The sequence below is a fragment of the Amphiura filiformis genome, chromosome 2 (assembly GCF_039555335.1).
Source record: "Amphiura filiformis chromosome 2, Afil_fr2py, whole genome shotgun sequence".
NCBI lineage: Eukaryota > Metazoa > Echinodermata > Ophiuroidea > Amphilepidida > Amphiuridae > Amphiura > Amphiura filiformis.
In genome coordinates this window covers 84,338,180-84,482,358 of record NC_092629.1, presented here as the reverse complement: position 1 = coordinate 84,482,358, position 144,179 = coordinate 84,338,180, and the positions used below count along the sequence as shown (strand labels likewise).

Sequence of the window (144,179 nt, the reverse complement as noted above, 5' to 3'; positions counted from 1 at the left end):
TGGATCTTTCTGACTATACTCATAAGTTTTTGCAGTTGCATGTTTAGACCTTGAAAAGGCATTTGACACTGTCAACATGGTCAACATTATTATGATCATCCTACATGTCCTATGTCAGCACTGGTCATGGTTTATATCATATCTCAATGGCCGAATTTTAGTTGTTAATGTCAGTTCTCTGCTTTCTCATTCAAATAATATGAATATTTGTGCCTCTCAAGGCTCAATCTTAGGCTCCCTACTGTTTATCATTAAGTAAACTTCCTTCCTGGTTGTCAAATGACATAACTATTATCCCGCGATATATTGAACACAGCACCCGATATATCAACTGATGAGAGATTAGAATAGAGTTATCAATGATCATGATCGAAGTCAAGTTGTTAATATCAATTCTAATCGTTTTGATTCAAACAATATAAATATATAAATATGGTGCCCTCAATGCTCAATCTCAGGCCCATTTACATTTCACTATATCTTGCGGTTCTATGCATCAAAACGAAAGATTTGAGCATTTTCCTCCCAAGACAAATCATGCATATAATGGCATAAATGATACCCCTTGGAGTGTCCTTCATAGAACATTTCCCATTTTTCTTGTGTGTCAGCTTTATTTATCTCAATATTTATGTTCCTATTGGTAGTTTCCTCCACACTATGCGTAACCGTTTCATCCGCAAGTCATAATATTACACATACTGACAGTCATGCTGTAACATTAACATAAAAACAGAATTGTTTTTCTTTTCTGCAAAATGTTAGTTTTCACCGTCAGATATGGGCGTCCTCCTCGGTAAATAGTTTGGCTTTAATATTATCTAAGTACACGAATACGTGGTTACAATATTGTGATTCATTCATACTGCAATACTGTTCATTTTCCTATACACAATACACAGTACTCTCACCATTGACGTGTGACCTCTACAAACAGTGTGTGTTATAGGTATAGGGCATTGCCTAGTTAACGTCACTGTGTGAAAAATAACCGGCCAATATTTAAAGTACTCTCTGAAATTCTAGAAAATATAGTTTTGTAACATGTCCTAAATTTTTAGCTAATTTAGGTGTTTGGAAATATTAGCACTTTGGTGTTTTAGGAAGGAAGGGCACGGCACGGTCTGCAAAATTTTCTGTGTAAATCGAATGCATCTTTTACTCACTTGTGTACCGCTCTCTTGCAAAGGGCATTAAAGCTAAACCACTTGACGGATATTTTTTGTACTTGATGTCAATCAAGAATAATGAATACATTACACGTAGGCTAAAAACTGAGTAGGTTGGGCATCTGCAAATGGTTGTACCTCCCTGATATGTAAATGACAGATAACACCAAAAGAAATTATTTCCAAACCGTGTTAAGTCTACAACTATTATGTTTCTCATTTTCAAGAATGCTGGTTAACAATATGCAGACTATTGTCTCATTTGGGAAACAAAGGCCCACACAGTATTGTCACCTTTGGTTTGCTTTATAATCGTTCACCTAACTGAAACTATAATACCAGCTCATTGCAATATCGCACAGGTAAAACAGAAACATGTGTAGTGTGGATTTAACCAGAGAAGATCTGATTTAACATAGTTGAGCTTTTTTCAATGAGTGTTATCTTGGTTAAGTCCTGCAAAGGTCTTGGTGAATTCTACTGTAGACATAACTGCATCATGTCGTCTATACTACATAATCACGTTTGCTCATCATGGTTTCGATATCCTGTACCTTTTCAATTTCAGAAAACGTTATGAAGTTTGTTTGGTACGTAATAGAGCACAAACGTCTGCCTAAAGTGTTGATTCATTGCCGAATATATGACAAAATTCCACCACGAATTCAGGACCGCTAAATACGCTACCACGAATGTGATTTCAGGGTTTAAATTTACCCCCGTTGCCGCGCTGTACACTTTAGTACTGACATACGGCGACCAAGATAAAACAAAAAGTCCAGTGATAACTAAGGTCATCTTCGTTGCTTTGGTGTTTATTCTGAATAGATGTTGCCGTCCACCTGGATGTTGCAGACGATTTGGATCGAACTTTGCCATTTTCCGCGCAGATTTGTGGACGATGCAAAGAATACGCAAATACACGATGGTTAGTATCAAAACGGTTGGAATAAGATTACGCTGAACACGATCACTGTTAAGCGTGCGATACACGAGTGAAGTAAATCAATCATACATGATGATAATTCTGGTAAAAATCTGACATTATCGAATGGAGTTTTGATGCTCCCGAAAATATATACACAAATTAACATGGCAATACTGGATAGCACAATACACACTAGTGCTCGTTTTCGCGTAACAAGTAAACGGTAATGAAGAGGCTTCACTATTGAGATATACCGATCAATGCAAATCAAAATTAAGAAAAGTAAGGACAAACATAATGTTATAGGGTATAGAATACCCGTGCAGATGCATAAGATGTCACCAAATACCCATTTTCCTAATATAGCGGATGGCACGGAAAATACGGACATCAGAATTCCAGTGATTAGGTCTACCACTGATAAGCTTACAAGAAGCATTTTTGTAGTTTTGCTGAGAGTTTTCATTTTATGTAATACCAATACGTTGATGATGTTGCCGGTGATGACGAGAACAGAGTTTACCACAAGAGAAACAAGATACCAGGTTGGGATAGTAAATGCTGCTGTGGATGTAATGCTCCATGGTGTATTTGGTGACAAGCATTCTGGGTGAGACATGGCTCAATAGATTATCAAAGGGACCTAAAGAAGAAAGTGTCAGACACGTTGTGCCTCTGGACATCAGAGGCAAGAGCTAGCGTCTGGATTCCGTTGTCGCAGCAAGTTTAGTTCTGGTTGTATTAAACTTTCCAGTAACATACTATGTCAGTGGAACAATCTGGAACACCATCCACATTCCACAATGACAAGCATTGATTGGAGTATCAAACACATGATGAGCCTGTAATATCTTTTATTTGTGATATTCTTCGAATCGCATTCTACTCAGATTATACAACCACCTGTATTAAGTAGTAATCATTTGCCGGTTTTCTTCCAGACGTCCCTACGAGTTAAGGTCCAATTTCCACACAGTTAAAAGATATGACGAGTGGTTGAGATTTGCCAGAATAAAGTTTGGTAGTCACTGGTAGTTCAAGAGGGGAAGATACCAATCATTTTCAGCGAAATCGGTGGAACAAAATAGAACCACAAAATGTGCCTTTTCAATGTTTTCACTCAGTTATGGATTTACACGTATTTGACTGATCAGTATTGAACGTACACTTTTTTAAGCTGTTATAAGAGACAACTAGAATATTCGGATATAACTAAACTGCGGCTACTCCATATCAGCTCGTAATCGGCGGGCGTCATCGCGGATTAATATCAATATATTGTATTTTCAGAATTGTCTTGTGACACCTCACCTGAAACATCACAAGTTATTAATGAAAGTCATATACTTTTTCCACTTTCTTTAACACGCAAAATTAAACCAGACACTTCCACTGTATCACTCTTAACGTATAGGTCTACTTTTCGGCGTAGTAGTAAAAACCTAACAACTCCCGCCGATTACGAGCTGATCAAACTATATGTACTCCATCATTTGGTAACATATAATATCAATGTATTGTATCTGTCAAGCAAATTGGAAATACACGCACTAATAAAAATTTACGGATTTTTTTTCTGCCGTGCTCTTGCACGAACCCAGCAAACACAAATTATGTTATTAAAAATTCTGCATACATTTTCTAAAACGTTTTACAGTTTTTAATAACATTAAAATGTGGGGGTATAAAAAGAGATTAGAAAAACGTTTTAATATAAAAAATACTATGACGATGTTGTCAAAATACCGTACGTTGTAAAAAATTTCAATAAACGTTTAAAAAGAATGTTAAATTGAATGTTGGGTATCAGAGCTCTGGTTGGGTATAAACCAGATTAGAAAAACGTTTTAACAAAAAACGAATGTTTTGTCAAATTTCAAATAATGCCCTTTTAAAATGTAACGAAATGTGTTGTGGCTTGCTGGCGGGGAAAGTAATTCATCAAATACACACTGGTACACTTTTCATCTTATGTTTATAGACTGAAGATCATTTTAATTAAACCGATCGAAATTAGTATTACGCCTACCTGTACACATTCCTATCTACTGTAGATAGCATATACTCGGGGAGCTAGCACCACTTTCTATGCACCCCCACAGGACCAAACCAAACCAACTTTTTTAGGTTCCTGAGATGACCCCAAAACATAATCAGGATGTTTCCAAAAATATAAACTGGCCCCAAGGGGGGTAAAAGGTCATCGAACTTTGCATAGGGTCAAAATTTGAAACTTGCTCAACTTGTGTTAAAAACCATTACAATGTATTCCCCTAGTCACAAGGATTCAGAAAATGTATAGTTTGACATATCTAGGGCGTATTGTTCTTGAGTTATAACCAAAAAGGTCAAAGGTCACGTTTTTGCCTCTATAGGGGTCGAAAACAACAAAGTGCTCCGATTTTGCCAAAAGAGGTGTCAAATTGTTCGTTTTAGTTAAACAAATCAAATAAGGATAGGATTGTAATATCTTGGATGCTTCGTTACCTAGGTAACACAGCAAAATAGGTCAAGTAGGCCCTAGCATTGAGGCCTATTATTGACCTTGACCTATTTTGCTGTGTTACCTAGGTAACGAAACATCCAAGATGGTGCAATCCTATCCTTATTTGATTTGTTTCATCAAAACGAATATTTTGACATCTCTTTTGGCAAAATCAGAGCACTTTGATGTTTTCGACCCCCATAGAGGCAAAAACGTGACCTTTGACCTTTTTGGTTATAACTCAAGAACGGTACGTCCTAGATAGGTCAAACTTTTTAAAATTTTGACCCTATGCAAAGTTCTATGACCTTTTACCCCCCTTGGGGCCAGTTTATATTTTTGGGAACATCCTGATTTGGTTTGGTCCTGTGGGGGGTGCACAGAAAGTGGTCCTAGCTCCCCGAGTATACGGTAGCCTATTATACTCGCGCCAAGTTTTGATATTTATTTGTTAGTCATCTTCTAAAAATATAGGCCTGTGATACTTCAAGTGGAACAACAAGTGGAACAACAATACTATCGGGTAGTAGGAGCATTATAATACTCAACATACTTTTCATCGCAACCATTTTCAACAATGGTAATCTCCACCAGCCAAGGAAATCTGCTAGCAAGGGAGTGGAATGTGTGTGGTAGACAGGGAAGTCATAGCCATAGATGGATTACATGTGGTGAGTGCAGCCAAGATTACCATGCCAGTTGTTGTGGCGTATCAACAGGTGATTTCAACCAAATTAGAAGTGGAAAACAGTGGTCTTGTTCAGAGTATACATCCCCCTGTACCATGTGTGTTGACAACGTAAAATTTGGCGAGGAGGGCCTGGAGTGTGATCGATACATGCAGGACACACTGTGCCTGTGCTGGAAAAATGGACAATGATACTTATGATGCCCTCACTGACAAATCTTTCAGCTGGTTGTGTCCGCACTGTGAGATAACTTGCTTCACCAACTCGTATTTTTCTTCAACTGAAGGAGAGACTACTGACAATGATGACGACACTGAATATAATGGGAATGCCCCGGTTTCATCCATGGAACGGAGACATGGCTAGATTCTTCAATAGGAAACGCCGAGTTTCTGCCAGATGGATACGCTTTGCACAGGAGAGATAGATCTAGTGGGACGGATAGACATGGTGGTGTCTTTTTTGCATACAGGAAGGACCTACCAGTCACCCGTAGGCAAGAACGGGAAACAAACAGTGAGATGCTTTGGTGTCAACTTGATATCCAGGGGAGAAGACCTAGACTGTTTGGAACATTATATAAGCCCAAGCATGATATATGGAAACGGTTGAAGATCATCAACAGCTCCATCAACAACCACTCCAAACTCAAGGACGTAGTCATCCAGGGTGACTTAAATCAACCAAACATAGACTGGGTAAACAAGAAAGTGGTAGCAAATCATCCTGCATCCAAAATAACTGCAGAGCGGCTGCTACAGACTGTGCAAGAACATGGTTTGGACCAGGTGATTGACAAACCAACCAGACTCAATTAACAGCATACTTGATTTGGTTCTCACCAACAATTCTTCCTTCATCAAGAATGTCAGAATGTGGAAGTCATACCAGGTTTAAGTGATCATGTGGCTGTGCTATCGGTGCTAAATGGATTTACTTAAGAAACCTCCTCACAAGATCTACCTGAAGCACAAGGCTGATGTGGAGAAGATAAAGCAAGACATGAAGATCTTTGGTGACTCCTTCAGAAATGACGTCAACCTCACTGTCCAAGAAAAATGGGATATGTTTGATAATAAGATCAAGCAGGTGATGGATGAGAACGAACAGAAGAAATCTTCCTTGGTTCACTAGAATACACAGAAGAATGTGCAAGAAGAGGGGTAGAATGTACAGTAAAGCCAAAAGAACTGGCGATCAGAAAGACTGGGAAGAATACAAGGAGTTCTGTAGAACTGTCAAAAGAGAGTTGAACCACGCCAAAAGAGAGTACGTGGTCATGGTGGTGGGTAAGCTATCACTCTCTATCAATGTCTATGGAGGGAAATCCAAAGGCCTTTTGGTCCTTCATAAGAAGATCCGCCAGGAAAATACAGGAGTAGCCGATCTGAAAGTTAACAATAGAGTAATCAGTGATAATCTTGGTAAGGCGGAAGCCCTTAGTAACCAGTTTGCAGGCGTATTCACCAAAGAAGACAAAAGTCGAATACCATCACTGGGAACAAGTAGTACTCCTGACATTCCAGATCTCCGGATTGGTGAAGAAGGCGTGCTGAAGCAGATTAACAACCTGAAACCAAACAAGGCCCCTGGCGTATCTCTCACAAGAGTAGTGAGTAAAATTCTGGAACACATAATCCACTCGCATGTTATGAAACACCTGAAACAAGAAATGTCTTTAAAAAAGACAATGCCTCAAGAGATTCCAGCTGGCACCATCTGTTATTTGCCATAAGAGATACTTGAAATGCTAGCTTTAAGCCTAGTACAAGGAACTTATACGATGTCCTCATTCACAAACTGATACTATCTGTCCATCGTATAAGACTATTACCGTAAGGCACATCCATCACATCGATATCGGCGATCGTTTTTTTTTTACTGAAGTTAGGCTAGGCTGGTTACCACCAGCGTCATGCACGTGATGTGACACAGCTAAAATAATCGACCGGAAATCGGGGATCATTAAAACGTCAACAATTTCAAAATACGCAATGACAGTAAACTTAATGGCGAGCGGTCCGAATTTTGAGCCATACAAGTTTACGTGGTGAACTAGCTTTATTTAAGCAATCTTTCAATGGTGATAATTCTGATATATTTAATGCAGGAATACTTGCATGCCGGGCAGTGGCGGAACTAGGGGGGGCAGGGGGCAACATGCCCCGGGCGCTACCGTTAGGGGGGCGCCAAATTGACCAATTCAGCCAGGACCAGCATCAATTCTGAGCCCCTCCAAGGGATGAAAGTCAAAATTTTCGCGCGCTTCGCGCGCATTTCAACACAAAATCAATTAAAAGAACATTTTAAGATCGATATTCAACTTCTAGTAACCAAAATTAATTAGTGCTAGGCCTTATTTGTCCAAAATTTCCCGCGCTCCACGCGCAATTCTTTCAAGTATTAAAAAATTCGCGGGGGGGGTAGGGGCGCCAATTTTGTTTCTTTCCCCGGGCGCTACCAACCCTAGTTACGCCACTGATGCCGGGTGGTAATCCGAATAATCAGTCCCAAAACAAAATATTCATTTACTGACATGATCGATGGACCCTGCATTTTTCAATACATTGATGCTGTAGCCTTCGTACAGAGTAAAGAAGGCTACACACAAGGAAGGCTATAATCACGTATCATGTGCCCCAGATGCGTATAGATAATAGATGCCCTCCTTCAACTCCCAACTTGTGACCACGGAAATAGCTTAATAACTGTGTAGGAAATTTGAAATTTGGACACCAGAAACTTCAGGTTGAAAGTCAAAATTGGTACACCTTGATACAGAAGTTATCATACAGTGATAGTAAGATTTTTTCAAATAAAATCTCTTTTCTGTAAAATTGATTGCTGTGCTGAAAAATGTTGCATATAATGGGTACTTGCTTTTTTGTACAGTAATTCATTGTAAGGTACCATCAATGATGGTCACAGAATTCGGAAAAATACATTTGTCCATAACTTTTTCCTACAGATATGGTTGATTTTTCAAGTTAAATAATCACCTTTCTAAACAAAACAATTTCAATGTGAAATATCCTACTTGCAGGGTTGTCACCAGGACCAAAAAAGTACTAAAAAGGCTACTTGGAAATTTGATGATCATACCTAGCATCAAGGGCTTAGGCAGCCAGCCGTGTAGGGAGTGTTTTACACACCCAAATTTAATACACACCCAGTTTTTGCCCACTTTGTACATAAATTTTAAATTTACACACCCAGTTTTTTAAATTTACACACCCAAACCTTCTGATCCTGCCTAAGACCCTGCCTAGCATGGAGGACAGGCCTAGGCAAAATCTTTTTTTCTAATAATTTCTCCGCAAGCGTCATTTATGTCAACAAATTGTTCGCAAATCCACAGCAGGGTTGCAAATATACCATATGTGATGTCACTCAGAGTGCGACAATTTGTACAGATAAATTTATCACAGGTATTTTTCTATTAATTTGGCCATTCGTCTGCATATTACCAAAAATAATGCATTTTGGGCGACCGTTTCTCCGCGAACGTTATTTATGTCGACAAATTGTTCGCAAATCCACCACAGGGTTGCAAATATACCATACGTCACTCGGAGTGCGACAATGTGTACAAATAAATTTATCACGGGTATTTCTTTATTAATTTGACCATTTGTCTGCATATTACCAAATATAACCCATTTTGGCCCACCGTTTCACCGCGAACGTCATTTATTGCGACAAATTGTTCACAAATCCACCGGTTAGTTTTAAGAATATAATACATGGCATAAAATGTGACAATTTATCAAAATAAATTGATAATGAACGCTTTTGTGGATATTTGCCAATACAATTATACATCTGACATGTACATGGTATATGAATTATGATTATGTCTTCAGGCTGTCTTCAGTCAGTAGGAATAATATGCAGCTGAGACTAGTCAATGCTAGTCTCAGGTTGTAGTAAGCTACAAATTTCAAATGTTGGAGGACTTGTTCTCATTGCTTACCTTGTTTCACATCATATTTTGTGGTCAAAATGATTACAAATGTGTAATTTGCAATAATTTCCGACGGCTAGTAAGGATTTGAATGCACACTAAACGGGCCGTGACACTCGTATTCAATCCCTGTATAAAAGTGAATTCACTTTTCGGCAGTTGACACATCGTAAGTTTGAGTGACAGTTGCTAGGCATTTTAAATACACATAGTAACACTTAGCCTAAAATGTACGTACGTATGTACGACGAACGTATTGTGTACTACTTCAATAGTGAAACAGACTTATCCCCGTATTTAATTGACAATTCCATATTTGATTGCCCCAAACAAAGATGGCGGATGTCGATCGAGTACGTGCTATTTTATCAGCAAAAATACAGCTGATTTAGCCAAAGTCAACATGGGGTCATCGGTTATAATATTTTCCTAGCATATTGAGCTAACACCACAGCTACTTGGTTTTTCACAATATACTAGTAATAAAATAAAGAAAATCAGTAAGCTTAAGACGAATATATCTAGGGGAGATCGGGGGAAAGTGGAACATTTTTTTTTGTCCAGCCCAAACAGGATTACGAAGCAAGCAAGGCAAAACGTAAGGTTTACAAGATACATATTTGGTGCATACGCACCAATATGAACCTCGCGCCAATCAACCAGTTTTTGTTCCTTACGACCGGAGGAAAAGTTCGACATATCGCACGACTCTGTAGGATATTTGATTAAAAAGATACAGAGTTAAGTGCACAAAGTACAATAAGCGACTATATCTCATTAACCAATGATCGTACAGATACGCGACCACTGAATTTTTTGTTCCTTATGACCAGACGAAAAGTTTGACATATCGCACGACTCTCTAGAATATTTGGTTAAAAAGATAGAGGGTTAAATGCACAAAATTGAAAAAGTAACTCTATCTCATTAACCAATGATCCTACAGATATGCCACCGCTGACTTCTTTGTTCCTTATGGCCAGAGGAAAAGTTTGACATATCGCACGACTCTGTGGGATATTTGGTTAAAAAGATAGAGGGTTTGGTGCTCAAAGTACAAAAAACTGACTATATCTCATTAACCAATGATCCTACAGAGGTGTGACCACTGACCTTTTGTTCCTTATGACCAGAGGAAAAGATTGACATATCGCACGCCTCCGTGGGATATTTGGTTAAAAAGATGGAGGGTTAAGTACATAAAGTAGAAAAAAGTGACTATATCTCATTAACCAATGATCCTACAGAGATGTGACCACTGACTTTTTTGTTCCTTATGACCAGAGGAAAAGTTTGACATATCGCACGACTCTGTGGGATATTTGGTTAAAAAGATAGAGGGTTAAGTACACAAAGTACAAAAAAGTGACTATATCTCATTAACCAATGATCCTACAGAGATGTGACCACTGACTTGTTTGTTCCTTATGACCAGAGGAAAAGTGTGACATATCGCACGACTCTGTGGGATATTTGGTTAAAAAGATAGAGGGTTAAGTACACAAAGTACAAAAAAGGATGCAGCCAAAGATAGGAGCTTGTAGTCACCTGCTCCGCAGCCGACTGATGATTCCGCTTTGCCCCGTGTTCCACTTTGCCCCGGTCTCCCCTAAATATTCGTATCAGGCTGAACTATTTAGGTGCCGTTCACAAAATAATTCGACATTTTTGTAAGACGGGGGGTGCAGGCCTCTAAATATCCGTAAAATCCTTCACAGATACCTTATTTCAGATTAACTTCTTTAAAACAATAAAAACTTCACACATTCAAAGCTTTATATTCTTTTCAAAGTCCAAAATCAAGTCAAACATTTTTATAATCACTCTTCAAGGCAAACATTTTACTACAACCCCATATGAAGAATTTATGACCGTCCCTGCCATTTTTTTTTCTAATGCATAATTCATTAGCCCGAAATGCAGACTTATTGAGCATTTTGTACCGTAAGAACTTCGTGGCAACATGGAAAACGTAGCCCAAATGTACTTGACAGAATGATTTGTCATGGCAATCCGGCTATTATTTCGCCCAATAGTCGTGTTTCATGTTCCAATTCCAATACATACTGCTTTCGGCAGAAAAACACAGTATTTTGGTGGATAACCAACATGGTTTCAGAGCCAAGCACTCCACTGTCACTCAACAAGTGTTAACCATTCATGACCTTAAACATTGAATTATTTCATTTCGGATGTAATTATATCCACTTTTTTTAAAATAAAACTTCAAAGATATTCACTTTGTGTGGCAAATATGATTTTGAATTTCCAAATCATACACATACGCACAAACATCTCCAACACATTCTACTTGTAATGTTTAAACGCCCAAAACGCATTGCGCATTATATGCATACTATTCAAAATGCGATACGTATGCGAACACAGTACGCGTATATGACAAACAAGTGTGCTTACGCACAAACATGCGTAGTACATAATTTGCCTCTCGTTATAAAAGGTCAGCAGACCTTTCTCGTCCTTCAAAATGTTTGAGGGGAGTATGCCGATTTAATTTCGTTACGTAAGGTATCCTTTCAAAGCAAACACTATGGTCCACAAGAGCCTCGTCCAATGGCACAGTCCAATAACCTCAATTACATAATCATAGTGCAAAATTTGACCTCAAGTTGCAGAGTATGAGTTTTTGTACCCACATCTTAAAAGGTCATTCAATGAATTATAAATGTATTGGGGTATACGAACTTCCCGTGATAGATGAGAATGTTGAGGATCTTAGTGAAATGAACTGGGAAATGTTTCATTGTAAAAGTTCTAATGTTTTCCTCGAGAGAGACAGTTATATGCTTCGCTATGCATCGCATCTGTGTGTTAAAACAGGCTACCATTGCAAAATATTATGAAGCGAGAAAAACGTGCGCCTGGTTGTACCCGGGGGTTGTACATAACACGCGAGCAAGACAGGCAAAACAATAATGTAACATTAATGTTTCACATTCCTTTTACCCCCCATCAATGTTTAAGCAAAACACTTGAATAAACGTCATTTAATTTGAAGGTTACTACTTGTTTTTATAGAATGCAAATGAAGTGCTCAAACCTAAACATTTTCCTAACACCCCATCCCTCCCCGTTCCCCACCAATCAATGTTGGGTTCTATTAGGCTCCCGTGACCAAAAAAATTAGGATTCAAAATTGCGGAGTCCGAACACGGAGGCTGATCATAAGATCCAGATCAACATTGTTACGGGGAGGGGGGGGGGGGTCGAATATGGTTCATGGTCCTCAAGTGTCCCAAGACTAGTTTCCGTACTTTGCGTTTTGTTTACAATTTTCATTTCCGATGGTAATGACATTAAAAAATAAATAAAACAATTGACAGTGGTTCGAACAAGGGATCTCTAGATTATTATTCCAGCGTCTTACCGACTGCGCCACCAAGAAATTCGATAAATTGCATGATGTTTAACCCTGTACGATTTACAGTCGATTTACCCTCATAGGACTGCACACATCTGTCACGGTTGACGGCTTAATAGATAAAGAAACTAATAATATATATTTATTATTGTATGGTAAACCGTCTAGCAGCATGCTTTTCAATGCTTGTAAATCGTAATGGTTCACCACCAGAGAAATTAAAAATGTTTTGAGATGCAAACATGGCACAGCGGAAAACTAAATAGGCTTGCTGGAGAATGTTCATTCTTTATTAATTTGTTTTGATTACAACCTACGTCATTATCATCATCATCATCATCATCATCATCATCATCATCATCATCATCATCATCATCGTCGTCGTCGTCGTCGTCATCATTAACAATATCACCATCATCATCATCAATATCACCACCATCATCATCATCACCATAATCATCATCACGACCATTGTCAAAGGAATACATTTCTTACATCACGTTTTTAAACTTCGAGCCTAGTTTGCCACCAAAAATATCAACTACCAGATAAGGCTCAAATGAATATAAAGTTGAATATTTACAGTCCATTAAAAAATATTGTTTTAGATAATGATTTGGAAATTCAAAATCATATTTGCCACACAAAGTGAATTTCTTTGAAGTTTAAAAAAAAGTGGATATAATTACATCCGGAATGAAAGAATTTGATGTTAAATATATGTTTCTGATTTACCTGTCCGATATCGCAATGTGCTGTGATGAAATAGGTATTATAATTTCAGTTGGATGCACCCAGTCAGAACTCCATATTTTGGAGGGCTCGACAACAATCTTCCCAAAATCGCATTTTAATCATTTTTAGATGACCATAGAGGGAAAGAATTGAAGTTTTTTTACAGCTTCTATGGCGAAAATTGATCAAACCGATCACACGATGGTGCTCGCTCGAAGTTGGAGCTATCTCGAGTCAGCTGTTGAGCACAATTTGCCATTAAAATTACACGTCCGACTGTTATGAAATTTTGGAAGACTCTCTTCGGAAAAACAGCTCGATAACAGCTTTCCCGTGACATTTTTTACTTCAAATTGTAGTATGTTAAGGATGAACATTATAATTCACATGTGAGCCTCTATGGTTATTATTGGGTGAAGGGTTTTCCCCCCAGCCCACTAACTAGTCTATTGCCTATACCTAAAGTACAGTGAGTGAGCTAAAGGTCAATCATCAATTGGAGCGCTGTGTGTGCACTGAATAGGAAAAACGGACAGTAACTGCATAATGTCAGGAGTACTGCTACATTATTTGCAGATGACTGCGTCGTATACACATCTGAGAATTCCCTTAGAGAGATGGACATGCTGCAGAAAGATTTACATCAGTTGGAAAAGTGGCAAGAAGAATGGGATATGTCATTCAACCCGGCCAAGTGTTCGGTCATGAAGTGTTCGGTCATGAACTAAGAAAGAAGCACCCGACAGAAGTTACAACTTATGTGGTCAGCCGCGGCAAGAGGTAAACTCTCATCCACACCTTTCTGTAGAAATCGATAGCAAGATGAGCTGGAAGGTTTAATACCAGAAGTTGACATCCAAGGCTAACATAACAAGGTACTAGTTTTCCTCAAGCGTAACTTGTGGTTTTGCCCGAGAGAAATGAAAGAGACAGCTTATAACGCTGGTAAGACCAAACCTGGAATACGCTGGATGCTCATGGGACCCGTACAAAAAGAAGGACATCGCAGCCATCGAGGCGGTGCAGAGAAAGGCAGCAAAATTCTGTATGAATGGCTACAAGCAACTCAGCAGTGTCACAGAAATGATCAGAGAGCCGGGATGGGAAGCGTTACAAGACAGAAGAAGGAACGCCAGACTCCAGCACATGTATAAGATCATGAATGGGGAAGTTGGAATCAGAGCAGAAGACTACGTTCATCGTGTCAGAACAGTCGGATTGAAGACAAGAGGAAATAGCAAGAAACTCAAAAGGACGACGACCGACTGGAATGACCTCGACGAGTCGACAGCGACAGCGACAGCGACCAGCAGGGAAATATTCAAGAATAATCTTCATTAGCTCTTTTCGCCTATGATTTGCGCATAGACCTTTGACCACGAAAGTTGCCCGGGGAAAGTTGGTGAGGTACAGCATGTCTGGCAATGCCGACTCAACCAGAACCAGAACCAGAATCAGAAAATAAAATGAAATAAAATGCTCGAAATCGACTAAATAATAAATATATCAATTCGTTTATAACAAATGTATTATTTATTTCGAGTGGGATGTCAGGAGTCATATTTTTCCAGTTTTAGCAGTTTAACTAAAAGTGCCCTGTACTTCTAGACCCGAATCTCTCTAATTTAAGGAAATTTCATAACCTGCTACGCGTCAAGAGCCTGTTACACTAAAAAATATGCAAAATCCGTTCCAATTGTACCGCAAAAGAGTGTAATAGGGACAAGAGGTGCATAAATAGGACCAAAGGTTTGAAAGATTTTTTTGTCAGTTTTATTAATATCTGCTGAACCATGCAACTTCCAAACACCAATTCAACTTGACCTCCACAACGCTTTAAACCTTTGTCCATATTCATTTGTCCTTGTTTTACGGTCATTGGTTTTACAATAACACGAAATCTGGACATTTAATATAATTGTCATAATATTATATCCAATGATCCATGAGATATAGATGACGTTCATTACACAATGCCTGCTGAATCATCTTCCAAATTCCGATTGTTTGCTTTTCCAACTTTCCAAGTGTTAAAAATTGACCCTATATTGTCCGTATTCATTTGTCCTTGTTTCACGGTCATTGGTTTAAACAATAACACGAAATCTGGACATTTAATATAATTGTCATAATATTAAATCCAATGATCCATACATATGACTTTAGCTTATATTCAGTTTTTTACAAATGAATACAGGGTGTCCCAGAAAAAATTACCGAGGTAATTCAATTGAACGTTAGTCGAGAAATAGACATCAAAATCAAGAAATATAAAATGTAGTGCATAGCTTAGTTTGTTGTGCATCACATACTAAAATTTTATTTGATTTGGTTGACTGGTTGCGAAGAAATTAACGATTACATAATGCATGCATCAATGCAGTTCATTCCAAGTTTGATCCGCAGGCGCTTTTTTCATACTCGCTCACCGCTTCCTAAAGTTTGCGTATCTATTTTATAATCCGACGGTGTTATGTCTTTCATGCTTTCACTGAAGATGAATAACAATTTGTCCGAGAAAGCTTTGATTTCTGCAATTGGAAGCTTTCCAACTTTAATTCATGTTGTGCAAATATGTTATATTTTAACTTTCCAAACAATATTTGAGCCAAGAATGACAATGATCAAGTGCTGCTTAACGTGCGATTTTTGATATCATGCAACATTAATGTTGAAGTTTTAAAATATTTAAACTTTGCATTACAATTTCTTGGAAATATTGAGAAATGTTTTAAGCCATCTGGAATTCTTTATGCAATAATTCTTTATGCAACATTTATATCAACATTTATAACGAAAAAATATATTTACAAATACCGAGCATCATCTTACTTGCAAGCTTTCATTTTCAATATCGTGCAGGTTTTCAAATTTGAACAAAACGTAATTAAAGAACAAAGTATGAAGACCATTGACAGTTTAAAACCACTAGTGTGCATTGTGTCGAATGATCTTTCTTTCAAACTTGGAATGAAGTGAATTGACGCGTACGTTATGTAATCGTTCATTTCATCGCGATCAGTCAACCGATTCCAGTAAAATTGGTGTATAAGATGCAGAATAAGATGGGCTATGCCCTGATTTTTGGATTCTGATGTCTATTTCTCGACTTACATCCAAATTCATTCGCCCGGTATTTTTTTTCTGGGACACCCTGTATATGCATGGAATGCTTTAGATTTGATAGGAATTTTCAACATGCTCCAATATATATAATAACACCAGAAACTAACAAAATAAGAATTTAAACTCACAGAAAAATTGCACCCTATAGAAATCATCATAATCGCATCTACATGTAGCTCTGAAATTATATAGTATCAAACTAAAAAAAACAACAACAAAAATATGCCCTAAAAAGGGTCTGATATTCCGGGCTGAAATGTTGCATTTTATTGTGGCTAAAATAGCCGTAGAGATGCTACTAAACGTCTGCTAAATATTCCCGGGCCCTTCATGAGGCACCGGCCCCACGCAGTTAAACGGTTTGAACGATTATAGCTAAACGTCTAACAAATCGTCAAATCGTGGATGCTCGCCTGTTTATAGAGATGGTTGTTTTGGGGCCCCTTTTTAAAAGTTTTTTAGGACGTCATCGATCATTTGGCTTATTCCTTACAACATTGCGGTTCATTCCTCTACACTATATAGAATCACGTTTTCTCATTATGTTTTCGATACCGTATTCAGATTTGTGCACGATGCAAAGAATACGTAAACGATGGTAAGTGTCACAAGAATAAGAATACGCTAAACAAGATCACCGTTAAGCGTGCGATACAAGGGTGAAGAAAATCAATCACATTCACACAGGATGATAATTCTGGTAAAAATCTGACATTATCGAATGGTTTTTCGATGCTCTTGCAAATATATACACAAATCTGCACGATTTCATTTTTACTATTATCTATAATATTATCGTAGGTTACATGTTTTCATGATAAACAATGCACCTGTTGTGTTGTCATATAGGCCTATATTTATGTTCACGGAGCGCCAACAATTATAATTATTAATATTATACTCTTAAAGGAGTATTTCGTGATCCTAGTAACCTCTTTTTGTGACATTTTGCAGTAGATATCCACGAAAAAAGCTTATTCCTAAAATTTCAGTTGATTCCGATTTTGCGTTTGCGAGTTATGCATGATCATGATGATTATGTGTATTAGACTGCTAAATAGACAATGCGTTGTAATTTCGTTCTGGTATACCAGAACGAAATTCAAATTTCACGATATCTTTGCTAAACGAATCAATCGGCAAGAAAGGTTTTGTACATAAACATTATGTAGCCTGAGGAATTCAGTGATATAAAAGCTCAACTTTTTTTGAGAAAAGTGGGGAGATGATGCTGTGGATCACGAAATGCCCTTTTAATATGACGCTAACGATGTAACAGTCAGGTCTCTTGTTTTGTTTAGCAGCAGTATCTTTTAAAAACACACTTGTTGATTGTCGTATTATTATAATTATAAAAAGAAATAAAAACCGACCCATTTATCGTAAATTACTGTTTCGTACGTGTTTAATAAACAGTTCTAGACCTTACTCTGGAGAATATGACGTCGACTATACAAATTAGTGTATAGGAAATGTTGAAAAACCAATTTCAAGTATCGTTTCAAATGGCACAGTTCTGTAATCGAATCCTCATTTCACAATCAGTGCTCAAAATGTGACCTCTAATTAGAACCATCTGCCGGGAAGAAATTGACCAGAATTGCCATGTGCATCTTCTTTTTGGCCCAATAAATATTTCTTGCGCCAAAATACATGTAGGGTAAGATTGCACAATTGTGCGCGCTTCGCGAGCATTAACCAGGTAATACAAATATTTCACCAATATTCCAAATTGTTGGGCGCATTTTAATACACTGAGAGAATTAATGATTACTTCGCAGATACGATCCTTACTAATTTATCGATGAACATGCTTTCCGACCATTCATTTACTGATGGACATTATCACTTTCATCAGAACGGCTCCTTAACAAATAAAACCAACTATTAATTTGCTGATGTTTATCAAGTTGCCCAAGTGGCTGGAAATCCCGGGACAAAATTTACTAAAAGTTGTAATGTTCAACTTCCATTGACCTGGTTTTTTAGGCCACAATTATTGTTCTTATTTTAGCCCATTTCAGCATTAAAATGGCAAATTTTTGAGTATGGGACTATTTGATATTTTGCATTACATTCCAAAAGTATACAAAAATGATATTTACTTCGCACTGTATAATCGTGCGGAAGATTCTTTTCATGCTCATTCAACTGTATAGAAACGGCCTTGATGCACATGATGCACGTGGAATGTGAATAGGGAAAAACAAAAAATAGCTCCGAAATCTCTGCTCATTTGCATAACAAGGAACAACGTTAGTTGAGAGCGGATTTCGGTGCGCCCCTGGGTACCTCTCACGCTAACCAGAGTTCTTCCAAATAAAATTCACTGGATATGGGGCACATAGCAGCACACTGATCTGAATTTCACACTTACTAATTATTCAAAGGAATGATTAATAAGATTTGTATACAGTAAAATATCAGTACAACAGTTGCCATGGGTACCACAAAAGTTTGAAAGATTTTTTTTATATTTAATAATAGACCTATCTGCTGAACCATGCATCTTCCAAACACCGATGGTTTGCTTTTCCAACTTGTTGTTTATTAAGTTTTAAAAATTGACCTCCACAACGCTTTTTTGTCCGTATTCATTTGTCCTTGTTTCACGGTCTTTGGTTTTAGGACCAATAACACGAAATCTGGACATTTAATATAATTGTCATAATATTAAATCCAATGCCTTATATATATAGCTGACTTAAGGTTTTACCGTCGTTACTAAACCTATCGACCAAATTTTTTTAAATTGACATATTTTGTACTTTGATATGTGTAGATAATAAATCAGGAAAAAAAACAGGGTGTGCCGGACCTCACTTTTGCGCTACAGCCGTTTTAAAGAGGTGTACATTTCCAAAAATCTCTGTACACTTTGTCAGCAATTTTCATACCACCTTTTGCGTTGTATTTTTATGAAAACAGCAAACATGGTTTTTTTATTTTTGGCCCTAGTTATCGACGGTGCGCAAAAATAGCATTGACACGCACAACACGCATCGTTCTCTGCGATGTCTGCAACGCAACGCCGAGCACGACGCAGCCTACGCACGCGTTTAAAACAGGCGCAATAGTCAAGTCGAATCGGGTGACGACGGTAAAACCTTAAGGTAAAATAAAGAAAACCATGTTTGCTGTTTTATTAAATACAATATGTACAAACCAAATCTTGCCAGCGGGCTTCCACTGATAACGAACCTGTCCTCCCCAAAGTAGGCCTACGACAGTAGGGTACAATCACAGTTATAGGCCTACCCAACAAACACAGAATCAGGTTTAAAAAAACCCCATTAAGGCCTAAACGAGTGTTGGTTAAATTGGTTAATTCGTTTTAATAATCATATTTTGGCCTAAATGTTGGCTAACCACTATGCCTATAGGCATATTAGGCCTAATGGTTATACGTTTGTAGAACGTTTCATAATGAAACGCAATACACGGCAATTTTAAAAGTTTATAATCCAACAGTTAGGCTAAATGTTTAAAGCATTTGTGTTTAATCATGGTTATTGGGTAAAGACCTAAACCTACTAAGCTACGTGCACAGAATTCAAAATGCATGCGATAGACAACACCATCAAAACTATTCAGTTTCAACATGTGTCATAGGCCTACATTTACAAAAATGATATCATAATTGGCCAAACGTTTTTCTACAGCTATAGGTAACCCAGTGTTTAACTTTGCTTTAATTGAACTGCTATTGATGACATGAATCCACCTCGAGATAATTCCGTATTAGGCCTATAGTGTTTGTGACCAAAAATTTTCCTCTCGGCAAACGGCCGCTAAGCATACTATTAGGCCTATGCCTATAATAATTGTAGGCCTATTATAGTCAAACACTTCCGCCCATTCGCTTTAACATGTTTAATAAGTCCTCTTTTTGGTCATTCGAGTCAGGTGAACATTGTGATATTATTGCACTACTTATATGCGTAGTCCTTGCACTACTTTATTGCATGGCGGTGCTACGGCACTTCCAAGCCACTTCTTACAGCTTCGGATGCTGCCTTTCCGAGTTACAAATAAATATATAAAATAGACAATAAGCCTATATGATTCTTCTGTAGCTTATTTTAAACATGGTGAAAGCTGAGAATTTCTCACTTTGTGTAACTTGATAACTCTTTGGTTAATATCTTTGCAGAATAGAGTCTTTCTTACACCTGTTTATGACCAAAATGCACCAAATTAGAATTAGGCTAAGAATTTTAAGGCTTCATTAAGTCTTTTATAGTCGATATTATTATAATTGTTCCTATTCTGGACACTTCTTAGGTAACTTTTTCTTTACAGTGAAAACTTTCCTGCGTAAACAGACAATTCCTTTTTTGTGGCCATATGCGTAAACGAACGCTGATCCGGCATCAGATCGCGCGTGTATACCAGCGCGTTGGTACGCACCAAAATATCCATGTGCGCAATTAACTACGCATGGTGTCGCAGAAAAAATGCATTTTTGACCTATTTTGGTCAATTTACGCGAAAACAAGGTCCGGTACCCCCTAATTTTTTTTGCTCGATTTTACAGAACTTTTTCGTTTTCATAACATATATAAAATTAAAAAATTTTGTCTCGACAATTTTTTATACAACGCAAAAGGTGGTATATTTTGGGCAAATTGCTGATTTTGCCATTGAAGTGTACAGAGATTTTTGGAAATGTACACCTCTTTTAAAACGGCTGTAGCTCAAAAGTGAGGTCCGGCACCCCCTGTTTTTTTTCCTGATTTATTATCTACACATATCAAAGTACAAAATATGTCAATTTAAAAAAATTTGGTCGATAGGTTTAGTAACGACGGTAAAACCTTAATAGCCTATATTCAGTTTTGTACAAATGAATATTATGCATGGAATGCTTTAGATTTGGTAAGAATTTTCAACATGCTCTGATATATATAATGACACCAGAAACTAAACTAAAAAAAAAAAAGAATTTCAAACCACAGAAAATTTGCATCCTATAGAAATCATCATAATCGCATCTACATGTAGCTCTGAAAATATGTGACCATCCTCCACAACTGAGCCCGGATGTCGCCAGTGCCACTATTGAGATATGCTCCATCGAACTTAACAATAAACAATAGGAAACAAAGGATTTATTGACTGTTTTATTGATTTTCACTACTTAAATGTCAAGTACTATAGACATGATATACATCATTTTAAAGCTAATTTCAAGCAGACTATTTTGGTTGAATATCTCAAAAATGATGATTGGCGACTTCAGAGCTCAGTTGTGCTGAGGGGTCACATATATAGTTGCAAACTAAAACAACAACAACAAAAACATGCCCTACAAGGGTCTGATATTCCTGGCTGAAATTTTGCATTTTATTGTGGCTAAAATAGCATAGAGATGCCACTAAAGAACGTCTGCTAAATATTCACGGGCCTTTCAGCAGGCACCGGCCCCACGCAGTTTACGGTTTGACCGATTATAGCTAGACGTCCAATCGTCAAATCGTGCATACCCGCCTGTTGATAGGGATGGTTGTTTTGGGCCTCCTTTTTTAGGACGTCATCGATCTTTTGGCTTATTCCTTACAACATTGCGGTTCATTCCTCTACACTATATAGAATCACGTTTGCTTATCATGTTGCGATACCTTTTTTTTTATATAATAAACGTTTCCAATTTCAGAAAACATTATGAAGTTTCTTTGGTACGTAATAGAGCACAAACGTCTGCCTAAAGCGTTGATTCATTGCAGAATATATGACGAAATTCCACCACGAATTCAGGATGGCTAAATACGCCACCACGAAATATGTGATTCCTGGGTTTAAATTTACCCCCGTTGCCGCGCTGTATACTTTAGTACTAACATACGGCGACCAAGACAAAATAAAAAGCCCAGTGATAACTAAAGTCATCTTCGTTGCTTTGCTGTTTATTCTGAATAGATGTTGCCGACCACCTGGATGTTGCAGACGATTTGGATCGAACTTTGCCATTTCCCGCGCAGATTTGTGCACGATGCAAAGAATACGCAAATACACGACGGTAAGTGTCACAAACGGTTGGAATAAGAATATGCTAAACAAGATCACCGTTAAGCGTGCGATACACGGGTGAAGAAAATCAATCACGCAGGATGATAATTCTGGTAAAAATCTGACATTATCGAATGGTTTTTCGATGCTCCCGAAAATATATACACAAATCAACACGGCAATACTGGATAGCACAATACACACTAGTGCACGTTTTCGCGTAACAAGTAAACGGTAATGAAGAGGCTTCACTATTGAGATATACCGATCAATGCATATTAAAGTTAAGAAAACCAACGACAAACATAATGTTATAGGGTATAAAACTCCCGTGCAAATGCATAAGATGTCACCAAATACCCATTTTCCTAATATAGCGGATGGCACGGAAAATACGGCCATCAGAATTCCACTGATTAGGTCTACCACTGATAAGCTTACAAGAAGCATTTTCGTAGTTTTGCTGAGAGTTTTCATTTTATGTAATACCAATACGTTGATGATGTTGCCGGTGATGACGAGAACAGAGTTTACCACAAGAGAAACAAGATACCAGGTTGGGATAGTAAATGCTGCTGTGGATGTAATGCTCCATGATGTATTTGGTGACAAGCATTCTCGGTGAGACATGACTCAGTAGACTATCAGAAGATCAATCAAAGGGACCTGAAGCAGAAAATGTCAGAAACGTTGTGCCTCTGGAAATAGCGCCTGGATTTCTTTATCGCAGCAAGTAGTATGAGTATTATGCTCTGGTTAACTTCTGGCTGTATTAAACTTTCCAAACCTACTGTGTCAGTCATGTCAGTGGAACAATCTGGAACAACATAGCCTACACAGTGACAGGACTATTAAGCCTTGATTGGAGTACGCAGGATGAGGCTGTAATATTAGCTGATATTGTGATATTCTTCTAATCGTTTTCTCAGCAGATTATAAAACAATTAAGAAGTGACTATTTGCTGGTTTTCTCTTCCCTATGAGCTAAGGTGCATTTGACACACAGTTAAAAGATATGACGAGTGGTTGAGAGTTGCCAAGGCTTGCTATAGTCACTGGTAGTTCAAGCGAGGAAGTACTTATTATTTTCAGCGAAAACTGTAGAACGCAATAAAACCACACTTTCTCAATATTTTCACTCGGTTATGGATTATCACGATTTAATGGCAGGTAATTTGACTGATCACTTGGAGTATTAATTGAACGAGAACTCTTAAGAGAGAACCGGAATCATCGGATATAACTGACTCTGGTTACTCCATGTATGTACTTCATCAATTGGTCAGCTCGATATCAGTGTCATGCATTGTGGTTGTATCGCCTTTATTTAAAATAGCATTGTTCCTGTCAAGCAAATTTTGTAAAACGATTTATCATTCTACATTATCTTAGTTGTTGCCAAGTTGCGGGAAATTACAAATTTCGCCGGTACAGAGCACAATAATAGTCCCGGTGATGTTTTTGTTTTAGCGGGTCAGCGAGCAGAAAAGACTTTATATCATGGTTCCTCTTAACATACACACATACGCCACAGAGTATATCGTACCAAACTGATGCACACCAGGATTTGGAATGTTGTCCAGGTGTATATAAAAGGTCCAGTTGTGTTACCGGTACCTACATACCGCGAAGGCCGACATATATGACATTGTGACGCCACTTTGGTAGTCGCCCAGACTGCATGTGGCGTAATCGCGAACAACAGAAAAACACAAACCGCCTGTAAGAGACTAAGAATGGGGTGTTATATCTTTGACTCTTTGACAACAGTTCATTAAATACGACAACGTAGCTTAAGTCAATTAATAATAATAATTATATAATAATGCTTGATTTGTCACGGTTAATGATCTTGCTAATCCGTGATGTGAAAAATTAAATGAAATAATGCATTACAAGCGCGTGCGATTCACTGTAATTACATTTGTAGTCGCCATTCCGCCGCTCACTCCACACAAATTAAGAGAGCGAGCGGAAACAAACAGGCATCAATACCTTTTAGGATTGGGAAATCTACAGGGTGTCCCAAAAAAAAGAGGCCCCTCATTGCGCCCTCTTTTCCTCCTATTTTCGAAAAGTTGATCAAGTATATGTTGGTATGTAAAAAGCCTTAACCCGTTAACTTTAATAAACCGAAACAATTATTTCAATCGGCTCATAACTTTTGAAGGTATGCCCTTTTAAAGAAATGTATCCGTTTTTCACTCTGTCCACGGAGGAGGTTTGGCTACTTCAAAGATTGAAAAGTGCATATACCATGCATGAATATAAAACATTCCTCGGTGATAACTTTATAAAATAACAACTTTATTTTAGGAATGGGCTTTACCGGTGGGCTTATGGGTTATGGATATTGTTAAGTGTCATTAATTTGGGCTAAGTTGATGTGGGATGGGACTTCTTTTGCTATACTTGCAATTACTTATGTTTTTCTCTGTTATTTTATGCCTTTTTGTTTTATTATGTTTCTTACTTTCTTACTTTATTGTTTCTTGCTTTCTTATCTTGACAACATAAGTCATTTCTCTTTTTGGAATAAAAGGTTGTCCTGAAAAGGGCTGTTTAGTTTGTCTTTGGTTCTTTTGAAGTGAGTTTACTGTGCTGCTTTGCCCTCTACCTGGTTGCCTCCTTGACGAATACAGGTTTCAGCCGTATTCCTCATTGCATCAATTGCGTTGCGTACCAACATGCGCCGGATACTTGCGAATATAGCAGTAATACGTTTGCAAAGATCTTAGATTTTGCCACAAATGAAGAAATCAAGTGGTGTGAGGTCTGGTGATCTCGCAGGCCAATCCACAGCATGACCCATCCCAACCACTCCGTTTGCTATCCGTGGACAGAGTGAAAAACGGGTACTTGTCTTTAAAAGAACATATCTTCAAAAGTTGTGAGCCGATTGAAATAATTGTTTTGGTTTATTAAAGCTTACAATTAAAGGTTTCTTTACATACCAAAATATATTTGATCACCTTATCAGAAATAGGCGAAAAAGAGGACACCCTGTACAAGTAAAACTTGTTGGATTGACTTTGACTATTATTTCTCTTATTCGTATTCTATACAATTACCTACAACGAAAAACGAGCATAGTGGTTTTGTTTTCTTTTATCTGGGTTGAAATGAAAACGATAAACGATAATAGCAGCTCATAGCGGGCCTTAGTCGTTTTTCTTGGTTGAAAATGAAAAACGAAAAACGATTGGCCGGTCATATACACGGACCTAATATCTTACGAGCAATCGAGATACCAAAGAGCTTTGTTTCACTGGTATTTGCAATAATTATACCGCTAAAATGATATTGTTTACTTAAAGCGCTCCGCTAATAGAATCACTTATGTGACTAAAGCAATTAGGGCTAAAATACCAACGAATTTGTGATTGTTATTCTGCACGATTTAATTTTCTCCATTATCTATAATGATTATATGTTTTCATGATAAACAATGCAGTTGTTGTGTTGTCATAGTTATGGTTTCACGTTGGCTTCAACAATTACTCTTAACAGTCAGGTCACTTATTTTGTTTAGCGGCAATACCTTTAAAAAAATACTTGTTGATTTTGTATTATTATATAAAAAGAAATACAACCCCGACACATTTTTCGTAAATTATTGCTGTTTCGTACGTGTCTAATATACAGTTCTAGACCTTATTCCGGGGAAAATGAAGTCAATTATACAAATTAGTTGAAACATGTTGAAAAATCAATTTCAAGTATCATTTCAAATGACATAGTTCAGTACCCCTATTGACAATCAGTGCGCAAAATTTGACCTTAATTGTGCAGTATGAATTTTTATTCGAAGGTCATCATTAAGAGTGTATAAAGACATTGAGGTTTAAGAACAGTGCCCTGGCATTGAGCATAATTAAGATACTATAGTTCATTAAGGTTATAATAGAAGTCCCTTACCATTGACATTTTAATATAAAAACGTGCTTCACCATTATTTTGTATAAATTCTGAGCTTGGAATGGTTACTTTTTTTTCAATTATAGACCAAGTTTTGAAGTGGTCAAAACCCAGACGGCACAGTCTCCTTTTCATATCTCACTGTTTGCGTAAAGTTCACGTGTAAACGTCTCTTCAAGAACGAACTGACTTCATATGTGCGGGCATGCTATGAAGAAGGTGATCCCGGGAAGGAGATATACTACGAAAACAGCTTTATCCTTGTCTCAGAGAATATAGCTTGTAATTCTGCAGATTGATGGTTTCGACGAGCATGGATACCCATGGATACCCATTGCCTACCCAAGCAATCTGTCTCCAAATGATAACTTATCATTAGCATCATGTAAGATCGTGTAAGGCAGTCTCCTGCTTCGGACATTGTCAATATATTTTTAAGCTACAGATAAGAGCAAAATACATCACGATGTACGAGGACCAAAAATGCTGGACGAATAGACACAACTTGTCAGAAATAGCGGGAGTTACCATAACGCAAGTGCTATCCATAGCGCAAGTAACTTCTTTGATGCTCAATTCTATTCTCATCATACCAGGAAACATAATCAACATCTTGGTTCTTAATAAACTACAAAATATCAACTCTACCACCAGATTCCTTTTAATATGCTTAGCCGTAGTAGATCTTTCAACCGGCATTGTTAACGCGGTATTCTCACTACCATCTGCAGTAACAAAACGATGGTTATTCGGTGATGTTTTATGCAAATTAATCGGTCTGGCTTATCCAATCACGTGCGATTCTTCGCTGGTTTTCATCACGTTAATTAGCATAGACCGTTTCGTCGCGATAACGAAACCTCTTCATTACGATAGAATTATAACAATGAGGAGAATCTATTGTTTTATTGGTTTCTTCGCGATTGCCATTTTATCTTGTTTGTACGTAATCAGTACTGTGAATACTCCTTTCGATAATGTACATTTCCGATCTGATAGCGCTGCTTGCATGATATATTTCGCTCATCCATGCATTACTACAAAAACAATACTCGTCTTTTGCATGTTTGTACTTCTACCATTCACCGTTATCTTTATTCTCTATGTACATATAATACGCATTGCATATCGCGTTGCTAGAGAGGTTGAACACTTAGATCCAACACGTGGAATTCAGAAAAGGCGCGAAAGGTCATTTTCCCGCCAAGAGTTGAAGGCAACAAAGACGACTTTTGTTGTAACTAGTGGATTTTCCATAGCGTGGCTTCCACTGCTTATAACAACTATACACAACGCCGCCACGGAAAGACAACCGAAACCAGGATTGGCATTTTTGGTTATTATTTTACCAACGATGAATTCTTGGTGGAATTTCTTGATTTATTCTGTGATGAATCGACAGTTCAGAGAGGCATTGTGGAATAATTATATCAAAAAGATGACCAATAGATTTAATTAAAAACAAACGGAAGAACGTGGCACAGTGGTAAGGGTGCTCGCCTCAGTGTATATGTTCCGGGTTCAATTATCGGTATTGGCTTATGGTCGGGGGAGGGGGGGGGGTCTAGATTTATTTCGTAGTATCTAGACCTTACACACTTAAAACTACGGGGTCAAAATTCGACCTCAAAAGGGTAATTTTTCACCCCGTTACCTGAGTCAATTATGGGTCGAAGGGTCGAATTTAACACTATTTTTAAATAACACTTTTGTGGTTAAAAATAACTATGTTTAATGTTTAAGGGTCATTTGATGCTAAAATGAGGACGATAAAGAAAATGACTCTATTTGGGTCAAAAATTGCTACCCATTTTAGGGGGTCATTTTAATATCCAAGAAATGGCCCTCAACCCCGGCCCTCAACGTAGTTGGTTTCAACAACGAATAGCGTCAAATAAAAGTGACCCCGTAAAGGGGTTAACATTTTGACCATGTTAACCAGTTGTTTTATTCATGAGTGTATATTAATTATATTAAATTCAGACTTCTTTTCTTTTTATTATTCGCAGTTTATTTTCGATCGACGGCACACAATTTTTCTTACTTTTGAAGAAATTTATTCGGGATTATTATAGAACTCGATAATGAAACACTGTCACAATGACATAAAATGTGTGTCCAAATAAACTCAACAACACACATCGTGTAAAATTTACACAAATCATCTGTAAAATTTTCACATAAAGATTATGGCGTTGTCTGTGGTTCCATGCATGCTTACGTAAAGTACGCCAAAAAAGCGTTAGACTTATATATCCTATGTGCCTTCCGGTAGCGCGCGATGTTAGTCTTGCTAGCAGTCGAAACATGACTTAGACTAGCAGTCTCCAACAGTGTTTCATAAACATGACTTAGATTGTAGATTCCCTCGTCTCTGTTCAGCAAGAAAATAATATGCTTCTTCAATTGCTTTTGACAAATCAAAAACTCTTGAATTCTTTTATTACCAAACCTGATGAACCTGTGTAAACATGATAGGCCTATTATTATGCGACATAAGGAACGTTTTAACTCGCTTAAGGGGGTACTACACCCCTGCCCAATTTTGTGCCTAGTTTTGCATTTTTCTCAAATATTACAGCGCATTGGTGACAAGTAAGAACTTATTTCAGCACAGACTGCAGTTATGGAGTTACAGGGAAAACCAATATTTGATCAATAAATCAATAACTATTTCCCTTGAGGTGCTGAATTTCCAGTACAGTAGTTGTAGTCCTTGCCCCTATAATATTCATAACTTACTTGTCACCAATGCGCTATAAGTTTTGAGAAAAATGCAAAAATAGGCACAAAAGTGACCAGGGGTGTAGTACCCCCTTAAAAGTCGCATTGTGACCAGTAAGGTAATAAAATGCGGAAAATATGTATCTATATAATATAGAGAACCATTTAAGAGTGTTTAAATTTTTTTTATTAATTGTAAATTTGTTATTGTAACACTACTTTATCAGTTTTAATAACATAATTATTGTTTTCAATCTGTGTATAGTGGCCATTTTCATATGTCTTTAATGGGAAATCCCGTCGCTCATGAAATCATTGCACCGGAAATGAACTTAGGGTAATTTTAATGCCCGGAGTTTAAAGGATTTGTATAGTCATGATAGTTGCTTGTTTTCCAATAACATGAATATGCATACTTGTATTATAAAATTTGTTTCAGTTTCAGTTTTACACAATACATGCACCTGTCTTAGAGATAACAAGTAGGCCTATAGTGATAATTACTAGTTAATAATTATTTGTACGGTGATTCGGCCTACTAAATATATTATTACAGTATTTTTATCAAATTTAGTTTCAGTCTTTCACTATTCCTTCGTTCTCTCCGATTCATATAATACCATTTGCGTCATTTGTTTGTATTTGGTGATTGCTTAAGGGTACTACACCCCTGCCCAATTTTGTGCCTATTTTTGCATTTTTCTCAAAAATTATAGCGCATTGATGACAAGTAAGATATGTATATTATAGGGGCAAGGACTACAATTACTGTACTGAATATTTTATTTCAGTACAGACAACAATTGTGGAGTTACAGTCGAAAATGAGGGGAAACCACTATTTGATCAATAAATCAATAACTACTTGCCTTGAGTTGCTGAATTTTCAGTGCAGTAGTTGTAGTCCTTGCCCCTATGATATACATATTTTACTTGTCATCATTGCGCTATAAATTTTGAGAAAAATGCAAAAATAGGCACAAAATTGGCCAGGGGTGTAGTACCCCCTTAAATTACATAATCAATAAATTGTTGTCAATTCACCTTTGCTAATTATTTTGTTAGTCGATCGAATTGATTGATTAATTGTTTGATCGATCGATCGATCGATCGATTAATTTATTGATTGCATTTATCATTCGTTTACTATTGAATCATCCATATGTTAGGCGCTGTGCAATAATTATGTGTTTGTGTGTGTGTGTGTGGGGGGGGGGGGCGGGGTACGGGGAGGTTATCAAAATAATTGTGTACACCTGACACCCTTGACAAAATATCTTTTGCCCCTTGAACTTGCCAAAATTTCTTTGGCCCCTTACAACATGCCGGATTTAATTTTGGCAAATAGGCCTAATTTCCAGTGGCGTATAGCTGGGTTAGGGCGGCAAAATGGCCCACACGGAATTTTTTCCACCATGGTGGGATATTTCTGAATTGACACTTAATTTGGGTGCACTTTGTCTTAGGTCCAATCTCTTTCATGGAAAGTTTGCTATATCTTTCTAAATATATGATTGTTTGTTCTAGATTTGGGTTTTAGCGTTTCATATTTGAAAGAACTAATGTTTAATTGCAACATTTCGAAACCACAAACCAAAACTGGGTGCTATGATGTACAAGATTGGGCTACGAGTATGCATTTTATCAAGTTAGCAATAGGTAATTGCTTCATTTTGCATATGCATGACTTTCTTTATTATACTCAAAATCGGATTTTATTATACATGTTATAAGGAAGTTGTTTACGTGCATTAGGCTCCTTCACAGCCGGTTTCTGTCGTGTATATGTTTGTGAGTGAACCACAAGCAGACTGGGTTGCCAGGGACTACAGGACAAAATACCTGTTTCTGACTATAACTATTAGCAAGGTCTTGATTTGGCACCCTACCAGATAATACTGATAATGGTTAATTGGAAATCTGAAAATAAACACTTATTTTGTAAATAGATGATACTCTGTGATTATTTATGGATGGAAACTTAGGAAATTGCTGTTAATGGAATAATTGGTATATTAAACATACATTTGGTTCGTCAACGGTAAAAATCCATTCACAAATAAGGTTTTTAGGAACCATTTGACATTAAATATTTTGAACAATTGCTCTATGAAAAATTATATAAATGCACCCCTGTTGATCCAGGCCTACTGATAATTCAACAATTATAATGAGCAATTATCTGACCAGACAGGAACCAAGCTGGGTATAAGGTGCCCAGGCACCTGCACTGTTAACTAGGGTTAGTTTATACCATCACTAATAAATGGATGTTGGGAGGGAAACTAGTGGGGGGGGGGGGTAAATACCAGTAATTGGGGTAGATAGTTGCTTTGGTTTTATACATTTTGGTAGAGCAACTGGGCAGTTAGTAGTAACAATTATAATCAACACATTCAGAAAATAAAGATTGAATTGAGCCAGGGAACCCCTGGGATTGAGTAATCAGTCTTTTTGATTATAATTGTTAAAGGTCATCTGAGCCTGAGGTGGAATAAGTATATATTGTTGTATTGTCAGAATGCTCAAAGTCATGTCATAAAACGTAATCACAAAGTCGTCTGAATATAGATTGTTGGATTGATGCGAAACTCGGTGGATGTGATTTCCAGTGATCCCTTTGTTTGTACAAGTATAAATTAAGTATAAATTAAATCTAGACCTATTTAACACACATTTTCCAATTTAGCTTATAGTATGTCATTGGTGGTATTCGTGGTAACAACATTTCCAACCCGGTTAGTTGTGCATATGCTACACACAAAAAATGACTAGCATTCCAAGTACTTGTCAATGTAAAATTATGAAACATGAATTTCATCCATGGTGTTGTCTTTTTAAAGACATTTCTTGTTCAGGGATAAAATGGGGATTTATTTATTTATTTATTTATTTAATTATTTATTTATTTATTTATTTATTTATTTATTTTCAGTAGGCTATTTCATTAATGAATGAATGAATGAATGAATGAATGAATGAATGAATGAATGAATTCATTCTTTCATATACAAATGTAGGCCCTACATATATCGGATCATTCGGTCAATCATCCAGATATGGATTTATGCGTCCGTTTGTTTATTTTTTTTTCTTGCTTGCTTCGTCATTCATTCATTCTTCAACAATTCATTCATTCATTCATTCATTCATTCATTCACTGACTTTAATATTTAATTGCGTAAACTGATTTACTGGCTCATCTTATAGATCATTTATTGCGCAACACTCCCAATTTAAAACGGAATATACCCTTCCACTTACGTAAAAGTCAAGTTCAAGCATAGACCCTATTAATGAAGTATAGGGTTTTTTCTAGCCTCTTTCATGTTCGGTTTGGTCAAAATAATAACACAATATACATACAATGCACTAAATAATGTCCCTGGCCAATACTATCAATCCCCTATCAATGTACACGTGTACGAGCATGGTGTTGAGACTAAAACAGTGAGAGGGGATTTCCCCATGTTAAGCTATTTATAGTGTAGCTGCTGTGCAGACGTTATACCGTGTGAGTCATAAAATTAAATTCAGCGGCAAATAATTGTTTTTGGAGGAATAAAAAACAACATTAACGAAGTATAAAAGAAGAAACATTCATGAGATGGTAACATTTTGATGAAGATCGGATTTAATAATCGTCTTGTATTATATTTCGTGATCCAAGTGTGTGATGTTTTATTGCGAGTATTGAAGAAAATTCAAAGCAAAAGTTCACGGACGTTCGATTTCCATCAGCAGTGCACAGTACATGCAATTTCTCTCACTGGTGAGGTGGTTATAAGCCTATATTTTCAACGTTTTGATAAATGCGGTAAGTGTACTTCACATAAAATAATAATTATTTGAGACAGTGTTCTGTCACGGACCGTATTCTATTATACTGGTGCTTGGTTCTGTATACGTTCTCTCTCACAGTCTCATCTCTTCCGTTCCCCTCTCTACCTTCTCTTTTCCCTATATACTTGCTTTTTCTAATCTATCCCGCATAATTAAAATAATCCCGCATAATAAAATAACTTTTCTATCCCGCATAGTAAAATAATTTAGTTTATAAATTCCGTATAAATAATGTTTACAAAATGCATTACTTATGTACATAGCAGTAAATTACTTTTTCTTTATTTATTGGTTGATTTATTGTTTCTTCGGAGCTTGTAGTTCATAAGTTTCTTTCTTTCTTTCTTTCTTTCTTTCTTTCTTTCTTTCTTTCTTTCTTTCTTTCTTTCTTTCTTTCTTTCTTTCTTTCTTTCTTTCTTTCTTTCTTTCTTTCTTTCTTTCTTTCTTTCTTTCTTTCTTTCTTTCTTTCTTTCTTTCTTTCTTTCTTTCTTTCTTTCTTTCTTTCTTTCTTTCTTTCTTTCTTTCTTTCTTTCTTTCTTTCTCCTTTCTGCCTAATTCTTCCTGCCTTTTTTCTTTTAATTATTCCTTCCTCTTAATCCCACCCACCCACCCTTCCTTCCTTTATTTTTTCATACTATCATTATTTTAAAACCCTACAACACGGAGCTAATAAACCACGATATGACTATTATTATTATGAATTAGGCCTACTAATACTACTGTTTGCATACTTATTATTTTTGTACCTTTCCGTTGATATTGAAAGCATTGACAGCAAAGTGTTGTCTTATCAATCAACTGTCCAACGATCATATCAAAGGTACCTCACATAACTTGTCTGTCGGTATTTTTGTTTACACATTGTTTAGTGCAAAGATAAACAATAAATACTAAATGGAAAGATAATGTGGCTGAACTTCCGAACTTACATCACGTAATAGCGCGTAAAATTCGTCTAAGGTATAGGCCTACATCATCATCATCATCAGTCGGCTGCGGAGCAAGCGACTACAAGCTTTCTCCAACTATTGCGATCTTGGGCAAGTGAAACAATTTTGCAATATAAGTGCATATTTTGACTGTGTCAAAATCATGATAAATAAAAAACAACAACAAACGTAATTCTATGATCAAAATAAACGAGTCTTCAGCATAGTCTTAAATCTGGAAACAGATGTTGCAGATCTCAGTAGGAAATGTGTTCCAGGGGTGCTAATGTACTTTAGCTTGTGTCTTCACCAAAGATGTTTTTATTTGTTTAAGTTGTCTATTGTTGAAGACACAGTGTCATCGCCCCGATATCTTCATAGCAGAAATCGCCATGATGGTAGATCGGATCCACTTGTTCTTCAATAGCTACACATTTTGTTCCGACCTGTTTAATAGTTTTGAGACGCATAATGGGCCGAGGGACATCCAACTAAGGCTATTGACAATAGTCCGGTGACTGACCCCTGCAGATCTCAGTGAGCCTGGTACGTCATCTGCATTAGACTGCCTCCACCAGTGGTCCACATTGCGCTTGTAACGTGATTATGTTTCGTTACTCCGATTGTTTACGAATGAGGGCAGCTGTCATTTTTGTCTGTTATGCACATATAAAATCTAAATTGTTGCCATTTTTTGATTTCAAAACGCACGGTTGTTTGTTAATACGCTAGCTAACGACTACCATGTTCTTTCAACACATATTCAAGTGCAAGCCTTAAAATCGGCTTCTTTAGAAAGCAAAAATTACGGGAGATATTCATCATTTTCTACCCCGGTATCCAAAGATTTATCGTCTGAATATCAAATCGTGCATAGCACATACACGTGTATCGATCCGGGTATTGATTTAGTTTCCTGCTGTATAATGTAATTATTTACCAGGCGATGTCGATGTGAGACATGTCTATTTGTAAGACAGTGATATCAAAAGCTTGCCAATGCACATAGTGTTAGTAAGCGAAAAGAATGGTAAATCGATGGTCATTTCTGCACCACTATACTTGTATCGTAACAATTACTTTGGTCGTATCATTATACTTTCAAGCTTTGCAGTGGTGGCACCAGATTCTTTACAGGGGGAAGGCAAAGGGGGAAAAGGGGGAGGTTAAAATCTGAACATTTGGCATCCACAAGGGCCCCAATCGATGTTTGGTTTCATTGGTGCATGGAAACGGATGGGGTGCTCTTCATCTCATACCCCCCCCCCTTTGGCGCCACCACGCTATGTTGTAAACAGTTGAATTCTTGATTCTTGTCACTAAAAATCACACATTTTTCACTGATTACTTATTTTACAGGGAAAACAATCGGTAAAGTTTTGTGCGTAATTTTGTTACAACAAAATGGATCCCAGCAATAACCAGCAAGAACAGGACTATCAATTGTCCGATGAAACACTTAACACGCTGAACCAGCTCTTTCAAAAGCAACAGCAGCAAGAAATGCAGCAACAGCTACAGCAAAGGCAAGAAATGCAGCAGCTATTTCAACATCAACAGCACGAGCAACAACAGCAACAGCAAGAGATACCGCAACAGATAGAGGACCGGATGCGTGGAAACAATCCTGATAGTTGGTTGTTTCCCGAGAATGTATCCGAATCCAACACATTGAGTACGTTAAAATAGTTTCAATAATCTTATACAACAAAGTATTCATTAAATTTGATTTCTGGTCATCATGTATAATATAGGATTTGGGGAACTTCCATTATTATCAGAGGCTAATCATTCAGATGCGCTTTCCAAAAGAATATATTCCTCATTCATTGTAACTGCTTCACCGAATGCCCCTTAACATTACCGTATACCATGATTACTTTCAAAGTCGAGGACTTCACAGCTAAGTACCTGCAGTCCCGGAATTGTAAAAGGTATAAACATCAGCAGGGTCGGAGTTACCTTTCTTGGGGCCTTGTGGTTTTGCCCATCCAAAAATTTGGAGGCCCCCAAATTTACTGTGAGAAAGGCATGTGCACTATAAAGTGACCAAGTTTTGGTTTACGTATAAGTGGCGGTAGAAGCATTAAAATTTAGAGTGATCCGAACATTATTTTGTTTCGATTTCACTATGACATTTGTGCGCGAAGCGCGTGAAAAAATTCAATTCCAGTATGGCTAAGCCAAAAATGAAGTTAATTTTGCTATGGTTATGAAGGCCAGTACATACACGCGGAGCATGCAACAATATCTTATAATTTATCAAACAGGAGTCAGGAAACAATATAGGTCAGAAGTTTTGCAAAATTACATCTGACTTCAATTGCCGATTTGATGTGCTCAACACTTTTACAATTTAGTAAGATAATATACTTAACTTAGATTTATACCCCCGTGTAAGACCCGGGTTTGATCCATTTTTAGCCATTAATATGCTATTATTTTCTAACGTATACATTATTATAATACAGCACCACAAAACACCACACCTGTCAAAAATGCCTGTCTACCAAAGAACATCCCTCTGGAGGAGTTGCAAGAGTACTTTCCCAGTGGACCGGAGGTAAAATATTATCTTATAACTCTTCCCTTTTGTCCATAAATTAATTACAAATATTGTCGGGGGGGGGGGGGTGAAAACCAAATCAAGCAACCATCAAACAAAACATACAGAAAAAATGCCGGATTTCAAGCTGGCCCTGTTTGCATCTATATACATCTACTTTTGCTTTAACCGGGCTATTATCTCGTCAATAAATTCATAATAACAAAATGCTTACATCAACCCCGTTTTTTGTCGAGATTTAAATATATTTTTATGTGTTATTTTAGGATCCCGAAGAAATCTCTATGGATATCACATCCCCAAATACAGGCCCTGGTAAGTATTGCTATGCTATAGATTTGGCAATTCAACTATTTGGTCTGCTACACTGCTTAATGTGATTTGTGAATATAATGTGCAATTAAAAGGGTATATCGTCATGAGAGCAAGAAAATTCGCACATGCTATGGCTGCCTTGTGTTCGATTTTCAAATTGTATTTTGCATTGGCATTGGGTCCCACTACTCTTGGATTTGATGCCTTAACAGTGCTACAAATAATTTGATAATGACAAAGGGAAGCTACTATTGCATGACGAATTATGTAAGTCTAATATTGTCTTACCTTATTCTTTCTTCATCTTCCATTATTCATCTTGTCAATATTGCTTCATTCATTTCATTCCTCCAACATCCTTAAAACAACTGCCCGTAATACCACGGAAACCTCTTCAACAGTTCACCTACATCACTAGATTAATATATTTTCGCCATATCATGATGATGCAGAGGGTAGATGTCCAAGTCCAACTGATAATCAGCAAAATGACGTAGATAAATTCACATATCTTTAGCCCATTTTTCCCTCTCTTATACATCAGGCTTACACACATGATGTCGTATCCCATTAATTGTGTTTCCAATTTTCCAGCTACTGAAATAGCTTACACATATGTTTACTTCTTTATGCAGGTACTGATGATGATGAAGTGATGATTATCTTAGAAGGAGAAGAGAGAAACTCCTTCAAAGCAGCTGAAGATGTTTTCAATGAAATTGGCGATACCATGCAAGCGACCCCTCAGGTGCTTAGATTGCCAGAGGTACAGAGTCCTGATTCTACTGTAGCTACAACTGCTTCGAGCAGCATAAATGTTACGCCACAACAAGTTCTTCAATTACACCAACAGCAGTATCTTCAGGAACAGCAGCAGCAAGGATTCGTCATGCCAGGTGTTCCACACCTGCCTGTTTATCAACCTGCTCCATTCCAAGCAATCCCTGTAGCCATGGTAGCCAATAGTGCACCAGAGACAGTTGCTTCTAGCGTTCCATTACAGCAGATGGTCCAACAAGGTATAGTACGATTAGTACATATAACAAAATACTTCCAAAGTCTGAAGACTGCAGTCTCATCTGATCATATCCATTTTAGGTATCATAAAATTCACGTCGAATCAAAGTTATTGATAAAGTAAACATCTGCAGAACGACTCCATCCGAAATATGTTAATGTCAAATTTTCATATATCATATCCACCAATACTGAAACTCTGGCAATAATGAAGCTGCTTAGTCTCCCATATTTCGGCACTGTCTATCCAAATCAATAACCGAAATTTATTATTTCCAACGACGCAGTCTTTTTATTGTTGTACACATTGTCAATAAACTATTTCAGAAAACAATAGACGCTGACCAGTCTCTTGAAAACAAACCCAAATCCAACCTTTGCCACTCGTTTTATAGATATTTATGTTGATATTGCATTAAGTAAGTCGTCCTAGACACGTTGCGTGATCGCGAAATGCCATGCCATTGCGCAATAATTCCGAGTATATCCCTGGTATAATCATTGTCATATCCTAAATCGTTTTCAGGCCTGTATCTGTTTGTTTACGGTCAATCCGTCCTTGAGTGTCTAATAACGCGTCGTCACGCAGTGGTCAGAGTCATTGCGTGAGCATGCCTTTTTTTTATGACAATGCACTCTGACCTGCGCAATAATGACTGGACAAAGTGGACCATTCCTAGAGTTTGAACCGCGGTGTTAAGCGACTCTTGTTGCCATGTGATAATCATTTTCAGACAAATTATCAAACAAAATAATTTGAATTTACGGAGTCACTTTATAATTGCAGTAGCTGTACCAAAGCGTATGCGAGTTACTGCTAGCGAAACTGCTTGTCGACCTGCCACAACAACAACACCATCAAAGCGCCAATCGAAGTCTCAACCAAGGAGCAGACGTACAGCAAAGAAATCTGCCACCATGACCAATCCTAATCCGCATACAAGTGCGCCTGCCCAGCAATCTTTGAACAGTTCGGAAACAAAATGTGACTCCCTTCCTGAACGTGAGTTTATTTGCTTGGTCTGTTTTGTGATTTTATTTGTTTGTTTGTCTTCTTACTTTCGATGGGGTTTATTTTTCAGATGAATGAACAATTTGACATCCCCACGACACCAATCGGTATCAGAACCTGGGGGTCCTTTGGCTTGGGTGTGGATGTGCGACTGGACTCCGAAACACCCAACTTTTAAAAAGAAATTCTAAAAAACACGACAAATTGGCACTTATTCGAGAACATTTCATCCTTTCTTAAGACAATTGTCATGAAATTGATGACCATCAATAAACAAATATGGCTAAAATGCACCATCAGTCTAAATCTGCTTGAAAAAGAAGACAAGAAATTTCGACGACCTATGTTATTGCAGATAATACTATAGTCTTTAATAATTGGTTAAACTAGGCGTTATGTGTACACCAGTCATCATCAGTCGGCTGCGGAGCAGGCGACTACAAGGTTTCTGCAACTGGTACGATCTAAATTGGGCTAGCGAAACCATTTTGTTTAGCTGTAGCATGCATAATAGGAGGTGCTGGATACCAGTACAAAATTTATAACATTAACATAGTCTTAACGAAATAATTTTCGGCTTTAATTTCAGATCATGAACTTCAAATTGACGTGCAATACTGTACAACAGTGAAGATTGACAAGAGAATAATACGGAGCCCTAAAGGATGCATCATATACCACAATTACTGCAAGGAGGGGGAAGATATGGATGGTGTTGAGGGGGTTACCCTTCCTCTACTTGATACACGCGTTGTACCAGGGATTACCACACACGAACAGATCAAGTACACCAACCGCATCGTCAACTACACAGAAAAAGGGTTCGTACATGCTTTATTATTACATTCATTTCATTTTGTTAAGGATATATTCACTGTAACACGGCAATAGTAAAGTGTCTTGGAATTTGACATGTCTTCAGTAATTAGACATGTCTTCAAAAGGGAGAGCGCAGCTCAGTGGTTAGAATTCTCACTTCTGTTGCAAGTAGGTCCTGGGTTCGATTCCCGGTCCCCGGTGATAAACTTACCAATGGTAATGATTTGTAAAATATCTCAATTTAATTGGCAACATTATATATAACTAAGTATTTTAATACTATACCAGGGATTACCACACACGAACAGATCAAGTACACCAACCGTATCGTCAACTACACAGAAAAAGGGTTCGTACATGTCAATTTACAGAAGAATGAATTTAAAAATTCATTCTTCTGCTTTCCCTAATGGTGCATTAAGAATTGGGTATGAACCACCGGTCCCGTGTTCAGAAGAGCCATTAGCCCTTTCAAAGTATGGCGTACACAAAAGGAGGGCAGTCTTCAATCTGGGGTAAAACCCGGTAAATTCAAAAGACTTTACCCACTTCGTGCAGCGCCATCCTATCGTGTCCGCGGTGTCTCGAAAAGGTTAATACTGCCATACATGTTTCAAAAAGAGTGTTATATCCCTGACTGTCCCGACCCGTTCCGGTGTTCTAATGGACCAATGGAAATAAGATATTAAGATTCACACAAGAGGCTCGTTATCTAGGGTTGTCAAATCAGACAAATCGTATGAAACAGATACAAACACAATGTCTTGGCAGAAGACGCAAGCTAAGACATAGTGCAAGTTCGTGCCCTGTGAACATTCGACAATTTTCGACATCTACACATGGCAACTACACATGGCAGCTATTGCACTTCTGGCTCTGAACAGTCGATATCGGTATTATACTGAATAATGAGACATATCTTCCTTATCCTTGCAGTCACGTCGATCACGACGTGTCGTGTCTCCTATAATCTGCTTCAACAGGGGCATGGCCTTGGTGGCCTCCTTGAATTTCGAGGCCTGAATTCTGTTCACTGTATCATGATGCAGTCATGTCTACAGTAGAATTCACCACGACCTTTGCAGGACCCCGGGGGGGCCTCTTGGAAAATATTTGTACGGGGGTGCTAAAAGTAGACTTCAGAATGTTGACCATCTCTATACCTGCATAGTGCAAAAAAACACCCGATCACTATACCTCGCTTGAGTCGCTTCTATCAGTTAACCAACCCATCTCTATACCATTTTTACTGTAATGGTGACCCATCATTAGGGGCCTATATCGTCAATATAACTAAAAACTTACAACAGCCCATCTCAATACCATCACAGAAATAAGGGGTCATTAATATACCCGAAACAACTTCAAAACCACCCCATTGGTATACCAAAATCCATGAAAATGCACCTCAAAACCTTTGAGCATCCCCGTATACCATTTCTTAGGGAGAGGCCCCCCCCGGGTGCAGGACTTAAACCCCATTAAAAGCTATTAAACCAAGATAACACTCATTGAAAACAGCTCAACTGATTAAATCAATCTTCTCTGGTTGTACACATGTTTCTGTTTTATCTGTGCGGTATCGCAATGAGCTGGTATTATAGTTTCAGTTGGGTAACCGATTATAAAGGAAACGCAGGGTAACAATGGGCCTTTGTTCACGAAATGAGACAATACTCTGCTTATTGTTAACCAGCATTCTTGAAAATGAGCAACATAATGATTGTTGACTTAACACGGTTTGGAAATAATTTCTTCATATTTGTTAGTGTTATCTGTCGTTTACATATCCTTCATAAAACACAAAAGTGCGAATACTTCCAAGCACCTAAATTAGCTGAAAATTTAGGACATTTCTAGAATTTCAGATTTCATAGAATACTTTAAATGTAGCTTGTACCGTTTTTTTGTGGCATCCTTCAGAAATGAGCGGTCCGTTACCAATATTTTCGGTCAAATCTCCATTCAATTAACACGGGGAATTGGCTAGCTATGCCTTGCCCTCACTCATATTTTACCAAAGTGCGCCTATTTCTGAACATCTAACCTAGCTGTAATTTTAGGTCATGTTAGAGAAATATATTTGCTAGAAGTTTGGAGAATACTTTAAATATTGGCAGGTTATTTTTCACACAGTGATGTTAACTAGGCAAATGCCTATACTTCTAACATTAACATACACTATTTGTAAAGGTCGCGCGTCAATGGTGAGAGCACTGTGTATTGTGTATAGGAAAACGGACAGTAACTGCAGTATGTCTTACCCTTTTTCGTATTTCCTTTTCCATGTATGCAGCGTTCGCATATTCAGTGATGAGACCGGCATCTACGCTGTGCGACATTGTCGTAGCAAGGTGTTCTACTGGAGTCCACAACGAGGCGACAGTGAGGCGATGGTGACTACCGAAGAGCTACCAAGAGATCAGAAAGTTCTGATCTTCGATTACAAGATGTTCAAGAAGAGTCTTATTAATTATCTCCAGGCAGGCAAAGATAGTAAAATCGAAATTCCGTGGTATCCAACTGTTGTGATGACCTTCGCCCAGCAATGGAACACGCGTTGTGCTCTGAACACCAACCTTGTGTTCGCCATCGTGGAGCCCTTGAGACCAACGGCAATGCTGGAAGGGTTATTTGCTAGATACGATGTGAAACCGACCATCAAGCGTCTCAATACAGGACTTCATAGCATGATGTGTCAATTTTCAATGCTGTAACACTTGTCAGTCCTCCTAAATATCCACAAAAGAGAGGCATGTCATGAAAGTAGGAAACACTATAGGCCTACTTGTCGACTGAATTGATACTATAAAATATTACATAGGACTCTATGATGTTTATAAATCACTTTTATCGTTAAGGTATATAGCATTTTGTGAAAGGTTTTGGATTGTACCAAAAATACTATATTCGGTACTATATACAAACATGTTGGATCACTAAAGCATAATTCGTGTAGACGTGTACACGATTGAAATTGTGACATTGTGCACGTATATTCGTATATCGTGCATGACTATAATAAATACAACTTTTTTTTCAAGACAATACGGTATATGCAAATAACAACTAGAAGAAATACTGTACATAAAGACAAACTGGAAACTGATGGAAGTACATATGAGTTTTAATGAGCAGTCAGTCATGGATTGAATTTGGAGATGGGCGGGGAGATGGGTGAACCTGGGACTTGTGAACATGGTGAGGTTTGATGTGTCATGGTCAAGCAGGACCAATGGCGGTGGATCCACAATTGGGGTGGGAGGGGGCATATTTTGTGCCGACCCCGGGTGCCGACTGGGGCATTCACGACAAATTTGCAATTTCAGACTATTTTTTCCCAAAATGAAGGTCATACTGCAGTTACTGTCCGTTTTCCTATACACAATACACAGTGCTCTTACCATTGACGTGTGACCTCTACAAATAGCCTACGTTAAAAGAATGGGGATTTGCCTAGTTAACGTCGCTGTGTGAAAAATAGCCGGCCAATATTAAAAGTACTCTTCTAAAATTCTAGAAAATATAGTTTTGTAACATGTCCTAAATTTTTAGCTAATTTAGATGTTTGGAAATATGCGTACTTTGGTGTTTTAGTGTATGTTATAGGTAATAGTACATTGCCTAGTTAACGTCGCTGTGTGAAAAATAACCGGCCAATATTAAAAGCACTCTTCTAAAATTCTAGAAAATATAGTTTTGTAACATGTCCTAAATTTTTAGCTAATTTAGATGTTTGGAAATATGCGTACTTTGGTGTTTTAAGAAGGATATGTAAACGACAGATAACACCGAAAATATGAAGAAATTATTTCCAAACAAAGTCTGCAAACCACCATGCTTCTCATTTTCAAGAACGCTGGTTAACAATAAGCACGTATTGTCTCATTTCGTATACAAAGACCACACAGAATTGTTCTCTAGCGCTCGCTTTATAATCGTTCACCCAACTGAAACTATAATCCCAGCGCATTGCTCCATTGTACGTGTAAAGCAGAAACATATGTTGTGTGTATTTAACCAGAGAAGATATGATTTAATCAGTTGAGCTGTTTTTTAATGAGTGTTATCTTGGTTTAATAGCTTTTAATGGGGTTTAAGTCCTGCAAAGGTCGAGGTGAATTCTACTGTAGACATGACTGCATCATGTAAATTCCGGTATTTAATGAGCCATGCAGTGAGCCGTAAAATTGTGCAATGAATTTTTTGCCCAAAACACTGTCGCGAAACACTTTGCAATTAGGATTTTTAAGGGGACACCAAATTTAGCGGGGAACGTGTCCCCTCCGTCCGCCCCGCCTATATGCAGGACTGTATACAAAGCCAGGACCTTGTGAGGAATTTCCAAAATGTGGTCCCTTTTCCCAAAATAAATTCGCTCATTCAACAAGTGGACTTAAGGCTGAGTAAAAAAAATACATGTTTCTCGTCCGCGCCCTCCTCATTTTTTGAAGATTTTTCAAATTTCTTTTTATTTTGTAAACTTTCAGTTATAACTTGTTGAAAAAGATGTTTCAGAAGTTGAACCTTTTTTTACGGCTTTGTAAATGCATAATACATCATTTAAGAAGAGTTTTGTGATCACTAGAGGGTCTACCTCTCAAAACAATAAAATAAAAGGGCCCCTCCTTTTCTCAGATATCAATCTGTATGTCGAATACCCGAAATATGGTGCCAAATACAGGTATTTAGCGTCGTTTTCCAATAAAAAATAGAAAATAAAAAGCCCCTCATTCTCCTAATTTTTAAAAACCCGGACGGGAAACATGTTTTTACTTTTACTTGGCCTAACCCACGGTGGTGGTGGTGGTGGGGGGGTATACGGGGTTATGCCCCAGTTTTGAGGTACCTTTTCAGCAATATTGGCATATCGATGGGCGTATTTGGGCAAATTAGGGGAAATGTGCATGGGTGCTTTTTGTGAACAATTGATAAAAAAAATGGATTGCAAAACCAGCAAAATGTAGGTTCTCTGAAAATCCCCTCCCCCGGACTTAAACGTGGGTAACCTGATGCTCATATTTTTCTCATTAACATATTGAAATTATAGGGGTTCCAAATCGGTATATTTCCGGAGAAATCATCAAAGAAGTGTTGACTGTGGTATACCACAGAAATACACCAATTGAAATTCCTAATTTCAATATGTTAATGAGAAAAATAGGATCTCTTATTTGATATCAATTTATTACATGATCATCATTAATAAAAACACTGTAGATTACCAGTATCACGCTGTATATAATGAATGGTCAGTAATTCCATAAGGAATATGTCTCATTTACAAGGAACATTTACATGTTCTTTTTGTATGAATGTTTGAAAGGGACAACATTTTATGTTACTTGTAAGTTTTAAAGAATTCGATTTTCACTTAATATCAGGTCACCTTCCTTTAACCCAGGCTAATATGAATGGTGTAACATGAAAAAAAGGACCCTTTGATGATACTTTCCTTGTAATTGCATGGGACCTATATAATTCGGTACATGTGGATGCAAACCAAGCCAATAAAAATTTACTATTGGGGCTATTTCGAGCAGTTTAAGGGGTGCTACACCCCTGACCAATTTTGTGCCTATTTTTGCATTTTTCTCAAAAATTATAGCACATTGGTGACAAGTAAGATACGTTTATATTATAGGGGGAAGGACTACAACTACTGTACTGAAAATTCAGCAACTCAAGGCAACTAGTTATTGATTTATTGATCAAATATTGGTTTTCCCTCATTTTTGTCTGTAACTCCACAACTGTTGTCTGTGCTAAAATAAAATTTCCAGTGCAATAGTTGTAGTCCTTGCCCCTATAGGCCTAATATACATATCTTACTTGTCACCAATGCGCTATAATTTTTGAGAACAATGCAAAAATAGGCATAAAATTGGGCAGGGGTGTAGTACCCCCTTAATTAACATAGGCTAATATGAATGGTTTAACATGAAAAAAGGACCCTTTGATGATACTTTCCTTGTAATTGGGAACTATCACCTATATATAATTCGGTACATGTGGATGCAAATCAATCCCCTAAAAATGTACTATTGGGGACATTTCGAGCAGTTTAACATAAAAAAGTGGTAGTCCCTTGCATTTCTAATTTGGACCCGAAAAGCTCCAGAAAAATTTATTTTTTAGGCGGGTAAATCCACTTGTTTAATTTTGATTTTAGCAAAATTTATTTTGTAAAAAGGCCCACATTTTGGAAATTACACACAACAGCAAATAAACTCCTGGCTACGGGCCTAGTTAGATCTTTTTTATACTTTCCTATAATACGAGATATAGCCATGTTCTTGCACTACTTGCTTTTCCCAGTGGGCACAGGTTAGGATTTCGACGTTGTATCAACGTTGATACAACGTCGAAATCTAACCTAACCTGATTTCAACCCGATTTCAACCTAGAGATTGGTTGAAATCAGGTTGAAATTTCAACGTCGATACAACGTTGAAATTTCAACCTGATTTCAACCATGTTTCAACCAACTTTCAATGCAAAAATTAGGAGGTTGAAATCAGGTTGAAACTTCAACGTTGATACAACGTTGAAATTGCAACCTGATTTCAACCAATGTTTCAATGCACAACTTAATGACCTTACATAAAATATTATTAGGACGAAATATGCATATGCCTAGTATAATACATGTTTAAAGGTCGATAGCATTGAAATTTTACCCAAGTTTTTCTATATATCCGGGCCTCATGATCTAACGATTTAACCCGAACTTCCGTTCCCTTCTTCAAGTGGCGCGCGCAGCGTGCACTATACCTCAAATACTTACGCGAAAACACCGGGTGGTACGGGGTATGATATACGGCCCAGTCGCCGCTCAATTGGCGGGCTGATGTTGATATGGGAATTCCTACAACATGGTGAAGTTGGTGCAAGAGACGTTCACAAACACTTGTTAGGGGTGGGCTGATGCAAAAGGGTGGGGAGGGGCTTTAGTTTTGACCCTCCTAGGGGTAGAGGAGGGCCTTGAAAAAATGACCAAACATTTTCCCAGGAAAATTGAGTTCATATGATATTCTATGGGATTGACCCATAATTTTCATGTCAAAGGGGGGAGGCTGAATTTTTAGAGATCTGAAAGGGGGCGAAAAACTTTCGCGATGATTTTTTTTTTGCATCAGCCCCCCTAACAAGTGTTTGTGATCGTATAATATGCCTATTCGCATATCTTCTAACTATTTTACTAACCCGATCATATCGCCCCGGGTATTGCCGGGTATCGCCGCGGCGGCATAGCCGGCGTCAGTAGCTACGAGGTCGGCAGATCGAGGTCGGCACCCATACGCGGGAGGCAACCGGGTGCGGGAGTGGGTGGGCCGGCCGCATCATAGGCCTATGTTGTCGATCATAGTCGGAGAAAGCAGGGGAGAGTTGGGGGGGCATGCCCTCTCTAATTTTTTTCATGGGGGACGGCAAGTGTTTATAGGTAGGCCGATACCGCACGTTTGCAAGATATTGTGGGTGGGTACGTACACGCGTGCACAATTGTGTTAACAAGCGTTCGCAAATGTTTGCGAGTACGCACTCATGTTTACAAGTGTTCATGGGTACGCTTGCGTACATTGCCGGTACGCACACACGTTCGCAAGTGTTTGCAAATACGCATGCGCGTGCGCAATTGTTTATGGGTACGCATGCACATGTTCAAGTCTTTATAGGTACGCACATGCGTTTGCAAGTTATTGCGGGTACGCACGCGCGTTCGCAAGTGTTTGCAAGTATACACATAATGCATACACAAGTGTTTGCAAGTACAAACGCACGTTCCCAAGTGTTTTGGAGTATACGCACGCACGTTCGCAAGTGTTTGCGTGAATACACTCGTTCTCAAGTGTCTATGCGTACGCATGCACGTTCGCAAGTGTTTGCAAGTACGCAAGCGTATGCGCAAGTGTTTATGGGTACGCACACGCATGCGCAAGTGTTTATGGGTACGCACTTGTGTTCGAAAGTTATTGCGGGTACGCACGCGCGTACGTTACGCAATCGAGTTTGCAAGTATTTTCGAGTACGCATGCCCGTTCGCAAGTGTTTATGGGTACGCGAAAGTTATTACGGGTACGCATGCGAGTTCGCAAGTGTTTGCAAGTGCACACTCGCGTTCACAAGTGTTTATAGGTACGCACGCACATTTGCAAATTATTGAAGGTATACGTACGCGCGTGCACAAGTCTGGTCGCATTTTTACCTATAAACATGTTTCTAATCCTAGATCACCATGTTTGGACATTCAAAAGTTTAAAAAATTTTGGATTAAAATTGTAGTAGGCCTAGTATCGCTTTCGCCCAACACTTTTCCAGAACGGATATTGCCCAATGTACATCAGTAAGCAAAAGGAGTTGTACGCGTACGTGTGACGAACATGAACTTGAGGCCTAAATTTGCAAATAAAACAGGTTAGTAAACATTTTAATTTTCTTTAAAGGTCTACTTGACTTTTGGACACATTGCTGGATGTATATTTCAACTTGGTTTTCCATTTTGTATCATCAGGATATGTTAAAATAGTTAAGCTTACTGAGCAGTTAAATTACATGCCTGCTGCACATGACATGCATGCTGTACAATCATGAATGCACCATTCGACAGACACGAAACAGTGCCTTGAAGTTGACATACTTAATGACTTGTATTTGTACAAGACCCAGTCATGCCAGTTTGGAATATTTGCTGGGGGCAATCAGGCCCGTAGTCTGGACTGATTGGGGGGGGGGGGGGGTATTGATTTTGAAAAAGTGGACTTTTTTCAAAATTTGGATCTTTTTGGACTGGGTGGATTTGGACATTTTTCGACGGCCCAAGATTACAGAAGGCATAAAAACCTCTATTTTTCGCTCGCTGCGCTCGCAAATGGGACTTTTTGGGTTTAAAAAAAGGGGAACTTTTCGGGCCTTTGCTTTGGCAGGGGGGGGGGGGGGTGCTGGCTACGGGCCTGGGGGAAATGCAAATGTTTATTGTATAATTAAGAAACTAGGCCCCTAGGCCTAGCCCTAGTCATATCGTGCAGCAATGGTCATGTGCTAGGTCATTACAATCGCAAATTTTCAATTTGCGATTGTACTGTTTTTGGTCAGTTCTTCTTCTTTCTTTCTTTCTTTCTTTCTTCTGTCAAACCTAGAACGGGCCATCGTAGTCATATGCTCTAGGCCAGTGTCCAACTCGGGGGGTCAAATGTCATCATTTATGGCCAAAATGTGATTTTCACTAAAAATGTTTCATCTTCCACAAATTACATAATACAATGACGTCACTTGCATACCTGCATCGCCTTAGCCAGTGTCTAAAAGTTGTACAAAGAATTGGGGTCAAAGGTCATTAAGGGGGTACTACACCCATTGATTTTTTTTTTCTTTTTTTTGCATTTTGTGAAGAAATTACAAAACAAAATTGGACAAAGTGGTATGCAAAATGAAGGGGCAAATCTTCTCGTTTTATTGGTGGTATCAGTATCAATGTAGCTTACATGCTTTTACAGATAGAAGCCAAAAGGAGGTACACCACTGATGATTTAAATTCACTTCATTTTGGAAAGCTTACTATCAACGGATTTCGTTAAAATTTTGGATATGTGTTGCTAACACATTAGGGAAATAAAGTTGATATGTAAAATGGGAATAAGTGGTTCCTGATTTCTTTTATGACTTCATGAACTTGGTGCTCCACAACTATCAAAAAAGGAACTGGTTAAAATGCTTCTATTTTCAATGTTGAGCTATATTTTGTATTTTTAACTTGCGACATTATTGCACTGAAACTTAATTAAGCCATAGGTAACAGGTTACAACAACCATACTACAGCAATGATGAAAAAAATTGTATTTCTTGTCGCCTATACAACCATATTGGGTAGTTTTCCGTAAGCTTATCTTTTGTGATTTTGGTAACTATTTTATATTTATTTGTGAAATCCGTCTCAACTAGGCATTCTAAATTGTACTCACCATTTACATCCCAAGGTATATTAGTATATCCACCATGCACTTCTCGATATATATCCAGTTAAAGACAGAATATCAAAATTATGCCTCATATGATATCACAGACTCTCACATGTGTATTCAAAATTGATGCTTAAATTTGACCTGAACCAATTGACCTATAACCTGACATACGGTGACCTAATAGCCTTTTCTTCTCCTAACAACTAATGCATCCATTGTATAAGTGTTTATTTAATTTATTCAGTGTTATATCATGGTAGGTATTTTGCATGCACCACTATAGATTTTCTATAGAGAGTATAACAAAGGATTTAATGTATTCTATTCATGTACCCTACTTGAACATTTTGTAAAGAATAAATTATGGTTTGTTATGAAACACAGATCTGAGTTACTAGGTTACAGTAAACAAAAAATATATAGGGCTAAAAATGACTTACTAAAATGGTTGAAAGTCACTTTATATGTAGATATATTTTATAAGTTCAGGACATGAGGTGATAAACATATATATGTACTTAATAAATTTGCAAGAAAAAAAAGAAGAGGGGTACTGATGAAAATCGGGGTATTATATCGCCTTAAGGGGGTAAAATCTCACAATTGCATTATCTCGACATCCGTAATGGGTATGGGGCTCAAACTCGGTGACAACAAATCTCATGAGTCATGACCAGGGGAACATTTTACAGGGGTCAGGTCAAAGGTCAAATTTTAGAAATGCATTTTCTGTACATCTGTAAGGGGTACGGGACTCAAACTCTGTGATCAACTTAATGACCAGGGGAATATATTGAACACTTTGCAGGTGTCAGGTTATCTTGGGTCAAATCTTATAATTTCTCCTTCTGGACTCAAACTCAGTGACAGCAAATCTCATGACCAGGGGAACATTTTGCAGGGTCAGTGAGTTCAAAGGTCATGCAGAGGTCAAATTTTAGAAATGCATTTTTTGGACATCTGTAAGGGGTACGAGGCTCAAACTCGGTGACAACAAAATTAATGACCAGGGGGGATATGTTGGAACACTTTGCAGGGGTCAGGTCAAAAGTTAACTGGGGTCAAATCTTATATACCGTAATTTCTGTAATGGATATGGGGGCTCAATTTCGGTGACAACAAACCTCGTGACCCGGGAAACATTAAGGTCAAAGGTCAGGTCAAATGGTCATTAAAGAGTTACATGCCTTTGCGATTGTCTGCGCTCTGTGAGCGCAAATCATTATCTCTAGTGTATTTAATCTGTCAACAATTTCCAGTTTAGTTATACGTGTAAAAGTCAGGACTTAGAAACCATAATTATGTTAAAGATATCTTACATGGTATCAGAAGTTTTAAGTAAGTTGTAACGTGAAAAGAAGACAAACTTGAGATTTTTACTCAAGATTTTTACGGAAGCCAGGGGAAACCCTATATTAACATTAATTATAATGGGCACATTGCATCCAATACATTCTTAAAAGGTTCCAAAAAAGGGTCAAGTTCTAAAGTGTCCTCCTAGTACATATCTAGGCCTATGGATAACCATCGCACTTTAACACAAACAGCTTTCTGAAAATCACGAGTTCTTTTGAGAACCATCACAAATCTAATGTATTTAGGCTCTAAATGTCCAGCTCTAACACTTTTAAACAAATACACACGTTTTAAACGAAGGCTCCGCCTATCACAACATTATGCCCTATTATATGTAAGAAAAGTAATTATCAAGCACGAATCACGTGGTTTTATCTAAAACAAACTCATGGCGACCATGTGATTCGTGCTTGATTATTATTTTTCTAACATAAATTTATAAGGCATGATGTTATGATTGCCGGAGACTCCTTAAAGTGCTTAGGAATAAAAGAAAATATTGTTTTCCACATTTTCACGAAACGATAGGTATTTGTGGCAACTCGAACTCCTAAACATCACATATCCCAAATCAAAAGCTTACATATCTAATGACTTTCAGCACAAAATTCCAAACAACCTTGAATTTTCGATGTGTGACACACATCTTCATGGTAGGAAGTCCTATGATGTAGTTACTTGTTACACATCTAAACATGTCACTTAGCTAAACGTTAGCAGTGTTGAAGACGGGATCTAAGTGTTCAGGATGCGTTTAGATACAAATTGTATCAAAGTATGATACATGTAACCATGGTAACGTAACTTGAAAATCAAAAGGACGGAGCTGATTTTATTTTGGATTTGCGATGTGTAGGAGAATATGTTTCAAAATATGAAACCATAACTTATCCTGAATTCAAACTCTATTAAGGGATGGAGTATGAACGTTTGGACAGTATTTATTGTGGGACATTAGAGCACATCAGACATATCGAATTGCATTCTGAATACGAAGAATGTCCTTCTGATATTAAAAATTTTGATTTTTTGAAATTCGCAATGTAATACACATTTTATAGCAAATCATTAAAAATTGATATTTTTGATATTTAACAGTAGGGGAGACCGGGGCGTGTCCGCCCTATTTTCTTCAAACTCGCCTAGAGAGGGCAATTCTCATGATAGAAGGCTATAGATTTTACATTTTTAAGCTGTATACTATAGCTAAATACTACCACATTTGTAAGGACATTGAGCTTTCAGTAACGGCAGGAGAAGGAAAAATAAAAATCACGATGACAGGGCGGACTTGCCCGTGCTGGGGCAAGTCCGCCCTACGGTGGGGTAAGTTCGCCCTGATAAAAAGAAAAGGTTATAATATTGCAAAACAATTATAAATTTCATGCAAACGTTTAGTAAAGGGTATATTAGGCACTCACTCTCCTCCAAAGAGTCTACTAAATTTAATGGAGGAGTATAATGTAATCTAATAAATGTAAGGGTCCAAAATGAGCAAAACCTTTATTAACAACTTCTGCATTTATGGTTTTAGGGCATAAACGGTGATATGAGTAATACTGATACCACTTAACTTTAAAAATATGCTTGCATGTAGTTTTTCCCTTCTTAAAGGCATTATTATCAGTATTTTGCATAATACGCCGATGGTGCGAATCCGCCACGGGAATCCTCCTGGGGAAAACACAGGGCGGACTTGCCCCTTCACATACCGGGCGGACTTGCCCCAACGGTACTTTTTTGCTTTACCTCGTGTTGTGCCTACTAAACACAATATGTCGATCTTTTAATTGCATAATATGTTGGGCAAAACGTTCATCTTCCAAATAAATATAAGAACGAGAACCGACTCCGCAAGGTCTTGAGATTATTACAATATTACTAATTTCAAAAATGTATACTTCCTTGACTCAAAAACGTTTTTTGACGATAATTTCTGTGGCGAGATACGTCGGACTGTCTTGTTTTCTTGGGTACTTAGCTATGACGTGCGGCAGCTAATTACATCATCATTGTACTTTTCCAGCAGTCACGAGATCAGAAACATGGGGTGGGCGGACTTGCCCCGAGGGCGGACTTGCCCCGGTCTCCCCTACTCGAAGTAAACTTCATAAATCTGATGATTTATACTTGAAGTGTATGTAGGTGGGATGAAAAACCGACGATCAATTGGAAATTGTGACCTTTCGTATTGAAGATATAGATTTTTTCCCCAAAACACCAACAAAAATTAGGTCTTTTTGGGAAAAAATCTATATCTTCAATATGAAAGGTCAAAATTTTCAATTGATCGTCGGCTTTTCCTCCCAGCTACATACACTTTAAGAATACATCATTAGATTTATAAAATTTACTTCGAGGACTGTTATGTATCAAAAATGTGAAAAATATCAAATTTTAATAATTTGTCATAAAATTTGTATTATATCGTGAATTTAAAAGAATTAAAATTATTTGATATCAGAAAGACATTCTGCGTATTCAGAATGAAATTCGATATATGTCTGATGTGCTCTCATGTCCCACAAAATATATTCATTCCAGATCCCTTAAAATTGCATGTTTATGTTCTAAGACACAAAATAAAATTAGAAACAATTTTCTCAATTTCTTGAATAAGGACCTTAAAATATCCCCAATTTTGGTCAACATTTTGGAAAAAGTCAAATTTTGATCCTTTTTTACCCATATCTTTGATTATTCCAAAATTATTGAGAGAACTGTTTCTAGTTTTGTGTCTTTAGAACATAAATATGCAGTTTTTTAGGACACACAAAACTATTTAAGTGTTTTGGTGTTTTCTAGTTAAGGCGGCAGCCACTATGAAAGTGGCTATACCATCTTGAAAAAATAATGGATTACCTCATATCCAAAATTGTTCTGCAGCTAGAGCACTATATTATTCCTGGTTGATTTTATACCAATAATAGGTGAAAGAAGTGTCCTGTATGTACATGTGTTTGTTGTTGTTGTTTTCAGCTAAGGCAGCGGCCATTTGAATATGGCGACCCATCTTGAAAAAAATAAACCAGAATTGTTTAGTATTGCTCTATTACTATTACTTGCATTATAAAGGTACACAAAATCCTTTGTCAACTCTACAATAACATGTTAAAATATCGTGCATCTATTTTTCAAAAGTGTTTTTAGAACGTTATTAAAACGTTTTTATACCCTTTATATAAACCAACAATAAAACGTTATCTGTAAAATGTTTTGTGTTTGCTGGGCAACTCAACTTGCAGGTTCTACGACGACGTTGAAAAATTGATATGACTAGCGGGACACCCGCGCTACGCGCGGGTCCCCGCTAGATGAGTAAATGGGAGCGTTCACTAAAACAGGAGGAATTACTGAACAGGTAGAATCATTGAAATGGTAAATTTTATTTATCTGAACCTGACCATCTTTAAGCCTACGTTTCCATTTTAACTTCTTTCTTTCTTTTTAGTTTTTTCTACATGGGCCAATTTTGTTCCATTTAAAAAACAATTCTGCTGCTAAGCTTCCGATTTTCCGTTACCATGTTTTTTATTTATTCAACCCCGTTCCCGTTATTTTCTAAATCTGTCCTTTCTTACATTTCCATTTTAGCTTCTATTTTATTTGCTGCATAGCTTGTGATTTCCCGTTTTCATGTTATTTATTTAATTCTGTCTTCAGTTTAATAGCTTTTTTATTTAAACTTCCTGATTTTATTATAGCTTTTTTTCCCCTTACATTTCCTGAAGAGTTTCTTTCTTTCCTTCTTTAGCCTATTTTATTCCCAGTTTCATTTTGTGACTTAGTATAACCCACATACTCGTACAGCCTGTTTGTCCTCATTTTGTTTTCTTTTTTATTTATAGTAGGCCTACCTCTTCATGTTGTTTGTACTTTTTAACACACATCTGTTTCCCGTATTTATTACGCTACGTTCGTTCACCCGTAATATCATTCATTACGTGACTCTGCGTCGTTTACGCGTACCATGGCGTAGTGCTGCGTTACCCGCGCGGTATCGCTGCGCTACGCGAGCGGCTTGGCATTAGATACGCCCGTGCGACGCGCAGGCCTAGCTTAGTAACTGACTCCTCTTTTTGTTTACCTTGGATAGCAACGGACCCCATTTTCACTGATTTTGAGGCCAATTCTTGACCGTTTTCAACCAAATAAAGTTTAAACACGTTCCCGTATATTCATCGATCTCCCGTATGAATTTGGCGACATTTGGATCGAAACTGACGGAGCCTTTATAGCATACATAGATAGATACATAGATACATAGATACATACAACATTTCCCTATTTATAGTAAGACTAGCGGGACACCAGCGCTACGCGCGGGTCCCCGCTAGGTGAGTAAATGGGAGCGTTCACTAAAACGGGAGGAATTACTGAACAGGTAGAATCATTGAAAAGGTAAATTTCATTTATCTGAATCTGACCCTCGGTAAATTTCATTTATCTGAATCTGACCCTCGTTAAGCCTAAGTTTCCATTTTAGCTTCTTTCTTTCTTTTTAGTTTCTTCTACATGGGCCAATTTTGTTCCATTTTTTAAAAACATTTTGCTGCTAAGCTTGCAAATTTCCGTTACCATGTTTTTTATTTACTCAATCCCGTTCCCATTATTTTCTAAATCTGTCCTTTCTTACATTTCCCTGTTGACTTCATTTTTTATTTGCTGCTTAGCTTGTGATTTCCCGTTTTCATGTTATTTATTTAGTTCTGTCCTCAGTTTAATAGCTTTTTTATTTAAATCATCTAATTTTATTAGATTTTATTATTCTTTCCTTCTTTAGCCTATTTTATTCCCGTTTTCATTTTCTTACTGTGACTAACTATAGGATAACCCACATACTCGTAGGCCTACCTGTTTATCCTCATTTTGTTTTCTTTTTTAATTACAGTAGGCCTACCTCTTCATGTTGTTTGTACTTTTTTAACACACATCTTTTCCCCGTATTTATTACGCCTACGGTCGGTCGTTCACCCGTATTATCATTCATTGCGCGACTCTGCGTCGTTTACGCGCGACATGGCGTAGTGCTGCGTTACCCGCGCGCTATCGCTGCGCTACGCGAGCGGCTTGGCATTAGATACGCCCGTACGACGCGCACGGGCTAGCTTGACAACTGACTCCCTTTTTTGTTTACCCAGCATAGCAACGGATCACATTTTCACTGATTTTGAGGCCAATTCTTGACTGTTTTCAACCAAATAAAGTTTAAACACGTTCCCGTATATTCATCGATCTCCCGTATGAATTTGGCGACATTTGGATCGAAACTGACGGAGCCTTTATAGCATACATAGATAGATACATACATAGATAGATAGATACATACAACATTTCCCTATTTATAGTAAGATGATGATATCAAAAATAAATTTTTATTGTTGGTTTGTTCAAAAATGTGATATTTGTTCAAAAATGTGATTTTTGGTCAAAAATGTGATATTTGGTCAAAAATGTGAAAAATAGGATTTTCGGTCAAAAATGTGATATTTGTTCAAAAATGTGATTTTTGGTCAAAAATGTGATTTTGGTCAAAAATGTGATATTTGTTCAAAAATGTGATATTTGTTCAAAAATGTGATTTTTGGTCAAAATTCTGATGGTCAAAAATGTGATTTTTGGTCAAAAATGTGATTTTCGGTCAAAAATGTGATTTTTGGATTTTTGGTCAAAAATGTGATTTTTGGTCAAATGTGATTTTTGGTAAAATTGTGATTTTTGGTCAAAATATGATTTTTGGTCAAAATGTGATTTTTGGTCAAAATGTGATTTTTGGTCAAAATGTGATTTTTGGTCAAAAATGTGTTTTTTGGTCAAAAATGTGTTTTTTGGTCAAAATGTGATTTTTGGTCAAAAATGTGATTTTTGGTTAAAAACATGACCGCCGCGCACGGGCCCACCAACTCCACACCCATTTGCCTACCGCGTTGCGGTGCCGACTGCACCGGCCCTCCGACTCCGACGCATGCTCCACTGCACGCGGCCAACCGACACCGCACCCGGTAGACTCCCGCGTATGGATGCCGACTGCGCCGTCCCTCTACACCGACCACTGCGCGCGGCTCACCACGACTCCACACCCGGTTGCATCCCGCGTATGGGTGCCGACTGCACCGACAACGACGGCGATACCAGTTACCCAGGGGCGATACCAAGCCTAGCCTATAATCATGAATTCATGATAATATTCTCCCAGACGGACCACAGCGGTGAGGTTCTACACGTAGGTACGTATAAATTTATTACTATATAATAATTATATTTAAATAAATATCGGGTTAAAATCGGATTGAATTCAGGTTGAAATTAGGTTGAAATTTCGACGTTAATACAACGTGAAATTCAGGTTGAAATTAGGTTGAAATTTCGACGTTGAATCAACGTTGAAATCGGGTTGAAATCAGGTTAGAGTCGATTTGCAAATACAACGTGATTTCAACGTCGAAACTTCAACCTGATTTCAACGTGATTTCAACGTCGGGTGTGCCCACTGGGTTTACCATGATGAGGTTGCATGAAAGAATGATCACGCAACACTTAATGTTGACACCAAAAAGCAATGCACCTGATGACGTTGGGCTTGCATTTTTCAAATATACATTTGCTCAATAGTAAGCATCCGGCTTTTGTCTAACACACGCGTCACGTCACGTCACGTCACGTCACGTCACGTCACGTCACGTCACGTCACGTCACGTCACGTTGAAATGTTATCAAAAGTTCATAATAAATTATTAACTCCACAATTACCCTTATCTCCCTACGTGATAAATAGTCCGTGAAATAGTCCATGGAATTCCAGCTTTTCATCAATGCCGCAAAGCACAGCAAAGCTTCAATGAATAAAATAATCGGGAAATGTTTCATGTATGGAAAGAGGAAAATGATTTTGAAACTAACAAATGTTTTGGTAAAAGTAACAGACATTTTGGAAGTTCACATTTACTTCGTTCTCCATGTTTTATGTGTAAACCGATTTTCATTGTGAAGATCGTCATCGTGACACCTGCGCTGGCTGCCAAATAAGAGTAAATCAGGATGTGGTTGTGATTGTGTTTCAAAGTTTTGATATATTTTTTTTCCATTTCAAATTATGAGTACAAGATGCGATTTTGTGCTAAACTCTCGCAAAAAGTTCGGGTGTTTTCATGTCATAAATTTTGTACAAGTTTTCTTTTTAAAAATGCATTCAAAAATAGCGGGTGCTCTGTATTTTTGCATGGACCATAAAATGGCATTTTTCAAAACATTTGCTCCAGACATGTTGACTGCATGTACATGTTTGAACATGTTTGCTCAATGCTCACCCTCGGTACATGTACGCCTTTTATCTTGTGCCGCTTCCGCAGTACCTGCGTGTCGTCGCGTTACACAAAGACTTTTGATACATGCATGTTTACAGTCAGCGCGTCTCAAGTATGGTACAGCCACCACTTCAGCGTACACATCAGCTTGTTTATAAATTTCTGATTGGACGAAACAAATCCCTCGTGTTGTCGTGGCAAAGTAATTGTTTTTATTATAGCGAACATTTGCAGTAAAGCTAGCTTTGAGATGGTGTATTTTATCATGATCGCCGATTTATTTAACCATGCGACACATGTGCATAATACAAGCGTGGCGCACGCGAGTGTTTGTTTAGAAAGCAAAGTACATGTTGATTTTTGTGATGAATATTTTTTTGTGTATTTCAAAAATTTTCAAAGTTGACATTACATGCTTTAGAAAATGTTCCATTTCACAACTGGGTATCTTGCTTGCCTTCACTGGTTGACAAGAATCCCTTTTGCTCATTCATTGTTGCTAGTGTAGACTGTGTAGTAGATTTAATGACCTAAATTCAAAAATATTGTTTCCCCTTTCAAAACCAAACCATTTTTGGGGTGGCGCATGCATGTTTAGGCATTCTTCTGGTAAATTTTTTTCCATGCATGGCTCTCATGTTTAAGCAGATTATGTTTGAGTACTTCATGTTTTCCTCGGACTGATCACCCAAGGAACACGTGTTCACCCTCTCAGGTTCCATGGACTATTTCACGGACTATTTATTGCTTACAATATGAGTTTGGTTATTTTTTTTCAAACCTGTTTTTTTTTGACATATTCAATGATATCCCTGTGATATTTGTAATGTTTACACATGTCCCAACTTACACCTAACATGCCTACCTGGATTCTTGCTCTGTTGTATTTTTAGGACAACAGAGCAAGTTTTAATTTAAGTCATAATTATGAATTTAAAGTAAGTTTTCATTTATTTTGCCTCAACAATTTGGCTAATATTTCCAGAAAACATTCCTGACAGTTGTTAATAATATTTGGCAAAGAATAATCAAATTAAAATTTGAATAACCAAATAAAAATAAAAATAATGAAATCAACCAAATTATAATTAGAATAACCAAATTAAAATTTGACCGAAATCGTATATTGTAATAATATATTTTAATATTATACGAAATCGTATATTTTATTTTAATATTAATCGTAGGGCCTATATATTATATTTTTAAGCCTTCTTAAAAAAGTGTAAAATTTAACATTAACTGCTTGTCTGAAGTTATATAGCAATTATCAATCACGTTTGTCACTACCAGTGGCGGCGCTAGGAATTGTTTTCGGGGGAGGGAGGGCAAAGTGAATGGGGGGTGCAAAATCAACCATTTAAATTGCGCAAAATTGCATCTAAAAGTGGACATTTGCGTAATTTTGGGGTTTTAAGGGGGGACTGGATGAGGAGGCAAGAAATGGACGGTTGCAAATGCCCCCTTGCCCCACCCAGGCCCGTAACAAACCGGGATTTATTATTTGGAGGGGGGACTGATTTTGAAAAAGTAGACTTTTTTCCCAAAAATTTGGACCTTTTTTAACCACAAAGGCGTAAAAACCCATATTTTTTGCTCGTTACGCTCGCAAATGTGACTTTTTGGGCATTTGGGGACTTTTTTTTGGGGGGGGGGCGGCGCCCAACCCAATTATTTGATATCAGAAGGACATTCTTCATATTCAAACGTTGCTACCAGAGCCCTTAATCCATTCAAATAATAATAATAGGCCTATATATTGAGTTTTGGAATTAAATCTAAATAATATATATTCATATGATGTATCATGTAGCCTACTGATGCTTAAATAGCATGCTTTAAATGTCATCCCGATGTCATTATCACAGATTCCCGGGCAAAGGCCATTAATTTGTTTTGCAGTGAACGGGCAGTGACCATTATTTTTGTTTTATTATTTTATGTTTTGAAATGGGGTAAATCTTTTGTTACATGAATTGTTTATTTTGCTTGAGGAAAAAATTATTAATAAAATAAAGTGCTACTAAAAACTACCTGGTGTCATTGGGTGAATAATTTTAATCATATTTTCATATAAATGAAACCATTGACGTGAAATCGTTAATTTCAACTATGCAGTGGCCTGTCAGCGGTATGATGATGCTATTTTGGGCAACACGTCAGACTGAGCCTCGTGAGGTCACGCAAACAGTTATTGTACATGCACTTGTTGTTTACACGACATCACCGTGTATCCTATACACAACCGTACTGCATTGGGAAATCCCGTGCTAAAAATAACCACAAACCATGACGTCAGTGTGCTATTTCCCAAACAAACGTTCGTGTTCAGAAAGCTGCATGTACATGTACCTTGATCATCAAGATGAATGTGTCCACTGCGGTAGTGAATGTAACATCGCCATATTAAATATTTCATCGATTTAAAATGGTTCTTGAAATTTGACTGAATATTATTCAGTTTTGGTCGGGGTGACTATATATGTATATTCCGCGACACGTAGTAGAGTGTTTTAGAAAGCTCAACTTGCCGGGCGGGCAGAATTTTCCAGAAGGAATTGAGTAGGTAAGTCCACTATGCTCATGCTATGCATGATTAGTACCGTTATTGTAGACATGGGGAATTCCACATTAATATTAAAGTAAATACGCCATTATATTTAATTTGTAGACAAAATGGCAAACAATGTTAAAATCTTTAAATATTTTACTTCCTGTTTTGATCCCGGGGTTTTGATCATTCTATAAATTAAACGGGAGCATATACTACGCTGTCACTGTTTTGAAGAGCCATCGTCAGTGATTGTCGAGGCCCGAGGGTCAGGTAGGTTTTTATCACTTGAGTGTTTTTATTTGTAGGCCTACGCGTAGCACAGTAGAACAATTAAAATGGTTAAATTAGGATCAATATTTTAAAACTTGTAAAATGTGCGTCGAAAGTACAACTTGATTTTCCAAAATTTGTGTTAATGTAGGCGTGGGTGTACGTAGGCTAATGTGTAGGCCCCATACCTAAGGCTAGGCCTATTTTAGTGAAATGATCAGTGATCTGGTGAATTGCGCAAAATAGTGGAAAATAGTAGCTCTGCGAAAAGAAGTATTATTTTGTGTGTTCATTTTTAGGGGTCCCAATGGAGCTGGGAGGGCGGGGTGGGGGGTGTTGCGCATTTTTTTGCATTCTTTTCTTGACAAAGGGGCTCATAAAATTTATTTTAGATGTGGCGGGGGGGGGGTACCAATATAATGGACTCGGGTGAGTCTGGACTCATATTATTTACTGCATGTGCTTTAAAATAAAATAAGCTATAATATTAATAACACAATAACAGCCCCATCCTCACTTCCTCATCGATTGACCTCAGATGACCCTAAATCATCCACCGAGCTAAAGGCCAAAGGTTTTAGCCGCAACTTCGGTGATAACATCTAACAACAGTTTTTCTGGTTGACATCACAATTTAAACTTTTCCCATGCCCAGATGACTGAGAGAATACACAGTGTTAGCCCCTAGTAAAATTACACTTTTGCGAGAAATTAAAAAATAAGTACAATTTTTAATTTCATTAAACCCAAAGATTTGACATGGGAAGCTACATTTCGCTTTATCCAGAAAATCAGACCCTAAAAATCTGCAGACCCTGGCAATGGACACGGCTGACTGGGTTATGAGTCAGACCCTTGATCATTATGCTACATTTTATTTCATTGTTTGGTTTTATTTTTGGATTCTTGTATTTTTCCAGGTTCCAAAATTATAGTATACAATGGGTAGAGTCCATTATATATTGGTTTTGGCCGATTTTTTTAAATGTTTTGGTTCTTCCCCCTCCCCCTCCTCAATTCCTGGGACTTGTCAGATTTTTTGATTAAAAAAAAAAAGATTTTCAATTTTTAGTTTTTTAAGACTTTGGAATGCTTTAGGAAAACTTCGTCCATAAATAAGTTAATTAGAGAACAAGGATCACTTACAAGCCTTTTTGTGGTACTCTAAGGGTGTTTACCCCTCAGAATCTCGCATTTGATCTCACAAAAGAACAAGGCCCTCCTCCTTTCCTCGAGCACTGTTGGAAAGACCAAAAACAACTAACAATGCTAATTTTACAAAAGATGGAGTGTCATTTTGACAATATTATGAAAACAAACATTTTTTCTCATAACAGGAAAGACAACATATCCGATCGAAAAAGTCAGACATCATACTTCCTGACAGTCTCTTCTTCACCAACTTAACTTCGCTATCATAGAAAGTACAATTGCAACTATACGTCCAAGTGAATATTGAAAGTGTGCATCAGATATGGAAATCGATCTTAATGATCGGATGTGTGGGATTCACCCAGAGAATTGGCTGCAGGATTTTGGCCAGTATAATGGACATGAATCAACCTCAGCTGCAGGTAATCATTTAATCGATCAATCAATCAATCAATCACTCAATCAAACAGGCGATCAATCAAGGTAATCATTTAATCGATCGATCGATCAATCAATCAATCAATGTAATCATTTAATCGATCAATCAATCAATCAATCAAACAGGCAATCAATCAATCAAGGTAATCATTTAATCGATCAATCGATCGATCGATCAATCAATCAAGGTAATCATTTAATCGATCGATCGATCGATCAATCAATCAATCAAACAGGCAATCAATCAATCAGTCAATTAATCAACCAATCAATCAATATATCAATCAAACAACACAGTAATGAATAAATAAATAAATGAATCAATCAACCATTCAACCAACTACCCAATTATCACTAATGTGAATCAATCAAACTTTATCGATCAAGTTTTTCAGTCAATCAATCAATACATTTCGAGAACACATCAATAACATGATTTGTATCAAATTCATTTGTTTCGGAATGATCAATCAATAAATAATCAGTTAAATCAAATAATCAATTGTTCAATCAAACATCGATCAGCTAATCAATCAATTAGTAAACCAATCAATAAACAAATCCAATTAAACCAAATCCATCAGCCAATCATCCTATAATCTGAATCAAAAATTGAAATATTCTTAGGCCTAAATCCTCCTATCTAAAATATTTATGGCCTACTGTATCTTTACACTCTAATCAATGAATGATGAATATAAATTATTTTCTCTTGCAGGTGGTGTTACTGTCGAAGATGATTTCATAAATCTTCAAAGCCCACTTTTGCCGAAGCATTTTGATTTCAACCCTGATGTAAGTACACTACGTGGCCTACATGGCTTTCCATCTTTTTTTTTATCTTTGCCTCCATTTGCTCTAAGACTAAGAATGACAAACTCGCACTCCACTCCAAATGAGTGAGAAAAATGTAAATCACCCCTAAAAGTGTAAAAACCATAAAAAAGAGTGGAAACCACTTGTTCAATGTATACTCGTTCACTCGTTTTAAGGGACATTACTCTATTTCGAGTAGCATTACTCTATTTCGAGTAGCATTACTCTATTTCGAGTAGCATTACTCTATTTCGAGTATAACATTAGTCTATTTCGAGTAATGTCCCTTATAAAATTATATTACCCAAATGATTTACCCATAAGTTTTTTACCCTAATTCTCATAACCTTTACCCAACATGCCCAAACGATGCGAAGTTAGGTAACACGTTTACCCATGGTTGTTCATATCCCAGCAAACACAAAACGTTTTTGGCATCATTTGCAAATGGTTATAAAAAGTTGTCAGAAAACGTTTAAATGTCGGGTTATTTAAAGGGTATATAAAGGGTATAAAACGTTTTCATAATATTAAAAAACATTTTTTGATAACACACTGCAAATATTTTAACATAATGTTATTTAAGTGTTGACAAAATATGGCAAAAATTATTTGCAAAAAATAGTTTACAATAACATTTTGAAAACATTTTAAAAATGTTGTGGTAGTGTGTTTTCATACAAAACGTTTTAAAACGTTTCCATGACCTTTATATAACCCGACAATTTAATGTTATTAAAACGTTTTGACCTAAACCAAAACCCAAAATATAACTTGTTTTAAAATGTTTTTAAAACGTTTTTGTGTTAGCTGGGATAGCATAGCACCCATCAGCGGTTGGGTAAAACTTAAACCCAAGCTGGGTAAAAATTTCCAAACTGTTCTAACAGTGTAGGCCTACGGGATATGGCACCACCGGGGCTCGACAGTGGCGTGAGTCATCCTATTCGGGGGGGGGCATGATGGGGGGCACAAGCCGTTTTTCGGCAATTTTCCTGTGGGAATTTTCTAAAATTTTGATTGGATTGGGCTGGAACACACGTGTGTCCTGCTCGAACCTCCTCCAATATCATGAGTCCGCAGAGCCCGTACCAATGCACCACCGTGCCCCCCCCCCATACTGCCATTTAATTATTTATTGTATTATTTCATTTATTTCAATTCACAGGATGGGTTTGCTGATGATAACGGCATAGACATGGAATGCTCAGGACTGGGAAGGGGTAAGTTACTTCATAAATTGAGGGGGAAAAGGCCTTCATGATGTGTTTTAAAGCTTATGACAAATATGACAAGTTTCATTGATCGCTAATTGTTTTTAAGTTACCTCAGAATTTCCATAGGTATATTATACCGGTCCATGACCTCTTAATTTTTGGGGAAAAAACTTATTACTGCGTAAGATATGAATTTCAGAAAGACGTCTCGTAATTTAAGTCAATAAGATTTGTTTTTCTTTGAACTTTAAAGCCCCTGACAGCACAGACATGGAAACCCAATATATCGATCAGGAGCGAACTGTTCCGGAGCGTCAGTCCCTTCAAATGGTCACATCAGAGTTGCAACAAATGGCAGAGGAGCCGAACACACCGCAGCTAGCCATGCAGCAACAGCATCTACAGCAGATTTTACAGCTGCGTCAACAACTTGAAACTCAACAGCTTCTTCAGCAACATAAACAACAGCAGAAACAGCAACAGCAGCAGCAGCAGCAACAACAACAGAAGCATCAACAGCATATGCAGCAAGACAAGTTGCAGCAAATAGTACACATGCTGGAACAACCGCTTCATCAACAGCAACTACATCAAGAGAAGATACTACAAATGATTTACCCAAATCACCATCATCAGCAGCAGCAACAGCTTCATCAGCAACAGCTACAGCAGCAACAGCAAAGACATCAAGTGGTGCCCATTGTTCAAAATCCCCCTGTGTCATCTGCTGGTGGTGTACAAAATGGAGTAGTAATCCACAATGGCTTTCCAGGTACGCTAGATAATGGTTGCATCCCAATTCTAAACAAAATCAAATTTCAGGGAAAAATTATTGTTTATATAAATCTATTTGTTTAACAACTCTGAAATATTTATAGACATATTTTTGTCATTTTTGTCATTTTCTTCATAGAAATGGCAATTAGCCCAAACCCCAGGAGACAAGCGTTTGGAAAAAGAATGGAATTCTGAACAAAGCTATATGCTTTGCATAGTCTTTCCAGTCAAATGTAAAAGAACCCCCCCCCCCAAAAAAAAACCCAGAAAATTATACATAAGATGAATTGTAAATTGTATAAAGTGCAATTAAATTCAGATCACGGTGCTGATAGCAAGAATAACAACATAATGTTAAAATAACATGTATTAACAACAAATAGGCTAAACGGAGGTTTTTAATTTTATAAGTATAAAAATGCTCTACAGTGCAATTTGTCATTTATTATCAATACTTGTCTTGATTTCCCGCACACAGGTGCAGCAATGGCTACAAACTCTGTGCATGCGCAGGCACCTTCCCCTGACTCAACTACACAGCAACCTTCCTCCAAGAAGCATACAGTGAGACGAAGCAAGAGAAAGAAGGAGCAAGAGGTACCTGTAGCTTCGGCACCAAGTTGTAGCGTATCTCCGACACAAGACATGGCATATGTACCTCAAAGTAAGATTTTTTTCTCAAAATATTGGACCGTTCTTTTTTCTCTCTGTCTCTCTCTCAGGAAAGAAGGGGTCTTTGAATAGTTAAAGTTTCTCTAGATAAGCTATTATATAGAGGCCTATAAATTACGCATTAAACTGGTCTAATACCCCGGGGGGGGGGGGCACTTCAATTTGAAATGGATATAGGTGTAGGGCTGGCACTTTCGCACTAAGGGGCATTCGGTGAGAGTAAAATGTAAAAAATATGGGGTCATTGGGTGAGAGCATGATTTTTGGCATTCGGTGAGAGCAAAATGTAAAAAATATGGGGTCATTGGGTGAGAACATGACCTTTTTTTTTAAATGGAATCTTTGGGTGAGAGCCGAAACAGCGCAACAGAAACCTCGAAAATCGAATTTCTAGTTCTAAATGGCTTCAAATTTCTTTGTTTTATCAAAATAAGTGACAAAATCAGTGATAAATGAAAGTTGCTGTTAAAATTGAACAAGTAAGGGTCTTTGGGTGACAGATCAAATGAAAAAAATAAGGGGTCTTCGGGTGACAGAACGGTGTTCGTAAAAAAATATGGGGTCTTTGGGCGACAGCGATGCTGAAAAAGGGGGTCTTAACAGCCCTACATATGCGTCACCTCCAAAGTTGGAGTGCCCCCCCCGGGCTAATACTGATTCGCAAACCCTAAATGATAAAATGTTATGTTTGTTTTTTAAAACAAAGGACTAATTTGATAGCTAGTGACATTATATGGAGAATATTTGCACTTATTTGGTATCACCGGATAGAGGAGACTCGTAGCTATACATTAGTACCAAATAAAATGGTACTCGACGTTTATAATCCCGTATTCCCGTGGTTATGTTTTGAGATAATTTACAAAACTGTGCTATGCTTCTAAATAATGCGCATAAAAATGATTTGTGAGCTCTCATTTTGAGGATTTGTGGATCTGATAATAATGGGTTTAATCTCCATAGACCTACACAAGGTAAAATTTCAATTTTCACCAAGCTGTCCACGTCTTGCAGCTGGAGACTTGTAAAGAGTCGAACCCATCACCTGGGAAACTGTATACTTTTCTAATTTATTTTCCTTCCTTCTTTTAAACCACAGATTATGAAATGCGAGTCCGAGTAAACTACCGCACCATATCAGCGATAGATCAGCATATCTCCAATGCCAAGGGGTGCTTGATATTTTACAATCGTCCTGTACTGGGTGACTTAACGGGAGTCGAAGCAGTCGTCTTACCACCTCTTTCTCAGACATATGATGGGACTGTGACGGAGAAACAATTCAAGTTTACTAACCAAATATTGAGTGTCATAGAGAAGGGGTAAGCATGATTATAAATTATACCGTAATTTGTCGAATATAAGCCACTTCATTTTAGCAATCAAATATTGAATATCAAGGAGAAGAGGAAAGCATTATTATACCGTCATTTGTCGAATATAAGCCACTGCTGGGGAAAGAGATGAGGAAAGCATGATTATACCGTAATCTGTCGAATATAAGCCACTGCATTTTACTAATCACATATTGAGTGTCATAGAGAAGGGGTACATAAAGCATGGGTGATTATTCCTCAATTTGTCGAATATAAGCTACTGCCTTTTTGGGTGGGTGCGGCGTGCCGCACCCACCCTGTATTCTCTGACTATTGACCTACTTTTTCACATGCCGCAGTGTTGAGAAAATATTCGTGCCGGTTATATCCCAAACACCCACAGAGGTGATAGTTTACGGCGAGTTTTGTCATTATTACTTGATTTTGATATGTAAGTAATACGATAAAGTCGTCATAGGTAGTAATGTGCTTGTATTAAAAGAAATAACAAAAATAATTATTTAAGTAATAGAAATACTATTTGGAAATTGCAGCAAGATTTGCAGATGTTTTATTTGAACAGTACCAGTTCACCAGTTTTGCTACTTTTTCCTAATCTTTGGGCTAAATTAATAGCATCGTGAAAACCAAACAGTCAATTAATTTATGTCAACATTTCCTTGTTTGACATCGCATGCAAACATTATCTTATTTACATAATGGTTTTGACCTCGAGTCATGAGTGGTGATTCATTGTTTAGGCCAAGTAAAATAAATAACGTGTATATCGTCCCCGTCCTCTCCGATTTTTGATGATTTTCAAATATTTTAGTTATTTTTCCTATTTGCTTCCTTACTTTGTTTATAAAATTGTTGTGATGAAATGACATGTTTAGAAGTTCTTGGTTATCATTTATAAACACATTGCAAACACTTTCTTCAAGCTAGGGGTAGGGCTTTGGGGAAATAACAACAATATTAGGGGCCTCCCCGATTTTATGATGTGTTGACAAACATTTGCCATTGCAATTTTACACAGAAATGAATGGTAAAACAATAACACGATAACAAATAATAAGGACCTCCCTCACCAATTTTTGAAAAAGTCCGGACATATACATTTTTTTTCTTGGCCTTAATTGGCATACTCCTCTAAATATTTTACCGCAAAGTCCTATGGTGGAGGGCTATTTTGTTGTGTAGTCCTACAAAGGTGGGTGACTAAAAAGTAGCCTGCAGTCCTATGGTGTGGGTTTTTATTTTTTTTATTTTGTTGTCCTAATTCGATTGCTCTTAGTTCGTTATTTATATAACTTCAAACACAAACCTTCTTAGGGATGCACCATTAGATTCTCAGGGTGGGGTAGGAAGTTTAAAAAAAAAAAAAAAAACTTCACCCACTTCATGAGCAAAAAAAAAACTTTCCCCACCAACTATAAAAAATAAAAAACTTTCCCCGACCCCAACTTCCTACCCCCTCTCAGTATCAAATGGTGCGTCCCTTAGTTTAATTCTTTCAATCAAAATTTCACTCCTCTGCTAATGATGACAAGTGATAATCGAAGTAATACTGCATTAGGCCAAATACAAAAATAAACATGTTTCACGTCCCCTCCCTCCTTTTTGGAGGTTTCTTCAATTATATTTTTATATTTTGCAATTCAGTTATAACTTTTTTAAAATTATGTCTTGGGAGTTGAGATGCTTTCTATAGCCTTCTCAATATACAAGAAACAATTTGGAAGGTTTCGAGATCATTAGAGGGGGCCTACCCCTCAGAACAACAAATAAAAAGAGGCCTCCTCGTTTTTGCAGGCATTATTGTGCACGCTAAAATAGCTCTAAATATGGGTATTTACATCGATTCTGCGATACAAAATAAAAAGGCCCTCCTACTCCTTTTTTTCAAAAACCTGGACGTGAAACATGTTTTTTATTTTACTTGGACTTATCAATATGGAACTACACCTTTATCTTGACAATTCATTTGCTCGCCCTATTCCTTTTAAAGGAATTTTTATTTATTGTGAACTTGACTTACTCATACTTTCATTTCTCTTGACAATTTTTCATTTGCCCACCCTATTCCTTTTAAAGGAATTTTTATTACTACAATGTATCAAATTAAATATTGAGTGACAGAGTAATGGGGAATGCTTGATTATACCGTAATCTGTCGAATATAAGCCACTGCATTTTACTAATCACACATTGAGTGTCATAGAGAAGGGGTACATAAAGCATGGGTGATTATTCCTCAATTTGTCGAATATAAGCTACTGCCTTTTTACTACAATGTATCAAATTAAATATTGAGTGACAGAGTAATGGGGAATGCTTGATTATACCGTAATTTGTCGAATATAAGCCACTGCATTTTACTAATCAAATTTTGAGTGTTGTAAAGAATTGGTAAGGATGATCATAAATAGAGCACTGTGATTACATTTGAAGAAAGAAAACTGAGTAACAACAACAACAATGTATTGCCCTGCTGTTCTAGTTCACTCTCATTAATGTTTTCGTGATTTGTATTTCTTTTAAAATTAAGCATCTTGAAATACTTTGTCAAATCTTTCAGAGTTCGTTTGCAAGTGGACGAAAAAGGCAACATCTACGCCACACGACACTGCCGTAGCAAAGTATTCTGGTGGAATACCATGAACCAGACTGGCATATCAGAGGAAATGGCACGAGATGCAACGGTCAAAGTATTCAACAACGAACAGTTCGAAGAGAAATTGCGTCAGTTCACTGGTCAAGCATCCATCAAATGCCTCAAGCCCGGCGTGGTGCTCACATTCGCGCAGCGCTGGAGCAAATTTGACTCTCATTTGAACGCCCATTTGGTGTATGCTATTATAACGCCTTTAAAAGCCGTGCAATTGTTGGAGTATCTTATGGAAGCTAAAACGGGCGAGAGGTTGAAGTCGTTGGATATGAGTCTCAATACGGGACACTTACTGATGAGCGATGCGAGTATGCCAAGTAATGTGTAAAAGAGACTGCCCCAGAGCATGATGGGTAGTGCTATGGGTTGTTTTTTCAAGTGATGAACATCACCTTGTGTTTTCAATTTTTTCGCGAAAGAGCAGAAGATGTACGCATCAATATAGTAACCATGGTAACACAGTCATAATCTCTTCATTGGCTGCAATATGTTGCATGCTAGAGGCTGAACACAATTATAGTAACTGAGAAAAAAAAACAAGTTCAATTTTAATAGCTGTAAATAGACTCTGAGGTATAAAACTGGTTAACTGAACAAAAGTTCTAAATGGGCCGGGAACAGTTATTTTGCCAGACAAGAGACTCGTATATGCGAGGTCGCTTTATATAAAAAAGAGAAGGAGAGAGAGAAAAAAATACGATTTTTAGGCAATTTTGCAACAACAGCAATAAAAAAAGAATGCACAATTTTTCGACTCGGATGGGGGGGGGGGGGCGCTGAGGCCCGGTGCTGAGGCAGAATGAATAACCAATAGAGTTAACGAGTGAAGCGAGCCGGACAGTTTTTCAGGAATGGGCCCCCTTACAAGAACCTTGATCCACTCCTGACCGTATAATAATTATATAGCTTGCATTGTTTTGGTGACTGTCAGGGCAACGACCATGACGATGTATAATTTTGGTCAAATGTTATTATTTTGTTATTCTTTGCCAAAGAGCATTAGGCTACATAATATTAATAACAACTGTAATAGAGGTTTCCTGATCATTTTAAGTCGAAATAATTGAGAAAGATTAAGAAAACTACTTGGCCGCCTAACTGTGGAAAAAAAATTCATTGTAATTAAAGCACTTCACATGGTATTTTTGTACACCATTGGGCATTACACTCATACGAAAAGTGGTAAAGATTGAGGGCGTCGCTGTGAGCAAATCACACATCATGGCTTTAATGTCGTGATAACCTTATAATACTCATAAGTAATTGCTATTTAGTGTTTACAAGTTACGGGCGTGCCATTTGATTTCCTGGGAGTTGTTTGGAAAAACAAAATTCGCCCAGTAGTGAGACGATAAAAAATTGTGCACACTTTTTTTTTTAATGTAGAGCATATCTAGGCATTTTAATGATTTCAGCTGTTAAAACAGCTGAAATCTAAACGCTGACGATACTTCGGCCAGGTGAACGAAGGGGGTCGCCGTAGATAGCTGGTCGTGGCAATTTTAACAGGACAGTCAAGTGTAGCCAACAATCGGGCTTAATATTACTCTGATCGGAACCGACTGTAACGAGGTCTTTTATCATGGGTCATCTGCCCCGCCTTTACCAGATGAGCCACTGATTAATAAATAATGTTTGCTCCTTTAACTCTGTATAAAGGTATACATTAAAATGGGAAATTAAAAAAAAATTCTGCCTGACCAAAACTCCCATGCCCCCAGAATGAAATGGTGCGTCCCTTACCCAGGTATTGTTTTAAATATGTAGCTAATTAACCTATGATTAATAAGTGCTAAAAGAACATCAGATCTTATTTACACTGCTCAATTTTGCAACTGAACATCCGGGCATGCAATCTGGGGTGTAGCCAGCTTTCTTGGTCAGAGGGGGCAAAATAAAATTTCGGGGGCATGCATGTGCAACCTGAATAGAATTCCTGATTTTGGATGGATTTGATCTTATCTCTGGGGCTGTGCAATATTATCTGCCCAGGGGGAAAATTTCAAAATCTGTCAAAAATGATTTCCCCCCTCCCCACCTCATGGCATGCCAATTAAACCTTTTTAGGTTTTTTTTTAATGGTACCTCATTGTGTCCCAAAAATCTCTTCCCCACCGTTCCCGACCTGCCACAAATTGCTTGCCAATTTTGCCATGCCAAAAATTGCTTGCCTCTTAGGACAGATAATTATTGCACAGCCGGGAATATCGTTTTGATGTTTTTCTTCTTCCAGTTTCTTTTAAAAGAATGGCGTTTTCGGGGGCGTTTTACCAGAAATCATTTCAAAGTAGGGCCTACATTAGTATATTTTGGGTATATTTCGGGTTTTTTTTTTCGGGGGGGGGGGTCTTGAATGTGGATTGGTAGGGATATGATACTGCTGGGATTCCAAAAACACCTCAACATTTTATGCCAAATTTGGCCCCTCCCCCCCAAAAAATACTAATTTTCGATTATTTCTGTTCAAAATTACGCTATGTCCAAATCTGAAGAAGAGTCGCAAATTTTGCTATAAAACAATTAAAAATCTGCACTGTTCCCATTTTTCGCATTTCTGCTATAATAGCTCCCGCCTTAAAATGGACCACCAACAAAAATCCAAGACCCCCACCCGTGTAAGTGTATCATCGTGACTATTTAACATGTTGTACATTTGAGTGTTATTTTGTTTATTCTGAAAATATTATGGTGTAAATAAAAGTGACGAGTAAAATAAATTTTGTATGTCATTTTTGTGTGTAAATAAAATGCACCATGTTTCTATTTCATGCTGATCATTCTATTCACATGCAACACCGGGGCAACAACCACCCCACATATCAGAAATATATTATGCAGTGGCGTAACTAGCGGGGGCATGGGGAGCCCCTCCCCCCGATTTGAACCCTCCCCCCATGAAAAAGGTATAAAGTAGGCATACTTCTGAGAGTTATTAACCTATTTGCAGTGGCGTAGCTGGGCTTTTTTCCAGGGGGGGGGGGGCAAGCCTGTATGGGGCGGGGGCCCAAATCCACCAAACAAAAATTTTGCCGCCCCTTCCTCAAAAAGGTTGACCCAATTTTTTTTTCGGTGGTTTGAAAAAGCGAAGAGCAAAAAAAAAAAAAAACGAATATAAGGGATAGCGACTTCATTTTGATATAGGCCTAATATAGTTCCATTTTGTAACAAAAATTTTTAAATTGTTCAAATTCTATCCGCATCTTATATCGTTGGCCTATGGATTCTCTCTTTCTATTTCTTTTCCCCTTTTTTCCATCTCTCTCACTCCTTTATTATTTTGCCCTGCGCTAGGGGGGCAAAATTATTTTTTGTACAATAAACTTCAAGACAATTTTTCCAACCCCAACCCCAATGTAAAAAAGAAATCTACGCCACTGTTCCGGGGACACATCAAATCCCAAGACTGCTCATCTTGCATGTGTAAAGGGGGGGGGGCAAAGAATTTTGGCACGTCAAAAGGTGGGGGGGGCAAAGATTTTTGGCACGGCTAAAGGGGGGGCAAAGATTTTTGGCACGGCTAAAGGGGGGCAAAGATTTTTGGCACGGCCGAAGAGGGGGGCAAGCGATTTTGGCAGACCATTTTGAAAATTCACCACCACGGGGGTACACATAATTATTGCACAACCCCTAACAAAATGGTTACGGTTCGCTATCTCTTAGGTTCGCTATCTCTAAGGTTCGCTATCTCTAAGGTTCGTTATCACTAATTACGAAAAAGGTCCGCTATCTCTAAGGTTCGTTATCACTAATTTCGATTAGGGTTCGCTATACCTAAGGTTCGTTATCACTAATTTTAAATAAGGTCCGCTATCTCTAATTTAAAAAAAGGTCCGCTATCACTAATTTATTGAAGGTTCGCTATCTCTAAGGTTCGCTATCACTAATTTAAAATAAGGTCCGCTATCTCTAATTTTAACAATCCCGGTATTCCTAAGGTTCGCTATCTCTAATTTCAAATAAGGTCCGCTATCTCTAAGGTTCGCTATCTCTAAGGTTCGCTATCTCTAAGGTTCGCTATCTCTAAGGTTCGCTATCACTAATTTTAAATAAGGTTCGCTATCTCTAATTTCAAACAAGGTTCGCTATCTCTAATTTATAATAAGGTTCGCTACCTCTAATTTTAAATAAGGTTCGCTATATCTAATTTTAAATAAGGTTCGCTATCTCTAATTTTAAATAAGGTTCGCTATTTCTAAATTTAAATAAGGTTCGCTATCACTAATTTCAAATAAGGTTCGTTGTCTCTAATTCCAAATAGGGTTCGCTATCTCTAATTTTATATAAAGCCCGCTTCATATCTGTAATTGAAAATAAAATTCGCTATTTTAAAATAAAGCCCGCTATCTCTAATTAAAAATAAGGCCCGCTATAAGGCCCATCTAATTTAAAATAGGACCCGTTATTTCTAATTTACTGTAAGGTTCGCTATGATCAGTAATTTTATTTTAATAAACATGATAAAGTTTGCAAGATCGCTAGTACGTATACTGGTCCGGTTCGAACAACCCAGAAAGAGATTTGAATCAGTTCACCGTAGCGTACCAGTATAGGCCTACAATTGATAGCCGATCGCGTTGCGCTCAGGTGTTGGGGATATATGTGACGCGATCAAGCAAAATCAGTCGGAACTCGGCAATATTGATTTTGAGATACAGCCACAGAATTAGAGAAGGAGAACCGGGACTCCCTATACCGCCACGTACAATCGCACCGTCAGCTATGGGGAGAAAATTGGGGGTATTCGGGTAGCCTGAGTCCCTGGCCTCTCACTCGCAAAATGGCGGACAAACAGTGTAGCGGCCGTGCGTATATTCGAGACTGGAGGATTTAGTCTAGGTATTCGGGTCCTTGCCGACGGTGCGCGGAGACGAACGAAAACAATTCTGCGTCTCATCTGAAGCGTCTTGATACTCGCGTGTAGGTCGCATCATGTGCGTCTCTCAAATGCGCCCATCATCCATGTCGCGCTTGCATGACAACGAATGCCTCGAGCGAATTCCGAGGGAACCCGAATACCCCCAATTTTTGCTCCATGCCTGTATCAAGATGGCGGTCGAGTCCTGGTTCTCTGGTTATAATTCTGTGGATACAGCCAAACAAAGCGAATACTTCCTTTTGTTTCCTCTTGTTTTGGAAACACTTTACTTGCTAATATCTTTGGAACTGGTTGCCCAATTTCAATGGGTTTTTCTGTAAAAGCAGCTTTGTAAATGCTATTTAGTTACCTATAAGAAACTGAAAATTTAATATTTTCGAGTTCCGACTGATTTTGCTTGATCGCATCACATATGTTGTGTCCCCCTAAGAAGTGAGAAACCTTTCCAAAATGAAGACCTAATTAAAGTCATTTGGTGGACCATTAAGTTTTTTCTGTTACAATTGTAGGCCTATAAAATAATTGTGTTAAACATAAAGTACCGGTACCGGGTGACAAAAACGAAATCGGCGACTTGTTTATCCACTATTGTCTATGCAGGGGAGGTATCTGAGGAAGTTGGAAAATTTTCCAAAATTAAGGAAATTAATTCCAGTTGAAGCCATTTGATGCATCATAATTTATTCACACTATTTTACTTGATCAAACCAGAGAAGATCTTCTCTGATCCAGTGGCGTAGCTGCCGGGGGGGGGGGCGATTGCCCCTGGCAAAATTGCCTATTTGGGCCCCGCCCCTCAGACCCTGCGCCCCTAGCGCTATTTGGGCCCCGCCCTAGCGAAGGAAAAAAAGGGAAAAAAGGAGAGAGAGAGAGAGAGAAAAGAGAAGGGGAAAGAAAGGGGAGATAGGGAGAGGGGGGAAAGAGATGGGGAATCCATACGATATGCAATACCATACGATTATTGTCAATAAGCCTGGCAAAAATTGTCTATTTGGGCCCCCGCCCCCCTAGTGCGGGGAAAAAAGAGAAAGGATGGAGAGAGAGGAAAAGATGGGGAAGAGTAGGAAAGAGAAAGAGGGAATCCATAGGCCTACGATATGTAGGGCCATACGATTATTATCAATATACTCGACAATATACTTGTAATGACTTCTTGAAGACAAAGAAATATAAATCTTTTGAAATGCTAATTGCACAAAAGCACCTGTAGGAACAGTATATTGACTAAAACAATAAAATGGTCAACCAAAAAGAAAAGTCGAAAAAGGTGGTCAAGAAGGCTGTGTCCGACATGTTTCTTGTAGCATGCCCCAACCGAAAATTTTCAGTATCGACACAAAATTGGCCGATTAAGTCATTTACCATTGAGCTATTTCAAACTTGGGGCCGGATTTACGATTAGACCAGATGGGTACCGGATCCAGGCCCTAAAATAGCCTAAGGTATGTTCCCAAAACACCATGTTTTGGACCGAAATATGGTAATATTGCTAAATTTTGCGCGCTTTGCGCGCACTGGCCTTACGTAAAATTTACCTTCATTTTGGGTTAAAATTGTCTGAAATTGGAAATTTTTAGCGCGCTTCGCGCGCACTTTAACCAGGAAATTAGGAAGAATTATGGCCAAAATTCATTTCTATTAAGACAAAATTAGTAATAAACAAGCAAATTTTTCTCAGTAATAACCCGGTTTACCATTTTCTCTCTTGGGCCACTGTATTGCCAAATTTAAACGTATTTACCTTTGTTTTTTATTTTTCTCTGATATATTTGAAAGTGTACTTTTCTTTGAAAGTACACTTTCTTTTCGATGGGGTGCGTCGCACCACTCGCACCTACCCCCATTTTCGTTTGTTGGATTTGGGCCCACGCTCCATACAGGCTGGCCCCCCCCCCCTGGAAAAAATCCCAGCTACGCCACTGCTCTGATCACACGCATACATGTAGAACCACGAATATTAGTAAGTGACTTCTGACATCATTTAACCTTTACGTCATGTTGACTTTTTCATGTTCCTTCACATTTGACCTCATATGACCTTTGACATTGTGAAACCACAGGTTGACCTTTTCATGCTCCCCTCATATGATTTGCACAAAGTTAAAGCCCATTAAGGGCCCATTTTTACATTTGAACTCGTTTGACCTTTGACCTCGGATAAACTCAGCTTTACTTTTCATGTTCACCTCATATCAAGGATTATTTGCACCAATTTTAGGCCCATTTTAGCATTTGACTTTTGACCTTGTCATGTTCTTCTCATATCAAGGATGCTTTGCACTAAGATGTCCATTCAGGCAAATTTTAGCATGTATCCCCATTTGACCGTTGACCTCAAGTAACCTCAGAACTTTTTCATGCTCCCCTCATATCAAGGATGATTTGCACCAAGTTTAACACAATCGGGCCCATATTAACATATGACCTTATTTGACTTTTGACCACATGTGACCTAAAGTTGACTTGTTCATGTTCACATCATATCAAAGATTCTTTGAACCAAGTTTATGCCCAATGGGGTAACTTTTAACATTTGACGTCATTTGACCTTTGATCGCGACTGACCTCAGATTGATTTCTTAACCATTCCAAACTCCGGTTTTTTTTTTTTTGATATTGGCCTTATTTTTTGAGATATTTACCATGTAAGGCATCAAAATGAACTTTTTAAGATTCACACACGCCTATTTGCACACATTGTTGCCTAAAATCGGAACTTACCAAAATATAAAAATGAGAAAACAGTTTCTTAATAATAAGCATAATTGCTTACCTATTAGATGCTGTATTTATTGAGTTATCGTATACCTAAATCGTCATTTTACCGAGAAAATGAACATTGAAGGATGAGTAGCGTTTTTAAGATTTTCACAAAATTTTTTGCTCCACATAATCTACCATTTCCTAACAATAGTAACCGAAATGGTAACCTGAGCTTTATTCCTTTTTACTTTAAACCTATCCTCTTACATCCCATGCAAACGATTTTACACCTTTCTTTGTTATCTATGCTAATATTACATTATTGTTTTAAAGAAAAAAAGTATCCAAACGGTTGCATTGCAGCACATTACATGAAAGCTCCATTGGGCGCCCATTCCTTTTTTAAAGGAATTATTATTAAGATTTTCACAAAATTACCCATAATAACCTTTTGACCTAATAACCTTTGACCCTATCTGTGTATAACCTATATAGGCTATTAAACTTGGGTCAGCATGGCCACGTTTGAGTTTGAGTTTAAAAATATTTTAAAACTCATAGCTAGACCAATAAATATTGGGCATAAAGTAGGCCTTTCCAGTTTTATCATTATTATGTTTTGGATCCAATATTTTCACACACTTGGATTCATCAAAACATAATAATGGTCGAAATTGGGTCAAGCGCCTGGCACTAGAAGCATTTTAAAAATTTCCACATAATGACCTTTAATAACTGACACATTACCTTTCATCCATAACTCTGTAGGCCTACAATTTAGAAGGAACTTGGGTCAGTGCTTCTTGTGGTCGAGTTTGGTCGCACACTTTCGTTAAACACCTTGATTTGGGTATAAAATAGTGTAAAATTGGTAATTTTTGCACGCTTCACGGGAAATGAACCCAATGTGTATCAACATTCACTTCCACATGTATAAAGCTGAAAATTTTCGCCGGAATAAAGCTCACTGACCAATTGTTATTCTTTTCCTTGCACCCCCCCCCCCTGCGAAAAAAAGGTATTGACACGTCACTGGAAATGAACTGCAAACTGCTTCAATTTAGACTTTATATGGAGACTTTTTACACTCTAAATTACAAGGATTTAAAAATAAATCCTTAAGACTGTAGTTAGGGACCAATCAATTTTAGATTTAAAATTAATCTTATAGATTTGAATTTTAAATCTTAAAGATTTAATTTTAAATTATAAAGATTTAATTTTAAATCTAACACTTGATTGGTCCCTAATCACAGTCCCTTGGGATTTATTTTAAATCCTTGAAATTTAGAGTGTATAGTAAAAAGATTTTACACAATAATAGTGTAGGCCTACTTGTCCACCAAGTTTGTCGGCTCATTTTGTGAAGTTATGGGGGCCACATCCCGCCTCAGACTCTCCCTGCGTTGCGCAAGCGCGACGAGATGCCCACTTCCTGGTATCATAAAGTTTCCCAAATATTGTGTCCCGCCCCCCCAACCCCCACGATCAACTCGATGCTCTTGGAACTTTAAGAGTTCGTGTTTAGTTTATGTGTATATTTTCACCCGTATAAACTATATTCAACTCGAGGGCGCATACTGCAGTTACTGTCCGTTTTCCTATACACAATACACAGTGCTCTCACCATTGACGCGTGACCCCTACAAATGATCTACGTTGGAAGAATGGGCACTTGGCTAGTTAACATCACTGTGTGAAAAATAACCAGTCAATATGTTAGGTATTCTCCAAACTTCTAGCAAATATATTTCTCTAACATGACCTAAAATTACAGCTAGGTTAGATGTTCAGAAATAGTCGCACTTTTGTAAAATATGAGTGAGGGCAAGGCATAGCTAGCCAACTCCCCGTGTTAATTGAATGGAGATTTGACCGAAAATATTGGTATCGGACCGCTCACTTCTGAAGGATGCCACAAAAAAACGGTACAAGCTACATTTTAACTATTCTCTGGCAATCATCATGATGAGTTTCTGATATAGTATGCCGAAATTGGGTACTGTAGGTGATTGACAAATGGTCGCACTTTTCTGATAAATAAGTGACAGTGAACATGAAATATCAGCGCCCATAAACCCAAGTTAGTAGCTAGTTAGTGGAGGCCGTCACGTGACTGATTATTGATTATTGAAGTGCCTTATTAATAGATACGCACGATTTAGGGCAAGAAAAACAAACCGGGATACTTTTGGAGACATCATCATCATCATCATCATCATCATCATCATCATCATCGACATCATCATCATCATCACTTTCTACATTTTTTCTAAACAACATAGGGCCTACCGTTTTAATAAGATTTTTTTCTTGAAATGCATGTAACTATAATTATTGTTTAGAGCGTGATGAAATAAAACATCACGATTTTCATCACAAAACAAAGTAATAGGCCTACAAAGGAAATACATTTTTCAAGAGTGATTGAATAAAACATCACGATTTTCATCACGGAACAAAGTAATACATAAGACATTCCCTCATTTCAAATATATAGTTTTGGTTTCTCTTTTGTTCAGAAACCAAAAATCAAGGGATTAAAAAGTAGAGCTGATCTGGTCTGTAATCATAACACTATTATGCTGGGAGGACACAGTATAGGGTATATAACCAGAAGTATACAATAGCCTATTGTGCTAACATAATTATTATCATGATTGATATCGGAAATCTATCCCGCGGACGACAGTTGATGCTCTCTGTCGACGGTAGGTGGCATATTACACTCACGAGTTCTACATGTAGGCCTAGAAATCATATACATGCGCGTATATTGAAGGATGGGGTGGGGTGGGGGATTTGTTTGTTTGTATGAAACATAAACGATGCATGGAGATGATTTGATTATGAATTAGTTTATTATCCCAGGAAGCACAACCCATACCTCTTTAAGAGGGGCTCCCTCCCTATATAACCACATCTTCCCTAAATTACCCCTTTCCCCTCCTCCTCCCCTACATTCGATATCTTCATCTCGAGCTCTCCTCCCCTTCTCTTTCACTTCCAATGCTCTCTCTCATATGTTTCTCTCTCTCCCGGCCCATATCCCCTTGCCCTCCACCCCCCCCCACACACACACACACACACACACACATCACACATCTCTTCTCCCCTCTATCTTCTACTTTTTGCAGTAAAAATTGCTTCAGTAAAAGTCATTAGGTTATTAGGTTATTAGAGGTCATATAATGGCCTTCCATCGATTCTGGTACATGGGATTAAGGACATGAATCGATTTTGTTTATAGCACCTATACAATTACAATAGTTGCCCTTTTGTAATGTCGAATGCAAATATTTCGATGGTCTATATATTTTCACAGTGAAATCAGCTTAGGCTGATTTCGTAGTCTCTTGTCAATGCTTTCAAACTAAATCAATGCTTTCAAATGTAGACTGCTTTGTTCGACTTCTCTGCTCGTGAATATTGCACTGCGAAATTTAAACATTTCTTTTGTATACTTAGATCACGTAACTCGAAAATCCTGTAATTTTATTTGTCACACCACTTATAAGAAACTGAAACCAAAACCGAAACTACCTGCCACAAATGTTTAGTTTTAAACAAAAGGTAGAAACAATGAGTTCGATATCTTGTGATTCAAGTGGTTAGGCAGGACAATAGGAAACCACGTGACCAAAACCAAAACCAAAACTAAAACTATATATTTGAAATGAGGCACTGTTTGTTTGATTGCAATCCACCGCGACAGTTCGTCTCACACACATAACAATGCACTGCGATCAAATAGGTTGATGACAACATTTGATTGAATGGACTGCACTGCGCCATGATTACGTGCACCGGTTCAAATCCTTTGTTTGGAGCCAATCAATAATTTCACGTACAGCCTCTATGCAAATTAGAGTTTACACACGCTGCAGCTGGGGTAATCGACCGAAGCTTGTTGCCGTTAGTGATCGAATGCATGAGCTTATTTGCTTTACTGAATCGATTTACTGGATTAATTTCCTGTTAACTGGGTTTAATGCCACAAAGGTCGAATCGCCTTTGCCATGGACCATGACTGCATCATGGCCTTCCCCGCTTTATTTAAAATAATTTTTAAGTCAGAGATAGTGGGCTAATTTAAATTAGAAAGAGCGAACTTTATTGAAAATTAGAGATGTATAGTGGGCTTTATTTAAAATTAGGAATAGCGGGCGCTATTTAAAATTAGAGATAGCGGACCTTATTTGAAATTAGAGATAGCGGACCTTATTTGAAATTAGAGATAGCGGACCTTATTTAAAATTAGAGATAGCGGACCTTATTTGAAATTAGAGATAGCGGACCTTTTTTAAAATTAGAGATTGCGGACCTAGCGGACCTTTTTAAAATTAGAGATAGCGGACCTTATTTAAAATTAGTGATAACGAACCTTAGGTATAGCGAACCCTAATCAAAATTAGTGATAACGAACCTTAGAGATATAGCGAACCTTAATTAATTAGGGATAGCGAACCTTAAACAAAATTAGTGATAGCGAACCTTAGGTATAGCGGACCTTTATTGGAATTAGTGATAACGAACCTTAGAGATAGCGAACCTTCAATAAATTAGTGATAGCGGACCTTATTCAAAATTAGTGATAGCGAACCTTATTTTAAATTAGTGATAGCGAACCTTATTTAAAATTAGTGATATCGAACCTTAGAACTAGCGAACCTTATTTTAAATTAGTGATATCGAACCTTAGAAGTAGCGGACCTTTTTTTAGGTATAGCGAACCTTTTTCTCTATTAGAGATAGCGGGATTCTGTCTCCATAGACTTTACACGTTAGTGATAGCGAACCTTAGAGATAGCGAACCTTAGAGATAGCGGACCTTAGAGATAGCGGGATGTCAACAAAATCATGAAGTTTATAAGGGTCAATGACCAAATGGAACTATCCTGGCGCGTCGAAATGGCTCATGTCAAAGCGAAATTAGCAAGTGATTTTTTCTTGGAAACCAGTATGAGGTATATTGCAGCACTTCGGGGATTTACCTATTGCAGAACTTTGCATGCATGCCATTGCCCATGATAGTTAAGACTGGTATAATAATCTAAATAATAATAAATAAATAAATAAATAATACTCATTTTGTATTTATCTATTTTGTATTTATTTATTTTTATTTATTTATTTATTTATTTATTTATTTATTTATTTATTTATTTATTTATTTATTTATTTATTTATTTATTTATTTATTTATTTATTTATTTATTTATTTATTTATTTATTTATTTACTTACTTACTTACTTACTTACTTACTTACTTACTTACTTACTTACTTGTTTATTTATTTATTTATTTATTTATTTATTTATTTATTTATTTATTTATTTATTTATTTATTCATTTGTTTATTCATTTAGGCCTATTTATTTTTAATGTTTTCAGCCTTTTTTTTGTTTCAGATATGTCATTTTTTTTATGAACCACAGCATTAAAATTTCGTTACTTCTTTACCTCCTTTTAAGCATTTTACGGTTGTTAAATTTTGATATTTCTAAAGAATGAAATTGAAATGTTTCCGTTTTTATTTACGGCGGACTGGAAATACCCAGACATTGCGCGTGTTAGGGGAATCCCGCATCAATCTAAAAATAGCACACCGAGTATTCCTATTAGTCTCGTATATAACGTACACGCAAAGCTAGCCCGCAAACAGTCAAACAATACGTACGTACGTGTTACAAAACGCAAGCTGCTGTACTGTGTCTTTGTGAATGATATTTATTGTTGATTTCGCTACCGCCATAGAAAGGTCGCATACACACCACCTCAATGCCTTCGGCAAAATATTTCCCCAAGTTCAGGTGTGCCATTTGCGCATGCGCGAAAGTAGTTTGATTGACAGATTTCACCTCTGACCTCGATCAGCTGTTTTTGCGACAGTCATAACACTGACAGAAGTATCCAGTTGCGAAAATCGAATTATTTGCCTCATTTTAGCGACGTGCTTGGACTAGTTTGCAATAGTAATATTAGTATTCAATTCACTGAATATTTAGAGAAGCAAATGACATGATGGATAAGGACAGTTTAAGGCCACGGACATCGAATATACCACGAAAACTAGCTCGTTCACGTAGCGTTTTCGTTGTCCCACTGGCCTACTACACGTAGATTGCCTGGCGATCGGAGTGTTATCGTCAGAGCACCTCGGACTACACGAAAACATGACGAGATTTGTCCCATTCACCACTGCATCACACAGATCTGTTGTTCATGCACTGTCATGACTGTACATTCATGATCATTGCAATACAGTGTATGTCGTGTATGTGTATACCGTTCTCCTGATGTTGGGTGTGTTGTTTGTACCTCGACTCTGCAAGGTGAGTTTCTTTTTATAACTCATTAATTTTTTTAATGCACAAGTAAAACTAAACGACACAACATTAATTTTAACTGGCAGTGAGGATTCGCTATAGTATAGACGAATCCAACGAGCCAAGTCATGGTCAGGATTTGGTCGGCCATTAGGCCAAGTAAAATAAAAACATGTTTCACGTCCGGGTTTTCGAAAAAAAGGAGGAAGAGGGGTCTTTTTATTTTCTATTTTTATCACAAAATTGGTGTAAATAGCCATACTTAGAGCTCAGTGTTTTAGCGTATACAATAATGCCTGGAAAAAGGAGGAGAGTTACACCCCCTCAAATGATCACAATACCTTCCTAACGTGTTTCTTGTACATGTATCTTAACAAGGCTATAGAAAGCATCCTAACTTCCTAGACATATATTTTGAAAAGTTATAACCGAATTTCAAAAAATAAAAATATATTTGAAGAAACCTCAAAAAAGGAAGCGTGAGGGGACGTGAAACATGTTTATTTTTTATTTGGCCTTATTAGGGTCCCTGCATGCACCAAACAGGTGTTGTGAGTGCCCAATTTGGTGGATTAAAACCGCTTAAAATTTGATGTGAGATTCTTTTGTGTTGTAAACTGTCATCATTCTTTTGTCTGCGTGTAACACGGGTGGTAGAATGCAGTTTAAAATATCCTTCAAGGGCGCATCATTTCACATTTTAGGTGAGATAGTTTGGTCCCCGTCACGGCTATGGCCGCCATTGAGGTTGGGGAATGCGTGAAATTTGATTCGTCTATAGGAAAATATGATTTTGACTTCATCTTAAGTCTCAATCCCAACCCACAGCAAGTGAGCAAACATAAAGTCTTGATTTTTGCAGAGTATGTAGGCCTACTATATGTTTACAAAGCAATCGTGTAAAAACAGAATTTTGAAAAATATTCAGGGCTTTCCCTTAGCAAATGTTACAATGGCTTTAATTACAATGTCATACTGTATTGTCTTTCCAGAAACTGGCACACGAAAGGTCCATTCAGCAAGGCATATCTTCCAAAAATCTGAACTATAAACACACGCTGAAGCAAAGCACCTGCAACCGAACAGCACAGCTTTCCTTATTGAGGAGGATGTAAGTAATTTTACTTGGAGGGCACGGTGGCTCAGTGGTTACGGCCTTGGACTCATAATCTGGGAGCTTGCTCGGCGTGCGTGGGTTCGATTCCCGTCCCACCACCGTGTTGCGCCCTTGGGCAAGGCGCTTTGCCTCGCTTGCCTCACCCCACCCAGGTGCAATGGGAAGCTGTTAGGGGTAGTCACAGTCGTTGTACTGATGGACCCTGCGCCACTTGTAGGCTGCAAACGTGGTTCCGACATATTCTAATGACGGCGGAATAAATGTAAAGCGCTTAGAGGCTGTTTACGGCATAAAGCGCTATATAAATGTCTACATTTTATTTATTTTTTTTAAATTTCATTTACAAAGTTGTAGCCAAGGGGGTGCAGCACACCACACAAAATGCCAATACCTTATTCCTATGTGTTCCTATATTTAATTCTCAGGCACGACAGGTATATATGAAATGAAAGTGCCCCTCTGACAAAAAATAAAAGAGAAAATCAGAAGGGCAAAAGAAAAGAAAAGGGACAAGGAACCCTTTTCTGCGAAATTAACCTGATCATGACCGAAAATAGTGTAAAATACGAAATTTTTGCGTACTACGTCCCAATAAAGCCTTTTTAGAAGCTCAAAGACATACAACCTCTCTATGTATAATTGTATGATGCAACTTTTTTTGCAATGCAGAGTTTTTTGTGTACCACCTAAGTTTTATTTTGCCCTCCTTACTAAAAAAGATGGCTATGCCCATGAAACTATGCACGACTAGTAGACTTAGTAAATTACAGATTAGTGCTTTAAATCTGTCTCCGCTCTCACAGTTCATAAAAAAAAATTAAAATTGCAAAATGATTGCAAGTGACTACTTTTGACTTTATGACCTTTGACCTCACACCTATTGAAATAGCATATCATGACTCTGCTACAATAATTTATCATTTTGGAAGGAAAATCTAAAAATTTAAAAGATAGTACATTAAGGCTTTAAGGGAGTACTACACCCCTGGCCAATTTTGTGCTTATTTTTTGCATTTTTTGCAAAAATTATAGCACATTAGTGACAAGTAAGATATGTATAGGGGCAAGGACTCCCAACTACTGTACTGAAAATTCAGCAACTCAAAGCAAGTAGTTATTGATTTTTTGATCAAATATTGGTTTTCCCTCATTTTTGACTGTAACTCCACAACTGTTGTCTGTGCTGATATAAAATTTCCAGTGCAGTAGTTGTAGTCCTTGCCCCTATAATATACATATCTTACTTGTCCCCAATGCCCTATAATTTTGAGAAAAATGCAAAAATAGGCACAAAATTGGGCAGGGGTGTAATACCCCTTAAGGCACACAAACAACCTAGATACCATAATCCTGATAATAATGTGTAATAATTAATCATTGGCTATTATTTTATTTTATTCCAATTTCCAGGTGCAGCAGTACTACTGAGGATACTGGTTTCGTGAAAGACAAAGAGGATGATGGTTTGGAAGTCAACAGCTGGCATCTGTTATCTGTCGCATCACTCGCTAGCCGTACTATAGGGCTTTTTAAACACACTATATCCGAGAACTGCTAAAACCCACTAACCGCTCCACCCAAAAGGGGAATTAGCAGTCTGGGTTTAGCAGTTCTCTGGATATAGCTGATATAGCATGGTTTTGGACCACCACAGTCAAAAGGCCGTAGTAGGGCTATCACTCGCATGCATTGAAAACTTTCCCAACATTATGTCAACAATTAAATTTTTTGAAGAAAATCTTTTCTGGAGGGTGAACATTTGATGAGAACTTAAATACTTGCATAGTAATTTATGTGGTGCATAAACTAACTAGTAAATGTTTGCTCAATTATTAAAATAATAAGGACCTCAACAAATGACTCTGACATCATGTGATGTAATCGTAATGCATAGTTCCTTACAGGCTGTAAAAGTTGCATGGAATTATTGGAAATGTTCTAGGCACTTTTCTTTGGTTTGCCTCAAATTCAGCAGTGACGTCAATGTCTGTTCATGGCTGCGCCACACGAACCACCATTTTTGCTACACAATTAACTATCGCACTACGATTCAATACGGCGCCCACAAAAATATGCACCTACGTCACTACTGAACTTGAGGGGAACCAATGTATAGCCAAGGTTCCCTAGTCCAAAAATACGGATCGCTAGTCCGAAAAAATAGGAAATGGTTCACAAGTCCAAAAATAAATAAGGTTTACAAGACCTTAGCAATGGAAAATCTGCAGCCATTAGGACTAGCGACCATTTTTTTTTTTTTTTTGTGACAAATATGACCAGCGCACCTTAGGATTAGCGGATGCAGGATAGAGTAATTGTAGACCAAATTGTTTAGTAGCTGCTACTGGTTTACCTTCATCCCCGTAAATATGATGAGTATCCAGTCCACTAATCAAGGGTTTAGGACCAGAAGGCCTAACTGCAATAGCTGCCCATAGACATTTTGATAATTTATCTAAAATATGACACTTGGCAGCTATTGCAGATAAGGCCTCGTTAATGTCTGTTATTTATTAAATAAATAAAAGAAGACCCTACATGTAAACCCTTAACATAAAACTAAAATAAAAGAAGGTCCTACATGTAAAGCTATGTAAACCCTTGACTTATAAATGCTTTTAAAGGAGTGTAAGTGTTCATAGTTTATTATTGGCAGACACTGTTTCTTTCATGAAAGCTGTGACTGTGCATCAATGCATTCACACCCAAAGCCTTCAGGAAAGACTAGCCGATGTCAGTCAATGCTACAATGTAGTCTTTTGTGAAGGCACCATATTAACACACAAGCTGGACTCGAATTTCAGTCAGGGCCACTGCCTGCAGTTTTTCAGTTTTGGCCTTTGTGCCCCTGATCTTTGTTAACTTCAAGGTGTTCTTCATTCCTCTTGACAAGTGGTGCCAAATGGCCTTGACAAAGGGTCCCCCAAATGAAGGTCTGAACAAAAGCCTTCTCAAAAGACTAGTGGCTGCCAATAGACTGTAAATAAATGGTCTTTTGCACTCATTATCTCATACTTCATTACTAAATGTATTTTTACACCTATTTCTCTGGTACATAATTATTAGAAAGACAAGAGTTCATGAAATAAACAAAAATGCATGGTGAATATGTAGCTTTGATCATTGTTTTAATTTATTTTGAGATCTGTAAGGAAGTGAAAAAATAAAAGCACTATTTTTTTCATTAAAAAAGTATGAAGAAGGAAGTCAAACAAACCAAAACAGTTGAACACACCTACTTAATAGATAATAAATGATGGGGATTTTTTTACTACATGTATCCTCTATTGTGTGATGGAAGATATCCAATAAAAAGTCTGCACAAAAAGTAACACAGCTGAAATATGCCTATAAGTTCAGAACTAGTAATCGTTTCCACAATATTTCTACATAGAAAGAAGGATGATTTATTTACGCTCATTTTGATACCCCATTTGTGAAATGTCGTTCAATACTGATAACACAGTACATAGTGCTTTTAAAGAAAAACCACAAATTTAAAAGTTGCCATTTACAGCAATCAATGGTTTCAATCAATGACTTCATATCAATACAAATAACCGCAACTTTCAATTCGGGTATTTTTCTTTAAAAACACTGCTGTGTTGTTATTATTGAGCGAGATTGGACTAATGGGGTATCAAAATGCTGGCGTAAATAAATCATCCTTCTTTCTATGTTGAAATATTGTGAACACAATTATTAGTTCAAACGCTACAGGCATGTTTATAACAGCTGCGTTACTTTTTGTGCAGTCTTTATTTTTATAATACAATTCAGCATATTCCCTCTAAGTGATTGTGATCTGGGACAAATCCAAAATTGGATCTAATCTATTAGAAATATTCAATCTAGAATTCAATCTTATTTGATTTTTAATCTAAAAAACATTTGGATGGATTTTTAAAAATCTAATATGAATACATCTAATTTGATTTTAATCTAAGGGGTTAAAAATCAATCTAAGCAATTTAATCCCATATATTAAAATTGAATTAGATTGAATTCTAATCTATTGGATTGAATATTTCTAATAGATCTTAATAAATTTTCACACATTCTGTTACACCTAATTTATGAGTCCCGACTTTCAACACAAGTATTGTTCTTCAATTAGTGAGATTGAAGTGCGTTTCTGAATCCGGTCATTATTTTAGTCCTTTTTAATATTTCATTTGTTCCATGACTTCCATCTGCCTCCGCTGCAAAATGTGACATGAAATGGCTCACAGTGGCATTGGTTAATGGTGTCTGGCAGTTGGTTGTTACTTGTACAGTGTAGCTCTGACCTTTTAGTAGGCCTGCCGAAGACAAAGAGGATTTTAGAAAATTTGTCAGGGTAAAGCTGGGACAGTGGCACAATCCCCGCATGGGGCTGTTACAGCGGCTTGGTTTGAAATCCTTGCCCACCCACTTCCCCAAATGAGCACATGCATCTGTATTCCCCAGCCCCCCCTTGGCGGTGGTGGCAGATTTACCCCAGCTAGCTGTTCCTTGATTGCAATGAAAGTGTAGTTTTGCTGGTGCCCCCAATCCCCCCTCCACCATCGGTTGCACACCACAGGGTTCATTTATGTGCCATATTAGGGGCTGTGCAATAATTATCGGGGGTAATAAAATGTCCGAACGACCCACCAAAAATAGCTTGCCCCCCTCTCAGCCTGCAAAATAATCGCTTTCCTCCCTCTTTTGGCCTGCCAAAAATCTTTGCCCCCAACACATGCCAAATTTTTTTTTTTTTTTTTTTGCAAACCTTAAAAGGTCTAGATATGTTTGCGAGCACAGCGAGCATGAAAATTTGCATATTTCAGCGTTTCCATACTGTTTTCCTAAGCCTTTTTAGAGCATTTTATTTAAAAGGCACCCCATGAATGTGTGCCAAAATTGCTTGCCCCCCCCCCCTCGGATCGCTTGCTTGCCCCCCCAATTTTACCCTCCTTCCAGGGCTCATAATTATTGCACAGCTGAGCCCCTTATAGGTATAAGGGGGCTATCATTTTCTTCAGAAGGGGGGGTCATGAATATACTGGGGGGGTCATAGAATTTTAAGACCAAAAATAGGGGGGTTATAATTTTTGTAGCAATCAAAATAGGGGGTTATAGAATTATTAAGGGCTGGCGACTGGTGTAACTTTTCTTACACACTTTTTTTTGAACAAAATGTGCACACAATCTTTATACAATGCAAGATTTTTAGCACTCCGTGCGCCTTCTTTACGCTTATGGTCAAAAATTTTAACGCGTTTCGTGTACTCCGCTCTAAAATTTTGACAGAAGGGGGGGTCCTAAAATTTTTTGACCCACGATAGGGGGGTCGTAAAAATTTTAGCCCGCGATCCGCGATGGAGGGGGGGTCATAAAAATTGACTTCAGTCACCGACATATTCATGACCCCCTGCGAAGAAAATTACATCCCCTGAAAGGTGAATTCAGTCAAATTTTGCCATCAAACACTGCATCATTTTATATCAAATTAAACTCCTTGATTATAAAGAAAGCCAAAACTGAAAATCGTTTTGTCATAGCACTTTCCGTAGCAAAATTACATCTTGTCACAGATTGACTTTCATGATATCATCAAAAACATGCATTCAGCCAACATTAGAAGCTTCAATTGGCAAAACAAATCAGGATCTAGGCTCATGATGGAATTTCCGGCTCATGACAGAGCAGCTTTTCTACGGTGCGGGAACTGCTATCAAAATCCCTCTAAAATTCCGTGTGCGATTCTCTCATTACAAAAATAAATCATATATTTGGGTCAAGTGAAGTATTGACAACATATTCATATAGGTTTTCCTTGACCGATCTTTTCTTTACGAGGAAAATTTACAAAATATTGTTGTATTTTAGCCTAGTCGTAAGAGATTCCCATTGAGTTTACATGTACGAACCTGTTATTCCCACCTAGACCATGCCAAAAACATGCCCACATTTCAACTCGATTATCTACCAAACTGGTCATAGATCTCCAACAATTTTTGATATGACATAAATGAAAGTGTTACTTACCTAATGTATCCATTTTCAGTCGAGATCTATGACTGGAATTCCTGTAATTCGTTGCCAAATATTGGTATTTTCCTCATTTTGCACCACACAAACCAATGGAAAAAGTTACTTCCGGGTTGCCGAGAAGGCAGGGAAAGTAGGCGGGGCTTGTGAGAACAACTTCTAGAATCGTTTGAGTCGGGACGGTAGAAACACCGAGTGCATTAAAAGTAACGAACCCAATGTGGTGGTGTGGGTCGCATATGAATCACTGTGATTTGTTTTGGCAATCCCACGAGTGAATGGAGTGAGAAGGGGCATTTGCTTGGATAAAAATAACCACGATAACTACGACGTCTTAAAAATTCAAGACGTTTCGAAAGTAATTTTCAGATAGATTCGAAATCAGACTAAGTTTGTTGTGTTGTTTTATGAGCAGAGTGAATGCATATCGGTAAGCTTAAGCTTAACGTATATTGACATTGGATGCTGTCAAATGATGGAAAACCTGTGTTTGTTCGACAATTGCAATTGAAAGGAAAGCCTTGTGAACACTAAAACGACGCGACGGCTTCCTTTGAGTTATGGTAAGTAAATAGACTATACATTTTGTAGTGCTATATTTACATATCATTCTGAACCATGCACGTATATCATCGGTATACACGTCCGTGTCTGTCAGTCTGAGGTCAAGTTCAAAGCTCAATGTCGGTCTTCCGTAGCTAGTGTAGTCTGCTACGGAATGCGGATGTTCACATGTTTCATGTCGATCATAATATATCATATGTAAAATAGAATCACTTGTAGTTACGGACGTGATTCATTTAATATATCAGCTATATGTTACAAATATATACGTATACTGGATTATAAGTTCTAGTTCTAGTTGAATACGACTCAACACCCCTAGTGGGGAAATACGAATCGGGTATGGTGTGCGCTTGTTCTTCCTTAAGTGGTGAAGTGATCTTTGAGCTGGTTCTTAAATGCTTTGGGTTCTTGGATATTGATTATTTCTTGTGGTAGATTGTTCCAGTCTATGACGGTTCTTGGAATAAATGAATACTTGAAGCAATCTTTTGATGGTTGAAGTTCGATGAATGATTGTGAATGAGATCTCCTGGTGGAGCGCTGTACCGGGCGCAGTAGCGTTCGCACTGGTATGGAAAGGTAACCCTGTATCGATTTCTGGAATATGGCTAGACGGGTGATGTTTCTCCTTCTGGCTAGTGTTCCCCACTGGAGTTGTTGGATCATGGTGGTGACACTGCTGTATCTATCGTAGTCATTTTTTACAAAGCGGGCCGCTCTCCTTTGAACTGCCTCCACCTGATGTATGAGTTCTGTAGTATACGGGTCCCCGGACCGCTGAGCAATATTCAAGTGATGGCCTAACTAGCGAGCGGTATGCCAGATCTTTGATATCTTGTGTGCATGAACGCACATTTCTCTTAATGAACCCCAATGATCGGTTTCCTTTTGCAGTCATATGGTCTATGTGTTTATTCCATTTGAGGTCATTTGACAATTCTACCGGCCCGAAGTATGTGATGTGTGTGAGTTCGTCTCCTGCAGGGTAGTGTTATTTAATGAGTATGTATGTGTTTTTGGGTTGCGTGAGTTTGTAACTTTCATAACAAAACATTTTTCTTGATTAAATTTCATTTGCCAAGTATGCTCCCACACTGTGAGTCGGTCAAGGTCAGTCTGTAGAAGGTCGGCGTCACGGTCACCAGAAATGGTTCTGTAGATTACGCAATCGTCTGCGAATAATCGTACAGTGGAGGTTATATCGTCAGGAAGGTCATTGATATACATCAAAAATAAGAGTGGACCGAGTACAGTGCCTTGCGGAACGCCAAATTTGACACTGACCCAGTCCGAACATTCACCTCCAATAACTACCCTTTGCTCTCGGAGCATTAGGAAGTTGGATATCCAGTTGTAGGTCGGTCCTCGTATGCCGTAATGGTCAAGCTTCAGCATAAGCCGTTTGTGTGGCACCACATCAAAAGCCTTGCTGAAGTCCATAATCACAACGTCGGTCTGTCCTTTCTTGTCAAGGGTCTTCGTAAGGTCATGGGTCGTAAGAATTAATTGAGACTCGCACGAACGATTGCGGCGAAAGCCATGCTGTTTGTCAGTCAGTATATCAAATTTGTCTAGATGGAGCATGATATTCGAATGAAGTACATGCTCCATCACCTTGCAGCATATAGACGTGAGTGAAACTGGTCTATAGTTGGAAGGCTTGGTGCGGTCTCCTTTCTTGAAGATTGGAGATATGTTTGCGCATCTCCAATCATTCGGCAGATTGCCTGATTCAAGAGAAAGCCTGAAGATGGTAGTCAAGGCTGGAGCGATTTCTTTAGCTCCCATCTTCAGGATGCGTGCCGGCACGCCGTCTGGTCCTGTCGCTTTTCCGGGGTCAAGTTCGGTCAGTAATTTTTCCACCCCCTCTACAGTAATGTTAACATCTGGCATTTGGTGGTAATGTTGTTTGTCAATGTTGGGTAGTAAATAGTCCTCCTGTGTGAATACTGATTCAAACTGGTTGTTGAGAGCATTTGCTTTCATGATGTTGTCAGTAATTAATTGACCATTAATTTTTAGAGTGGGAATGCCAAATGAGTCATTTTTTTGGCTCTTAATAAAGGTCCAAAATTTCTTTGTCGACGTGGCACAAGTGTCTCTGATATACTTGCGATGCTTACTACGAGTCAAGCGGTTGACAAACTTTCTGAGGGACCGAAAAGTCTCCCAGTCTTCAGGAGTGTCAGATTTTCTGGCTCGGTTGTAAGCCTTATGCTTCTGACGAAGGGCTTTTTTTACCTTGTGATCAACCCATGGCATGTTTTTACTAGACGACACAAACTTAGATGGCACATTAGCATCTATGGAGGCATTGACTCTGCACTTGAAATCATCCCATAATTCATCAACAGTAACTAAACTGGGGACAATTTCACAGAAGTCATTGCTAACTGAAGTTCATGAGTTATAATTATCTTTAACTGAACTTGTAAGTTGTAGTGTCTTGAGCCTTTGGCCCTGGGTTCTTGATTTCAGGATGAGTGGGGTGGGGATGTGCTGCTCTGACTAGAAGAGACCCCCCCCCCCCAAAAAAACACCCTAATTTTGCCAAATTTTGGCATTGAAAATGTTCACCAGTTCTGTAAACCAGTTTCAGTTTTGTTAAATGCGCGACCCATAAGAGCCTGAAATTACTGCCCGCTACTTTCCACTAAGTACCCCCTCCCCCCGGGTCTTGACCATTTTTCTGGCTATGTCCTATTGAGCACCCCTATTTATTCAAGCCTGTTCTATTTCGTGTAAATTGTTTGAATGTCATTTTGCAATTTGATACATTCATAGGTAACAAACAAAAAGTTTGATAAACAAAACTAACGAAAGTGCTTTCGTTAGAGGGGAGGGGGTCAAAGAGTCCGATTAGTGATTACATTTGTAAACATAGGCTCCGGAACCCCCCCCCCCCTTAGGTAAAATTAAAATTTAAAACTTTTAAGGTAAAAATTTTAGGGTATATAATTCAAAATGCAAGGTACAATTCATATAAAAGTGTATGCATTTCAAAAGCATACCTCCACCCACACCCACCTTCAGCGTTTCGCGCCTCGGAGCATAGCAGGCCCAAAATTTTGCCACCTCCCCACATACAAATTCTTCCGGAGCCTAGCTAAAATGTCGGTATCGAGTTACAATTTTCAACATTTCACACCAGTCACTTACATTTTGGGTGGTTAATGGCTTAAAGCTATTGTAATTGTTTTAGCGAAGGTATATTATAATATTATCCTTAGCAAAGTTCATATCTGTGTTGGAAATCAATTTTGTTCACGACACATTACAGTTGCTCATATGGAATATTTTCTGCATGCAAGATCATTCTTTGACGAATGTTATTCAGGATCGTAGCCAGCATTGTCAGTCCGGGGGGGCTCGTCCCTATTTTTACTCTCGCTCTCCTCCCTTTCCCTCTTCTTTTCCCCTCCCTTTCTCTTCTCTTTCCCCTCTCCTTCCCATTTACCTTCTCTTTCTCTCTCTCCTCCCCCTTTCTCTTCTCTTTCTCCCTCTCCTTCCCTTCTTTCTCTCTTTTCCCCCTTCTCGTCCTCATTTTCCCGCTTCTCCGTCCCCATTTTAGGTGTCGGTGGAGGGGGGGCTGGCTGGCTATACTACTGATATGATATGATGTTATTGTACATGCACGTCACACGGCTAAAACAACTAAAACATTGATCAGGTAAGCAACTTCCATGGATGTGAACAAAGTTCAGCTGAAAGATCAGTCCTAATGGTGTTGAACTTATATTATCATGATTATAGGGATTTTAAAGGTAATCCATACGACTGATACAATACATAAGTCGATCTGCACCCAAAATATTTATCATTCAAGAAACTAATCATACGGAGACTGATACATGTCTTAATCTTTTAAGCGTAGTATGCAACAGTTATTGAGCATTTACATTAACAGATTAATGAGAATAATAGTGCATAATAAGGACATAACAGACATGACAGAGTGCTGATATTAGATGGCAACATCTCAAAAACCATTTCAGATATCCAACGGGGTACTGCAGGGGGATGTTTTGGTCCCTTTCTTGTTCATCTTATTCATCAGACTACCTGATGAAGTATACAATTGAGACTACCGACTCTGATGTAGCAAGTTGACACACCTGCTGTCAATATCATCAGCTATCTAAACTCTACCACCTTGTCAAAGCTGTCTGAATTCAATGCACAATCAGTAGTTCTTCTTGGCGACTTCAATATCCACTTCAATGAATGGCTTGCATGGCAGCCGTACTTATACAGATGCTGCTGGACGCCGCACACTTGGGGTGCAATGCTCTTGGTCTAACACCATTTGTCAAAGAACCTACCCGGGAAGACCAGATTCTTGACTTGATCAACATTGATCTAGATGCCATCTGCACAGTAGGCCCTACATACCCCGCGGTACAAGATTAGGTACTTCAGACCACAGTCCAGTTCATTTTAAAGGCCCATGGTGATTTGCTCATCCAGACGATCGTAAAAGTCATTAAAATTCAGATTTTGGTACCTTTGTTATTGTTACAGATGTGCTAATAATTATAGCCTGCTAGTAAAAGCAAAATAAGGCATTATACATAAATCTGTAATTTATGTACTGACAGTATAATAAATTAGGGGCTTCAACTTCGTCAATACTGCTGTTTTCTTCGTTTTTTGCCAAATGTTTCATTTCAAAAATACCCAATTACAATTTGAATGACTTTATCCTTCACTTTTAAGCAATTTATATAAACATTTTTATTTTTTTACGCTTTCGCTGGGATCATCACTGAAATATGGAATAAACTGAACGTGTCGCTGTACAGAGATAAACTCTATAAACGCAAAGTGTGACAGTAGGATAAAGCCGACTACTGGGAATGATGAGAGACGATTTTCTTGCATTTGCAGATATGCAGACCCCAGGGGGGGCACTCCAACTTTGGAGGTGACGCGTATGTAGGGCTGTTAAGACCCCTTTTTCAGCATCGCTGTCACCCAAAGACCCCATATTTTTTTACGAACACATGCTCGCTCCGCGCTCTGTCACCCAAAGACCCCTATTTTTCCATTTGATCTGTCACCCAAAGACCCTTACAAGTTCAATTTGAACAGCAACTTTCATTTATCACTGATTTTGTTACTTATTTTGAAAAAATAAAAGTTGTTAAAAACTCATCTTATGTCAGAGACATTCTGTAATTCTTAAGTTATATTTCTTAATTTAGTTCCAGTTTTCTTTGTCTTGTTAGTTTGTTGTTTGTTTGTTTTGTTTTAGTGCCTTGAGCGCTCTTAATTAAGTGGATATGTGCCTTGTCGCTATTATTATTATTATTATTATTATCATTAACTAAAGAAATTTGAAGCCATTTAGAACTAGAATGTTTTCTAGGCGCTGAGGTTTTTGTGGCGCTGTTTTGGTTCTCACCCAAAGATTCCATTTAAAAAAAGGTCATATTCTCACCCAATGACTCCATATTTTTTACATTTTGCTCTCACCGAATGCCAAAAATCATGCTCTCACCCAATGACCCCATATTTTTTACTTGTTGCTCTCACCGAATGCCCCTTAGTGCGAAAGCGCCAGCCCTACACCTATATCCATTTCAAATTGAAGTGCCCCCCCCGGATGCAGACTCGTCACTTGCACTCCAATCTGCATCTGACGACCCAGTAGAAGTTTGCAGCAACATCGCCACTATTATCAGTGATACAATGGAGAGTTTCATACCTACAAAGCTTGTTTTCAAGAATACTGGTACTGATAATGTAAAAGAGTGAAAAACTCATTCCCCAAAAGAGTGATTCACTTATAAGACCACTCAAAAAGGAGTGAAATGTGTTTTTTAACTTTAAAACCACTCAAAAAAGAGTGAAAACCACTCTAAAAGAGTGAATTTCAACTCGTTCAAGGAGTTTTAAATGAAGGACAACTCGTTCAAGGAGTTTTAAATGAAGGACAACACGTTTTTAGAGTTGTCCTTCATTTAACTCCTTGACAGAGTTAAAATTCACTCTTTTAGAGTGGTTTTCACTCTTTTTTGAGTGGTTTTAAAGTTTTAAAAACACATTTCACTCCTTTTTGAGTGGTCTTATAAGTGAATCACTCTTTTCGGGAGTGAGTTTTTCACTCTTTTACATTTAGAGAGTAACAAGGTATGGTTTGATGACTGCAAACGAGAAGTAACTAGGGAGATGAAGGAGAACAACAACAATCAAGCTTCAAAATAAACAGGCACCCAGGAGCCATTTACCCAATGGTCATAACATTTTGGCTCCTCAGTCCTCACCAAAATCATATGTGAGCCAGGCTCTACATAATGCCTGGTTTTATATTTAATGTGTACAATTGAAATTTAAATGACTCTTGGCTCTATAAAAATGGCTCCTGGTTCACTAGATAATCACAGGACCAGGAGCTGCTTTTCTTTTCCAAATGTGTGGTCCCTGGTCCAGATCTGCTTATTTTTAGGCTTGACACCAATGCTAGAAAGGAGTACAATCATGCAGAGAAGGTAGCCAGAAGGAGCTATAACAACAAGTTCAGCAAAGAACTCTCAGATAGCAGCAGCAGCAAGAAATGGTGGAACACTGTTAACACCCGGTCTGGTAAGTCCATCAGAGAGGATATACCACCAGTGCTGAAGGATGGGTGTCAAGTCTACACTACATCAAAAGACAAAGCTGAAAATTTTACCAGACCTTTGCCGCTAAATGTCTGCTTGTGCCAGCGCAGAAGAATCTGCTCCAGAAGTTCAGCATTCAAAGATGTTCGGAAGCTTCTCGGGAATCTGCAACCAGATAAAGCTACTGGTCCTGAAGAAATCCCTGCAAGATTAAGAGTCCTTTATCTCGATATACTCCTCCATTCACCCAGTATATAAATGGGTATTTTAAATACTGGGAAGGTAAATGTGGAGAAGGTGTGGCGATTCCTCCCCACAGCAACATTTCACGATGGAGTCTGGCCTAATCGCTAATGAAAGAGAGATGGTCCTGTAAAAAGTGCAGGTTCGACTCTTTTACATTTTTATTATTATTATTATCTGTTGATGATGTTGATATGAACACCGTGCACCACAGCACACTTTAGGAAGAGATCACACCTTATTTCGGGCAATGCATCGTGGAGGTCAAACGCCTTTTCCAAACCGGCGAGATCTTTTGGAATCTAATTGCAACAGGCTCCAAAAATGAGATTAATCTTATTTTGTGGAGCCTGGAGAAGATAGCCATTGTCCATACTATTAGACAATTATTTGATTGTTTCAATTTTTTGGAACTCAAAAGTTTCCGCCCAACAAGATTAAAACCACAGGAGAAAGTCCCGGGACTTTTTAAGTCGAAAACCCTGGTAAATTAGACCCTTGGGTGGAAGACCTTTACGACTTGGACCTGACGGGAGCGAGTTTCCACTTAACCTGGCGGAGCTGTTTCACTAGAATTATTTTTAACCACCATACTTCAGTTATATTGTTAGCATTTTTGTTTTTATAGAATGCATTGTTGTTCATGCCTTTCTGACCTTACTTGCCTACTCAGGTGGAAACGCCGAAAGATATGTATTTTTTGTCACCACAAAATAATGTGTCGACAACCTCATCGAAACTAAACTTCTTTAAGTTGAGAAATATTCCACGTAAAATATTTAGGGAATGCTCTTTTGGACTTAATTACTGGAACATTTGGCATAATACTTTGTTCAGTACAGATTACGAAGATGATTATTGTCTAAATAAATAGAGGAAGTACTATCAGACGAATTAGTGTCAAATATTTCAAATCGTGAACTTTGAGCTGGCTTATTTGGCAGCTAGACATCAACGTGCCCTTTATTGATAAGCGATGGACTGAATAGTGAACGACCTCATGCATGGGAAGATGAAGAATACGCCAACCCACAATACACTTCGGGCTGCACGTCAGAACTTCCGATTTACAAGCGGCAATCTTATGCTATCTGTGGGAACGGGGAACAACTCGGCCCATCATACTGGTATGGGCTAACAGAAGTCCAGTGCTGCATGTGACCGTGGTCATGGTGACGCAGGCCTTCTCTGACAATTATTAAAGGAATTGCTCTCCATATCATTCGTCTGCAGCCATGCGCGCTCCGCGCAACGCGATCAGAGGAAATGAGCTAGTTCTCATCTGTGACTTTGGGGGATCGGTGGCAGTGTACACAAAAGTTTTTCTATTACATTGCATCAACTATTCGCGTTTTGGATGACTTTGATGTATGTCTCATGGGCCCCGGATTATAGCTCAGTGAGGTATGGGAAGGATGGAGGTATCGGCCAAAAAACAATGGCTATCAAGGCGAATAATACTACCTTGATAGCCATTGTTTTTTGGCTGATACTTTCATCCTTCCCATACCTCACTGAGCTTTACAACTAACCATATGAGGTGAGCTGCTCTGAAACTATTATTAAAGGCTCCAGGGCTCAAAATGTGGTACACGTATATGGCAAGCCAAGGGGGCCAAAAGTGTGGAACAGCTACGCGTAGCTTCTTTCTCGTTACGAGCAGCTGTTTGACCAATCAAAATGGTCAAATTTAATCACGTGGTTGGGTCGTTAGCTGCGCGTAGTATAGTTATAGGTATCCTCTTTCACAATTATTATCTTGTAATTAATTTACGGAATTAGCATAGATAGCGAACGGGTAAAGGAGGCCAAATCACAGCACGTGTCAAGAGAACATGTTGCTAATGCCTGGCTAAAATGACACAAAGCATATTTATTTAGTGTTTCTAAGTTTACATCGTGTTTAATAGCAAGTAACTTTATACTCGGGATGTATTAGCGGTGCAGGGGATATGAAGGTCAAACAATAACTACTACTGATGTAAAGCGCTGTGTAAAGATATTGCAGGGAAAGCGATATCACATGCCACTGTGTAAATATGGAGAGAGTAAAATGGGTCATCATTTTTTTTCGGAACGGGGGGGTCCTAAATTTACAAAAAGTCGGCGTCAATAAATTGCGGCCCTCACTATTTCGGCATCAAAATGTTATGACCCCCGACTCCCACCACCGATACACCTTAACCCCTAGACAGGCTAAAATTGTATTGAAATCAGTCTTTTTGAATACAATAAACACACTATCTGTAGTCATCTTGTGACTCCCTACATTTTGTCATTATCAATGTATGACCCCCTCCCCCTTATTTTTCTTTACAAAAAAGTATGACCCCCTATATTTGGGATCCCCTTCCGAAGAAAATGATAGCCCCCAAAATATAGAACAATCATCATTCTGTTCAGATATTACTTTAATAGCACCTATACCATTTTTTGCTGATATACTACAGATATTTTCATTTACAAAAATTAACAACGTAATATTTGTGAGAGAGGATGTTTACATCAGCTCCACGTGTTTAAAACCGCGAATCTGATTGGTTAATAAGCTGCACGTAACGAGAAAGAAGCTGCGCGTAGCTAGTCCCACGTTCTGAGCCGCTTAGCTTGCCATACACGTATTATGATCCCCTACTCCCGGAACCACACCAACATGCTCTACATGCAGTCTACATGATTGTAGTATATAGGCTTAAGGTGCAGTGATACACAACCTTATCCCCCACTCTTCTCTAAAAGGTTGAGCTTTTTATACCACTGGAAACCTGTGGCTACATAAAAATGTCTTGCAGATTAAGTCGTTTAGCACAAAATATCGTCAAATATTTTGGCGTTCATTTTTTACCCTTTTATCATGCTATAAATAATTATGCCGTTTGAATGAAAGCATACTTGTAACTTGATTGTGCGGTATTGCTTCGCGTGCCGCAATGCACTATGGGATTACATCCAATCAACCCGCCATGCCCGATAACAATAGATTTAACTTGGAAATGGAATAAATAGCACTTCCTATTAAACACCTATTTCGGAAAATACGCCGAATTCGGCGGACTTTATCGAGGCAAGTGTTCCGTGTGACTTGGGTCATGGGTTGGAGTTCCTAGTAAGGGTCCTGGGTCGTCCTCCTGGGCACCAGTTTACCTGGATGATGTCACATATTGTTCTCATCATTTACAGCAGGTGGACGTGGTCGTAGGAGAGCCTAGATCTAAGAAGAACCTGGAGCCATCTAAAGATAAGAAAGGTGGTGGTGGTGATAAAATGGAGGTGCAACAGGCTTTGGAGAATCTAGATCAGCGACAACAGCAGATTTTACATAATGCTGCCGAAGAGCTGATTACACAGACGTTTTTGTCGAACGTTCACTTGCAACATCAACAGCAGCAAGTACAGCAGCAGCAACAACAACTGCAACATCAACAACAGCAACACCAGTTTGTGCAACCTGCTACTCCACCACAATATCAGCCGCATCAACGACGACAACAGGTGGCTGTGGTTGATTCAGTGGGACAAAGACAAGACCAAAGACAGGAGGACAGGATGCATGGACAGAATCCTGAAACCTGGCTTGACGGGGTGAATCAGGCTACCTTGGTATTGCATGGAGAGAATATGGAGGAGGTTGGAGCTGTGGAAGAAGTGGAATCAAGTGTTACCGAGGGTGAGTACAAGTATATGCATACATGTATCCTGGTATATACTTTTCTATATTGCAGTGTGTACCATGAATTACAATAACACCCAGCAGAGCGGAGTAAAATTAATGTGCAAATAAATGATGACATGTTTGGAACAAGTTTATTATCACTTCCACACTCTTGTGAGCACGGTGGCCGAGCAGAACGGGCGTCGACCCATAATCGGAAGGTTGCGGGTTCGAGCCCCGGCGACGCCATCGTGTTGTGCTCTTGAATAAAGTTGAAATAAGGTATTTTGAGAGAGCTGCAAAATGCTTTCTTTCATGAAATTTGTATTTAGTAGTTACATGAGTAAAGACATGAAGGAGAGGTTTAAACATTTTAGAAGAGCTGTTTGAACCTACTACCAAGTTAAGTGTATAAAACCACGTGATTCACCGACAGAAAATCACTCACATGTGTAGCATATTTAAATAAAGAGGAACTGCATGTTGGAAAGTAAACGCTCTCACTCTCTTTCTGCAATGATGGATTCCAGTTGCGTAGCCAGGTGGAAGTTGCCCCCTATGAGAAGTTTTCCCCTCTGTGTGGGATGCTGGCCGCCGTCAAATTTAAGATTTTAGAACATTTTTGTACTTTTTAGCCCACTTTTGACCATTTTCGTCAAAGTTTTTCCCCTTGAAAAATTACCTTTCCCCCTTTTTTACGCCCATCTGAAAAAGTCCTGGCTACGCTACTGGATGACTCTAACCATTGTATAGACGTTAATTAAGCTTCAACGATAGCACAGATCACACCACTAAATCGGGTCCGACCCTATCTGACTGGAGAAATAAGAACCAGTGTTTAATTCGCTGACCATAACAGGTACATTAAAATGGAAAAGAAAAGTTTGAAATGAAGGCTGATATGCCAATTTCTTGGTGATAGTTGTGGTCTGTGGATGTTTTTCTAATCATCTGAGCATAAAAAGTTGAAAAATACCACACTTTATTCTGATGTTTTATGAAGGTTTTTTTGGTTCCATGGACCAACTGATGTCACAACATAGGTGCGCCGAGCTGTAGAGCTTGGTATGGTTTACATCATGTTCAATGCAACACTGCGAAAAATCGAGCCGCTCAACTACCAAATAAATGCTGGTTCTAGGGTAGAATATATCATAAACTTTTGGGAAAATGGTCAATAACCATGAGAAAATTACGATTTCTTGGGTACCTTATAAAAGAATTGGAACTTAATTTAGTGGTGTGATTCCAGCAATGGGGACAAGGGGGCAGCTGTTCCATAGCTGTAGGACATCCCCCGGTAGGATACTGGCCGTCGCGATATTTCAGATTTGTAAGTTAATTTTATATCGATTGGTATTCGTCAGTGATTGGCAATTTCCTCCAAGTCAAGCAACCAATCATGATGCATGGAACAGCTTATGAGAGTGATTGGCCAATCAAAATTATTCTTGGTTCTACATGGTGACATGGCTAGAGCTCATGAATCATGATGGCGTACAGTCACCGCTAGTCACGTTGGTGGCGGAAGATCTGATTTTTAGACAGTCCTGTTTTTCGCCAGCGCATAGGGCGCTGGTACCTAATTCTGAGATGGGGTTTGTGTACACTAAAGATTAGCTAAGATTATAGCCTTCTTCTATTGGTATGAATTATTTTTTACTTCTCGTGGTGGAAATGTTTTTGATGTCTGCTAATTCGATTTGCAAGGAAAAGAAAGTATATTTTGCCGTTTCAACGAACGAAAACGATTGAGTATTGCCAAAGTTATGTTTGAATTAATTATGACTTAAAAAGTTATCATAGGTTAGGCCTACACATATAAACATAAACTTGTTCAGCAATCAGCATATCAAAAAAAATGACATGGTCAAAGCGGGGGAATGATCACGAGGTCATATCACTATTATCAGTGGACTACTGAGCATAGCATGATGTTTGGTTGCCTGTGAGTGCATAATTGATATGTTGATAACAGATCTAATAATGTTGTGGAATCAAAATCTTCATTATATGGACCACATTGAAGTCAAAGTAATTATCTATCCTATCCTGTATCGTTTTATGGATAAAATTGACTCAATATGTTATTGATGATATTATTGCTATCTTTAACATCAGTTTTGTCTTTTCAACGGGAAAAATCCGATTGAAAATAAAGTTTTTAGGGGCTAGCTATAATATTGAACAATATATCCCATATTTTGACACGCACTTATAGAAAATAAATAAATTATTGTCTTACTTTATAAATGATAAATACTGTAAAATGACACATAACTAAAGTGAGGCCAATTTCTATCTTTTTATTTGATTCATAAAATTACATTCAACAAAATGATTGAAGACTGAGAAAACACACAATGCAGACTACAGAATGGAGTAGGTAAGATGCCATGTCCATAGCTTTGCAGGAGTTTCGGACTAACAATCAACACATTCAAAAATACAGTTTAAAAGTGAAGATTGTAGTGAATGATCAGTCCTTTATCATGTGCTTGCCACTATCTACTTTATAGTAAACTATACATTGCGAAATAATATAAAATTATTTTAAAATAAAATGTGCATGTAAGTTGAGTTAACATAGCGAATTAACTAACAACTGCAGTGTATTTCTTGATTTTTATAATAAGCATGGGTAAAAAGCAGTAAAGACAAAAATACAGAACAATTTGGAGTAATGAATTAAAGAGTTGACAGGAGTTATAGGAGTTAATGTTTTTTGCTGTTTCAGTGTGCATGTTCTCACCATTGATGGTTTGGTGAACTGTCATGTAACATGGATGTAAGCGTGATCCTAAAAATGCCTTTCACGGTGACCCAAACTATTTACAAGACCTCTTCTGCATTGACGCTGGCCTTCCCTTTTAAAGGGAATTTTTATTAGAGGATATCATCTCCATGAACATGCCTATAAATTAATATTATCTCCATGAAAGCCAATGGTAATATCCCCCTGGCCCCATACCTGCCCTCCCAGCAGACACAAAAATGTTTTACTGAAAACGAAACATGTTTTAAAAACATCTTTGAAAATGTGATGTAAAAGATTCCAACATAATGTTAAGTAACGGGTGACAAAATATTTTACAAAAACGCATGCCCAAAATATTTGACAACAATTTATGTATTCATGACCTTTATATATAACCCAACATTTAAATGTTATAAAAACGTTAAAAGGTTTCAAGAACATGTTGTGTTTGCTGGGTTGTGCAGTTGATTTGAGAATTAAACTTGAGGTTCGTATGCGCAAAACACAACTATGGAGATTATTTCTACGGCGAAGGAACTTGTTTTGATAGTTACATAATTTATACTTCTATAATTATGTAGAATCATGTTGAGATAGTATAGCGTACCGGTATATAATTATTGCGTGATTATCGGAGTTCCCCATAATACGATGGATTCCGAGTAACGTCGCAAGCGATAAGTGAATTCGATGTTGACCAATGAAATTGATTGTATAGCGGAACTATGTGTAAGATATAACGACGCATTTTATTGGCTATTCGTCACTCATGCAACGTGCACACTAAAGAACAGTTTTCTGTTAATCTTAATATTCAGATCACCCCAGCGTTTTATAACAGAATGACTATCTGTATGTTAGTATAAATGTAATGTACTCACCATGTTCGTGAGTTTGCGTGACTGTTCGTGGCTAGCGTAAACCGGAGCGTAAAGGCCTAGGTGCTTCATGAATGAATTGTTTAAATGTGAGCCTTCCAAATTTCACCCCGGGATTGCATCATGGGGAAATCACAGTAGACTGCATCTACCATTTGCTCTACTATTTGCTTCAATGTCATAGTCAGGATCCGACGATTTAAACCAGTTGCCAATTCATAGTAGGCCTTCGCGTCGACAATTCTTCACAGATCTTCTTTTTTTTTGTATCGCGGAGCCGGTGTAATATGAAACCAATCGAATGGTTCCATATCCGAAAAGGTGTGACCAGTTCCTCAAAGCTATACTTGTAGTCTTTCCGGCTGGTATATAACATTAATTCCCTCAGTTGTTGGAAGCTATATCAGTTGGACTCCAACTAGCTTCTTCCAATATCAGTGCAACTTAGTAACAATTTAACGAGTTATTTAGACATTCATGTGATAGCCATTTTCATAAGCTTCCATCCATCACCTTTATACAATGCATACAGATATGGAAGTGGATGAATCATCAGTAGACGCCCCGGCTGACGCGGACCATTTGATAAATCTTGAGAGTCCAGATTTCCTTGTAAACCTTGGTGCTGCTGGTGGTGGTCCTGTGTTTCCAGTCACCCTACAACAGGCGGACCAACAGGTATGTTAATATGCAAAAAGACAGGTGAATCGAATTGCAATTTCTGAGCACAGCACTCACTTTGTCACACAATTGGACTATACTATAGATCGAAGAAGTTGCTCTATATACTTTCGGCCTCTGTTGCCTTTCAATTCACGCAAGCAAATAGGCCGTAAAATACTCCAGGCAAAGCTACCGAATCGCGTTGCGTGTACCTTCAAAATGTTAAGCCGAGGCTGCGTGTCCCGGGTCTCCCCGGCTGGTCTCTCTAGTCATGCTAGTTCTAGCACCGGTGTAATATACCGTACTAGTTATGTTTTACCGAAGTATTTACAACATGTATAGTTTTGAATACTTTATTATATTTTGGACGCAGCTTCTTAATTGGGAGCCTCTTTAGGCCGATACGCCGCTAGTCCGATACCCTTCAGTCCGACATTCCGCTAGTCCGACCATACCCGGAACCATTACATATCCAGGGTATACAGGGTGTGTCAGTCCTAATTTCACATTTCGGTGCGATATAGTCCAAAAATATATGCGTTAGTCCCGGGGCTCGTCGGACACTGCAATTCATATTTTGGAGTGCGGCGTTTCGGACTCAGTGATATAATGTTGTCTGAAAATGTAGACTCTGTGGTCTGTCACTCGTGATATAATTATAGAGTCCAACTGGAGCGGCCATGGAGTTTATGCTTAACATGCTTAAGAGTTATTCAAGTTCAAATAATGATTGCTATAGCTGTATAGGCAGTGATAGGCCTAAGTCCACTTCGCAGCGCTGCAACTTTGCGAAGCCATCGATAGTTATGCATCTTCATTGCCCGGCTTCATGTCATGATGATTGCAAACCGTGAAGTGCCACCACTTGGATAAAGGATGACTGTCCGGTTACCCGTCTTAGGCCATCTGCCTTATATTTTGATGAGTTTTCTACCATCAAGATGAGATTACAACCGGATAATATGTATAAGCATGATAAACGATCCATGATCATAATGATGCTTCTCACCATCTACAATCCAGGAAAAAAAGGTTGGCACAGTTTGCCTGTCTTTTGGTATATCTCTGCCCCGCTCCCCCAATTCAATGTTGGACCAAGCCATGTTGTCAACAGGTACTAGGTCCGTGAGACCCTCCAACATTGAATGATGGGGAGTGGGGAAGGGTGAGATATAGGGGGGAGTCTGTACTTCACATATATTGCATGCATGTTTCCCTCGCCTCCCCAATTTTAATAGGGCACGCATTTCCATTGTTTAGTGCAAGTGTGCCAACTATTAACATGATTAATTTCGCGGATTGTAGTCTACATGGTCTACTCACATATCAATGAGATGAGATGAGATCGATGAGATGGTTGGATGAAGAAGAAACTAAGTAACTATGTTGCCGAACATTCACTGCTTTGAGATACCATTCAAATACCTTGGAAAGAAATCGTCGTACTCGCTTTTGGGATTGCAAATATCCAATTCAATACTTCGGACGTGTTGGAGATATAGAAACAATCCATTTAGAATGATCGTCCCAGCTCGCAAAGCATGATATAAACAAGCAAGAAGAATTGCCTGACTATCGATTGTATCTCAATTGTTTTACCTGAAATGACGCAAGATATACGGGTCAGTTGCAGTTCCATAGAGGAGCAATGTATTGCGTATCAAAGTCATAATAATTATGAAGACCTATACAACATACTAATTTAATGCGGTATATACATTCAATAGCAATCATTTTGGACCTATCCATGCAAGTGATATTAGCTACATTTCAATTCATTTCTATATTGAACACTGACCTTTTACCCGAGTTTTAAAGGCTGGCACGAAGTTGCATGATATCTAGCAGTGACATTTGTGCTGATCGCACTGTTGACGAAAACGTTGGCGCTCTTGAATAAAACCTGGATTATATATATATATTGTAACAGATTTAGAAGTTTGCATTACGAATTGTGATACATACACATTCTGCGATTTACCATTGGACTATATACGCCATATCACGAGCTCTACGTTTTTCTTTAGAATGCTTTGCAAGATTAACAAGGTATACGGCCTTTTCAAAATCGGTTCAATTCGATAGCACGCACGAAGGCGCCAACTCTCTATAGCTCTCTTTGCTCTTTCTCTAGTACTCTCTTTCTCTCTTACACACCCCACACTATTTCCATCTCATACTCATCCCTGTTTCTCACACACATCACACCTACATACACCGAGTATATAATAAATAATGATGAGTGGCAATAACATCGAGATAAGGCCATTTTGAATCTGGAACACTACCGAGACTAATAGCTCCTTTTACTGTTGCCAGAAGTGAAACAGATTGATAGTTTTGCTTTCTGATCACGCAATATTTGGTGTATATCTATATCTACATAAATGTGCATGCATGATAAGTGCTCTAATCTTGTTGGCAATCATGCAATCATTTCTCACACACAGACAGATGTCCTCGGCTTGGAGAATCTGCGCTCATAATATAATGTTTCGTTAACCCGCGACTGTCGCACCGGCTTTTACTCTTGCAAAAAGTTAACCATTCATTAGATCACGCAATCACATTTCAATGTCATGTCTGTAATATACATCTACTTTCAGCAAGGAGTTGTGTCTATGGAGCAGAATTTGCCATCAGGTGATGAAATCTGGAATGTTATTGCAGCTGGTAAGTGAATTGAAACTTTCAGATATAACAATTGTCAATTTTTCCTAGTTTTAAGGTGGTACTACAACCCTTGATAAATTTGTGACTATTTTTGCATTGTTTAAAAAAAATAAAAACACACTGGTAACAAAATTTATGTATATTATAGGGGCAAGGAATCCAATTACTACACTGGAATTTCAGTAACTCAAGACAAGCGGTACGTTATATATGATAAGAAAAGAGGTACCGCTAGTATGTACCTCATTTCTTAACACAAATGAACCACTTGTCTTGAAGCACTGAAATTTCAGTCAAGTAATTGGATTCCTTGCCCCAATAATATACATAACTTTGTTACCAGTGTGCATTTATTTTTTTGAGAAAAATGCAACATTTATCAGGGGGTGTAGTACCACCTTCAGCTTTCAGTTTTATCAACATTCAGGCCAATCTTAAGCAGTATGAAGACTTTTTATTGGACGTACAATATTGTATGTAACATATCTACGTTATTTAATCTATTGCCATTCTATTTCCAGTAATGTTTAAGTTCTAACGAATGTTTGATGACTTAAAATCGATAATATATTTCTACCAGATATTATACGTAACATATTATCGATTTTTCGTCATCAAACATTCGTTAGAACTTAAACATTACTGGAAATAGAATGGCAATAGATTAAATAACGTAGATATGTTACATACAAGTACGCCTAATACTTGGAGTCTGCATACTGCTTTATTACTCATATCATTTTGTTAACACTAAATCAATAATTGCAGTAATCTTCCTTTCAAAGTTGCCAACGCAGCGAGCAGAATCTTGGACAATTATCCAGTCGTTACTACCACACAGAATAAAGCAATTCCATCTTGGTAACTGGATAGTCATGATAGTTTACCAAGACCCTGTACACACTAAGGCAAATTGCTTCATTCAACTAAGATTCAATTAAGATAAAAACTTGATGTGTACGCTCATTGCTTCATTCGATTAAGATTAAATTTGCTTAAGGAGACGAGGTATTGTTGGTCGAAGCAACCTAAAAACCCAAAAGTTCATTCTACAAATCGTATACTTTGCAAACTTGCTTAATTTATTGTTGTTAATGAGTTATGTACGTTTTACAAAAGTGTTGTTGTTTCAGCCCTCTTTACAACGTAACTCAAGAATCGCAGCACCTATAAAAGTATATCTGTGATATTTTAATTCTTCTACACACTCGCTATGAATTGAGCAATGCAGTTTTTGCCAAAGCTCACTTCCATTCGTAAGATGCTGTGAAGTAACAAATCACAACGTTTAAAATAATTAATAACCTTAATTCAAAGAAGCAAAATGGGTTGTTTCAATTAAGACTTTGCTTGTGTACTGTGTACTGACGCTTCATAATTTGAATGAAGCAAATTGATGCATTATAGACTTTACTTTTCAGTCAATTAATGAAAAAAAACACAACTAATTATCCAGTGTATGTGCCTAAATAATGATACAAAATATATTTTTATATTAGTTAAAGATATCATCTTAATGTATATTTTCTTACTGAAATCATTCGTATTGCATGTTTCTTGGTTCCTGACGCTGATATTGATACATTTTCTATTTTATCCTTGATGTATTGAACAAAATGAAGAAAAAGAAAGGTTTCTGGGACTTCTGTTGTTTACTGGGGTATTATTTTTGTATCAATAAGACCAAATTACACCATCTACACCCATTTTTCACCCCAAACAAAGTTTCTGGTGTTTTGCTTCATCCAATCTTAATTAGTTTTCACCTAATGTGAACACATTCTGTATCTTCATCAAGTGCAATGTCTACGCACACTTCATTAACTAATTAAGATTAACCGATCTTCGTTGAATTGAGCTATTTCCTAATGTGAACAGGGTCCAAGATTCTGCTTTCTGCGTTGCCAACTTCTAAAGAACGATCAATAACATCACAAAACCTAGTAACTACCATATTAATGCTATCTTACGATGGATGTGGTGTGGATTCACGATGCGTCAAAAATGCTAGTGAAATTTCAGCATTCGGCTTCCTTTCGTCTTTGAGTCGTGGTCTTAAAAATAGGGGGAGGGTAATAATTCTCTATTATGTGATATGCTAAGGAAAGACGAAAGTCATGTTCAACCAGTTCGCCACAGAACATTTGGTCATGGTAGGGAACACAGAAATAGAAACGGTGGATCAAATAATAATGTGTACTTATGAAGTAAGAAGGAGGACTATGGCTGTGCACATCATAGCATGGAAAGATGCATGCTGGGCTTCACCAAAAGGGACAGGAAAACAGTGCCATGGATCAGGAACCAAACAGAAGTTACAGACATAGCTATAATCCACACAATAAAGATGAAGAAATGGCATGGGCTGGCCATCTTGCAAGATCAACAGATAATAGATGGACAAAGAATGTCACAGAATAGAGGCCTTGGCTGGGCTCAAGACACCAAGGCAGACAGAAAGTCAGATGCAGGGATGAGATATCTAGTTTCATAAGGATCAGGTGGATGGCAAAGGCAAATGACAGGAAGATCTTTGGTGCCAACTTGGGAAGGCTGTCGCCCTGCAGTGGGCTGAATACGGTTGATGATGATGATGCTAAGGGAAGATGTTTGTGCTACGGATTTGTGAGGATCGATAAAATGAAATACGTATGTGTCATAATGTGTGACAAGTATAAAATTTGACGGACGTCGACTGAATCCTGCAGTCTTCAGCTTGGTTCTGATAACCCTGAGTACCGGTAACTTCTGGTAAAGATAATCGGCGAGGAATGTCCTTTATGATTCTTTTGTGATTTTGTTCCAACTTTTCATCGTGATGGCAGGCTAGTTCACGTATTATATAGAATAAAAACAATCCTTTTCGAAATAGACCTTTTTTTAGATGATTTTTTATGAATATTTGTTCAAACTTTTCACCGTCAAAATACGAATTGTTTCTATTGTTTTCTTTATGTATAAAATTATTCTTTTAAGATTAACTTGAACGTACGCTAGCGAAAACAGAAAGTAATTTATTTATAAAAATTTAAACATGATCCGACTGTTTAAGCAAACTGTGCATTGTAATATTATTGTTGTTGTTGTTCTTGTTGTTATTATTATTATAACTATTATTTATTCATTTTACACTCAAAACAATCGTTTTCGAATAGCCATCACGTGCAAATATGCAAAGTAATTACCTAATGTGCTAACTTAGCTGTTTGTGTTTTACATAAAATTTAGATGGAACGGAAATACATCAAATGGATAAATTTCATTGTACATTTCATTTCATTCCATTATGTTAAACAGTAAATTACGTAAGTTTTTCTACAAATTGTAAACAAATATGAAGGAAATCATTAGGTGACTTTCTATAATCAAATGTGTGGTTATTTGTATCGATAGGTAATGCGATTAAATGAAACGGGTAGTTGAAGTCCTCAATTTAGCATATTTTAGTATATTTTTTTATTTCAAAAGAATGTGTTTCAAATGAAATTGCATTAGAATGAAAGGTTCTTATCATGCTGCTTTGCTTTACACATAAGTTATGTATAGCCCCGGATATCCATAAAAGCACGTGTCGGACGCGAGCAGACGGTAGAGAATTATGCTAATGAGCAGGTATTGCAACATAACGGGGAATTCCGGTCTCATGCAATCCTGTGCAAGCACACTTCGATTTGGTAGCTCAACTCACTATGGACCACAATGGCCTCATCCCAATGACATAGTTCAATAACCTCAATTAAACAATCATAGTGCAAAATTTGACCTCAAGTTGCAGAGTATGAGTTTTTGTACCCACATTTTCAAAGGTCATGCAATAAATGTACAAATGAATTCGGTTAAAGAACTATGTCCCTGGTAGATGAGCATGTTGTGGATCCTAGTGACTGCCCAGCAAACACGCAACCTTTTACCAGAAAAGGTTTAAATGTTTTATAAAGGGGGTGAAAACGTTTTAGTAACATTCATAGAACATTTTTGAAAACGTGATGCAAAACATTCTAACATAATTTTATTTAGTAAAGGGTATAAAAACGTTTTAATAACATTCTTACATTCATTAAACATTTTTGAAAACGTGATGCAAAACATTCTAACATAATGTGAATTAACTGTTGACAAAATATTTTCAAAAATGTTTGCCCGAAATATTTTACAATAACCTTTTTAAGAACGTATTCATGATCTTTATACAGGGATGCAAGTTTCCTGGCTTTTGCCTGAATTCGGGTTCTTTTGTAGTCCAGTTTTACACAATTTATTTTATTTTCAGCCCGCTAAAGGTCCATTCTGGTCATTTTCACAGTTTTCAGGCTTTTTGTCAAAAGTGGACTTTCATCCCTGTTTTATATAACCCGACATTTAAATGTTTTTAAAACGTTTTTAGAACATTCTTGTGTATGTGACTTAAGTTTCGCCCACGACTATTGACCAACACTTCCTTTGCCGGTAACAGAGCTATATGACTACAAATGGGAGATTTTCAATGGGTGCAATTTTTGGAGACAATTTTGAGGATTCACCAATTATTGTTCCATAACCATTAAGGTATAGGACATTTTTTTTTGCTATAGCCCCTGAATGAAATGCATTTAATTATGTTTGTACTCACTCAGGTAGCATTGTGTGTGAATTTTACATCTGAACTAAGTGCTAGTTCTTTTTTATGGGCATTTCGTGTCTAAAATGGCCCAAAACGAGGGGTTTTCAATATTGCCGTCCATTTCTAATCGTTACCCCCATAGACTTTACATGTAAAATAAAAAGGCTCATAAAAATTTAATAGCACCTAGTTCGGATGTAAAATTCACACAAAATGCTTTTTGAGTGATTACAAAGATAACTAGAGGCAAATGGTGGTCATAGACCACAAACCTAGCTGGGGCATGTTGGTGTTGTGGAGGTATCTGACCCCTGCAAAATGTTCCGAAAATGTTCCCCTGTCATGAGGCTTGTTGTCACCGAGTTTTGAGTCCGGTACTCCTCACAGATGTCCAGAAAATGCAATTCTAAGATTTGACCCAGATGACCTTTGACCAGACCCCTGCAAGATGTTCCATAATTCACCCCTGGTCATGAGTTGTCATCGAGCCCTGTACCTCTTACAGATGTCCAGATAACGCAATTCTAAGATTTGGCCCCAGAATGATGTCTTTTGAGCTGACCCGTGCAAAATGTTCCGATATGTTCCACAGGTCATGAGGTTGTCACCGAGATTGAGCCCCGTACCCTTACAGATGTCCAGATATTGAAATTCGAAGATTTGACCCCAGCTGACCTTTGACCTGATCCATGCAAAATATTCCAAAATGTTACTCTTCTCATCAAGTTTATTGTCACTGAGTTTGATAAAAAAAAATTCGGAAAAAAAAAAATTCGGAAAAAAAATTAGGAAAAAAAAAAAAAAATTAGGAAAAAAAAAAATTTTCGGAAAAAAAAAATTTCAAAAAAAAAATTTCGGAAAAAATATTTAAAAAAAAATTTCGGAAAAAAAAATTTCAAAAAAAAAAAAATTCGGAAAAAAAAAATTTTCGAAAAAAAAAAAAAATTTAGGAAAAAAAAAAATTAAAAAAAAAAATTTCGGAAAAAAAAAATTTCAAAAAAAAAAAATTTCGGAAAAAAAAGCCTGTTTCGGAAAAAAAAAAAAAAAAAAAAAATTTCGGAAAAAAAATTTCAAAAAAACAATTTCGGAAAAAAAAACATTTCAAAAAAAAAAATTTCGGAAAAAAAAATTTCAAAAAAAAATTTCGGAAAAAAAAAAATTCGGGAAAAAAAAATTTCGGAAAAAAAAATTTCACAAAACAAAAAATTTCGGAAAAAAAATTTCAAAAAAAAAATTTCGGAAAAAACAATTTCAATAAACAAAATTTCGGAAAAAAAGAACAAAAAATTTCTATTTCCCTTCATTCTCTTCAAAAAAAATCCCAATTTCCCTTAATTCTCTTCAATTTCCCTTAACTTCCCTCAATTTCCCCTCATTTTCCCAAATTTCGGGACGAAACTCTTTTCCAGTATGGGGCCGGTATAGGCCTCCCCCTCACCAAGTATCATAGCCATGCGACAAACAATGTAGACGTAACAGCATTTTTTAGCGTTTGTTACTAACGGACTAACGGACGGACTAACAGACGGAGAGACATGGTGACTTATTAATAGAGCTGCTACCCGCAGCTAACACCCGCAGCTAAAAACAATGATTCAAAAAGGCCAAACCATATCTTCACAAGTCAAATAATTCTTACATAGCATCAAGTCAGGGTTTCATACTCAAAGGGTAACAAAAAACGGGAAGATTTAAACAATGGTTTGTTGCCAGCGGAAGAACCCGAACGATTACAATACCTAGCTAGGGGGTGTAAACCCCCCAGCTAGGTAAAAAAACATGTGCAATTTCACTTAGTTGCCAGCGGAAGAAAACGGGAAGATTACAGTGGTTTGTTGCCAGCGGAAGAACCCGAACGATTACAATACCTAGCTGGGGGGTGTAAACCCCCCAGCTAGGTAATTAAATACTTTTTATGCGGGGGCTATGTGGAATTTTTTTTTAATGTATTCTTTGTACAATGAAATTTCACAATAAAATGTCCATTGGAAACAAAGGTGGGGGGTAGTCATAATAATTATTGCACAACCCCTATAATAATACTACATTACGCGTTTAGTACGTTACCGGATTGCATTCAGGCAAGTCAAACGCTTTACGTAAACCTTTGCCCCTGGATGTAGTAGAGCGGAGCGCATGTAAATCAAAATAAAACAAAGGGAAACAAACAAACATACCCGGGAAACAAACACACAAGCAAACTATACTTACGCCGTATGTGGCGCATGCCACGCTTCACGCGTTGCACACCAGTCGGGACTTTCCCAAGCAATTTAAAATTACGCTACCACGAACTGACATGACATGGGCTGATGCGGGGAATTCCCCAAGTTACCGCAACACCGCCATTTGCATTACATTTTTTGTTAACTGTGTATTTTCTGTTAAATTTCTACCAATATCCATCCATTATATTTGAATTTGATACTATTTTACTTCGAAAAACATCGGGAATGATGGTTGTTTTATGAAATTATTTTATGTTTTAACCAGATACTAGTATATTGACTAGTTTCCTGAGCAGTGCGAGCGGCGAGGAACAGAAGTATTCGTTGGGAACCATTTTGGACGTGTTGGGTATTAATCAAGAATCTGGAGGCGAAGAACAGGTAAGGAAACGATTAATCGATTAATCCTCGGTTTTAGTTTTTTTATAAGGCTATTTAAGCTCATTTTTAGGGATATGGTTAGCGTTTAAATAATTAGGGTTATAGGTGTCAGAATTAGGATTTGGGGTAAGGTTTTGATAGTGTTGTGTTCCTGCGTTAGGGTTATCGTTTGGGCGAAGTAATAATTAAAAAACATAACCGGCAACATATCGGATACTGTTTTTATTTATTGTCTAACGTCAATGGTGGGCAGGGCGTAACCCGGGGCGTAACAAGAACCTGCGGGGCTCTTTTAACATATCCTATATCAGCCTGTCCCTCTTGCTCGGGGGCCCGAACTCGGGCCCCAGGACTTCGTCCGCCTGTCCACCTGCTTGCTACGCACCTGATGGTGTGTTGGTCAAGGAGAGTTACGGATGTGAGGTCTAGAGTGGATGACGGTTTATATAATGGGCTAAGTACCATCCCTCAAAATTACAGTTAGAGCATTATTTTCGAAAATAATGGGGACATTCGGTACAAAAATATTGGAGCAGCCATCAAGAATTACTATAGAAATTAGTGGCCAAAATCAGGGTTTGGGTCCAAATTGCTATGAAGAAATACATAAGCCTTGAAAAATTGTTCCAATATTGGGGAGGCCTGGGGCCAATATTGGGGAGGCCATGGCCACACGCTTGCTACGGCCTTGGTATTAAAGCTGGCCCAAGAAAGGAGGTCTGGTCTATTGACAGGCACATGACGCATGCTGGTTATGGAACTTGCCTCTCGGTATGGAGGTGTGGTGGAAATGGACACACAATATGCATGCTCATGATGTTAGGGCCCTTCTGTAATTTTGTTTTTATCAGTAAGTTGCATGACTTGTTTTCTGCGAAAAGATTAACTATGAATATAAGTAAACAGGACAGCACAAACAATGAATTCAATACTTTCACTTTCTAAATAGATGATTGAAATGAGAGTGGATCTTGTTTTTTGACGGTTTGGTTTTATGTAACAAGTGATGATTTAACTTTAATATAAAAATCATATGACAAGTATTGCGTTTGGAATACATTATACTCGAGTCTGACATGAACCTGATGAAAGTGGGTATTGTCAAGATTTGAAAAGAAAGAGAGAGGTTGTGATAATTTAGTTCCATGTTACTTACAATTTACAAAATTACATCTTTGAAAGATTATCAGGATTTTTAGTTTTACACTTTTTTTAGAAAAAAGTTTTGCACATTTTTGCCCAGAAAGTTATTTTTCAGGTTCAATATGAAACCCACTGATCCTACTATATACTCATAATGACCCCCACATTTTGGAGCCCACACTGAATGACCCCCTTTTCGACAATCCCCCTCCCCCATGGTTATCTAATTGAATATGACAAAGAGAATTCATTATGTCAATTTAAGAAAGACGATACTGGGCAAATTTTACGGAAAACGTTACAAAATAAAATGCAACTGAAAAAAATAATTTTTTTAGAGCTGAACAATCTATGTCAATGACGTAGGCCTGTTTGTGTTATTGCGCAATGGTTTGACTCATACCTCGCTATAATGGCACATGTCTCACACTGCTTCCTGAATCGCTATGGTTTTCAGTTGAATTTAGTTTATTGACGGGTTTGTACAAAGGAAACAAAAGGTGTATTGAAATAAAGATATTTCGGTCAGTCATGTCGATGTCATGCTATTAAAATTCATGGTTGAGTGCGCCACATGTTGTCATTAAAATTCATTTTCGGGGGCAAATTTACAAAAGGTCGGCGTCAATAACATTGCGACCACCCCTATTTCGGCAACAAATATTTTATGCCCCCCCCCCCACCGTTTACACCCACACAAAAAATTGTATTGTAATCAGTCTTTTTGAATAAAATAAACACACTATCTGTGGTCATCTTTTAACTCCTACAATTTAGTCATCAAACATTTTATGACCCCCCATTTTTCTTTCCAAAAAAATGTATGACCCCCAGTTTATTTGGGACCCCCATCCCCCACCATTCCAAAGAAAATGATAATCCCCTCATGCATTTTGTGAACAAGTAGGCTATATAGATGTGCTACTGAATCGGACAAGTCACGAATGGGACTAGGATCCACAACATGCTCATCTATCAGGGCACAGTTCTTCAACTCCAATACATTTGTACATTCATTGAATGACCATTGAAAATTTGGGTACAAAAACTCATACTCTACAACTTGAGGTCAAATTTTGTACTATGATTGTTTGATTGAAGTTATTGAACTATGCCATTGGAATGAGGCCATTGTGGTCCATAGTGTGGGAAACTTGAAAGCAATTAAAAGGCAAATATAATATCAAAATGAATGAAAGTGCGTTCGTATAGTTTTATTACCATTTTATGCTTTAAAGAGGAAGCCCCGCCAAACCAGTTCCGGGGTGACCCAATTAAAAAAAAAATAAAACTGGTACAAGCAATCACGTCAACCTCTGATAAAAAATGATTTACCAAGATATTTAAAACGTTAGGTGCACTTAAACTGCTAACCATTCACTTTAACAGAGAGAGGAATAGATGCAGCGAGTTTTGGAGCAGATCCAAACAACATCGTTTTGGATTTGGAGACATTAAAGTGATGCCAGCTTTCATAGCAGTCAGCGTTCATGTCAGTATTCGGAGCAGCATTAATTTTGCTAATATTTTCGCCATGGTCACGAGCATAAAATATAGCAGCATAATCGGCATAGAGGTTATTGTTGCGCTTGGTAACATTAGTAGTAACAAGATCAATGATGTAAATTGTAAAAATAAGTGGTCCCCGAATTGATCCCTGGGAGACCCCAAAGCCCACAGGTAAAAGATCATAAAGTGAATTTCGTATTGAATTGGGACAGGACGCAACACGTAATTGGAAGCCCTTCACCCAAACTCTCACTTGCAGGTTACTGTTATTTTTGGTAATAAAAATATTCCAGGCATCACTTTTACTTATAATTTAACTTTAAATCGGTACAATGTATATCCCACTTTCAGCTAGCATCGCTGTCACAAGCTTTCCCTAACCCTAGCCCTGATCAACAATCAGAGGGAGAGCAACTTACAGATGCCGATGCAGAGATGGGAAAGCGGAGTCAGGTGATGTGGAGCCCGCCTACACATATACAGGCCTATGCAAACCAACAGGAAAACTTAGGTATGTGGTTTATTGCAATATACGCGTGGGGTGTTGGGGGTGTAAACACGGTGTAACTAACATCCGGGATCTATAACTGACAACCGGGGACATCCCATATGGTATAGATTCTTTTTGCGTACACCCTAACCATAGAAAAGCTCAAAATGCAATAAAATAAACCTGAAACACCAACCCCTTCATTATTCCTTATAGGGTCTATACCCATTTGGAGAGTACAAAATATGTATGTTGTGTTCAAAATGTCCCCGGTTATGCACACAAAAAATGGGAGCGTCCTGGTTATTATTTGTGTGTCGATCATAACGTATTACATTTGGGCACACACATGTATTGGTTGAGGTTTGAATTAGTATCGCGCAAAATTGGTAAAAGTCATAGCCCGACCCGGAGCTTGACAAATAAATTTGTGTATTGTCCAGTAAATTGGGTTGTACAGCATGTGTGCCATCTGAAATATTTAAATATCTGAAAAAGATAGCTCATAGTGTATACACAAATGTGATTTTAACACAAAGTGCACATTACTTCTGCTCAGGCACCACATCGATTTTGGTCCTATAGAACTATCGGTGCCGGTTAGGTACCGATGACTCTTGACATCACTCCCTGGAGGTGTAATAAATTGTATCAAGTATAATAATTAACAGTTGCATAGTGTTATTGTTTTTCATTTAAATAAAAAACGAATGCGCTGTGCAAATGTTCAATCAAGGTACGATAAAAAGTGCCATCGGTACCTCTTCGGACACCGATAGCGCTATAGGACCCAAAAAGATGTTGTGCCTTAGCAGGTGTATTACTTGAGCATTTCATCAAGATGCTAAATGTATTCCCATCGGTCTTACTTTTTCCTAGTTCAAAACTTTGCGTTAAGCCCACCTCCTGCTGGGAATCCACCTGTCAGCCCACCCACTGTGCCGACCATCAACCCATCAGCCATTCTACCGTATCCTGCTGCTGCCAGCATACCTGTACCTCAAGCAATATCTGCGTTGCAGCAACAGCAGACCATCCAAGGGATATCTGGCCCTGTGTCATCAACCTGTGTCACCAATGCTGGGGCAACACCAGGGACGTCAACCCAGGCTATGTCAGGGGACGAGGCTTCAGGAGGATCCATTCCATCACCTAAGCTCCCTGAATGTAAGTAATGCATTATGGAATAATCAATCAATGGTTAAGGTCTTTGCCTTTGGTACGAGAGGTCCTGGGTTCAATTCCCCGCAGGACCAAAAAAAAAATCCACTCATGTTTTACATAAAGTTCATCTTGGGTTTCAATTTCAAAAGACGCCGAACCGAAGCTCTTGTTTATATTATGTTATTTTATTTGGGATATTTTCTGCAGATTATGAATTGGTTGTCCGAGGATACTATCGGCAACAAGAACTTTTCAAAATCCCAGTTGCAACTGAAGAAGGATGCGTTCTCTTCTACAAGCAACCGAAAAAGACTCCTGCAGAGGATCTGACGAAGCTGACTTTGGTTCAATTCCCAGAATTGACAGATAAAAGTAAAACTACTGAATATACTAAAAGAGTATTGGACGTCGCCGAGAAAGGGTAAGTCCCTCTTTTTATCATGTTCTTGGTTTCCTGTTGTTCCAGTTGTTTCGCAAGAAAGTCGTTTGTGTTGTTTTTTTGCCAATATTGTAATTGATCTTGCATGTAAGCGTCGTGTTACAAAGATCCCTTGAATCTCATTTTTGAATGCAAGATCAAAAGTATATGTACATTAAAAAGAACAAAACACTTACGAGCTTTGTGTTCTCGCAGTGTGCTGAAGACACCACACAACTCAAGCTCATCACCACATCTGTCATACGTGTATAAATTTGACACATGACATAATTTTGTTCTTAATCTTGCAGTGTCCTGATTCGTGAGAAGGACGGTTACATCTATGCCACTCGACGTTGCCGCAGCAAAGTTTTTTTCTGTTCATCACAAGGTGACTCCAAGGAACTGAAAGGTGATTGCAGAGAACTCCAACGGGATGAAGAAACTCGAATTTTTGACCCGTTTTTATTTGAAAAACGCTACCGTAAATGGCTATTGAAGGGAGCGGACAATGATAAAGTCTCCAGACCAAGACCGCCAAACATAGTGTTCACTTTCGCACAACGGTGGAGTTGGAATTCGCATCACCCACTTATGAACTGCTTAGTGTATGCAGTAGTGACGCCGATGAGAGCCAGGACACAGTTAGCGTGGGGACCAGGGAACAGTGATGTTGATTCTTTGAATCGAGACTATAGCTCGGGCATGCTGCAAATATCGGCACAATCGTCGCAAGGATCAGCAGGTCATAGTTCAACTGGGATGACCAGCTAGTGGAATGTTTCACTTCTCATGAATGAGAGTTGATCTTGGATATGGTGGGAGCTATATTATGGCTCAGAATCACTGGTTTTGGTTTTAGTGAAACGCAGGCGCGTCGTTTCCGCGAGAGTTTACGGTATTATCTCGTGGTTACCCGGTAGTTGCCACATGTTGCCATCATTTACAGACAAATTACATCTTCTGATTTTCAGAATTGAAAATATTATCAATAATTGATAATTTTTTAATATCATAACTTAACAACAATCATACTCGTGTTTTTATCGTATAATGTCGCCTTTGTCTTTTTAATCTTTTACAATAATTTGTTTGGTTTGAAACATAGTGAAATTTCGGCGAATTTAATTTTTTTAATGAAAAATATGCCCCTTCATTAATTAGACATGTACTAACAAACTATTATCCCTTTTATATTGCATATTTTTCATGTTGTAGAGTGTTTTGTTTGTTTGTTTGTTTGGCAACCAGAGGCATATCGACTGGGGGAAAGTTGCTCCCCTGGTTCGAATACCTAGACAAAGTTGACAAAAAGTTGAAATTGACACATCTTCATTTGGCCCAGTTCTAGGCTACATTATTGTCCTAATTTTGAGAAATTTCTGCGTTAAGGGGGTACTACACCCCTGGCCAATTTTGTGCCTATTTTTGCATTTTTCTCAAAAATTATAGCGCATTGGTGACAAGTAAGATATGTATATTATAGGGGCAAGGACTACAATTACTGCACTGAAAATTCAACAACTCAAGGCTAGTAGTTATTGATTTATTGATCAAATATTGGTTTTCCCTCATTTTTGACTGTAACTCCACAATTGTTGTCTGTGCTGAAATAAAATTTCCAGTGCAGTAGTTGTAGTCCTTGCCCCTAGATAAACATATCTTACTTGTCACCAATGCACTATAATTTTGGAGAAAAGGCAAAAATAGGCACAAAATTGGGCAGGGGTGTAGTACCCCCTTAAATTTTCGCGCGCATTTGTCCCGGTTAAGTCATTTTAGCAGCGGGTCAACAGGACGATTTGGAAATTTTGCCCCTCCCCTTCAATGGCCCGGTGGCCCCGGTACTCCCCTGTTGGAATCTTTTATGATTTCATTGCATTATGAAGAATGGTTATATCATAATGTTGTAAGATGGCATGAACATGTATTTGGTACAAAAATATCATACTCTAAAGCATGGAGCCAATTTTGAACAATCACTGTTCAATGGGTATCATTGAACTATGCAGCTGACTATGCGACCATTTTAGGCATTGTGAATGACCTTAAAGCCATAATATACGATTTCAGTCAAATTAAAATTTGGTTATTCTGTGCCGAATATGAAATATTAGTAACATCTGTCAGGAAGGTTTGCTAGTCAATAATAATGAGGTAAAGTAAAAGAAAACTCACGCACCATCTTAGCCGCTCAACTGTGATGTTCTAGGGGAGGGGGGGGGTAATGTCTCATTAAGAAATTAATTCAAAGTAATATTGTTCTGGTTTCCTCACATGTGTGATCTGTGGTTTTCCTACAAGCGCAATGAATTTGGCTGAATCCAATTATGTGTATTACAGTTGAGACATTTGTAAACATTACAAATTTATGCCCAAAAATCAGGTTTGAAAGAAAAAATAACCAAATTAATTTTAAGAGATCGTACATTATGGCTTCAAATAATAAGATGGTCAGCAACATGTAAATATTTATATACTGTATTATATCAGATAGGTATGCATGTTTCGAAGTATAACATGTTTTATGCCCGTCGCCCGGGCTTTTAAATTACAATGTATTATATTAAGAATTCTTAAACACTTGATAATGTTCCTGCAATCTTATTGGCTCTTAGCCGCGTGTGATATGACACGATAAATCACGGTACAGCACGTGCGAGTCAACGCAATGCTCGTACAGCATGTACAGTGAAGCAATCGAAGGTGCATAGCAACAACGGGGCTGATCGATTCTAATTTGGTATACTTCAGATATTGTAGTGTTTCAGAATAAGAATAACGGTGTTGCTTCACTGTCGTCCATCTATCGTCTCATAAATAACACGGGCGACATCATTATTTTTGGCGTAAAACAATTCGGATTCGCCTCGTTCGCGTTGTTTTACTTAAAATAATAATGTCGCCCGTGTTATATGAGACGATAGTTGAACGACAGTGGCTAAAAACAATACCTTTATTCTCTAAATGTACACGACTACTGAGGCTTTGTTATATTCCGCGGTCACGGGTACATTCATATTAATAGGGTTAAAGTAGCCTAAATATGAAGAGAAAAGTGGACAGTACTCGTTGGGGTGGGGGTGTGTACTGAGGGTGTGTGTTTGCGTGTTCCCGAGGTGTGTGCCTGAGGGGATGCGCCGGGATGCCTGTTTGAGTTTATCCAAATTGACACTGGCATGTTGTAGAAACAGTTTTAGACTTGCTTAAATTAAGACTCAGTTGGGCCCATGTATTGATTTAAAGACCCATTCAGTGATCCCAACGCAAGTGTAAAAAAATTAGAATTGTTTATAAATTGCTTAAAAGTGAAGGATAAGTCATTCAAATTGTCATTTGGTATTTTTGAAATGACAAATTTGGCAAAAAACGAAAAAAACAGCAGCACTGACGAAGTTGAAGCCCCATTCAAATACATGTAGCTAATTTAGATACTGTCAGTATCTAAATTACAAATTCGTGCAAAATGTCTTATTTTGTCTTAAATACACGGCTTTCGGCTGAACCACTCGCAGGTTATGTTTACACATCTATGACAATGACAAAGGTACCAAAATCTGAATTTTGATGATTTTTATGATTGTCCGGATGAGCAAATCACTGAATGGGCCTTTAATATGAAAAGAGAAACAGTAACACAGCAAATTTGTTAAAATAATTATAATAATTTTATTAATAACAACTTAGTTTAATCTTTGCAGACGTCGGTAAGATCTGATTTGATGGGTTTTTTTAAAGTGTTTAAAAACACCTTTTTTTTTAATGTACCAATCAGTATTTCTGTGCGACAGATTTAACTCCACATAAATTATGCGCGTAGGGCCTATGTTTCTGAGAGTTGTCTGCCATATTGTTTTGCATTGTTTAATTTGATGGACAATATTGATCAGTTACAGAGATAACACTAAGTACAATTAAGGCTCAGGCTCTAATTTGTGGAAAAGCCTGAAATAGCGGGTACTTTATATTTGGTCCCAAAATGGGCTGAAAAATAAAGAAAAGTGCGTAAAAAAATAAAGAAAAGTGCGTAAATTTGACTTGAAAAAGGGAATAGGGAAACGAAGGAAAAGGATGTCTCTAATTAAAATCACTGTCTTCGCATATCGACGGATTGATTGTATAGATAAAGACCCATTAAAACAGATTGGTAAAAATATTTTTCTACTCGTGTCTTTATATCTTTCAACTCCCTAAAGTTTAAACTGTTTTAAAAGATACTAACACTATTTGAGCAAATAAAATAAATTTATGACAGTCAGGACGCTATTCACTTAAGTACCATATAGCGCAAAATAAATTCAAAGAAAAGAGAGCTATTACTCATGTTATACTTACTATTTCACACTTTTTAACAAGTTCAAATGTAAATATAAAAATTTTAACGTGTTCAAAATTTAACATTTAATGTTAATATTTTAACATTGGCATTAAAATGAATTAAGATTTGAACATGTAATAATGAACAGAAGCTCAAATTTTTAACAGAAGTGCAATTATGAACGTGTTAAATATAGTGTGAAAATGGTGTTAAAGTGTCGTATGAGTGTTAAAAATTCAACATGTTTAGTACTGCTCAAATAGTGTTACGTGTAATGAATTAACACCCTAATCATTTATATAGGTTTTGGCCAATTAGGCTATTCCAGTTGAAATCCATACAGGGATCATGGGGATGGTGAATTTCAAATGGGGTTACCTGAATGTGCGAATCCATTTGAAAATCTGCACCCCTTGTATGGAAGATCAATGTCATGTCTTCCATAGGTGTATGGATTTCAACTAGAGTAACCCGGCCCTGATTTGGTAAAATGATTAACTTGAAATTAAAATCGCTGTTTCGAGAAAAAGAGCTTTTAAGTTTGAACACTTGACGTTTTTCTTTTTGAATAAAATAAATTATTAAACAGATCTAATGTCTTAGAAAATATAAAAATCTCATTATTTGGTGGCATGGTGGTGAGTTGAGGAAGTCACCAATGGAAAGAGCCCCCTCACATTACCCAAAATATGGATTTATCTCAAAATGTCCAAATTTCAAGTTAGATCGTTTTACCAAAATTTGGTATTTAATCAGGGCCGAACCCATTTCATCTTTGCCCATCAAATCGGGTCCTACTTTGTAAACATGGTGTCATAATTTTGCGTTGAGGTATTCCGATTCATGTATGACCATTGAAGGCTGAATATCACGTATGCACGAACAACCTGAAAGATAACAAAATCACAACATCAAAAGCAATGCCATTTTAGGCTCGGGCCTGAGTTTAGTTAAAATTCTGGGTGCATTTTCAGCCATTTTAGTTCATGGCTCTAAATTTCATGAACATTTGGTTTAAGAAAGTGCGGTTTTTTTTTCCAAATTGTTTGAAAAAAGTGTACATTTTCTTAGTTTCATTTAGCAAACTTTGCGAAAATTTTCCAAATTTGGTATAATTTCTGGTCATGTTTTCATCAAACTTTGTTTTAAAATCAGGGCATTTGTCACATGTCGAATTCCAACCGCAAATTCCCATCCCATACCAAAGAAAAGACCACCACCCGGGCCTACTTTAAAATACAAAGGTGATCATGGTGATATGCAGGCCCTGCAACTCATTAGAGAATGGATTTGGAGAAAACCTTCTGATAATTACAAACACTCGATGAGCAGCAAGACCTTCCCTCTAAGCTTTTAATCCGATAAGCTGATTATCTATTTGTTTTCATGAATTGGAAGACATTCTTTGATGTATTACTGAGCTCAATCATCTGAAATTACTGGAGCGTGATCAGCATAGTATTTAATTAACAGAAGGTTTTCTCCAAATTCATTTCCTAATGAAGACGGTAAGACGCGTTGTCAATGTCAGATACCCACATACGGTGAATGGTTAAGTTAATAGTGTATAAGTGTATACTAAGTTAAGTTAATAGGGTTTCCATCGAACATCCTTAAACATTTAGTGAACAAACCACACGCTTGATGCCGTCCTATATTGTACTATTGTGTTAACTTACCCATCAGGGCCATTGTCCTACTGAATTCATCCCTGATGATGTCCAAAACTTGACTCACTCCGTTGGTACCCTGAATAAAACAGAAATGAACAATTATATAATTATAGGTCTACCTGTAGGCTTAGGTCTACTTGTACCAAATTGTATGTATTCACTTGGTTGTCTAGGTTGCTTAAACTGAACCATTTCCGGTACATCATACCATGCAGACTAGTAACGTACTGCGCCTGCCAGCAGCATGACAAAATGGACAGAAAAACATTCCTGACTTCCTGACCATGCTGACAGTTCTGAGCTTATAAAGTGATTTTCTCTTTTCGTTTCATAATACATCGCATAATATAGTTCGAATTGGTTGGTTCAATGGTTCATAAGCGTGCAAACAGAGAACCACTGAACATACACCAAGCGTCAGTGGCGGCGCCAAGAGTGTGGGGGACATGGTGAAAATTCTAAAGCTTTGCTTTGAAATAAGTTGCTTACATCACGAGCCAGACCCCATATGACAGGCCTGCCCAGGAATACTGCGTTAGCAACTAACGCTAAAGCTTTGACATTTAGTGCTTACATCATGAGCATGGCAGGCCTGCGGAGAAATACTGTGTTAGCACCAAACGATAAAGCTTTGAAATAAGTTGCTTATCATGAGCCAGACCCCATATGGCAGGCCTGCCGAGAAATACTGCGTTAGCACCTAACACTAGAGCTTTGAATACAAGTTGCTTACATCATGAGCCAGACCCCATATGACAGGCCTGCCGAGGAATACTGCGTTAGCACCTAACGCTAGAGCTTTGAATACAAGTTGCTTACATCATGAGCTAGACCCCATATGACAGGCCTGCCCAGGAATACTGCGTTAGCACCTAACGCTAGAGCTTTGAATACAAGTTGCTTACATCATGTGCCAGACCCCATATGACAGGCCTGCCGAGGAATACTGCGTTAGCACCTAACGCTAGAGCTTTGAATACAAGTTGCTTACATCATGAGCCAGACCCCATATGACAGGCCTGCCGAGGAATACTGCGTTAGCACATAACGCTATAGCTTTGAATACAAGTTGCTTACATCATGAGCTAGACCCCATATGACAGGCCTGCCGAGGAATACTGCGTTAGCACCTAACGCTAGAGCTTTGAATACAAGTTGCTTACATCATGAGCCAGACCCCATATGACAGGCCTGCCCAGGAATACTGCGTTAGCACATAACGCTATAGCTTTGAATACAAGTTGCTTACATCATGAGCTAGACCCCATATGACAGGCCTGCCGAGGAATACTGCGTTAGCCCCTAATGCTAGAGCTTTGAATACAATTTGCTTACATCATGAGCCAGACCCCATATGACAGGCCTGCCGAGGAATACTGCGTTAGCACCTAACGCTAGAGCTTTGAATACATCTGAACCGTTCCTCACACCGCCATCCAAGTATATCTCTACTCCTGTATGCTTCACGGCTTTCACGACTTCAGAAAGAGCGTCGATCTAGAATAGAAGAAAGAATTTTTTTTTTAAATTACATGCAAAAAATTCATACCGTCACATGCAGCACTATTTATAAGGTTACATTGCTGAAGCTCGTGTCGACCTGGGTATAACCGTATAGACGAATCTAAAATCCATTCAACTACTACTGCATGGGCCGGGGGCACATCCGCCAGGCATGAGGATGATCATCCATGAAAAAAGTGTTCGAAAAAGCCTGAATAAGTGCGTGAAATTGGGCCAAAAAGGCCGGCCGAAAACGGGGTGAAATTACTAAAGCGCGGAAATTTGGACAACAAAAAAGACTTAATTCAGGTTTAAACCTGAAAATTCTGGAGCCTGATCCGCACCAACCTGGTGTTGCTGCCCATTTGGATGGATGCTGCTTAAAAATCGATATGATAAGTTCCGTTGCAAGCATCCATTATTCTTTCGTCTAGGCCTACTATAGTCTACTTGTAACACGGGTGAGGGAAAGCAGGTTAATATCCCTGCCAAGCGTACATTATTTCACATTTCAGGTGGAATGGACCCTTAATATTTGCCATTGAGGTATAAGAATGCATAAGAAATAATTTTTCTTACCGGAGCCCGTACACCGTCTAATTGCCGTCCTCCGTGTGCAGAAACAAAGATAGCATCAGCACCATTTTCTATGGCCTCTATTGCACCAGCCGCTATTAAAGGAGAAACATCGAAATAATCATGTTCTGTAACCACTACCGCCATCATTAAAATGACGCCCCACACTCTTAGAAAAATGGTTCTTGGTTGTGTTGTATGTAGGAAAGGTTCCTGACAATTTAAAGAACTCAAAATGGTTATTTCTGGCCTGTCAAGAACCTATTTCACGTATAAAAATGGTTCTTTCTATAGCCTTTTCAGCACCTTTTTCAGGGATTATGATTCTTTCCTACAGCCTTTCCAGAAACCCTATCCCTTCTTAGTATATAGAATCATTTAAGGACAGCTCAAGAACATTTAAGGCGCACCGTCACCACTCGCCGCCACCGGCATCAATACCACAAACACCAGTACCGTGTAGCACCTCCGCCGCCACCAGCACCAATACAACTAATAGGTCCAACTCGAGCAACTATGCAGCACCTCCGCGCCGCCGGCACCACCAAATGTTACATTAGTCCAAAAAGTTAGAAGTTACGGTTTAGGGCATTTTAGATTAGGATTTAGTGTTAGGAAGAGCATTAGGGATAAGAGCAGGGTTAGATTAACATTATAGGTTTAGTGTTAGGAATAGGGTTGGCCAAACCTTAGGATCACTTAAAATTAAAGTCAGGGTTATGCTTAGGGTAAGGCTTAGGTTGTGGTTGGGGTCAAGTTTAAGGTTAGGGTAAGGATAATTTATGGCTATAAAGTTATTGGTTTTTCGAACAAAAGACCCTTCAGTCTGTTATCCTATAACTGTCACTACCACCACCACAACTTCAGAGATATACTACTCGTACTACAATACTTAGATCTTTATAATTGAAGACCGAATTAAAAAGACTAGTTTGCATCTGACGTCAGGGCAAGTTAAGGCGCGGTGTGATTGGTTCCTGGCCTGCGCAGTACGCCATTTTTGGTCTGGTTGACACGACGTCATACGCAAACTATTCTTTTTAATTCTGTATTCAATTATAAATTACTGGGTTTTTCTGCACCTTACTAAATTGCATATTTTACCTGTTGTAACACCTTTTGCCACAAGTGGTAATTTTGTTCTTTGTTTCAGCTTTCTGACATCTTCCCAGGTAGGACTTATAAATTGACTCGCTCCATATCTCATCAGCATATCATCTCCATTTGCCTTATACTCGGCTACTTCTGCATCACCGGGTAAATCTAAATTTACCATTCTTGAAATGTTAAATAAGGAAAGATATATGTAAACAGATAACAATAAAGGTATACAAATTGAACTGCAAATACAATACACGCCATGATATAAGTATATAGGCCTTATCAGTATTAATAATTATCTGCACATCGTATGACATTCACATTAATAAATAATATAAGCAGCGATAAGCTTTTAATTGTCACTGGGCTAGCTATAATACATGTACTAGGATTTTTAGCAATGACGTCCTTAAGGGATCTCGAATAAGCGTTTATTGCGTTTCGACAGTATTTTTGTGGGACATGAGAGCACCTCAGACCTATCGAATTGCATTCTGAATACGAAGCATGTCTTTCTGATATCAAATAATTTTCATTTTTGAAAATCACAATATAATACAAATTTTATGACAAATGATAAATTTGATATTTTTCAAATTTTTGATATATAACAGTCCTCGAAGTAAATTATATAAATCTAATGATATATTCTTAAAGTGTATGTAGCTGGGAGGAAAAGCCGACGGTCAATTGAAAATTTTGACCTTTCATATTGAAGATATGGATTTTTTCCCAAAAAGACCTAATTTTTTTTGGTGTTTTGGGGAAAAAATCCATATCTTCAATACGAAAGGTCAAAATTTTAATTGATCGTCGGCTTTTCATCCCACATACATACACTTTAAGTATAAATCATCAGATTTATAAAGTTTACTTCGAGTACTGTTAAATATCAAAAATATCAATTTTTAATGATTTGCCATAAAATGTGTATTAAATTGCGAATTCCAAAAAATCAAAATTATTTGATATCATCAGGACATTCTTCGTATTCAGAATGCGATTCAATATGTCTGATGTGCTCTAATGTCCCAAAATAAATACTGTCCAAACGTTCATACCCCAGCCCTTAAAGCCTTAATGTACTATTTTTGTCAAATTTTGATTTTGTTATTCTTTATTCAAAATGTTGAAATAATATTAGTAATAAATGACGGGAAGGGTTGCTGTCCATTTTAGGTTGAAATAAAAAGGTAAAGTGAAAGAAACCGCACTGGTTATTTTGGCCATTTAACACGCAGTTCTATGGGAGGACATATTATCATAATTATAAAATTATGATAATATGTCGAACTTTACTCTGTTGACCTATACAAAGACATCAAATTTGGCCGAGTCCATTTAGGTGCAAGTTGGGAGTGGGACATGTGTAAACATTACAAATATGAAAAAAAAAATTAGGTTTGAAAAAAATTAACCAATTTCATATAAGATCGTACACTATGGAACCCCCCGGCCCTGACCCAGCTGCAATACATTTTTGTGATGTACTGTGGGGGTATATGACCCTTTCAACTCACGGGGTCAGTTGTTCCGTCATTTGATCTTTTGTGCTCCGAGCATACCTTAGCGGCATTTCAGCCATTAGCAATTTACAAAATACAGGTATATGCGTACGTTCCAGCCAATCTCCTTTTATCGTATACACTCTAAATAAAAATAGTAAAAGTTACTCAATGTTGAGTAAAAAGGGAACAGAGCAACAAAATCATATGGAGAGGTTTGGCTACAAAACGATTCCCTTATTCTGTCGGTCGAACATCCGGGCTATCTCTAGTCTCGGGCCCAATCTGCATGTGGCGCACGGTTTGTTGTGAACAACAGAAACCGGCTGTGAAGGAGGCTACATAGCGATGTTGCTGGAGTGGCATTCAATTTCGGAAAAAACGACACTCGACCATGGAATTTAATTTTAAGTTTGTCAGTATATAAACGGTAAATAAAGTAAGTTTCTTTCACTCTTAAGACTTAGAAACGGTTGTTTGATTCCACTGACTATTTGCGATCGAAATTTACATAACACCAATGACAGAAATCATCAACAAAAATCGAATCAGGGACTTGTTTTCACTCGAACATCATCAACCGGAAGTGACGTGACACGGACCGACAGAATAAACATATTTATGCGCAGTTTCCACCTCGATACACCTGAGCACACAATTTCGCACAAGAGCTTCCAAGCAAGTAGTGAATTGTCTCTACACATACAGTCTTTGTTTACACTACACGGTTGAGTGCATAGCATCATAAGAGCTGTGTGAGCTTCTAGCTGGTGGAAAATAGGCATATGTGATTGGTGCTTGTCAAAACCTCAAGTGTTCCCTTCATCCAATCAGAAATGTTTTTATAGCGAAAGCTAACACTTACCCCTAAAAACACTTTTTTTCATTACCAACAGATAATGCAATTCAATGTTTATAGCAAGGCGAATGTGGTAAATATGTTGAAAACGACCTATTCAAGCACAATTTTTGACCAAAATGTACGTTAGATTTTATGTCAGTAAATGAAAAAGCACACTTTGACCTATATTGTCCATATATTAGCTTCGTTTCAATGAGCAATGACCAATTCTCTTTAAATTGCAAATCCTGTGCGTAAAGTTACTATTTTCGCTTGTTTTGTCATACGGTTGTAAATTCAATGAACAATGACTTAAAGAACGCTTACACATTCGTATGAAGTGATATGGAACACAATATTGGTTAAATTTTTACTATCAATATGAGTACAATTTAATCAACATCGAGTTCAATTCACTCATTCTGTTGCTCTATTTCCTTTTTACTCAACAGTTGAGTAATAATTACCGCACAGCGTCATCATCCCTATATCTTCGTGTCAAAAATTGCCGCGATAGTACGGCGAATCCTCTCGTTTTTCAATAGCTACGCATGGCGATTTTGTTCGAGATAGGCCGAGCGACTCAGACTAAGCATCATACGACTATCATATGAGATACAATCAAGTTTCTATTCTACACATGATTACGATTTGCGTACATGCTCTAGTACCCCATGTAGTGTTGCTATTACAAGGAAATTCGATTTGTTTTCAGGTAAAACGCAGGTTTTGTTTTTAATACACTAACTTGAAATTAAATACACTAATTAGAGACCATTGCCAATTGCTCTGGATATATTTTTACTGCATTTTAGGCGTAAAAATTTTTAAATCGTAAGTTGAAATTGTGATATATTTAATTTTGAGAATTACAATTATATTACAAACACATTAACCCATTCACCTTGGATCCAGGTGCTTGTATTGAATATATTCAATCACACGTGTAACCCCCTGAAATATTGCCCTCTATAGTTCAGTTGTTATTTTTTGGAAACTTGATCTTGAACTTTTGAACTGCTTAGAACTTTGCTACGTGGCTAGGAAACTTTTCCTCCACTGCCCACTCTGGCACTACCTGGCAGCCAGGCAACATCACATCAGAAATTTGGATTTATAAGTTTTAACCATGAGATGCAAGCAAACACTGAAATGACAAAAAAAAAAGTACCAACTCATATATATTGTTTTGATAACTCATGATGGAATGTGTCATCATGCTGCAAATTATCTTCTTGTCTCATCTGTGACATGACTTCAGAATGAAACTGGCTCTTTATAGATACCGGCAACTACAAGACAACATGGTTTAGTATTTTACCCCTCTGCTCAATATCCTGTAATGCTGTGAATCGTGGAGCTACTATGATGGATCTTCTTCCCCAAGCGCAGTTCTTGGTATGCAGCGATGAAGCTGTTTTAACGGTTGATCCATGGATGTGGTTACATTATGATGCAGTGATACAATGGATAACATTATTTCTGGATATTCGCTAGATCGGAATTCCGTATAGCGCGCGGTTACTTAAACAACAAGGCTCACATATTGTTTGACTGTTTACTCGCGAATCGCATCTTAGTAAAGCTAACGGACTTCTCCAGGCAGGGTTCTTGGTATTCCGTTAATCGGACAGTCCTGAATGTTAAAGAGCGTTTCTACAAGTCAATATTCAAGTAATAAATGTGTCATGACGATTTTTATGTCCAGATTACATACCGTTTGATTCAACTACCTGATTTTATTAATCCATAATTATGTGTTCTTTCCCTTTTAGGTTTCAAATAAATAAGAAGAAATATAACCTATTGTCAAGTTGTGCTGTTCTATTATTAAGTTTTATGTACTTTTGTCACGGGTAAACCTGGGCTACAAATTGGGGGCTCGTCCGGGAATGTTTTTGTTGTTGTTGTTTGGGTTAAAAAATTTTTTGTCCTGTGACTTTGTTGTTTTTTTGGTTTTAAGTGCTAAGTATTAGTTTGCCTTTTTGTTTGAAACAGCTTGACACCTGGTTAGTTTTGCAGATTATTATGTAATGTACTATTTGACAGACATTGAAATGTATAAATGTGATTGATGTAAAATGATAAGTAGACAATGTAATGCCATGTATAACTAATGCCGTGTAACATCTAGGGAGCCAGTTTCATCATGTGGGAAGTATTGGATTAAAATTACTTCAAACCTCTGCTGAGAATTCTAGAAAGGGGAGCCCAATCAGATTTTCCCCTGTCTTATTGAAAAGCTGTTTTCCTTTCCTTTTGACCCTATTTCTTTTGGATATTATTTCGTAATTGATATTTAAAATGTGTTAAGCGCCGGGGACGGCGCATTCTAGAAAGGAGAGAATGTAACCCCCTGAAATATTGCCCTCTATAGTTCAGTTGTTATTTTTTGGAAACTTGATCTTGAACTTTTGAACTGCTTAGAACTTTGCTACGTGGCTAGGAAACTTTTCCTCCACTGCCCACTCTGGCACTACCTGGCAGCCAGGCAACATCACATCAGAAATTTGGATTTATAAGTTTTAACCATGAGATGCAAGCAAACACTGAAATGACAACAAAAAAAAGTACCAACTCATATATATTGTTTTGATAACTCATGATGGAATGTGTCATCATGCTGAAAATTATCTTCTTGTCTCATCTGTGACATGACTTCAGAATGAAACTGGCTCTGATAGATACCGGCAACTACAAGACAACATGGTTTACATGACTCTTTTATTTTACCCCTCTGCTCAATATCCTGTAATGCTGTGAATCGTGGAGCTACTATGATGGATCTTCTTCCCCAAGCGCAGTTCTTGGTATGCAGCGATGAAGCTGTTTTTAACGGTTGATCCATGGATGTGGTTACATTATGATGCAGTGATACAATGGATAACATTATTTCTGGATATTCGCTAGATCGGAATTCCGTATAGCGCGCGGTTACTTAAACAACAAGGCTCACATATTGTTTGACTGTTTACTCGCGAATCGCATCTTAGTAAAGCTAACGGACTTCTCCAGGCAGGGTTCTTGGTATTCCGTTAATCGGACAGTCCTGAATGTTAAAGAGCGTTTCTACAAGTCAATATTCAAGTAATAAATGTGTCATGACGATTTTTATGTCCAGATTACATACCGTTTGATTCAACTACCTGATTTTATTAATCCATAAAATTATGTGTTCTTTCCCTTTTAGGTTTCAAATAAATAAGAAGAAATATAACCTATTGTCAAGTTGTGCTGTTCTATTATTAAGTATTATGTATTTTTGTCACGGGTAAACCTGGGCTACACGTCTATGTCACAATGCATATGTAAACTTTCTTTATCTGTGTCAACAATAGAATATTGATCACCAACGGAGTATGGAGCTACATGAAAAAAATATTTATAATATAGGGTGTAGACACTGTGTACCGCAGTGTACTCCTTCTCCATCAATAAAATTCACACCCCAACTTGAGAGTTCTCCCATGACTGCACTTCAAAAATCTTCTGGAACTCAGAAAGGTATGCTCACAGTATTGTTATGGAGCCCCGTTCCCGATTTCATTATAATCGGATGGCGGCCCCATGACCTCGTTAATCTAACCTTTTTAACTATTTATGAGTCGGCGCATTGACGACTAAACCAGCTTGGCAAAGATTGCCCCAGCGGCCCTTGTTGGGTCAGTTGATTGCGAGCTGGCTGGTCGACAAGACGTCTTTAATTTGTTAGTACATTTATACATAAACAATTTGATTTGTAGTAACTTGAAATAAGAATTAAATATATTGCAAAGAAATTAATTTATTGGTTTCAGCTAGTTATTTTGTGTTTGTTCTCGGTTTCCTCTTTTGGCGTTTAACGTCATAATAGTATACAGAAGAGCAATCACTAAAATGACGTCATACTTACATATGTCGAGGATGAAAGCGTAATCCAAGCACTTTGCGTTTCCCTAATACAGGCATGTCACATGTAACAACTAGAGCTTTGAATCCAGCCGCCTCGGCTTTCAGTACAACCGTCTCTGCGATGCGTGGGTTTTTCATAAATTGCAACTGCATCCAATGGTTACCTGAGGGCGCTGCCTTTGCGATATCCTCAATAGTTGAGGTGCTGTGAATACTAATACCCATGACCACGCCAGCCTTCGCTGCAGCTTTATTGCCAAAAAACAAACACCCCAAAAACAAAGCAAACAAAAAAACATTACCAGGATTATGATTGGAAATAGAACAAAATAAATAGGCCTACATGCATAAATACGAGATCCAGCCATATCCGCTATTCACTCACGGCTTCAGCTATAGACTTTGTCAAAGACTACTCGCGAATGAGGGGAGGGGGAGCCTCAAAGCCGAAACCACGACACCCCTCAAATCGCGAGCGTGTGCCCACAGTTTCCAAAAGTCACTCACTGTGTGGTTCCCAACCATGGGTGACCCCTTATTGACTGGCCCCTGTGGTATGCTGGCAGTCCATATTTTTATGATTTTATGTCATTTTTGACACTGTTGCCCCTCTGGAAAGTTTGCTTGCATCCTCTCCCGCAAAATCCTGGCTACGCCAACTCTATAATTATGGTCGGCAAACATGAGCATGATTTGGCCTTTCTCAACATCTAAGCTTCCGATGGGTTTAAAACTTGTACTTTGCAAGTTTAGGACAAACAAACAAACAAACAAACAGCCCCCTCCCCCCCCCCCCCCACACACACAACTAAATCTTACCAATCGCTGTGCCAATTTCCTTATCCATATGAGCGAATCCCTGAATCGCTGTGGGAGATATGCCGATTGGCATAGCAACCGTTTGCCCCAAAATTGACGTTCTCAAGTCACGAGTAGACACATTGCGCAGTATCCGTGGTCTTAACCGATATCTGAAAACATGCAAATGGAGTATAATAATTACCACGAGCGGTGGGTCTTTGGGTGACAGCGATGGGGAAAAGGGGGGGGGGGGTCTTAACAATAACAGCCCTACATACGCGTCACCTCCAAAGTGGGAGTGCCCCCACCGATTTCATGCAGCACATCACATCAAAGTTCCCATTGGGCGCCCCCATTCCATTTTAAAGGAATTTTTATTAAAGTAAACTGCGATCTAATCCAGAAGTTAATATATATTACAGACACCTTAATTCTTACGCTTTTTTTAAATAAATCGGTTTGAGTTCTGTGCTTTTATACTAGTCTTCACCAAGACTCTTTTGCAATAGCTGCCCGATCATCATGATCATAGACATTTGACAGTTTATGCATTATTATACACTTCTAAACATTATGGTACCTGTACCTGGCAGCAGTGGCGTAACTAAGGGGGGGGTGGGGTAACGTGCTCCATACGCCACCCTTAGGGGCGCCAAAATGACCAATTCAGCATCGATTCTGCGCCCCTCCAAGCGATGAAAGTCAAAATTTTCGCGCGCATTTCAGCACAAAATCAATTGAAAGAACATTTTAAGACCGCTACTCAACTTCTAGTAGGCCTAACCAAAATTAATTAGTGGTAGGCCTTTGTCCAAAATTTCGCGCGCTCCGCGAGCAATTTCTTTTCAGGAATTGCCCGCGTCTAAGATATTCTCGGGAGGGGGGGGGGGGAAGGGCGCCAATTTTGTTTCTCGCCCGCTATCAACCCTAGTTACGCCACTGCCTGGAACAGCTATTGCAGATGGTGTTTTCTTTCTCTCCATATTCCATACTCATGCTTACCTGCTGAAAGCTTCTCCACAATCGCGCAGTGTGACTTCATCGTCTGTTCCTGCGGCATAAAAACTGAATTCTGCTCTCAGTAATTTTTCCTTGGCACTTTTTTCAAAGTCATCTAGGCAGATCCTATGACGTCATGACAGGTCATACAAGACAAGAAAAAGAAGAACAACTTGCCCAATGTGTTCGTTAGGTGGTTCAAGTGACATTCTGAAAATGTTCTTTTGGTGTTATCCTTATGTCGACGACACCCCCCTCCCACCCACACGCAACTCAAGAAGGAGCACACTCAGGAATTTACAAACTTTGGAGCCACATTTGCAAAGCTCCTCCCATTTTTAAAACTGGTACATTACAAGTGCATTTCACCTCTGACGAACCCCAATTGCTGATGCTGTTTGAGAAATATCAACCCCAATAAATTTGATAATAAGGCTAAAGAAAGTCGATTACATAAAATCACATCGTAACATATTTTCGGCAACGTAATAAGGCAACTTTTTCATTATTCATTATTTTTTCACTTAATAATCTAAATAAAACAGCAGACATTAAATGCAGTGAAATGCCATGTCAGAACAGGCATTAATGCTGAACATAGTCCCGGAACATAGTATTATGGTCATGCGCCATGAATTGAAGCTATTACTGACATGATTGAGGGCAAAACGCGTTAACAATACATGCTCAACTCAACACTACAGAAAAATAACCATGCTTTCACCCCGGGGCACTTCAATTTGAAATGGATATAGGTGTAGGGCTGGCGCTTTCGCACTAAGGGGCATTCGGTGAGAGCAACATGTAAAAAATATGGGGTCATTGGGTGAGAGCATGATTTTTGGCATTCGGTGAGAGCAAAATGTAAAAAATATGGGGTCATTGGGTGAGAACATGACCTTTTTTTTAATGGAATCTTTGGGTGAGAACCAAAACAGCGCCACAAAAACCTCGAAAATCGAATTTCTAGTTCTAAATGGCTTCAAATTTCTTCAAAATAAGTAACAAAAAAATCAGTGATAAATGAAAGTTGCTGTTCAAATTGAACTTGTAAGGGTCTTTGGGTGACAGATCAAATGGAAAAATAGGGGGTCTTCGGGTGACAGAGCGCGGAGCGAGCTTGTGTTCGTAAAAAAATATGGGGTCTTTGGGTGACAGCGATGCTGAAAAAGGGGTCTTAACAGCCCTACATACGCGTCACCTCCAAAGTTGAGTGCCCCCCCGGGGGCTTTCACACAAAAGTGATTGTAATTCATCTCACCTTTGTCAGGAACAATTTACATGCAAAACTGAATATCATCGTAAAGCTAAAAGTGTAGGGAAGACAATTCTGTAACTTGTAGGTTGATATATGAAGAGCTTATTTCCAAACCGTGTTAAGTCCACCCACCTTCAAAATTGAGATTTTGATGAAAATGGGTAGTGAGTAACTAGGGCTATCCAGCAATGTGTTTGTTTTTTCCCAAAATTAGTCAAGTTCCGAAATATTGACACACAAAGTATCGATTTTTTTTCCAAAACGTGTTAAGTCCAATCCAGTTTTGTAGCAAACTGTGTTAAGTCCATGCCGAACACTGCCCTTGTGGGCAGCTCGTAGGCAAGTAGCACGGCATAGGGCTTCCAATAGTTAATCGCCAAAGTTCTTGTTTGGTCCAGAGACTAGTATACATGAATTTGGTCTGCATAAAAAGTTGTTGTTGTTGTTTTTGTTTTATATTAGTAGGCTTAGTTTGTATGGAATTTCTGAAATATTTGATAGATACCTCCAGAAAGACATGGATAGGATGGGAAGGGGGAGAGGGAGAGGCTGAGATGGTAGAATTAATGTTAGAGGATGGTGGTAGAGTTAGTTTTTGATATTATTATTTTGTATGATTATCAAAATGTGCTACTAAATTCAAGGTATAATTTTAAAGTTAAAGGTATAAAAAAAACTTAGGACTTAAAAACTTACGACTGTCAATATGTGATTAGGGTGGCAGCGTGGGGGGGGAAATATTTGTGATAATGTGATCAAACAAGTGGATATTTCAGGTCATCACTTATTGTCAGTGAAATGATGTTTATTCAATTCTGAGAAATGCAATTCAACTAAATTTTGAATTTTGAATTATTTTAAACGTCGAATTTTTGATGCAAGGTGTTTTGTGGCAAAATTGTGTTTTATAGTAGAGAGAATCACATTTTGTATGTTTTTAATAAATTTGTTATCTTTTAAGACTAGTTTGAGAAAAATATGGTTAGTTCTGTGTTACAGATACTATGTTTTGTGTCAAAATGTGTTAAGTCCATGCCAGAAATTGCGTTTTGTGTCAAAACGTGTTAAGTCCATGCTATTTTTAAAACAAATTAATTCATTAAAAAAAATCAAAAGTCTCTAGATTTTAACTTAACATGTTTTTATGGTCCTATATAATTATGTCACCTTCACTTCACTGTAATTTTATAGAAATCGAACTTTTTTTCATTGCCATAAAGAAAATTCCTGATTTTCTTCAAAGTGAATCTTGTGGACTTTAACACGGTTTGGAAATAAGCTCTTCATATATAGGGTAGCCTTAGGGTGCTGCAAATACCATACTATAGGGTGGAAAAGTACAATTTTGCCACGGTTCAAAAAGTACAAAATGTTGTTCCTCTCTTTATTTACTACCATAAAACTTGTTCTGTTAAAACCTATTTAGTTGCGCTAAAATAGATAGGCTGTCAAAACAGCAAACTTGTAAACCCGGGTTGTAAACATGTATGTTGCCTTTAATATACTGAGACACAGGGTGTTCAAAATCATATATAATTTTCTATGACTTTTTCGATCAAAACTTTTTTCCACCATCCCCTACACCAAAACCAGTGGCATATTGAATTCCTTGTCAAATTTCACTTTTAAAAATTGTAAACGACAGAAGTAAACTCCTTCAAGAGATAAATGACAGAGCATGCTTTACGATAACGTTTACGTAGGAATAATTTTATAGGAAAACCATTTAAACGTACTGGCTTAGGACACAACGCGCAGCTCAGTTGTAACAAAGCAACCAAGAGCTTTACCTAATTCTGGCTACATGGTAAACTACATATAAATGTATAGACATTATACCAGCTCCATACAATAATGATGTTTGTACTGCATGTAGCAGGTAGCATGCTTAAAGGTCGTCCCCGGTTTTGTTTACCATGTTTACTGGGATTTTATTGTAGGCCTCATAGCATGAATATCTATTCAAACCCAGGGTTCAAGCCACTCCATCCAAAATCAGATTTGATAGCAGACCAAGAGTTTTTTGTATGAAATGAAATTTAAACAAATCAAAAGAACTTTAACTTACATATTTCGGTCCATAACAACTAGTGAGACAGGAATTCACATCACACTGTGTCAGTAACTTTACACTAGCATGCACATTGTACAGTAAGGTATCCTTGGTAAGGTCAGGGATGTGAAAGGTCAATGTACATGCAAATTTCAGGCGGTGGCCGCATTGCATTCTCTAAATTCAGTAAATTTTCATCGTCAACCGTGTAATTGAATGGGATTATTTTGAAATTTTAAAACGCTTGAAATATCACAAACAAATAGGCCTTTGTTGATAAAAAATATAAATCATACAAGCTAAAACCGTTGGGTTCGATAATGAACCCCACAAAACTAACCGACTAGGCCTATATTGGAAAATGCCATACGGCCGGGCGGTTTCACAAGTTGCCGGCTCGATCATGTCATCCGCCGCCTGGCAAATTTAGTCCCGAGATCACTCGACCATTTCTGTTATCTCAACATATCCGACTTTTATTTGCTCGAGTAGGGGAGAGCGGGGAGTGTTCGCCCTATTTTTTTCTGACCAGCCTAGCGATGTCAATTTTAAGGTTAGGGATGACCTGATTAGCCCATGTGAAAGCCCTATGTCTTAGCAGGAAAGTTGAAAAAGAAGGAGGAAGAACGGAATTATATCCTTGAGATAATCCCGTAGGTTATCCTGTCGCACCTATTCATAGTCCTTTATTCTCAAGTAGTTACACATCTACTTGAAAGTAGCCTTTGATGTGATGTGCCTTGCCGACTACGGTTGATTAATTTTCACTCCAGAATTGAAACCATATCCAATGTTTCTATAGATAATTCCTTGAAAGTATGACACGTGTGTGTTAAGAACCCTGATGTTGCTCTGCAGGGATACCGCACGTGGATACTATAAGAAAGAAATGTAGTTTTGTAAAGATTCCAAAAAATCCGCCCATTTTGGAATATATATTAATTATTTAGGAGAGTGTTTTAGGATTTTGTTAGAAACGGGATGATTTTTGATCATCTATATTTTATTGTTTTAATGTATTTTCCTGTCATTTCCTGCAAACCTAATAAAGATATTTTGATAATTGAAAATAGTCTGTATCATAAATCGTAGAGGTTGAAAGCGTAACCAAGCGTGCAAAATTATTATTTGCCATGGAACTTCGGTCATATTTTATTTGAAATAAACTGGATGTTAGGATCTGCATGCATGGTATGCATGGTATTGATGGTATACAGACACTGACCTTTCCCTAAAACCAGTAAGCAGCAACTTGTGTATCACACCCGTCATGGGTTCGAACCCTTTTGTTGTATTTTATTGTTAAACCTAAATAGCGTGATTGCTTTTGAATGAGCGGCAACACACATATTTTGTTTGAGGATAGCTGGATCTATCTCCTTCTTTTACATCTTCTCTGGTCTTAGCTATATACGGCCACAATCCCAGACCTATATGCCTTACAATAGCAACAGGATAGAGCAAACAAAAAAGTTTTGTAAAGTGGCGAACTTGCCCCATATTGGGGCAGGTTCGCCCATATGGTGGGGTAAGTTCACCCTAATCACAAAAAAAAAGGTTTAAACATTGCGTAACAATAACATATTCAATGCAACCATTTAGCAAGAGTATACAGGGCATGCATTCTCTTCTGGGGAATCGCTAAATTTGTTGCAGGGGTCGGGTCAGGGTAAAATGTAGGGGTCCAAAGTTAAACGTATCATGTTTACAACTTCAGGGTGATTATGGATTAGGACATAAACGGTGGTATGAGTAATACTGATACCACATACTTTAAAAAACATGTTTTTCAGTAGTTTTACCTTGTTTAATGGTATAATTCTCAATATTTTGCCTAATACGCTGATGGGGCAGGTCCGCCCTCCGGTTTGGGGTAAGTCCGCCCGGGGAAGATATAGGGCGAACTTGCCCCATCCTCAAAAGGGCGAACGTGCCCCTTGTGCACATTTTTGTATTTTCTTCAGGGTATGCAAAATACAAATCGAATAAGGAGTTTATAACTTCATTAAATCTTTAACAAATCCCGTATGTTCCAAATACAGATTTCCATTAAAACCATCTGTATTAATGTATCAATGAAAATACAACATTATTAATGCAAGAAAAAATTACGTTTTGGTGTAATTTTTTGTTTTGGCTGCAGTTCGATGAACACGTCCCTATATGCCGCGTAGCTAATATGAGAAGTTTATAATGACCTATGTCACCTAATTTTACCATCACCAAATCCCCCGATAACCGTAGTGCTGAGAAACAAGGGGTGGGCGAACCTGCCCCTAGGGCGAACACTCTCCGCTCTCCCCTACTCACAAGATGAGTAGACCTATTGTACAAAATGAGCCCGGTCCCCGCACTCCGCGCATCCGCCCCGGTGGGTTTAGTCTTCACTGATGACGATGTACATAGGCCTACGCATGATGGTTCCAATTATAGGGGTACTTTTCAAGAAATGTCCGCAGAATTTTCAAGGACAAAATTGTTCGCGATTGTCCAAATTAGGGGTGTTTTGGAGCAAAAT

General features: G+C 37.9%; 6 protein-coding genes across 6 annotated transcripts; 4 read left to right on the top strand and 2 right to left on the bottom strand.

Moving 5' to 3' along the window:
• Nucleotides 1–22,130: 22,130 nt before the first annotated feature.
• Nucleotides 22,131–23,156, bottom strand: LOC140144142 (tachykinin-like peptides receptor 99D). Its single transcript, XM_072165977.1, has one exon. It carries the CDS (start codon nucleotides 23,115–23,117, stop codon nucleotides 22,131–22,133), a length of 987 nt encoding a protein of 328 aa, XP_072022078.1. The 5' UTR covers nucleotides 23,118–23,156.
• Nucleotides 23,157–32,740: 9,584 nt separating this feature from the next.
• LOC140146727 (uncharacterized) lies at nucleotides 32,741–42,760 on the top strand. Its single transcript, XM_072168600.1, has 8 exons — nucleotides 32,741–32,945; nucleotides 35,260–35,575; nucleotides 36,372–36,463; nucleotides 36,733–36,781; nucleotides 37,417–37,800; nucleotides 38,586–38,801; nucleotides 39,400–39,631; nucleotides 41,926–42,760. Exons 2-8 carry the CDS (start codon nucleotides 35,305–35,307, stop codon nucleotides 42,344–42,346), a joined length of 1,665 nt encoding a protein of 554 aa, XP_072024701.1. The 5' UTR covers nucleotides 32,741–32,945; nucleotides 35,260–35,304; the 3' UTR covers nucleotides 42,347–42,760.
• A 17,837-nt stretch (nucleotides 42,761–60,597) lies between these two features.
• LOC140146725 (uncharacterized) lies at nucleotides 60,598–72,849 on the top strand. Its single transcript, XM_072168597.1, has 8 exons — nucleotides 60,598–60,815; nucleotides 62,411–62,647; nucleotides 63,382–63,458; nucleotides 64,648–64,702; nucleotides 64,950–65,468; nucleotides 65,952–66,137; nucleotides 67,245–67,467; nucleotides 70,043–72,849. The coding sequence occupies exons 2-8, from the start codon at nucleotides 62,548–62,550 to the stop codon at nucleotides 70,458–70,460; spliced, it is 1,578 nt and encodes a 525-aa protein (XP_072024698.1). The 5' UTR covers nucleotides 60,598–60,815; nucleotides 62,411–62,547; the 3' UTR covers nucleotides 70,461–72,849.
• A 10,708-nt stretch (nucleotides 72,850–83,557) lies between these two features.
• Nucleotides 83,558–86,764, top strand: LOC140146724 (uncharacterized). Its single transcript, XM_072168596.1, has 3 exons — nucleotides 83,558–84,047; nucleotides 85,034–85,152; nucleotides 86,569–86,764. The coding sequence occupies exons 1-3, from the start codon at nucleotides 84,012–84,014 to the stop codon at nucleotides 86,714–86,716; spliced, it is 303 nt and encodes a 100-aa protein (XP_072024697.1). The 5' UTR covers nucleotides 83,558–84,011; the 3' UTR covers nucleotides 86,717–86,764.
• A 4,646-nt stretch (nucleotides 86,765–91,410) lies between these two features.
• LOC140146721 (uncharacterized) lies at nucleotides 91,411–125,298 on the top strand. Its single transcript, XM_072168593.1, has 9 exons — nucleotides 91,411–91,736; nucleotides 101,766–102,252; nucleotides 106,406–106,551; nucleotides 109,143–109,209; nucleotides 116,303–116,418; nucleotides 119,422–119,581; nucleotides 120,440–120,727; nucleotides 120,932–121,145; nucleotides 121,454–125,298. Exons 1-9 carry the CDS (start codon nucleotides 91,734–91,736, stop codon nucleotides 121,914–121,916), a joined length of 1,944 nt encoding a protein of 647 aa, XP_072024694.1. The 5' UTR covers nucleotides 91,411–91,733; the 3' UTR covers nucleotides 121,917–125,298.
• Nucleotides 125,299–125,446: 148 nt separating this feature from the next.
• Nucleotides 125,447–141,770, bottom strand: LOC140146722 (2-Hydroxyacid oxidase 1-like). Its single transcript, XM_072168594.1, has 9 exons — nucleotides 141,677–141,770; nucleotides 138,354–138,476; nucleotides 137,370–137,521; nucleotides 136,552–136,798; nucleotides 130,317–130,489; nucleotides 129,216–129,307; nucleotides 128,469–128,630; nucleotides 127,140–127,209; nucleotides 125,447–126,347 (listed from the first exon to the last, which is right to left on the bottom strand). Exons 1-9 carry the CDS (start codon nucleotides 141,688–141,690, stop codon nucleotides 126,274–126,276), a joined length of 1,107 nt encoding a protein of 368 aa, XP_072024695.1. The 5' UTR covers nucleotides 141,691–141,770; the 3' UTR covers nucleotides 125,447–126,273.
• Nucleotides 141,771–144,179: the final 2,409 nt, after the last annotated feature.

Coding starts and splice junctions, on each gene's coding strand:
- LOC140146725 (XM_072168597.1), top strand. CDS start 62,548: ATGGAAATCGATCTTAATGATCGGATGTGTGGGATTCACCCAGAGAAT. Junction 62,648..63,381: donor TGAATCAACCTCAGCTGCAG/GTAATCATTTAA, acceptor TTTCTCTTGCAG/GTGGTGTTACTGTCGAAGAT. Junction 66,138..67,244: donor CATGGCATATGTACCTCAAA/GTAAGATTTTTT, acceptor TTTAAACCACAG/ATTATGAAATGCGAGTCCGA.
- LOC140144142 (XM_072165977.1), bottom strand. CDS start 23,117: ATGTCTCACCGAGAATGCTTGTCACCAAATACATCATGGAGCATTACA.
- LOC140146727 (XM_072168600.1), top strand. CDS start 35,305: ATGGATCCCAGCAATAACCAGCAAGAACAGGACTATCAATTGTCCGAT. Junction 37,801..38,585: donor ACAGCAGATGGTCCAACAAG/GTATAGTACGAT, acceptor TTATAATTGCAG/TAGCTGTACCAAAGCGTATG. Junction 39,632..41,925: donor GTCAACTACACAGAAAAAGG/GTTCGTACATGC, acceptor CCATGTATGCAG/CGTTCGCATATTCAGTGATG.
- LOC140146721 (XM_072168593.1), top strand. Junction 102,253..106,405: donor GGAATCAAGTGTTACCGAGG/GTGAGTACAAGT, acceptor CAATGCATACAG/ATATGGAAGTGGATGAATCA. Junction 121,146..121,453: donor TTGGACGTCGCCGAGAAAGG/GTAAGTCCCTCT, acceptor TTAATCTTGCAG/TGTCCTGATTCGTGAGAAGG.
- LOC140146724 (XM_072168596.1), top strand. CDS start 84,012: ATGTTGGGTGTGTTGTTTGTACCTCGACTCTGCAAG. Junction 84,048..85,033: donor TTGTACCTCGACTCTGCAAG/GTGAGTTTCTTT, acceptor TTGTCTTTCCAG/AAACTGGCACACGAAAGGTC. Junction 85,153..86,568: donor CTTTCCTTATTGAGGAGGAT/GTAAGTAATTTT, acceptor TCCAATTTCCAG/GTGCAGCAGTACTACTGAGG.
- LOC140146722 (XM_072168594.1), bottom strand. Junction 137,522..138,353: donor TGTGGAGAAGCTTTCAGCAG/GTAAGCATGAGT, acceptor GCATGTTTTCAG/ATATCGGTTAAGACCACGGA. Junction 129,308..130,316: donor GGCAAAAGGTGTTACAACAG/GTAAAATATGCA, acceptor CTCCTTTAATAG/CGGCTGGTGCAATAGAGGCC.